The sequence below is a fragment of the Telopea speciosissima genome, chromosome 2 (assembly GCF_018873765.1).
Source record: "Telopea speciosissima isolate NSW1024214 ecotype Mountain lineage chromosome 2, Tspe_v1, whole genome shotgun sequence".
NCBI classification, from domain to species: domain Eukaryota; kingdom Viridiplantae; phylum Streptophyta; class Magnoliopsida; order Proteales; family Proteaceae; genus Telopea; species Telopea speciosissima.
This window is the reverse complement of record NC_057917.1, coordinates 73,606,523-73,723,823: the sequence shown is the minus strand read 5'-3', so window position 1 is coordinate 73,723,823 and position 117,301 is coordinate 73,606,523. Positions and strand designations below refer to the sequence as shown.

At 37.9% G+C, this 117,301-nt stretch overlaps 8 protein-coding genes across 13 annotated transcripts; 4 read left to right on the top strand and 4 right to left on the bottom strand.

Annotated features, from left to right (window-relative positions):
• The first annotated feature begins 5,530 nt into the window (after positions 1–5,530).
• LOC122649695 lies at positions 5,531–8,123 on the top strand. Its single transcript, XM_043842932.1, has 5 exons — positions 5,531–5,575; positions 5,629–5,687; positions 5,787–5,869; positions 6,036–6,126; positions 7,830–8,123. Exons 2-5 carry the CDS (start codon positions 5,659–5,661, stop codon positions 7,858–7,860), a joined length of 234 nt encoding a protein of 77 aa, XP_043698867.1. The 5' UTR covers positions 5,531–5,575; positions 5,629–5,658; the 3' UTR covers positions 7,861–8,123.
• Positions 8,124–15,237: 7,114 nt separating this feature from the next.
• Positions 15,238–15,636, bottom strand: LOC122651096. Its single transcript, XM_043844428.1, has one exon. It carries the CDS (start codon positions 15,634–15,636, stop codon positions 15,238–15,240), a length of 399 nt encoding a protein of 132 aa, XP_043700363.1.
• A 7,520-nt stretch (positions 15,637–23,156) lies between these two features.
• LOC122652805 (cytochrome b-c1 complex subunit 7-2, mitochondrial) lies at positions 23,157–30,679 on the bottom strand. 3 transcript variants are annotated; one of them, XM_043846664.1, is made up of 4 exons: positions 30,474–30,679; positions 30,215–30,372; positions 28,794–28,845; positions 23,157–23,186 (listed from the first exon to the last, which is right to left on the bottom strand). In XM_043846664.1, exons 1-4 carry the CDS (start codon positions 30,568–30,570, stop codon positions 23,164–23,166), a joined length of 330 nt encoding a protein of 109 aa, XP_043702599.1. In that variant the 5' UTR covers positions 30,571–30,679; the 3' UTR covers positions 23,157–23,163. The 3 variants fall into 3 exon arrangements, with proteins under 3 accessions (XP_043702599.1, XP_043702598.1, XP_043702597.1); XM_043846663.1 differs by lacking the exon at positions 23,157–23,186 and adding an exon at positions 24,617–24,928 and having other exon boundaries at positions 28,793–28,845; XM_043846662.1 differs by lacking the exon at positions 23,157–23,186 and adding an exon at positions 24,617–24,933 and having other exon boundaries at positions 28,798–28,845.
• Positions 30,680–58,748: 28,069 nt separating this feature from the next.
• LOC122651843 (potassium channel AKT1-like) lies at positions 58,749–64,444 on the top strand. The gene is made up of 11 exons (XM_043845397.1): positions 58,749–58,964; positions 59,632–59,997; positions 60,091–60,148; positions 60,259–60,576; positions 60,888–61,133; positions 61,225–61,323; positions 61,509–61,541; positions 61,666–61,851; positions 61,984–62,178; positions 62,295–62,370; positions 63,419–64,444. Exons 1-11 carry the CDS (start codon positions 58,780–58,782, stop codon positions 64,273–64,275), a joined length of 2,619 nt encoding a protein of 872 aa, XP_043701332.1. The 5' UTR covers positions 58,749–58,779; the 3' UTR covers positions 64,276–64,444.
• A 4,388-nt stretch (positions 64,445–68,832) lies between these two features.
• On the bottom strand, positions 68,833–86,466 carry LOC122651844 (probable 1-deoxy-D-xylulose-5-phosphate synthase, chloroplastic). Of its 2 annotated transcripts, none has more exons than XM_043845398.1 (10): positions 86,252–86,466; positions 84,438–84,557; positions 84,178–84,342; positions 76,109–76,262; positions 75,530–75,798; positions 74,374–74,653; positions 73,253–73,563; positions 70,077–70,355; positions 69,619–69,903; positions 68,833–69,062 (listed from the first exon to the last, which is right to left on the bottom strand). In XM_043845398.1, exons 1-10 carry the CDS (start codon positions 86,420–86,422, stop codon positions 68,913–68,915), a joined length of 2,184 nt encoding a protein of 727 aa, XP_043701333.1. In that variant the 5' UTR covers positions 86,423–86,466; the 3' UTR covers positions 68,833–68,912. The 2 variants fall into 2 exon arrangements, with proteins under 2 accessions (XP_043701333.1, XP_043701334.1); XM_043845399.1 differs by having other exon boundaries at positions 76,109–76,259.
• Positions 86,467–89,517: 3,051 nt separating this feature from the next.
• Positions 89,518–91,842, top strand: LOC122651845 (pentatricopeptide repeat-containing protein At3g14580, mitochondrial-like). Its single transcript, XM_043845400.1, has 2 exons — positions 89,518–91,336; positions 91,503–91,842. The coding sequence occupies exon 1, from the start codon at positions 89,583–89,585 to the stop codon at positions 91,302–91,304; it is 1,722 nt and encodes a 573-aa protein (XP_043701335.1). The 5' UTR covers positions 89,518–89,582; the 3' UTR covers positions 91,305–91,336; positions 91,503–91,842.
• A 2,686-nt stretch (positions 91,843–94,528) lies between these two features.
• Positions 94,529–102,603, top strand: LOC122651847 (E3 ubiquitin-protein ligase MARCHF1-like). Of its 3 annotated transcripts, none has more exons than XM_043845404.1 (7): positions 94,529–94,622; positions 94,922–95,135; positions 96,028–96,113; positions 96,227–96,373; positions 97,520–97,643; positions 101,397–101,683; positions 102,292–102,603. In XM_043845404.1, exons 2-7 carry the CDS (start codon positions 94,958–94,960, stop codon positions 102,382–102,384), a joined length of 915 nt encoding a protein of 304 aa, XP_043701339.1. In that variant the 5' UTR covers positions 94,529–94,622; positions 94,922–94,957; the 3' UTR covers positions 102,385–102,603. The 3 variants fall into 3 exon arrangements, with proteins under 3 accessions (XP_043701339.1, XP_043701337.1, XP_043701338.1); XM_043845402.1 differs by having other exon boundaries at positions 94,530–94,622; positions 94,922–95,136; positions 96,023–96,113; XM_043845403.1 differs by lacking the exon at positions 94,529–94,622 and having other exon boundaries at positions 94,765–95,136; positions 96,023–96,113.
• Positions 102,604–105,705: 3,102 nt separating this feature from the next.
• On the bottom strand, positions 105,706–113,902 carry LOC122651846 (26S proteasome regulatory subunit 8 homolog A-like). Its single transcript, XM_043845401.1, has 9 exons — positions 113,639–113,902; positions 113,163–113,260; positions 108,542–108,766; positions 107,756–107,818; positions 107,495–107,658; positions 106,860–107,016; positions 106,643–106,741; positions 106,154–106,264; positions 105,706–105,899 (listed from the first exon to the last, which is right to left on the bottom strand). Exons 1-9 carry the CDS (start codon positions 113,844–113,846, stop codon positions 105,759–105,761), a joined length of 1,266 nt encoding a protein of 421 aa, XP_043701336.1. The 5' UTR covers positions 113,847–113,902; the 3' UTR covers positions 105,706–105,758.
• Between the last annotated feature and the right edge of the window lie 3,399 nt (positions 113,903–117,301).

Below are 117,301 nucleotides of genomic sequence, written 5' to 3'. Positions count from 1 at the left end.
TATGTCCATGCATGTGTACCAGTAGTTCAGTACACACTCTCCCAATTTTGAGTATGAATAGACGATTTAGATTAAAAAAATATAAAAAATAGACGTTTTAGATTTGCCTTGTGATTTTAGGAAACTTCACCTTCTAGTGTTACATGAAGAATCATCCTAACAAAAAATGTTTACTGTTATGACACTGAATCACTGTTGGAAAACTTGGTGACTCGAGCGAATTAAATCCGGTCAAGGTGAGTCACATTTTTCTATTTTTAAAATACAATAAATATACATATCACATTAAAATAAAAAGTATATAAAATGCATCAATTTATGAATTTTGGTCGCTCAGTTTTTTTTTTGGCAAACAATTTTAGTTCATTTTTTTTTTTTTTTGTAAAACAAGTTTAGTTGTTCAGTTGAGGGTAAGACAAGGGTTACATCACTTACATGTGATTATAAACAATAACTACTGTCTAAGGACAAGAAATTAAGGGGAGGAAAATGACCAAATTCTATGAGTTTAGGTATGATTGACTCAGATAAAAATAACGTGACTTGGGAAAATTCAGATCACATTGGCATTAATTTTTCTTTATTATTTATTATTATTATTATTATTTTTACGGACGATTCACCCAAGTCAAAACCTAGTTTTCCAACAATGCATGTCTTAAGGCACACATGGTACCCATGGCCTTTGCTGTGCCACCGGATGTGGACCGCCGCCCCGCCGATACTACAGAGGATTTTAATTCTTGAATATATGACAATGACAAAAAACATGTAAAGAGAAGGTTTTGTTGGGAATGAAAGTCAGAACGCCTCCCGCATTAAAGAGTAACCCTCGTCATCTCACATGGAATGTCCAGAGTTTATTCAAATCAATCATTCTCAGTATTTTGGTTTGTTTTGGTTTTGATCCACACACTGGTCCTGGGACTAACAGTAGGTTAGGCTTCTCTTCATTCTGTAACTTCTTCCCTAATCTCATTTTGGATACAATTATGTGTGTTTGTAATTTTATTCATAACTACTCATTTTTCCAACAAAAAAGAATTTAAAAAGGGAGAAAAACTTTCTCTCGATGTTAGAGTGCAATTTTCTCTCACAAAGGCTTTATCTCACGAACGGTGTCCTGTGAGAGGGCGTGGGAAACACCACCAAATAGAGATATTTTTCCCAAATTTTTTTTCCCATAATTATGTTTAATAAGACAATAGAAAATGAACGAAGTTTTCTTTCACCGTGCCATGAAAATTTAGTCACCATCATAGGGTTCACAAAACCCATATAAGGTTTTAGTATGTTCCCAAAATACCACCTGATACTGTCTCATCCCCAATTGCCCATCAAAAAGCCCGAGGTTAATGGATTTCCATTCAACGTGACTGAAGGAAAACCTGGTAAAAAAAAAACCCATAATATAGAAGAACAATGTTTTCTATCCGGGATCGTACGTTATGCCCATAGACTCCTGTTTCTATCTCTCTCCTCCCCTCCCCATAACATAATCAGTTGGTGGATTTTGATTTTGCTCGATATGTTTTAATTTTATTTTCTTCAATTCCTCTCTCTTTCCTCATTATAATAGAAAATTTGATGTGAAATATGAATATATGATACATGAACACCACAAGTTTTGTTTATCAAAAAAAAAAACCCCACAAATTTTTATAGGACTGATGTTCTCTGTGCCGTAACACAACTTGTGCCCAGATACATAGGTCTACTATTCAAGGAAATAAGATGATCATTTCATCCACCTTCATGTGTCTGAGCGCAGCCTACACCCTGCATATAGAGAACATTTGACTTTTTTATAACATGGTACCAACTGAATACTACGATCCAAGTGTGTGAAAGGAGAGTGGCAAACGTAATGTGAATCATGGCCTCTTGTTTAAATATAAGCTTGAAAAGTTGAAGTCACATGCATGCATTTATGGCGACACAACCACGAGTAGTAGGTTTTGAAGAAGGGGGTTGTTGTGTTCTTGAATACGTGAACACGTGAGGGTGGATAATGGGATTTGGATCGAGTGGAAGAGAGAGCCAATAGGGTACCCTACAAAACCAAGGACTAATTATATTAAGATTGTTGTCTCCAAACTCAAAACTTTGAGAGAGAGACAATAGAATGATAGCGATATGACCATGTTTTTAACCCAAACATGAAAGAATAAATGTTGTAATAACATAGGTTCACCATTTACTCCCTTAAACTTGGAATATTAATTTATGGTAATATATAGTGGATTCAATTCAAAAGGGGATCACCTACCCATACGTGTACACCTCACATATAGTTAGGTGATGACATGTATCCCATCTACTTTGTCTTTAAGAGTGCATGAAGGGGTATTTATGAAAACAAAAAAATATATATATTTTACACACACGGGTAGGTGATCCAAGCTATTGAATTCGAACCGAATGAGAAGATGTGGTCATTTTGACTGTTAGGTAAATAGATAACATGTCAAACCATTTCACGGTCAATTTATCATTCATTTGATTTTTATTTTTTATTTTTTACTTATAAAAAATTTTAATTTTGTAAAATTGTTTTTTTTTTTCCCTTTCTTTTACTTATGTAATGAAATGTTTTTGGATTGAAATATGAATAATGTTTTAGTGGATAATAAATCATGAAATTTATACCAATTAAGCTACAACATGATAGATATGAGCCCCTTAATTGTAAGAAAATAAAATAAAACCACCGGCAAAGTAAAAGGGAAATAGTGGGGACAAAAATAGTTATTTTTAACTGCATGAGGGAGTGCACCAATGACGTGCAACAAAATGGTATCCTATACTAGAGGGAAGCTAAGTCATTTTATGTGAGGAGGAGACATTGAGAAAAAAAAAAAGACTGTCAGCGAACCCTTCCTATGTAGTTAGAGAATCTTTTCCCTTATCTTTATGAGGCAGTTGAAGTATTCACTTTTAGAAGTAAAAGCGAAAAATGGTTTTACTAATTCTGTTTGCCTTTTGGCTATTTTACTTCAACCCCTGACCAAACATATGCTAAAGGCGTTGTAGAGGTACCTGTTTAACAGTGATAAACACACCATCTTTTCACATGCCACTTCAATCGGCCAACCCGTGCCCTAATATTTGCACCATAGTAGGTTGGATTTGCCTTAAATTTTGTTGATAGTTAGGTTTCAAGGTCTCTTACTCACATATCAAGTTTCAATTCAATGTGGTAACAATTGAAAGTACCACATTGCCTTTCATGTGACACGATAAAGTGGACCATGTAGGAAGGTTAGCCTTTTGATGAGGTCCTTGCAATAGAAACTATTGCCTACTTTTTTTTCTTTTTTCTTTTTTAATTATTTTGTCATATGGAAATTTCAGTTATGCAAAAGGTTTTTATGTACGGGTTCACCCATATGAAATATATGGATAAGCATGCCTACTTTTGCCATGTTAAAGGTTGGTGGAGCCATTCTGACTGTTGGGATGTCATGGGGAATGGTTTGGATTCGCTACATGTCAAATTTTAGATTCATATATAATCATTAGTCATTAGTTCTCCCGTTCCATGTGTCTATATCCTTCGCCATAGTTAGTTAAATTAAATGGGAACAACAAAAAAAATTGTTCGGTATGATGGGTTTAAAACGATTCAGAATTAGAATACGGTGGTAAAAATACAGTCAAACATTTTGAGATCTAAAAAAGGGGGAAAAAAACGAAAAAATGGACAGTACAAATTTTAAGCAATTAAGTTTTAAAAATACTAGACAAAAAAAACGACAATATACACATAAATTGTGGAACTAAATCATGTTTTATTAATTATATATTAGAGTTTAATTTATGGGCCATAAAATTTTATAATATTAAATTAATTTTCAGAAATACAAAATTTAGTTTTAAAAAAAATATATATTTTTCACTAAAAAAAGGGCAAATGCCTCTAAAGCTTTTGACTGTTTTGTTTTATTGTTTTTTTGGCAATTCGATTTGGAAAACGACAACAAAAAAGTAAAAAAGCATTTGAAACGCATTTGAACTAAATATGGGACTCCGCACACAATCTTTATAGTGAAAATTTTGAAATACTTTATTTTGCCAAGTGACCAACTTTGTTTAGGTTGAATTGTTGAAAATTAATATGTAAGTAGTGGCCATTAGAGTCCACCAGTCCAGAATATTTCATATTCATTCATCTTAATTTTATCATGTTTTTATTTTTTTCTGATTAAATCTTAATCGTATCATGTGGTAGAACAAGTTGATTTACTTTATGAAAAAAAAAAATTCATGTGGTAGAACAAGATGTACCTGCCTAGATTCCATATGGATGTGCCTATTCATAGAACCCAGTCCTTTGTAATTAATTAAGATATGGGAAAAAGAACAATAGTCGCATGGTTCCTGCGCCCAAACATAGGACCCGTGAAATTACCGCTAAATCTCCTATGAACTAAGAAATCCCATTCAGTTAGATGCTTTTGTACACGCTCTTATTGGCCCTCGTGCTAGTGCAAGCACTACACGACGAGAAAACGATCTCTTTCTCTTAAGATATATAGTTCCTACTATAAGTTTGGGATGAGCACTGGACATGTTTAGTTGGGAGGCCTATGCCAACTCGAGATCTAGGGGAGCAGGCTCAGCCTAAGTCCAACCAACCTTAGGTTTTCACCTTGCCAAACCCAATCCAAGCAAAGAAAATTTTGGGTAATCAAACTTGGGGTTTTTTGTTTTTTTTTTTTCTAGTTGGGCTTGGGCTGGCATTGTCTTGGGTAGGTTTTTCAGATTCAATAAAAATTTTTGGGCATACGACAACTAAATCAAAATATGAGGTTTATTTCCATTGATCTGAACAGTAATTGATCATCGATTACAAAAAACAAAAAATGAAAAGACTGTGAATGACCATCCGAAGATAGAACATCTGTAAGTCGTGGGTTCTGATCCTTGGATGAGACTCTTGGAATAGTCGAAACGAGATTTCAGACAATATAAAATAAGGGGAGAGCCAATAATGATCTGAATAGAATCGGATCTGAACCGGTTAGACCCGATCTTAATCTGGATCTCGATTCGGATAACTGTTGGTTTTCATTGAAATAAATCAACCTCGAGGTCTATCCTAAAATTAGAACATGATTTTCAAGTTCTGGTCCATTATGGCTTGCCTAGTTGGTTGGTTTGGACCGATATTTGAAACTGTAATAATATATCAAATGTAATTTAAAGTTGATTTTCCTTTGATGGTCCATAAATTTTGCCACATGGCAGAATGATGTGGCAATTATAACCTTTGGCTAGACAGTGGGTGTCCATGAACACCTGTGGTCATCGGCCCAGCCCACCTACGTTCGCATTAGAAAAAGACAATTGGGCTTCTCCAAAGAATATAATGTGGGCTGATCTGAAAAGTGAAATTACCTTAATTACGCTTTATTTAGGCTGCAACAGCCATGAGTCATGACCCTGAATTTCGCTTTATTTACAAACACACCCTTTACCCTTTTGGACCTGTAGTGTAGCGTATAGGCGGCTTCTTCGTTGGAAGTATCAAAACCAATCTCGCGTTCCCGGAAAACCAAATGCATCGAAGAAGTTGAATTGTGAGAAGATCAAACCACATATTGACTTTAAGATCTCACAAACAACTCCTGCAAGAGCCTTTGTTTTTGCTATGCCATGGCGTCACCGTCCAATCCTTCTAGTGGGTAAGGGGTGTTTTTTTTTTTTCCTTAGTCATGTTTTGTTTGCTTCCGCCTTTTATTTGCAGATTTCCTTTCAATAATTTCGGTGAAAATCGATTGTAGCGAGGTCGCTGTGACGAGACAAAACAAAGGCCCTCCATTGAAGTTCTTGGTACCCCTTATGTACGCTCCTATTCTTCCACTCAGTAAGTTTCCTTAGCCTCTCTTTTCCCCTTTGCCTCTACCTTCATGGGTTTGTCTTCTGTGATTACTGGTTTTGTGTGTGTGTGCATGTTTTGATTTCATCTAAAAAATAACGGGTGTTTTCGCAACCCCAAATTTAATATTTGGATTTGGTCCCTATCCTCACAGTAAGAATCGCATTTCGGAAGAATCCAGTCTTGAGGGATCGATTGTTCATTGGTGTCTTGGCGGGCGGTTTTCTTCATGGGTCTTACTTGGTGTATCCTTTTACATCTTGGGTTCCGCTTGAAATTTTGGTGTGCTTATGACTTTTTTTTTTGACTCGTAATTGTTATATTTGTTTGTTGTTGAACTTGTTTTTCTCTCTGTTACTTAATCTGTATGATTTATTTTGAATTTTAATATGCTGAATTGCTCTTACCTGCTTCACTTAGTATTCATCTGGATAATATCCACCCCCCCCCCCCCCAAACCCCCTTTACTGTGATACCTTATACTTGATATATTAGTGGCAGTAATTGTTGTTTTTTAATAAATGTAAATGTAGTTAACTGAAAACATGAGATGAGTTCTGATGTCCAGGCATAATTTTTTTTTTTGGGTGGGGGTGGGGGGAGGGGAGGGAGAGATAATTAAAGCTTCGTTCTTTTGATCAGTCACTTCAAAACTAGTTCATGGTTGTTTCTGTAATGGCTTGACATTTGGATTTTCATTGATTGAATTATGTGAAAAAGATTGGATAAAGGGAGCCATTACTTGTAGGTTTATACTGTGGCTTGGCATGGAACTAATAACCTTTTGCATTGGTGATGAATAATTTAGTTGTTTGTAAGCAAGAGTGCATAGTTTTGATTGATCAGACCAGTGGTGAGGTGAACTTTGTGGGCAAACAAGTTGTAATTAGACAATAACTGTATCGATAAAGACATAAGTTGAAAAGAAGTTTCGATTGAGATGATTTTTTCATTTGAATAATGAAATTATTCAGAAAATGGTAGAATTCAATCAAATCCTGCAAGTAAGATGAAATATATACCCAAAGAGAGCAAGCTAAGCTATGATTGGAATTATCAAGCTCAAATTTATTGAAACTCCTGTATCTAATACTATTTTTCCGTTTCTTGAATTTTATAGTCTATCCTAGCGGGCTACCTTCACATTTCCCTCCCTTTACCACCTCTACTTCATTCCTCTATTATTTTAATTCCATTTCAAATTCCAATCTTTCTTTGAGGGTAACTCATAAAAATAAAACTGATTCTGTTAGAGGTAATATTCCCTAATGTTATTAGCCACTGCCACCCATATCCTGATTCCTGAAGAGTGAAAAAATGAAATGAACTACTTTGAAAGTGAGGAGCATTGAATTGGATAGAAGATATATATTTTTTGCCTAGTAAATGATATCTTCTTGTTCATAATTTGCTTAGAAACCACAAAATGATCCCTAAAGACAAGTAACACTTAAGCACTTAAGCACTCAAGCGAAATTGGATGAGCTGTTCATTGCTGTTTTAAATCCTAATAACATCATCTACATGGCAATCAATTACCCCACCACTTAATCTTCCGAATCTTTTAGACTTGATTATGTTTCCAGCACTGCACTTTGAAATTTTTTTCTCCTTCGTTTTTTCCCCTATATAGGCTTGAAAGAAGCTAGTCATCAACAAATTCAGATGCAAATACTAGTTAAAATTGATTGAGATGCAGTTAGTAAAGAGAAAGATTTTTTTTTGTGCCGCTGGGGGGGGGGGGGGGGATGAGAATTGACTTTGCCAATATGAAATTCTGTTACTTTCTATTCCAACAAAATGGGCATTTTCCGTTTTTGAGTTAGTTTGTAGAATTCTTGGCCATTCATAACACTCTCTTGTCATGTTTGTTTATGCGAATTGATGGTCGTAAAATGACAGTGCTAGTGTTATTATATTATCTATTGCTTTTCCTTTACAATTTCAGAACCGACTTGTATGACATCGAGAGCAAGTGAACATGATGAGAGCGGAAAGAGGAATCCATTTGTTGACAGTCTTCTACAACTTTTTGCTTTAGATATGCTACCATATTAATTCTCTTTGGGTTTTCCCCATGATGGGAAGGTTCGGTTGCTGGTAACAGACTTATTTTAATACTATTTGGGCATTTATTGCGGGATATTACTTCGTCTGCTGTTTGTTTGAGATGCAGTTTGGGGGAGGCTCAAACAATTATATATAATGACAAATTTTGAAAAACTGCTATTGGCAAGTTAAAGTTTTTTCTCACTTCTGATGATAAATGATAATGCATATTCTGCATGCAATATAAAGTTTTGCTTGCAATGGGAGTGTTTCAGAGAACTAGCCCCAAAATAATTAGAAGCCCAGAAATTCATCTTGAGATAGAGATGAACAGGGTCTTCCAAGCTAGGATCTTTGTTATGGTTGTGGTGAACCTTTTCTCAGATAGTGCTTGAATTGGTTGTTGTGGCATCAGGCACAGAAGGAGATAATACCTGTGACAGTGATCTCATTCTGGCTCATTATGCTAATGCATTGCAGGAATGATCTAGTGGAGTAGCATGTTGGACAATCAAGAAACAAAACAATGATTGTTGAAATAGATAGAGAAGGCAAATCATGAAGAACAAATATAAGAACTAGTGCACTTAGGGGAACTTGAGAATGTCGAACATGTGATAAAATACGGAAGAGTCAAAGGAGATGGTTTGCAGTTTATTCATATGCTAATAGTGTCTGTTTTGGGATTTGTGAGAAGTGGAAGCCTTGAAAGGGCAAAGAGATGGCTAGCATCTTTTCTTTGTACAGAAGTATGTCCTTGAGTAGACAGGTTGTGATAAGATTCTTTTGCCCTAACTGCTAATAGCTAGGAACTTATAACAAGTTGGGACAATTAGGTTGTTTAACAATGGAAATGTGGTGGTTTGTATGCATAATGGAGAACTCAGGCTGGTTCTTATATAAGAATCAAATATTTTGGGATGATTGCCTTAGTTATGGGGCAATCAATTTTCAATTTGAATTTCCAAGCTAAACTCTTTTGGAAGCTCCTATTTTCTATTCCATAGTAATATGGGTCGGGAATCTTGAAAATGATAGGAACTAGGTATGCTAGGTCTACTGATTTTGATGAAAGATATATATTCCCTCATTGAGAAATGGATGAAATTTCCAGGTTGGTTGTTTGATCCAAAAACACCACAGGACTAGCATAACCAATTGGCCCACTGACAACCAATATCCCCAATCTTTACTATTACATTTGTTTCTGCTTCCAGTGCTGCATCATGGATGAGAAAGCTTTCCTTTTCCTTATTTATGCAAAATCCCAGATCTGTGCTTGTGACAAGCAACAGGCTTAACCAACAGGACAAGCCGGCACTTGCAAGTTATGCTTCTCTCATTCTTGACGACTAACTAATGAGATTCAATATGCTGCTTTTCTTACAAAACTGTTTTGCATTCACAATTTTCCGAGGAAGAACTACCAAAGTTGCTACGAATTATTACAATTCCCTCATTTTTAGATGGTGATGAGATGGGTTTTTTATAATCTTGAAACTTGTTATGTTTCAGCCTACATAACTGATTTTGTTTCACTCTAGGTAACGCTAAAAAAATACACACTGTTGGTGTTTTTGTGTTTTTTTAATACATTTGGAGCATAACATGTATGTGATTTTTTATTTTTTTTAGGGTGTGGAATGAACCGTGCGGAAAAAAAAAAAACAAATTTCTTGGTCATTTGAGAAACATATTGAAAATGATTTTTAAAACGGAAACAAAATTGGGCAACAAAAAAGACCCAACTTATATGAGTCTCGACTCTTGACTCTCCACAGCCGCCACCACCACTACCACTACCACCGTCACCACTGCCTCTACCTCCATCTCACCTCCACCGGCGCCACCACCACCTCTATCGATGCCACAACTAGTACCACCACCACATAGTGGAAAATATACTTCTGTTAATATAAATTCCATATATGTTTCTGTTCTTTTTTAGTAGTAGATAAATTTTTTTTTTCCAGTATTACCATACAACATTTGTTGGTACAGATTACAGAAGTATTTCAAATTACCAAAAACACACAAGTTTTTTTGACTCAAAAATACTAATTTGGAAGAGAAACGGTGCCATACACAGCCTAACTAGTTGTGAAGCATATGGTTTCCGGTTTCAGGTGGGGCAAAATACCAGTCATGGTTGTCACGGTCTGCCATGATATACTAACACATCGTAGGAATAGCTTGTAACAACAGAAACATTGGAAGAGATGTTTCTGCTACACATTGGTGCATCAGGAGCTCTGGGTCTGAATCAATTTTAGAAAATGACTTCAGGAATAGAATTGAAGAATATTGGTTGGATCTGGATGAGACAATTGTTAGTATATATATCCCCATCACATCCAGGTTAGATGAATCTATTCAATCATATTTGAGTTCCATGAACTAAATTCATTGACTCATGATGTGCAGCAATAGAGTTTTTCACACAAACGGCATCGGTAGATAGTATAGGATGGGTGTGTGGAAGAAGTAAAGAGCAAGAGAGGCTACTTGTGTTCTTTGGTTGATTATAGAACTAGCAGGTACGGCGGAGGTGAAGCAAGGGTAAGCATAAGCTTGTCTGCAATGAAGGCTAACTCTTTAACAACTATGTATGTATGCACCTTAGATCTTAGAGTGACCTCGTTATGGTTACTGTAATGAGAAAACTTCGTGTGAGTTGGTCTTTGCTGTGAATTTGTATGCCTTTCTTTTTCCCTTAACTTCTTGAACACCTGGAATATGATGGATCAATCATTTGCTTCATTGGTTCCAATTGTTATGTATGTCTCGAATTATTAGACCCGTTTGGATGAATGACCCACTCTGACATTTTTGGTGACGATCTGAATGGAATTTTTTTGCTGAAATCTGTGATGGTAGTGGAGGGTTTGAGTCGATACGGTTCGACCCGACTCTATCCGATGGAGGAGTATTTATATTCTTTACCCGTTTTATTGTAAAGAGAGTGAGATTTGGGATTTTCGTTTTAGGGTTTCAGGGAAAGAGCAGCAACGCCGTTTTGGGTGTTCTTGAGGGTTCTCCGTTGTAACTTTCTTCGATTTACATAGTAAAGTAGTTTCACCTTCACCCGTGGATGTAGTACACCATACTGGTGTGTGAATCACGTTAAATCTCTGTGTTGTCTTGCTTTGTTTTTGTTTTCTTTTCGTGTTTTGGTTGGTGTTTGCTCTAACACCAACGGTGACAGTTGCAGAATCAGTCATTGGGTCAGCCATTTTCGTTACTACTTTTCGAATTCGAGGGACTATTATTGTCGAATCTATAACTATTCTAATAACGTAATGTACTGGCATCCAAGCAAACGCAAACATGAGGCTGGACCGCGAGAAACCCAGAGGTTGTGAGTGAGGAATTGTTAAGCCCAAAACACAAGTCAAAAACAGCAAGAAGAGACCTGCACCGAAAAACCCAAAAGATAGCCAAGCAAGCAAGAGAATCATGGTAAGAAGTGCTGGGAAGAAGCGCTTCAAGCACTGTTCCCATTCACTTGAGGACCCAGTTCCTGACATTTCAGAATATTCCCACGCGAAGACGTCTTGATAGTCTCAACACAATCGTTTCTTCTCTTCTGCCATCCTATTATTCAAGTTTGCACTAATGAACACAGGGCAGGGATCATTTTCAAGTTTTCAACACCAAGGTCTATTTCTTCTTTGACCTCGTCTTCTATCGGTTTCTAGGAATCTCTATTTCCCGCATTGCTTTCATGACCATAATCATGCGATTTTTGAAAGGAAATGAGGTGCTAGCATACAAGAGATGCCTGTCACTTTCTTCATTGAAAAATCTTATTAAGATGCAATTTGGTGCGATGTCATACCAATGGATGCTTGTCACCTCTTCCAAGCATACGTTTTGGAAAAGATGGTGCGAAAGTGATGTCGATAATTGAAATATTTCAAAGTCACCATTATGAATCAACTCATCGTCCTCATGAACATCACCATCACATTTTTCCTATAACAATGGCTTACTGTCTCCTTTGGTATGAGTTCCTTAGAAACCTTTCTCAAAAAGGGATTGTAGAATCCAATCAAAGTGAGAAAGAGAAGTAGTTTGGATTGCAGATTTTGAACGGGAAAGGATGGTTATAAAAGCAAAACGCAAAACGCAAAAAGCAAGCACTAGCAAAGATATTTTCCACCACACCTGCCTAGAAAATCCAAATTTAAGGTCACATCACGCTGGATATGGGACACACAACAAGAAATTTTTTTGGGTTTAAAACACTTTATGGGTCAGCAATATTATATTCTAAAAATGGATTAAGAGATTTTCTATTCATCACCATCAAATGACCAAAACTCATAGATTAAGAGATTCTCTATTCACCAACAGTGAAAGAAAACTCAATTCTTGATCTATAAACTCCAAATTCCAAGATATAAAGAAAAGAACTAACATTTGAAGAAGATGGAAAATAATTCATTCGGGATTCATTTGGGAAACACAAAAACACCTCTTAGGGTGGCCCTCTTGGCTGCCTATGGACCCTCGATAGGATTTATCCTCCGAATTATTATTCTCTCCAATTTCTAAAGTTCGGCAGTGCGACAGTGCAACAGTGCTAGGTGAAGATACCGACATCTGGTAGGTCAGACATCCAATGGTTCGAACTCAATATAGTCAATAAGCTCGAACCATTGGATGGCCGAATTACCACGTATCGACATCTCCACCTAACACTATCGAGCTTTGGGAAATTAGAGAAAATACATTTTCTTTGAAACCCCACTCCCCCAAAAAAAAAAAAAAATCGAATTCTTTTAACCTTGAAAAAGCTGACCCACACTTGTTGTTTGAATCAATCCTAGCATTTTATATTAAGTAAAGTATATGCGCATCAAATGTGAACAATTTAGGAATTTTATTTTCAACTCATTTTATTATAGTTCATATTAAATAGCATTCTTGCACGGTTGCTACATCTATTATTAATTAAATAAATCATGAAATTTTCGATCTTAATGTGGCATTATTTGTAGTGCAAGTATCATGTTAAAGATCTATAAAATTTATTATATTAAAATGCATAAAACAATGGGAAAAAAAATATGGATACTTAGAATATAGAATATTTCAAATTTTGTTTTTGATTAAAACCCTATTTTAAAAAAGGAAGATATCTTGTTTCGATCTTGAATAGGTCGGATCTAGACCGTTCATTAAGTGGAGATGCAACTAGACCCATATCATCTAACGGCCCATCACCAATTCGACTTTAAACCCTAAATCGTTAGGTTCCATATAAAATCGGCCGAGTTGGATCAGTCAAAATCAGGAACAGATTTCGCAAATTCCGATCCAACTGTTCTGATCCCAATTCTTGAAACTTTGGGTTGGTTACATTATTTTTCCCCATCAATTCTATTTAAAATCATACATGCTTGACCCAAAAAATAATTTTAATAAAAATAAAAAATAAACTTAAAGGATTAAAGAAATAACAAAATTCTTAACATACCCACATATCCGATACCTCCTCCCTCTCTAGTAGGGGTGTCAATTAATCCGGTTTTGGATTATCAGTGCGGTTCCTTAACGGTTCTAGTCCTAAGGGATTAGGACCAGAACTAGACCAATAAGCTAATTGGTTTCAAACTTGAGATCCAGGACCATTAACTAATGGGTGGGTCTGTTCCGGTTCCTAAACGGTGCCAAACAGTCCAATCAAAATTAAAAAATAAAAATTCCCTAACACATGCTACATATATTTAATAATATTATACTAAGACACTAATTTCAATCACATGAGATATGCTTCATTTTTTCTTTCTCAAAGCACATGTTTATATTACCTGTTGTTTTGGATTAATTAATAAGTAGGAACACCACCAATCTCATAAGTTAGGATTATTTTAAGGTATGTTCTTAAATTAGTATTCCCAAATGGATCTTAAAAATTTACAGTCAAATCTTTGGTAAAATAGCATATGAGACAAGTGATACCAGCCAAAATTAAAAAATTAAAAAATAAAGGGTTTGATTTTAGCTCTCATGCACTTGAGTCTTAAGAATTAAGGTTCGGATGTGAATTTATTCTGGTTTTACCAGTTCTATCGGTTTCTAATTGATAGCTCTTGAACCGGACCAATAAGCTATTAGGTGGATCGATTTCGATTCCTAGTAGACCGATTTCTATCCAAAATTGACACCCCTATTCTCTAGTATGGTAACGGTTTCAGTTGGTATTGATATGAATCAAACAATTTTAAGAACCATCATCTTCACTGGTCCCCTTAGCTCCTAGCCCCAATCCGGCCTTACTTAAAACTAGAAAAATCCAATTCTGACCCGCCCTCAAGTTCGGACCGGGCCGAATTGATCCTGATTGACCCTAATAATGAGAAAGGGAAATGCAAAGGCTAGCCTGGCTGGGAAGAAAAATAAGAAAGAAGTAAGAAGAAGAAAAGAGAAGAACATGAGGAAGAATAAATACAAGAAAGGAGAAGAAGAAAAAAAGAATAACATGAAAGATGAAGAAGAAAACAGATTCGAGTTGGGCTAAATCAGGCTCAGTCTCAGGCCTCAATCCTGGCCTGGCCCTGCCGGACTTGGATTCAAGGCTAGAAAATCTAAATCCCAACCTACCATCAAGACAAAGATATCTCAATCTCAACCCAGGCTCTGTTCAGGCTCTGGGCGGGCTTTGTCAGGGCCAAACTTGCACCCCTTTACATCCGTACTGTTCTGTGTTGCGATCATGTCATGGTTTTAGAGCACGGTATGGACAATACGCAAAATCGATATGATACCAATATAGTATAAGCCTGGATCAGCTGCATCGGAAAAAATTATCCTTGAAATTCCTTTAAAAAATGAGTTTTCTGATCATTTTACCCTTTATCCGTATTGTATTATCGATCAATACATATAACAATACAGACAATACGATACCGATACTTCGAACCATGAATCATGACATCCTGTATTCCGATGCAGGCCGATCCGTATTTGTATTATATAGATTTTGAAATTTTGAAAATGACATATACCTAAAAAAAATAGCAAACTCCCACTGTCAAGTTAAAGTTTTAGATTATAATATTGTATCCGATCATTATCATCATCGTCATCACTTTAAACAGACACGAATAAAATAAAAAAATAAAAAAAAAAGAGTTGGAATTTGGAAGATACAAACTTCTCCAAGCAAGTAAAGTCGACAGATTTGCAGGAACAAAAGAAAATCCTACCTTTCACCCTGATAGAGTCATACTAAAGTACTAAACCCTACATCACCGGAAAAACTAAAACCACCGGGACCGGGAACCAGGACGGTGGTGCCGCTACTGAGAGGGTCGGATCGGAAAGTCCGAAGCGAGGCGAGACGCTATTGCAGAGTGGTACATGATATCGTGGAAAGTTTCGGTCTCCACGGTCATCAACCGAAGCTGTTTCGCCTTCTCCTCGGTGAAGCAACCGGGAGCAAATCGCGATCTAGACCCCACCGCTCTCTCGGACTCGGACACAGATCCGTCCTTGGTGTTTGCAGAGCCAGAGAGATCGTTACAGTTGTTGTTTTTGCCGTCAATGTAGTCAGGACTGGAGCCCCAGCCAAAGAGAGGGGTCCACCAGTTGGCGGAAGAGACTTTCCGGCTATTGTTGTCAGGTTTTTTTTGACCGGAAAAAGCCGATGCTCGGATTCCGGTTGGCCGGAAGGAAAGGAGAGTGGTAGAAGTCGCCATTCGAAGGAAAGTAGAGAGGTGTTGAGTTTGGGGGCTTGGGATCTAAAATCGGACTTTTGAGTGGGAGGGAAGGGAGGGTGGGTGGTTTTATTACAGTTTTTAAAGGGTAGAAAGTAGAAACGGATAAGATTGCACAGGTGGAGGTTGTAACAGAACGTGTCCCCACGTCTTCAACGCCCATCGTTTTGCTTCTTTTACCGTCTATTCTCGGTTTTCAAGCTTTTTTTAAGGGTTTTTTTTTTTGGTAAACAGCTTTTTTTAAGGTTAAGTGGATAAGACCCCAGAGATACCATTTATTGGCCCAATTGCCCAAAGTACCCTTGTGTCTTTCCTTCCTTCCCTGCGCAGAAATGCAGAATAGGACCGGCCGTTCACGTGAGATCTGTGTGAGTCGGTCGATTCAGTCTATTTTTAATCATTTTTTACTAATTTTTTTACATTGGAAAAAGGTTGTAGAGAGAGTTCTCCATAAGGCAGCGTGGCCCGTGCGCCAGGAGCCAATAGGAGCACATCTGCACATGGTGGCATTAATAGGATGCCTTTCTTATGCGAGTCGGGGCAGGTAATCGGTATCCCCACTTTTTTTGTGTCTGGGCACAGCAGTCATGTTCTTTTTTCCTATAAAGAATGGATCGAATACAAATCAGATATCTCTTGATCACTAGTTTCAGATGCAAATCAATCTTTTAATTTTATATTATTAGTTGATATTTATTTTGATCAAATAGATTTTGTTTTGGATTATTTGAATTTGAATTCGAATTCGAATCCGAATACCCCTGAAAGAATACATATGTGAATCGAATTCGAATTTTAACTATCTATTTATAAGTTCTAAAAGGTTAGGACCAGAACCAGACTAATAAGTTAATCGGTCCCAAACTTGAGAGCTAGGACCATTAACCAATAGATGAACTGGTTTCGGTTCCTAATTGGTTTCAAACAATTCAAATTTTTTTTTAAAAAATTTTGTAACAGATGCTACATACATTCGACAACAACTCATGTCGTTTCCTATGCTACATATATTCAATAATATTATAATAAGATCAATTTCAATCACATAAGATATGTAAATCACCATCAATTTTTTTCTCAAACCAAGAAACTAGTCCATATTACGGTTTGTTTTATATTCAATTAATAAGTAGGCACACCACCACCCTCCTAAATTAAGATTATTTTAATTTTTAAGGCATTGTTTTAAGTTAGCATTCCCAAATGGATCGACCTTTAAATTAACAGTCGATTCTTGAGTAAAATAGTATATTGGACAAGAGGTGAACAAGAGGTACCAGTCAAAATTGAAAGAGTAAAAAAAATAAAGAGCTTGACCTTAGTTATCATAAACTTAAGTCTTAAGAATTATATAATATAAAGGGTTAGGTCGTGGATTTGTATCGGTTCCAATAATTCTTAATTGGTCTATTGGATCTAGAACCGTTGGGGACCACTAACTTAATCAACAGATCCAGAACTAGACCAATATATAACTTAATCGGTAGATCTATAATCGGACCAATAAGCTATTGGGTGGGGCGGTTCTGGTTAAAATTTGACACCTTTACTCCACCGCCACCAGGCCACCACCTACAACATCCCCTCCCTTTCCCATTCTCACTCTCCCCTTTCTTACCCCCGCCCTACCCTACAACCACCCCCTCCCAATGGGAAGTTGTAGGTTGCAACTTGCCCCTAGCTCAACCCCTCCATCTACAAGCCCTACCCCACCCCACCCCACACCCTCCTCAACCCCCATGCGATCCCCCCACCCTCTATTGCAACCCGACACCCCCACCCCCTACTATTCCCTGTGTGCACATCCTCACCCACATCGTCGACCCAACCTTCTGCCCCATCCCCACCTGCCTCTACATCTCTCCCCACCCCTATTGTTGGCGAAGCCTTATTTTGGCCAGAAAGTGTGGTTGAGATCTTCGGAGGGCTTTTTCGACCTCGAAACGACCTTGGAATGGCGAAAAATGGTGAAAATCCCTGCTAGAGGTTGGGAGTTGTGTTGGGCTCATCAAGATCTTCAAAATGAGTACTTTTGAGCCATATGTTATCTTTTGGTCCGACCCTATTTTTTTGGTAATTTTGGGCTAGGGGCAATTTTATACTTTTTGGGGTTAGGGCTTCCCTATATAATGTTCTTCTCTCTTTGAGATGGGGTTAAGAGGGTTTGTAACATTTTCAAAAAAATAGTGAAATATATTCTATTGCTCGGCTGTGGATGTAGCTTCCCACCTTGGAGGTGAACCACGTAAATCTCTGTGTTGTGCGTTGTGTGTGCTTTCTCTATTCCATTTTTCTTCTGCAAATCGTCATTCTGGACGTTGTTTTTCTTAACGACCCCACCATTTGCTATTCCTCCACTCGGATCCATCAATCCCGCAGGTCCTCTCTCCCCTCTGCGCAAGCTGGTTGCACCCGTAGGCAACATGCCCACGGACCTGTGGTTGTATGCCAGCGTGGGCTTTGGTGTCCTCATTGTCATTGCTCAATGGGTCTTTAGACCTGTAAAGATTAATGTTTAAAAGAAAAGTTAAAATTCTGTTTAATGGGTGGTGGGTCTTTTGGGGAAGACGAAAAAGAAGATGAAGAAGGTTCGATCAGTGAAATATTGAGGCTACATTTGGTTGCAAAAGGAATTAGAGGGAAAGGAAATAAAATTTTCAAACCTAAAAAATAAATTTTTGTAATCATTACCCCATGTGATTGTATAAACTACTTAAATTTATAATCATATTTAATAATGATACATTTTACATGTAATTTTTATTTTACATTTTAGAACAAAAGAGAATTAGATACAAAATAAAGTGAAATTTAATAACCAAATATAGAATGATTTGGAGTTAGTGATATAGTCACATAGGGAGTTAATTACAAAAGTTTCTTTTTTAAGTATGAAAATTTCACTTTCCTTCCCATTAATTTCTCTTACAACCAAACGAAGCCTGAGGTAAGATTACTATTTTGAGGAAAGATTTGCATTCTTTCTTTTTATTTTGAGATTGTTAAAGGATTCTAATATAATCTGGTCCTATTTGTGATTGCCAATGGGTGGAAATGGGTATGAGAGGGGCAAACTTGAAAATATGTGCAGTTGGTATAGGATTAAACCTCACATGGAACCCCCAAACGTTGCTTTTAAATCCTGAGGTATCAGAAACATATTTTTATTGTACCTCCGATGTAATTTATCCGTTTTTACAAATGCTTTCGTCGGTCCTCCACTAGTGCAGGGGTTACACGACCAAATACTGATCTCTTTCTCTTTAAATAATTTCATATTGATTATTAAAATTTATTTATTTGTTTTAGTAGAAGGATCGAGTTTTTTCCATCTCCCATGAAGAACGGAGAATTTATTCAATTGTAGAATCTAGTGCTTGGATGCGAATCTCAAAATAGTGATAAGAGTAGTTTCAATATTCGTAGGAGGTAAGCCATTATTGCATTTCAATGGTAGAATTCCTTACCCATGAGGTTATGATGGAAAAAACACCTTTCCCTCTATCAAATTTATTTTTTTAGTTTTGACAATTCAATAAATAGCAATATTTATATGAGAAGAACACTTCTTGGTTGCATGGCTACTATGCTTGCGATTGGAGTAATGGCAACACATGCTTGAGCATCGATCAATAGGGGTAAGATGATCTTTTCAGGAACCCATTTGTGAGGGTGTAGGACAACGCGACGAAGCAGTTCTTACTTTTGAGGATTAGAATAGCTTTTACATAGTAATAAAAATAAGGAGAATAGTTTTTTGTGAGGGAATGCGCCGCCCATGCCCAGAGATAGTGGGGTGTTAAGTAATCACCCCACCCCCAATGAAAGATAGAAATCCCACCTCAAAGATGCCTTTATGTCACTCTCATTGGTTCCACACATGCATAAGGTTCACGCTCCACCACAGAGAATAGTCTCCCCAAAAATTAAAATAAAAAAAAAAAAAAGGGCAATGACTCACTTTGTTTTTTTTTTTTTGGGTAATAAAAAATAGCTCACTTAGAAAGACGACCTTTTTTTTACCAAAGAAAAAAGAAAGAAAGAACTTCTTACATTACCCTAATATTTGCCACTTGGCATATGAAGAGAGGCCTTCTTACATCATCCTGGTTGTCATCCTTTATAAAATCGTGTGGGTCCTTGGATGGGCATAGAAGGAAGGAACTCCGTCATCCTTTTTTGTCTAAACATAATAGAAAGGCATTTTTTTTTGGTGAATGCCTGAATGCGAAGGAAGGTTAGTTTAGTCAAAAAAAAAACAAAATCTCCATATTTTAACTTTCTTTTTCTCATTTCACTTTGACGGAGAGAAAGGGGATGTTTTTGGGTGTGAGAGGAGCGCACCGCACAGTCGCACACGTTTTCGTGTAGAAGGTTTTGGAGCGATGCATGCATGCATGAACAATGCATGAAGAATTAAAAGTACCTAACAAAACGACACGTGTCACTATCTGGCCCTTGTCCAATATGTGACAAGTGGACACATGGGAGTGTGGACTGTTTAATAAGAGCCGATTTCCACGCTTTAAACCAAAGAGGCAAAGGGCCAGCAAGTTTCCTTGCCCTAAAAGCAAATAAGGAAACGAAAGAAACCCTAATAATGTCACAATCCATGATTCCATATGGACGATCACAGATAGATGAATGAACCTTCCTTAGTTTCTTCCTTTTGAATCACGACAATGTGATCGGTGGTCCCCATGCATTTGCGTATCCACCCTGACTTTAACGTTTGGAGAGGGTTTTTTTTGTCGGTGTTTCATTTCCACTATGGATTGTCCGATTGATCGATCAATTCCTTTTCAACGGATTAGATGCAAAGCTCATTTGAGTGTATGTATGGCCCACACTTCCGTTGAACGGTCTTGATTTAATGAACCAAAACAGATACAGCAACAGCAGGCAAGGCAGCAGCCCCGAATGACGGTGGAGAGTGGAGAAGTTGCTTTCACTTTTATTGCCTAATTGCTTACACGTATCCGTCCACGTCACAGAGGAAAATATTTACAAATGATTGGGAAGAAAAGAATAAAGCACCAAAAAGATTCTAGATCCTCGGTAATAGGTGTAAAAGCCGATTTTGGTCGGACCTAATTGATTCCCATAAATTCAACACCGGTTTCTATTAGTTGGGTCTTTTTTTTTTGTCCATAATCGGGCTCAAGGTAATTGGGATAATCGACTTATAATCGGAATTTTAAATGAGTTAATTGATTAATTGGATCATAAAAGGTCCTTTAAACGTGTTTAAAATATTAAATTAGGTTAATTAGGCTCAATCAGGCTAAAATGCTTCATTATTGCTCGGCCATAGTATTCAGTCGGTCCCGATCAGATGGCCATCAAACCACTACCTTGCATTAGGATCGTCCGATTTTTTAATCGATTGGTGCTTGAGCTCAACACATTTAGTAATCAGTCACGTTGGTCTCAGGCTTCAATTGGTTGGTACAAGTCGAGCGACTGTTGGACCATTAATCTATGTTCCCCATTATTTTCATTGGTTTTTCAAACGAAAATAAAATAGGATAATTATCCGTACAACAAAGGGATGTGACGTTTTCAAAAATCACAAGACAAATATGAATCATCTAATATAATGGTTTGATGTGTCATTAAAAGTTCGTTTCATGGATGAGTCGCATGTGGAAAGCTTCGGGGTCGGTTCAAATGAAGCGATGCTTGATTTCAGTTCATAGAAGCCTTTGGAACCAAGGGTGACTAGCCCAATATCCTATAGGATATAAAGCCTACACCTGACACATCAATGACTGCTCAAATAGATTAAACAACAAAGCCGGTGAGGTGCAAAAGAAGTCGTGGATGTTTTCCCGAGTTATTGTAGTAGCATAAATCCTAGAGACTTAGACTTGATGTTAGGTGGATTAAAATTAGGGATGTAAACGGATCGAATTCGGTCGGATAGTGGCATTATCATATTCGTATCCGATTATATTCGGATGGATTCGGATAATTTTTGGATAGTGATATTTTGAATACAGGTTCTCCTAAATGGATATGAATACGGATCGAATACGATTTTTGGACTATTCGTTGACATATTTACCGTTTTTATGATGAGGGTTAGGGTTGAGACTTGAGAGTTCAGTAACTACCCTTTCTTCTACTCTTCTTAGTCTTTTATTCTCTTACGTTTTTTACTTTTGATTTTTTAATAGATATGTTATTCTATGTATCACATTGCATAAAACAATATATATAAACCAATAGCAAATCTAGAAAAAGAATCACATTATCTTAACTTATAAATTTATAAAAATAAGATAACAAAATCCAGTAAGGTAACTTAAAAGGATAGACAAACACAGAGTTATATTTTAGATAATTTATTATCGTCGAACTACTAAACGAATCGGATATTAATCGGTCGGATAGGGGGATTATCATATTCGTATCCGATTAGTTTCGGACGGATTCGGATTCTCCTAAACGAATACGAACGCGGATCGAATACGGATTTACGAATATCCATTTACATCCCTAATTAAAATGTAGAATTGAATCTCATGCATATCGGTTCATATGTTGATGTGTATGCTTGTATGGTTTACTTTCACTCATTGGGCTCAATGGAGCTCACCTTTGTGGAATTTCCCTTTTTAGATGATTTTGTAGGTAAAGATATTCCTGTGCTGAAAGTTGAGGATGTTCCTGAACACGAGGGGCATGATCCTTCTTGTGTGTGCGACTACTGCACGACTTAGTGATATGGCCTAGGGGGCTTGTTTCTTTTTTTTGTTGTTATAGTTACTCCTTGTGTAACTAAACATTTCTGTAGTCTAATTGTAAAGTCTAAGTAACAATCTTTATGTAATTAAACTACGAGTATTGTTTAGACTGTGATATAAACTTGTTAATATGTTATTAGATTTTGCTTTTAGCTGCATTGATTTTTCTGTATTGTGATGATTGGTGAGTTGGAGTACTGTGTTAGCGATCCTGATAGTTGTTGGGGTGCCAGTTGGTGTACAGTCACACTGAATTCTGCTAGGGGATGGGTTAGGGGTGTGACGTATCGGATCTTGTAAATGGCAACATGCCCAGTTTGCTAGCCCAACTCGACCATATCAAGAGGAAATAACTTCTGACCTAAAAATAAATAAAAATCAAACCTACTTGTTTATAATTAATTTTCTTATCTAAGTAAATCTAAGAAATTGTCCTAAATTATTTAACTTTTGACTTTTCAACAAATCTTAGAAACTTTATTTCAACATCTGACAAAGGGAACTAGTCACCCAAAACTCGAAGTAACACCGAATATGTGTTATTAAATTGTTTTTTTTATTTTTTATTATCAATATAGACCTTATAGTTGAGATTTTTTTTTAGTAAATAAACAACGATAATCCATCAAGAATCACCAGTAGGGTCCTACCGCAATAAGCAGACCTCGCAAAAAACAGAGGAAGCATCCTATCGGACAGTTAAAAGAGCTTCCGGAGACATGGCCAACTCGGTTTAGATTACTTTGTGACCTACTGTCTCTCATGTATCTTTGCCTTCTTTCTCTTCTATCATTGCCCTATCTTACTTAAAGGATTAAGTTTCCCTCCACCCATAAAGGCACCCACCAATCACCATCCTAGGGTTCAATCCCCTCCCGATACCCTTTCCCACCCCACAGTGAATTGGATCATGGGTGGAGGAAAACTGTGTCCTACTTATTCTAGAATTCACTCTTTTGAAAAATTTAATGTTAAAAATATGAAAAACAGCCACCAGATCCATCCCTCAAAGACACTTTGCACACATGGCAAGTTTCACCCCAATTAAATTTGACCAATTGCTAAAGTCACGTATAAAAAAAACATGACTACAGAGTACTAAGAAATTGATCTATTTCATAAAATTTGAGTTTGAAAAATGCAATTCCAGACCATCCCTCAGTATCCACAGGTCAGAATTGGCAGAAAATGCTTGATGCCCTGCTTGATTCAAGCCGGGCAACCGTGCACGGTCTTGTTCCTCCTCTCATATTAGGCCGTCAAAATGACAAACCCCGCATTTACAGTTTTACACATTGTAACCATTCCCTCTCTCATTTTGGCCATGCATGAAAACCTTTCCAAAAAAATATATAATCTTTTGTTCCAAGTGGACAGAAATAGATGACCTACTATCAAAACCTCTCCAAACAATTAGACCTAGAGAAACTTTCGCTTATTGTTAAGCATTGGAACAAATTTGTGGAACTTCAACATCTTATCAAGTCCAGTGGCACGACAAGGAGTTAACATGTCAAAGGAAGTCAAAGCAATGCCTAATCACCACTTACCTGATGCAGACATCGGTGGAGGAAAACACTCCCTAGTTAATCATCCGCTAGAGTCAAACTGGAAGAAATCGCTTATTGATAAGCAGTGCTAAACATGAATCGCCCTTCCTTAAGTCACAAATACCTCGGGTTCAAGGTCTGGAACCGAAACATTATTAGGACGTTGGTGGTATGCTAAGCTAAGTGCTATTAATTTGACTCGATAAACCTGGCTTCCCTCTATGCGGTGCTCCTCGCTCTGTTGCCCCATCTCTGTAACTGGTTTTCGAACCAAGAAAAAAGAGTGATAAACAAACTATGTCATTCAAAACTCAGAAAATGAAAGCCAAATGACCCCATATTTTGCCAAACACGTTCTTGTTTTTCTCCTCGGGCAAACGGTTAAGGTGTTATAAGTGAGACAGAACCTGGTGGATCTGCAATCCTACAGGAAAATCATCAAAGCCTGGGAATGGGCAACGGTCATAAACAACAGTGACTAATATCATTTATCTCATGATCACACGGGAAGGGGAGTTCCCCTATAACTAGTATCCCACCCGAGAGCTCTCAAAAAGTGTTTCATTTGAATAGTGTGGTCAATATACCATGCATATCCAAAACCCAATAACGTTTCAGCGACTAACACAACAATGACTGCTCAAATAGATTAAACAGCAAAGGTAACAAATGCCTGATGTACATTATTAGTAGTAGAAAGCCTATCAAGATACGTAAATAATGACAAGCAAACCACGTCTGACAAACACCAAAGGAATTAAACAAAAACCCATAAGTTCTCTTCAGAGATGAATTAAGACGAACAAATTTCCAAATTTCTTAGCTTGCAGAGTCCTCCACTGAAGTTTCTATCAGAAATATTATCCTTATTGCCTTGGGTATTCTGATCAACAGCTGGAACACACATACAATTAAGGGATGGTGCGCTGATAGAGAGGTAATGCTCCCAATGCTTCACGTTCTTCTCTCTCTCTCTTCACCTGCAAAGTTGGAAATAAAACATATTTCATCTCAATTGTCAATAGTTGCCATTTTGCGCTTAGGAAAAAAAATCTTGACAATTCATTTCAAGTGATTAGATTAGCCCATTTTTGTATAACCCAATGCCAGATAAATTGAAAAGAGTGAGCTTTTTCCAAAAAGGTTACTTGTATCATGGACAGGTCAGTACTGCTCACTGCAGGCTCAACAAACATTTTTTTAGGTCAGGCACCAGAACATTGAAATGTTTCAAACAAATATGTCCTATAAATCAAGCATCACACTCTTCACTTATGAGTGCAGATGGAGGTCTAGTACAATTGGAAGCTTCATACCATCATGGCAGCAATATTTACAAAAAATGGAAGAAAAAGGGATAATAAATATGGAAGCAGCAGTTGCCACTGAATATTGATTGCAACCAAGGACAATAAATTTTGCATTCGGACTTATTCAATTTAAATGATAATATACCAATATCTTCCAGAAATTTTTTTTCTATGGAAAACCAAAAGCTAATCTATGTAACCTAGAAGACCATGATTATGGAAGAATTAAACATAAAATGGCAATGCCAATCTCTTTCCATGGATTTGTATGTAAAATATAAGAGTGGCTGAGATATGATGCAAAGGACTTGAGTAAGATAAATAGTTTCAGAGGTGAAAGCATAACCATATGGAGGTCTTCCCACCTTGGAATGAAAAATACTCAGAAGGATTTATATCAGGAAAGGGTTTTGCAGATGGACCAAACGGTTGACATCCCAATGACTTGAGGTATGTAAGGGATGACATGTCCATCTGATCATTGAATAGTCAGAGGACCCTTTGGATTAATCTGGATGAACCCTAATTTTGCCAAGTGACACCTAGATGATTCGCTACATATCTACATGTCATGTATTTAAAGGATTCCATGACATGGTTCATATCTTAGCCCCAGCTACATAGATCTGAACATATAAAATAGATAACAATAATATAATCAACAGTCTCCACCCTCCCCCCCCCCCCCCAAAAAAAAAAAAAAAAAAGAAAAAGAAAAAGAAAAAAGAGCTAACAGTGATTGTAAATATCTCATGACTGAGCAGGTTAAGACTTCAGGCAGGCAGCATAGCTTCTAATATATAATAATATATAAATGAAAATTTAGTACATAATGCACTAGAATAGACTGAGAACTGCAATGTAGCATAATTCACCGTAGAATAACTGAACATATCTGAAGAATAAGCACTAAGAAATTCTGATACTATACAAATTACATTGGTAGCCTCTACTTGCATCCTAGCCTGTCTGAGAGCTAGATTTGTCTCAATTGTTTCTCTTTCCTTCAGCTTTACTCAAGTTACCTTCAACTATCTCAAGAGTTCACTGAACTTCTTGCAGATCAATGTCACTACCCCCTTCCGCATCATTTAATAAATGGTATTCTCATTACAAAAGTAGTTCTAATCTAGGGTCAGATGAATGAATCGCCAGGAGCTCGTATGAGAGTTGGTTTAACTTCCATAACTATGGCAGAGCATTTTCGGAATATTAATAAACAAGATATCTATTTATCGACAATATCTTCTGTTTCCCGAAGTGTCCGCTTTATTAGGCAGATGAGGTTTTCGCACTTGAAGAAAAAAACCCGGGGCTTATCACAAATCATTGGTCTGGTACTGGATGCAGCCTCCCCCCCACCCTCGGGAGGCGGGCAAGATGCCTAGTATTTACTGCTAGCCTATGGGCTAGAGCCTAACAGGGAATACTTGCATAGACATTATGCAAGTGTTCATGTCATTGCGGCATCTTTTTTCTTGAAATCTGACGGTGAACCAATAACACCATTTGTGCTAGAAATATCATTATGATACGTAAGTACCACAAGCATATGATTCTCGTACAGTATTATGAGCTCAAAAGTGAGAAGTCCAATCTGGGTAGTCCTAGATAGGTAGGAGGTCTACTAGGAGCCAAACAACAGGATCAAATAACAAAAGGGGTTGCTGGTTCGAATGGACAGCACTAGGATTTAGGTCAATTCCTAGGGTTAGGGTTGGATATTGGGAAAGGGGTTTATAGAGTATTAATGGGCAGGTCTAGGGGGTCAATATGGTATAAAAATAATAGGATTTGGGAAGGTTTTAAAATTCTGCAGTTTTGGACAGAATTGTGTTGCAGGTTTTGGGTTTTAATGGAGTGAAGGAATGGAGGGGATAAAGTGGATTAGGTCTAAGTAGAAGAAGCTTTAAAATAAAAACAGATTCAAACTCACTATATTGCCGGAACAATGGCAGCAGCTTGATGACTTGAGAGAACCTCCCGATCTTCACAATGCAAGGAGTCGCAGGAGTCCACCCACCCTATCCACCTTGAGATCCACAAGGATATACACTCACAAAGAGCAGCAGCAATGGCAGCAAGCATAAAGCTAATTTTTATTAATCAAATTCGTATCTAATGCTGGCCTCACTTACAAACTTATATAGAAGACTCAAAAATAGACTTAGACACTAAAAAGGAATGGCCTAACCTTATCCCTAACCTATTAGGTAACTTAAACCAACTAGGAAACTAAAATACTAAAAGAAATAGACTCAAAACATGGCTGGACTTATAGAGTCCTAATCCAGCCCAACTTACATCACATGACCACTTAAGTTGTCACATGACCACTTAACCAAGTCACCTGATCACTTAAATTGAACCAATTGGATGCAACCAATTTGAACCGGTTCAATTAAAAAACATAAAAATAAACTAAGTATTGGGCTAATCCCGTATGCAACCTATGTACCCCTAGTTTAGGCTCATTAAAGTGGCCTAATACATAGAAAACTCTTGGGAACAAAGGCCCAACATGTATGTAACTCAACCCTAGACTTATTCCCAATGAAACAAGCCCTATTTGGTGGTGAATCTGCATCACTACTACTGCTTTTATTTTAAGTATATTTGAAATCTATATCAAGATGGCCATATTTCTAAAGCTTCATACATGATGTTCATCCCGACACAGTATAAACTTCATTAATTCATTAGTCATGTTCATGAAAAATTTTCATTTTTAATGTCAGAATAACCACTAAACCTGAATAACTGCTCAAGCATACTGTTTTCCCCTGAAAAATGTGAAGACCATATAGAGTAACGAAAGTGTAAGGAAGGAAAGGCCCTTTCAAGAGGACATATTAGAACCCAGAAAAATGACCAGCAAATGGAGGGTGGTCTACGATCGAGCAGCATTGGGTCAAACTCTTCTTTGGTGTCAGGGTAACAGGGTGTCATGACATCCAAATATATGATTTACCAATCTATCTGCTCTGACATTTTCTTATCTATACATTAGGAAAACAAGAAAATGAGAAAAGGAAAAGGAAATTTCTTGAAGGGAGGCAATTGATTCCTAATCCTTATTTTCATGACTCTCCACTGCAACTAAAATGGGCATTTTCTGACAAAATTTAAAGCACTACTTTCTTGCAAATTCATTGATTCTGTGACTCCTTTTTCTTGTACTTCTGATATCTTATGTTTTCATTTCCTATGTAATGCAAGAAAGAATCTCTACGTTACGTTACTCTCCATTGCTTGGTCCTCAAGAGCCACTGCAGTAGATAACACCTCTCCATGAATGATCCTCAAATAAGTGTGGTTCACATGTAAAGTAATGTATATTTGTCTTAAATGACGGATAGTCGGATACAGAAACAAAGTATTAAATGGCAAAGTTTGCCTCATAATCAACTTTTAGGCAAGGAAAAATAAATCCATAGCAACAGATAATACAGTTCACACCTCAAAACCCAGGGGAAAAAAAGGCAATTATTTAAAAAAGGGCACAAGTAAAATATCATTTTAAGGACCACTTACAAGAGCCAGCATATCTTGAAGATAGTACCTAAATGGTGTCTGAACTGCCTGAAAAGAATGAAAATACACAAGTTAAGATATACAGGAACTGCATATTAAGCCTTTTATGAAGAATTTTTAACTTTCTAGTGAGATAATTAGATAAACAATAACAAAACGGGCAACCCCGGTTATCAGGGCATAGATAATGTGGTATACCAGATTCAGTAGGCAATTTCATTGCAGCAAGATGCTCGTAGGTGAATAAGAATAAGAACATGGCTACTTATCAGCAAGAGTAAATTGTTCAAATTCTAATTAGTAAACAGTGGGTTATTGTTGACCACGTTAGGACATCGGAAATCAAAAGGTGCACAAATTCATTGTTGGATTGCTAATTGCAACCCATACTCATGCTTCAGATGCACAGAGATGCAGCATATGACTCTCTCTCCCCTCTTCTATGATAACAGGTTTCATACAACAACATAAAAGCAAAGCAGTACAATAGAGTGTATAAGACTTCAGAATACATACACATGTATGTTCATTACCAAAAAAATATTCCTTATGGAAGGGTGGAGTTATTCTTCCAGATTATCAATGTTTAGCCTCTTAAAAATTCTTTTATGTTCAGCTCAACCAAATGTAATGAATACATGGTATTTCGTAAAAATTTAAAAAACTAAGGGATCTAAAATTTACGTAAATCAATTATAAACTCAACGAAACAAAAGTTAGATATGTACAGCAAGGTAGCAAAATTTCAAAAAGTAGTGGATATTTCGTTGGGTCTTAGTTTAGATCTATTATATGTTATAGTTAGTTTCATACACTGAAAATAGAGAATAGTTGCATACTAAAGAACATAGAGGCGTTGCTGTTCCATGGAAAATCCTAAGAAAACATAATTCCCTCTCCCCACCACCTCTCAATCAACAAATCAAAATTAGCATGACTCGAGAGGAAAGTGCAACAAGCTTGGTGCTAGAATCGGAATGTGATGGTAATGAAGATGCCCTCTGTACGGCTTCGAATCCAGAAGGGTACATATAAAATCACTCTTCCTTACAAGGCTCACCTGACATGTTTGAATAGCATATAACGGGCTCTCTATTGAAATCCATTGTAACCCCAAGAAGAATAAATCCACGGACCAACCTTCGTCCCCCAAAATCCAAAAAAAAAAAATGTAACCTTGACATTATTTTGTAGTATTTTTTTATTCCAAAGTTGCATTCTTAACAAAGGGATTGCTCATCTCATCGATACGACAACTAATACTGAATCGAACGATATGAAACAACAAATTAACAAAAGAATAACAAGATTCCACACCGAACAATCGAATCCGAAAACATTTCGATAAAGAGGAAGCTAAAATATTAGAAGACGGAAAAAGCAAAGAGATCCAAAGAAATAAAAAGGCTAATAGAACCTGCATATCTTCAGGAAGGTACTCGTGTTTCATGGAGAGATCAAGGGCGCGCTTGAGGCGGGCGTTCCTCGCGTCGACAACTTCACGAGGAAGGCGTGCCAGTGCTTCCTTGATGTCCAGATCGTGCAGCGGATCATACAGATCGTCGTATCGGAGCCCTATAAGATCCAAAAGAACATCGATTCAACCACGACAGAAAATCTAAGAAATGAGAAAACAAAGGAGATTGTGACGAACGAGACGATGAATAAAACCCCACCGTATTTCCTAAGACGACTAGAAACCGTTTTCATGTGTAGTGCAGCGAACCAATTCTTCCTTGGATTTAAGAGAGATTGCACCAGTGACGACGCCATGGCTGCAAAACTCCTCTACAGAGAAAACCCTTTCCCCTTCTATCGATCTCTTTCTCACCCGCCGCTCGCTCTCGGTTTGCCTATATCTGTCTCTCTCGCCACTTCTCTGGAAGAAATTTGGAGATAAAAAAATTTCTCCTTTCATTTCGGGGAACATCGCTACCGATCAGGACCGTTCGATCTTGGGCCGTAAGCCACATGGGCTATGGTAAGGAATGCGTCAAGGCTGTACATAGTCCAGGCCCAGCCCAGCCCAAGTTGGTGCACATCGGGAATCCATGGGTTTGTGCTGGCAATGATTCAATCTGGTTTGAATGGTCTTATTTATGATGGAAATGGTTTCTTAATACAGTAAACCTTTTTGTGCCATGTGGAAAGCTGATGTTGTAATTCCAACCATTGGATTGATATAGGCATGTCATGGATTGACCACATGATTGGCATCTTTCGACTCAGATTAATGTAGCCCCACCCCCTGTCTTTACTATTTTCCCATAATACCCATCCTCCAGGGCATGACACTGCACACTATCTGTGTAGGAAACCCTCTCCCAATAATTTATTCATGTAATATGCAGACATAGTTTCAACTAATAATGCTTAAGTGATCACTAGTTCACTACTACTCCTTGATGTGCATATAACAATGATAAGCTATTGGTTATACAATTTTAGGGATTTCTAGGGTTACCTTGATTCTAATTTGGAGTAAAAAGAGATGGGTTCAAGAAGAGAGGTGAAAGGGCGTACCTAATGCACAAGGCTCTCGCCACTGCAAGGTTTGGGGAGGGTCATAATATACGCAGCCTTATCCCTGCTTTCGTAAAGAGTCTGTTTCCATACTCGAACCTGTGACCACTTGGTCACAATGGAGCAACCTTGCTGTTGCACCAAGGCCCACCCTCGGGGATCAGTAAGAGAGGTGATCTTACTTAACTTCTATTGAGAGGCCCAATTTTTTTCTGGAAGCCCATGTGGTAACCATATTTTAGCAAATGTACTGGGTTGATGAGGCCCATAAAAATTACAACCCTAGGGTACTCTGAGTGGCCTTATGTGTCTTCAACTTAGGGGCTATTGACTACAAAGGATATCTTCATGTTGCCCACATCCTCCTCTGACCTACAGGATTGGAGTTGAGTAATTTTATGTCCATATGGGCTCAGGGTCGATTTGGATCCTGACTGAACCAGGTGAGCTGGGCTCAGGCTTACCTTGGGCCAGCTCAAGCCTGGTCGTTTACAGTCCAAGTTTCAAATACCCATTGAAAGAGAAAATGGAAAATGATAAAAGAGAGTTCCCGACCTACCCAAGCCCACCTTGCGTGGCCTAAACCCAGTTGAACCAGAATTGGGCCGAACATTTCTGGGTTTTTTGTGTTCCTTTGCAATGTCAAGTTGTTGATAAACCAATTCAGATTAAGGGTGTCAATTTAGCATCGGAACCGAAAATCAAAATCGGACCAAAATTTTCATTTTGGTTTTAGATTGAAATCTGTATGTTTGAATCGAATCGAATAAAGTATAACTTGAACCGAATCAAATCAAAATGAACTTATATCATATTAAACCCTACAATCGTGTGTCTTTGTTGAGTTGCATAAAAAGAGATGAAAGATATCAGATTTGACATTGTGGGATTGTATCTTCCTGAATTTATAATTTCCTTGCCAACTTTATTTGTTTCAGCAGGTTATTTCCATCTAAACCAAATTTGAACTGAATTTCCAAGATCGTATATGAACCGAATAAAACCGAGTAAAATCGAACCAATTCGATTCGGTTTTGAAATTATGAATAGTGTTCTGTATTTGGTTTGGTTTGTATCTAAATTAAACCAAACCAAGACTTGAATTGAACCAGTTGATGTCCTTCATTTAGATTATATTGGGGATTTCAATGGCAATGGTTTTAGGTCATCAAATACCAACCTTGTTTTTCAGACTATTTAGGATGGGAATTCAAAAGACAAGGATCTTGGAGGATAGTGGTTCAATCATAGTTCAAGGAATTGGCCCCAACTCGATATCGATTGCGGTTGATTTGACTCGACCAATACAGTGTACTCTTCTATGGTTCAAGCAATTTCTTCTGGATCGAAAGACAGATCTGTTGCTGATTCTGATTACTTGAACCATGGTTTCAATAAAGTTTGTTTCAAACTTGGATCGGAATCTGCTGAATCCTTATTAGACCCGACCATGCATACTGAGTTCGAACAAGTTAGGCCAAATTAGGGTGAGCCTGGCTAATTCTACGACGATTTGCATCAAAATCAAATCAGATCAGGGGAAACGCTTCTTGGCATGGTGATGGTTGTCAATGCAGTATAGCATTGGCCTAAGTCCAGGGAGAGATCGCTATTTCGACTCTCCCTCCCATCAGATGGATAAACATCCTGTTATTCCCTCTCCCCACCCTCTGGCCGCCCTTCATTGACTTGGACCTCAACCACTAGTGGTCTATGGGCCCTCGATAAGATCTGACACTTCCCCCCCTCCCCAAAACAAAAAAAAAAAAAACTGTGATGGTAAAATTATTTTGATTTAGACATATCTAAATTGTTACTTCTTAATTGCATTTGTAAATGATTCTTTATGATATTAGGTGCATTGCACCCCGACATCTCTTTTGACATTTGGATTTGTGTTTGAACTGATTAGAATGGTGCTTTGTATCATAATGTTTCCCCATTAAATACTCTGGTCCATTTTTCATCCACTTCTATGGATGTTTGGGATGTTTAGAAAAGAACTCTAATGACTCACCCCCAACCCCAAAAGAGAAACATGATGTGATGGTGGAAGTTAAAGAGTTATAATCTCACAACCGTTGGTTTTCCACTTAATGGCTATGTTTGTATGCGAACAAAAGATTAAAAAAATTAAAAAATTTAAATTTGAGGAGAGAAATATACACATAAATTAATCTTTGCATCATCATGATTTTTATCTCATTATGTTCTCTCATCCCTTTTCTTATCTTTTCTTGGCATTCAAACATAACCTTAAAGTTTTGGGTTGAAGCCTCAAACTTAGTATCAAAACCCAAGTTCCTTTGTTATATTGGGAATTAAGAGTTATAATCACAAATCGTTTTTTTTTTTTAAGAGAGGGGGGGGGATAGGGAGGGGGGAAGATACCAGCCAAGAGACTTGAACTCGAGACCTCTTGGTGAGCATGGGCATGAAGCGCACCACAGCTCACCAATTACGCTAGGCAGCTATTGGTATCACACATCGATTTGTTTAGGTCCATGATGCCTTCATATACTTCAAGTGCTAACTTCACTTAATACCTTAGATTTTAGATTTTACCGTCCAACGTCGCTTTATCCATATTCCACAGTGATTTGACAATATGGTTGGATTACGTGAAGAGTCAATATCATCATTCATGCTCGTCCCTATTGTTGAAGGTCTAAAATGTACTTCCTCAGTCAAATCAGAGCATTGGACAAAGATATTCTCTCTTCACTATGGACTAAGAGAAACTAGATCAAAAAAATCAAAACTTTCTTGGGGCAGTGTTGGACTGTAGAGGGGTTATTAAAAATCCACTCAACATTGTTTCACTTTGTAAGAAATATAATATAATAGGCAATAATATAAGACTTATCTATATTGTATGACAGCTTTTATGTCACCAAAATTTCCTTGTTGAAGTTGAAGTAGATATTAACAGGACCAATGTGCGTTCTCTTGTATCACCGGAATAGAAGACAGTAGAGTTGAATTGTATCAAAATGATACTCTTCTTAAGGTTTTTGAATGAGTATAAGATAGTAGAGTTGAGTCATATTTGATTGCTATTCAAAATTCGTATTTATTTTTTTAGGTCTCTTTTGGAGACACGTCTTGGTTGTGTATGTGTTTTCCTCTCCTATATAAGGAGAAGAGATCTTGCCAATTTCTCGAACATTTTTTGAATGAGTATAAGACAGTAGAGTTGAATTGTATCAAAATATTTCTCCCTTCATTTCAGGGAACATCGCTACCGATCAGGACCGTTCGATCTTGGGCCGTAAGCCACATGGGCTATTGTAACGAATGCGTCAAGGTTGCACATAGTTCAGGCCCAGCCCAAACTGGTACACATCGGGCCAGCCCGGCCAGGCATATAAACATTAATCCATGGGTTTGTGCTGGCAATGATTCAATCTGGTTTGGATGGGCTTATTTATGATGGTAAATGGTCCTTTTTTACAGGTCCAGATAGAAATGGTTTCTTAATACAGTACCTTTTTGTGCAATGTGGAAAGCTGATGGTGTAATTCCAACCATTGGATTGATATAGGCATGTCATGGATTGACCACATGATTTGCATCTTTCGAATCAAATTAATGTAGCACCACCCCCTATCTTTACTGTTTTCCCATAATACCCATCCTCCAAGGCATGAAACTGCACACTATCTGTGTAGGAAACCCTTTCCCAATAATTTATGGGAAAATATCACGTACCTCCCCTGAGGCATGACTTATGTACACTTTCACCCGTGAGGTTTGGGAAATTCCACGTACCTCCCCTGCTTTCCAAACTAAGTAACATAAAAGGCCACTCCGTTAACTGTTCATGTTAGTTGCTAACGCTAGCCATTTTTAGATCTTCTTATGACCAATATACCCTTACAAGGGTTAGGGTAAAGAAAAGAGCAATTCCCTCTTCCATTCCTCAACTCAAACCCCTGCTGCTTGAACGAGCACCTGCAACTGCTCAAGCACACTTGCAAATCCTCAAGAACATCTGCGATTGGTCTTCAACTACGGCAAGAACTTCTTCCATTCCTCTTCCACTTCTCAAGAAGACCTCCAAATACCACATCGTCCCGCCATTTTTGCACTGGAAGCCATAATCTGGATATTTGCTCTTTGGAAGCTACCCATCACTGGAGGAGTGATGATTTAGCAGCATAGGTCTTCATCACAACCTGGAAATCTTCACCCAAAGACACAGCAGCACTGGAATAGAACTTTTCTAGGTAAAACCCCATCCATTAATTTGAGTTTTGTTAGTTTACTTCTGCAACTCTATATCAAAAAAACTCTAAACCCAAAATTTTTTATGTCTTGTACAGGATTCAGTTGCAGCAAATCCTCATCACAGCTTGCATTTCATCTTCGTGAAACCATCTCTACACCAGAAGTCTTATTTGTAAGGTAAAACCCCAAAAATTGATTGGGTGAAACCATCTCTGTTATATATTTCACACCCAAAATTTTTGATATTTCACACCCAAAATTTAGATATTTCACACCCAAAATTTTAGATATTTCACACCCAAAAATTTTGATGTCTTGGCTCTCATCTTGGAATTCTGTTTATTATATAGGCAGTTGTATAATTTCCATTGGATTTTATAGTGTTATAATATTATATATACTGTCTATTGGATTTGTTTAGTAACCATATATGTGTAATGATGTATTTTATATATTGTATTTGTATTTCATAGTGTTTATGTTGATAGGCATAATTGTGAAGAATGGACAGAACAGTGCGCAAAATAGTGTATCACTATGTCAATGCTCAATCTCGAGTGGTAGATGTGGACAGATTTGGCTATCTTGAGATGATTGGTGACATATATAACACAGTACTGAGTTATATACCCAAAGATAGATCAGTGACTTTTTCTGTGAAATATATAACAGCTGATAAGAAAGAAGATATAGTTATGGAGACTGACAGGGATGTGATGAGGAAGTTTGAAATGGCTGCCAAGGAGTTGGATGACCTCAACCTGTATGTGTACAATGTGGTAGTTAGTGAGCAAACTGCAAGTATTAACATAAATGGATACTCTCTTTCAGTGATTGGTGGTGATGTTGTAGTTAATAGACCAGAGCTGGAGAGCCACTAGTTTCTCCTGTTGAGTTAAATGTTGATGAAGAGCAAAACATAAGTAGGCTTGGTGCCAATAGGAGACCAAAAGCAAGTGTAAGGAGGGGTGGTGCTACTCTACATACACCCAACTTAAGTAGGGATGGTGCCAGTGCTAATACACCAACTTTAAGGAGAGATAGTGTCAGTGTCAATACATCTGGAAAGAGAGATACTAGTATCAGTCCTACTACATCAACCATAAGGAGGGGTGGTCATTTTGGAAGTACCTCTTATGTACATGCGGGAAATACTACTGTGAGGGCTGATTTTACTCACACTGCTGTGCTTGGGCCAAGGAATGGTTCTCCTGATGGGGTTACATTTTACAACAAGAGCACAGCAAGTATGATGGAACAACATATGTCATTTGAAAAGGTTGGCATGTCTAGTAGATGTGTAGACATGGGTGGTGGATTTATTAAAGCTTCTACCATTAGTTCTACCAGTATTGAGGAAAATAATGCTTCACCTAGCAAGATGCCTGTCAAGGATAGTATTGAAGTTCAAGAGATGAGTGACTCAATAGATAAAGATTGGGAGGCTGGAGAATCAGATGATGTATCTGAGAGTACAGATGACAGTGGAGATGATGGAAGTGATGATGATGTGGAAAAGGATGAAGGAATGGAGGACAATATTGATGAAGATGATGATATTTCAGAATGTCAATCTGAAGGAGAAGATAATGGAAGTGATGAGGATGTGGACAAAAAGATCAGATTTAAAGTTGGTCAAGAATTTAAGAATGTGACACATTTTAGGGAGGTACTAGTTGATTATGAAGTACAAGAGGGCTTCCATGCATTGAGACAAAAAAATGAAAAATCCAAGGTTACTGCAATCTGTGAGGGGAAAGGGTGTACATGGAGGATCCATGCATCACCTCTGGCTAGGGATGGGATCACATATGTGATCAAAACACTTATTGATAAGCACACTTGCAAGAGATCTGGGGCCAACAAGCATGTAAATTCAGTATGGTTAGCCAAGAAATTTGCTCCCAACCTAAGGGTAGACCCAGACATGAGTAACAAGGTCATGGAACACTTTTTGAAAGAAAAATACAATGTGGAGTCTAATAGAATGAGACTGTACAGGGCTAAGTGGAGAGCAAGGGAAGAAATTGAAGGAAGTAATGTAAAGTCCTATAAGAAGGTGGAAAAATATGGGGAGATGGTCTGGGAAAAGAACAAGGAAAATGCTTATGTGATCCAATACCAGAATGGATGCAAATCTAGATATGAGATTGGTGGAGTCCCTGTAGTACTTCCACAGTTCAAGCGCTTGTTTATATGTTTTGATGCTTGTAAACAAGGCTTTTTGAAGGGTTGTAGGCCATTCTTAGGCCTTAATGGCTGCCATTTGAAGGGGGTATTTGGTGGAGTGTTAGTGGCTACTGTTTCAGTTGATGGAAATAATGGCATATTTCCAGTTGCATATGGTGTTGTTCAATTTGAAGACAAGGACAGCTGGCTATTCTTCTTCTATCACTTAAGAGAGACCCTGGAGAGGAATAGAGATACAGTCACAGCCCCTGATATACCAATCACATTTATGACAGACAAACAAAAGGTATGATTCCAATTTATTTCATTAGGTCACAAATGTTTAAGATTGTTTGTTATTCCAATTACAATTGGTTTGTAATATGTTGTGTATTATTTTGGTTTATAGGGTCTTATTGAAGCAATATCAATCATTTACCCTGAAGCAAACCATAGACACTGCAGCAGACATTTATACAATAACTTCAAGAAGCAATTTGGAGGTGGGCCAGCATTGAGGGGTTATTTCTGGGCTGCCATCAAAGCATACAATGTGTATGATTTTCAGAAGGCTATGAATGGGATGAAAGAAGAAAAGAAAGAAGCTTATGATTGGTTGATGATGACTCCAGTTCAGATGTGGGCAAGACATACATTTGATCACAGAGCCAAAAATGATCACATAACCAACAATATGACTGAGTCATTCAACTAGTGGATTGCACCCATACGGAGCAAACCAATCCTTACAGTGATTGACCAAATTAGGCTGAAGTTGATGTGCAGGCTACATAAAAGGTAGGTGAATGGCTGCAACTTTCCTGATGTCTTGACTCCTAGGAGCTCCTCTAAGCTTGAAAGTTTACAAAAGAATGTGAGATTTTGCAGACCATCAGTTGCTGGAGGAGACAAGTATGAGGTACAAGATGGCTCTCATAGGTATGTGGTGGACCTAGGAAATCTAACATGTGAATGTGGGATCTACATGGCAACTGGGTTACCATGTAGACATGTAGGTGCATGCACTCAATTTAACAGGGTTCCAGTCCTGCACTATTGTCATGCATATTACACAACAAAGACATATCTCTTAGCTAATGGGGGAGTAATTGATCCATTCTCTGATCCTAATACTTTGGAAGACACTAATCTACTTCCTCCACCATTGAAGAGGTCAATTGGCAGACCAAATAGATCAAGGAGGAGGGAACCTGATGAAGCCCGTAAAGAAGATATAAGGAAGAGGTCCACCACTGTTAGATGTAGTAAATGTCATTCCTTTGATCATAACAAAAGGACATGCAAAGGAGGACCAGTAAAAGGCAAGATGCCATCTACTTAAAAAACTGATGGTGTCAAGGTACCCAGACTAACTAACCAAATTCTATTTCAATTTAAGTTTGTTTATTTAAAGTTAAGGTATCCTTCTGATTATTTGTTTTGTTGGTGCAAGTGTAGAAGAAAGCAAGTAGTGATATACATGCTGATACTACACCCTCTCAGAGGGTAACCAGATCATCTCAACAATCTCAACAATCTTCTACATCTGCACTTACAACTGAACAAGATAAGGTTCAGAGAAGAATGGAAGTCAATGCTGCTAAACTGAAGGCAAAGAGAGATGGCCAAAGAAAGCCATAACCAAGGTGGTTACTTTCCAAGAAAGGTACGGGTATGACTTTTAATTGTTTCAATAATGAATTGTTTCAAGTCTAACAACAAAGGTTGTGATGTTAATTTGAGGTATTACTTCCTTGTACAGAGATGGAAGGGATTTGCTAAGATTGACATCTTCAGAAGCTGAGTTAAGTTGCTGATCTGCAGAGTTGCTGGTTTCATTTGCTTCATTGCTGACTTGGTGATTTGCAGAGTTGCTGAGTTCAAACAATGAAGATGGATGTTTAATGCTTCGTTGCTGATCATGTGCTAATGTCTGGAGTTATTATGAAGGAATTTAGGAACTGAGTTGGTGATTTGTGTGTTAGAAAACTTTAGTCTGATTTTCTGTTTTAAACAATTTGGTTGTGAATGTAAGTGTTTGAGAACATGTTTTAAATGATGGGATTAGATGTAAGGTGACCTTTAGTATTATGTTTGAAACAATTTCAGTTTTATGGAAGTGTGAAGATGAAGGAGGTTCTATGTAATGATTGAAAGTGCAATTTGGTTTTCTTGAATTGTCTTATGTTAAATGGCATTTCAATGCAACCTCCTATTTGCTTGAAAAGTATTATGTTTGGTCAGTTGAACTAACAACAGGTTTGACTGTGCATTTGGTTATCCTTTTCATATACTTGAGTAAATATTCACTTGGTCAGTTGAACATTTAAATAGATTAATGAGTTTTTGAAAGATGTAATCCAAGTACGATAAACATTTCATATGCTCAAGTACGAACTAATCCATCATTCCTTGATACCATAAAGTTTTAACATAAAATTGTCCACTCCCCTTCTTAAACATACTTCACTTCTTCACAACAATTACAACCAAATTGAAGACAAACAAAGCAACCATTATTAGACATATTGTTTTCATTTCAGCATTTGATTTTTCCAGGGCCTTCACTCTAGTCTTTAGACTGCGTAACTCTTCCTTTCTCTGTTGTTCCCTCCTCTGATTGTCTTCTAGACTATTTTCAGCCACAATATTTAGTGCATCATTGGTGTTGGTCACTCCTGGTTCATCCATGTTAGTACACCACCATTGGAAGAAATTGCAGCCACCCTTGTTTTTGTCTGCTCAGTTGTAATAAAGCCTATTCGGGTTGTCTGCCGAGTTTGAGATCCTCACAGCAGCTCTTTTTTTACAAAAACACTGCTTGTTTTCAAACCTCAAGTACCTTGAATTGCTCTCATTCACACTGGTAGCAGACATCTTACCTGCAAAAAATACCAATTTCAAACTTCAAGTACCTTGAATTGATTATTGGGTATAACTCAAATTGTTGTACACAAGAAGCACTAAATATTTTCTGCAAGTTTTGGGAGCAGGGGTATAAAGCAAATGAACATCAATGGGGGCCATAATAAAATAGTTTACCTTTTCCAGAATATTAGGGGCTTTTTTCTAGAACTGAACATTGCTTACAAATGAACAAGATGGGTTTTGTCATCTTGGGGCAAGTTGTTTAGATTCTCTCTAGCTAGCTATTTGATCAAGTACTCATATCAATAACAATGCAATTAAGCAACTTAACTTATGACTGTATTTGTTCCTTTAATTTAGAATGATGGTTTAAAAGAACCAAAACCCTTTTCCTAACACTATCAGGCATTAATCAAAGATGTTTATTCACAGCTAATATGGATCTCCACAAACCCTATTTCAATTCAAGTGAAATATCACAAATTGGTTGAAATACTTACAGCCAAAATCCTTTCAACTTGCAGGTGCCAAACCAAAGTTGGAAGGAGTTGCTGCAGCCAAATCGAGATTTGATGAGTTGCAATTACCAAACAAAAAATGGGAGATGTAGGTGGGGATGAGTTGGAGGTGCCAAACCTAGTGAGGTTGCAGGTAGGGATGAGTTGGAGGTGCCAAACCGACTGAGGTTGCAGGTTCCAAACAGAGGAACGAGTTGCAGGTGGACTAGTTGCAGATGACTAACGCGATTCCTTCAAAGGGCACAAATCCAGGTTGAATCCAGGCTTTCCTCGAAGGTGTAGTAGCAGCGGCGAAAAGGGTATGTTGTTTAAGCTCGGTGGCAAGAAGCTCACCATCAATGGTGGTGCCCTAGGTGGTGTAGCAGCGACTAATTTTGGTATATTGTGAAGAATGGAGCTCAACAGAGGAAGTAATGAAGAAATAAAACTTTGACGTTTAATAAGGGCATTTTGGTCAGTCAAAATAAAACTTTAACGTTTAATGTCCTCAGTTAACGGAGTGGCCCTTTATGTTACTTAGTTTGGAAAGCAGGGGAGGTACGTGGAATTTCCCAAACCTCACGGGTGAAAGTGTACATAAGTCATACCTCAGGGGAGGTACGTGATATTTTCCCATAATTTATTCATGTAAGATGCATACATAGTTTCAACTAATAATGCTAAAGTGATCACTAGTTCACTACTACTCCTTGATGTGCATATAACAATGATAAGCCATTGGTTATACAATTTTAGGGATTTCTAGGGTTACCTTGATTCTAATTTAGTGTAAAAAGAGGTGCGTTCAGGAAGAGACGTGAAAGGGCGTACCTAATGAACGAGGCTCCCACCACTGTAGGGTCTAGGGAGGGTCATAATGTAGTAATGTACGCAGCCTTACCCCTGCTTTCGCAAAGAGTCTGTTTCCATACTCGAACCTGTGACCACTTCGTCACAATGGAGCAACCTTACTGTTGCACCAAGGCCCACCCTCGGGGTTCAGTAAGAGAGGTGATCTTACTTAACTTCTATTGAGCAAATGGAGGCCCAATTTTTTTTTGGACGCCCATGTAGAAACCATACTTTAGCAAATGTACTGGGTTTATTAGGCCCATAAAAATTACAAATTTGTACTAGGCCCTAGGGCACTCTGAGTGGCCTTATGTCTCTTCAACTTAGGGGAGTTGAGTAATTTTATGTCCATATGGGCTCAAGGTCGATTTGGGTCCTGATTGAACCAGGTGAGCTGGGCTCAGGCTTACCTTGGGCCAGCTCAAGCCTGGTCGTTTACAGTCCAAGTTTTCAAATACGAAAATGGAAAATGATAAAAGAGCGTTCCCGACCTACCCAAGCCCACCTTGCGTGGCCTAAACCCAGTTGGACCAGAATTGGGCCGAACATTTCTGGGTTTTTTGTATGTTCCTTTGCAATGTCAAGTTGTTGATAAAACAATTCAGATCAAGGGTGTCAATTTAGCATCGGAACCGAAAATCAAAACCAAACAAAATTTGGTTCGTTTTGGTTTTAGATTGAAAATCTGCATGTTTGAATCGAATCGAATAAAGTGTAACTTGAACCAAATCGAATCAAATCGAACTTATATCATATCAAATCCTACAATCATGTGTCTTTGTTGAGTTGCATAAAAAGAGATGAAAAATATCAGATTTGACATTGTGAGATGTATCTTCGTGAGGTTATAATTTCTTTATCAACTTTATTTGTTTCACCTGTTTATTTCCACCTAAACCAGATTTGAACTGAATTTCCAAGATCGTATATGAACCAAATAAAACCGAGTAAAATCGAACCGATTTGATTCGATTTGATTTGTACCTAAATTAAACCAAACCAAAACTTGAACTGAACCAGTTGATGTCTTTCATTTAGATTATATCGGGGATTTCAATGGCAATGGTTTTAGGTCATCAAACACCAGCCTTGTTTTTCAGACTATTTAGGATGGGAATTCAAAAGACAAGGGTCATGGAGGATAGCAGTTCAATCATAGTTCAAGTAATTGGCCCCAGCTCGATATCAATAGCGGTTTATTTGACTTGACCAATCCAGTGTACTCTTCTATAGTTCAACCAATTTCTTATGAATTGAAAGACGTTGCTGATTCCGATTACTTGAACCATGGTTTCAATCAAATTTGTTTCAAACTTGGATCGGAATCGGCTGAATCCTGATTAGACCTGACCACGCATATTGAGTTCGAACGAGTTAGGCCAAATTAGGGTGAACCTGGCCAATTCCAGGACGATTTGCATCAAAATCAAATCAGATTAGAGGAAGCGCCTCTTGGCGTGGTGGTGGTTGTCAGTCAAGGGAGAAGTCACTATTTTGATTCTCCCTCCCATTAGATGGATAAACATCCTGTTATTCCCTCTCCCCACCCTCTGGCCACCCTTCATTGACTTGGACGTCAACCACTAGTGGTCTATGGGCCCTCGATAAGATCTGACACTTCCCCCCTCCCAAAAAAAAAAAAAAAAACTGTGATCGTAAAATTATTTTGATTTAGACATATCTAAATTGTTACTTCTTAATTGCATTTGTAAATGATTCTTTATGATATTAGGTGCATTGCACCCCGACATCTCTTTTGACATTTGGATTTGTGTTTGAACTGATTATAATGGTTCTTTGTATCATAATGTTTCCCCATTAAATATTCTGGTCCATTTTTCATCCACTTCTATGGATGTTTGGGATGTTTAGAAAAGAACTCTAATGACTCACCCCCAACCCCAAAAGAGAAACATGGTGTGATGGTGGAAGTTAAAGAGTTATAATCTCACATCCGTTGGTTTTCCACTTAATGGTTATGTTTTGATGCCAACAAAAGAAAAAAAAAGGAGAGAAATATACACATAAATTAATCTGTGCATCATCATAATTTTTATCTCATTATGTTACCTCACCCCTTTTCTTATATTTTCTTGGCATTCAAACATAATCTTAAAGTTTTGGGTTGAAGCCTCAAACTTAGTATCAAAACCCAAGTTCCTTTGTTATATTGGGAATTAAGAGTTATAATCACACATCGTTTTTTTTTTTAAGAGGGGGGAAGGTACCAGCCAGGAGACTTGAACTCGAGACCTCTTGGTGAGCATGGGCATGAAGCGCGCCACAGCTCACCAACTACACTAGGCAGCTGTTGGTATCACACATCGATTTGTTTAGGTCCATGATGCCTTCATATACTTCAGGTGCTAACTTCACTTAATACCTTAGATTTTAGATTTTACCTTCCAACGTCGCCTTATCCATATTCCACAGTGATTTGACAATATGGTTGGATTACGGGAAGAGTCAATATCATCATTCATTCTCGTCCCTATTGTCGAAGGTCTAAAATGTACTTCCTCAATCAAATCAGAGCATTGGACAAAGAAATTCTCTCTTCACTATGGACTAAGAGAAACTGGGTCAAAAAAATACAAAACTTTCTTGGGGCAGTGTTGGACTGTAGAGGGGTTATTAAAAATCCACTCAACATTGTTTCACTTTGTAAGAAATATAATATAATAGGCAATAATATAAGACTTATCCGTTTTGTATGACAGTTTTTATGTCACCAAAATTTCCTTGTTGAAGTTGAAGTAGATATTAACAAGACCAATGTGCGTTCTCTTGTATCATCGGAATAGAAGACAGTAGAGTTTAATTGTATCAAAATGATACTCTTCTTAAGGTTTTTGAATGAGTATAAGATAGTAGAGTTGAGTCATATTTGATTGCTATTCAAAATTCGTATTTATTTTTTTAGGTCTCTTTTGGAGCCACGTCTTGGATCTTGCCAATTTCTCGAACATTTTTTGAAGTAATTATAAATTTTGTTTTTCTCTCTACCGTAGTCTATCAATGTCAGTGAGTTAGTGAGTGTAGCTTTTGGATTTCCCTATGTAATCACATTTAGTAGTGCAATTTATATAATTAGAAAGTTGTTTTATCTTATAGGTATAAACGTGCGGTCAACCCGGATTGTGAAATGACTGAACTCAACTCTACTACCTTCTATTCCGATGATACAAGAGAACGTATATTTATGCTACCAATCCTACTTCAACTTCTACGCAGAGATTTCGATGACATACAAACTGCCATACAAAACAGAGAAGTCTTATACTACTTCCCAATACATTATATTTCTAACCCACCTTGTTATAAATTTTTTTTGGTCTTCCATATATGGGTTAGGTGCAGATGATCAGCTTAAGGCTTCTATCAACAAAAGATTTCTCTCTCTTTTCTTCTAAAACACTAATTCTGATCCAAGTTTTTTTCTAAACCATTTAGGTGAGTCACAAGTTCTGAATTTTCATTCCAAACTGAAATTTTCAAAGCCTCATAGCCACCCTAATCATAATTCCTACTGTATCAATTAATTAATCTATAGATTACTTAGGAAACTAATAACCCATGCATAGGCTACATGTGCATGCTTTGGCCTTTATTTATTTTTATTATTATTACCCCCATTAGTCAATTCCCTATTTACAATCAACACAAGCTAAGAAAAACCTAGAGTTTATCCTATAATTACAAATATGAAAGTGAGACAAGTTGCAAGTTGCAAGTTGCAAGTTGCAAGATGCATGGTCGGCAACCTTTTTGGTTTGAAATATCCGGATCAGATTAGTTGTATCGGCCGATCCTTATGGTATTGTTCATGACCGATATCGATATACTTGTCTGATATCATATCAGTGACATCAAAGCAGGGAGAACAAAATGATTTAAAAAAAAAAAAAACATATTGGTATCTTGAGGGGCAAAGTGTTCCATCTGATCTAATTTTGACTGATTCGTATCAATATCGATATTTATAGTGACTGATACCGATCTCAATATCGTGCACTAAAACCCTAGATAGGATATGGTAATCTGGATCCATTCGGCTTCCTTCTACCATTTAATTAATAGTTAAAGATCAATTAGGTGCTTTTGTTTTTCTAAAGCTCTGGTGCTATACTTAACTTAACCGCGAGGGAAGGGGAAACAAAAGGCAAAAGTAATTTTCTTTTGGGTGGGTGAAGTTTGGGCGTTGGAATATAATAATAAACTTGGACTTTCAAAAACGAGCTTTAAACCTGGCCCATTTATAAATAAAACACGTGACTCACACGAGAATCCTTGTGGGTCATGGAAGGAAAAGCAAGAAAAGATAGAAGGAGCAGCCCTGTGTCGTATGGGGTGGGAAAATGGATCGTGTATATGTGCGTGCAAGTGAACGTACATGTGAGACGTAATCATTTGTCTTTTTTTTTTTCATAATTATCCTTTCTCTATTTGAAAATGGCAAAAATGGAATAGATGGTTACCTCTCACATGCACGTGCACAAGAACTACTAATTAACATAAACCTATTAAGGTGATCATGTAGCAATTTTTACACTTAGATAGATAGGTCTAAGATTGGATTAATAACATGCCAAATTTCATGACCTAAATCAATCAAATAACATGCTTTTATTCTTTAGTTGTCTACGTATGTGCACCCTCTTGCCGTCCTTAGATTTTCAGAGTTTTATTTTATCACTTAACAAGATTTGTTTAGGCTGAGATTAGACATATAGATTAAGGACCGTGATGTATACCGGTTCACAAATTTTGGGCCTTATTAGGTTTACCATGTGATAGAAACTTGGACTGTCTTGACAAGTTTATCAGAATGGCAAGTCTTGAATAACTTAGATCAATTCAAGGGATTTTCTTATTGACACCCTTAAAGTGTCAAAAAATTTGCAGTCTTAATTTTTTTTTTGCTCTTTTAATATAACACATATTTTCAATAAAGGTAAATATTATCATTTTCACATAAAAATGTATTAAATGTTGTAATAAAATGACTTTCAAAATTTTAAAATCTTATTTAATATTTAGATTAAAATAACTTTTAAGAATAAAATAATGAACAATTAAAAGAATGTGTCAAGTTCTATGAAGCCAAATGTTCTGTGTGACTGGGGCACATATTGTGCCTAGACATATGGGAGTGGGTAAAATGACCGCCCCGTTCCCTCATGTGTCTAGGCATAATCTACGCTATGGTACAGAAAACATTGACCCATTCTACTTGCATTGAATGCCCAACTTGCAACAGCAACTGCATTGCAATGAATGAACTACCACTTGTGATGAAGACATCAAGTAATACACTACAATAAACCACCCGAGCAAAGGAAACCATTGGCAGGAAAAGAGACTTTCAAACCCAATCGAGAAGAAAAGGACAACCCTAGCTAGCTCATATTATATACTTTCCTTTTATATAGACTACTAAAAATAGTGATAAGCTAGTCTAATATGTGACTCAAATGTCTGTGACTTTATATGAGTTGTATTGTCTTTTATCTTAGAGCATTGTAATGTCTAGATTTGGGAATATTACATTATGCCATGTCAGCTATTTAAGAGGTTGTAGACATGACACCTGTTGTTTCCTTAGATAGCTTACCTACTGTTCTCTATAATGAATTAAAAATAGCATCATATTGGTCATCCCAACAAAAGCATCACGACTCAATCTAAATTTAGTGGTTCATGTCTCTTCTCTACTTTTTTTCTTATATCCATCCCAACTGCCCCCCACCCCTACCCTTTACCTTTTAAAATAATAATAACAAACGAAAAAGAAGGTGTCCAGTCGCGTAGTGCTTATGTCTAGACATAGGAACGTGTGAAATTTCCAATCATCCCATGAAATATAAAATTTGATCCATGTTGATGCCCTTACACATGTTCTCTCTCATTGCCCTTCCAGCGATGCTAAACCACGTGACCATGTAACGATCTCTTGCCTTAATAATAGTAAGGGCAAGAGATCATTGTTTGGTCGTGTAGCCTTGCATTAGTGCGGGGGCCAATGAAAGCGCATGCAGGGGTATCAACATGGTGAGTTTTTATTTTATTTTATTTCAGTTCACAAGAGTGGGATGGTAACTTCGCATGCTCCTGTGTAAAGGCACAAGAACCACGGGACCAAACAACAATATTTTTCTCTAATAATAATGATAAGGGAAAAAGAACGATGTCTGGTCGCATGACCCTTGCACCCAGAAAAAAAAGGAGCACGAAATTACTACCTCACCCCAAATAAAATAAAAAATCTCATCCATGTAGATGCCCCTGCGTTGGTATAAGGGCGAGACGATCAGGCAACATTAATCTCAACCTGGAATGATCGACTCTTTACTCTCATATATCTTCATACCATACATAGAATCCCTTGTACCAATGCGTACGTACTGGTCTATGTGGGTGGACTGAATATAGATAGTTTGCTGGTACTGTTCAAACGTTGTGGACAAAAGGTTCTTGACATCTTCTAGCTATCAACCAAAATAGATTTCTTCACAAAATCAACAACGAGAAACAACTTTATTATTTGGCAAAAGGACAACCCACAACTCTCTACAGATAATGACAGCCGCCGTAGAGCTTGGGCTACCTTCACCCACCAATCCTGAAGAGTACTGAAGTTTGATCATCTTCTGCTATGCAATGAAGAGGACCTCTCAATCCTACTTTGTACCCAAAAAAATATTCCAGCTGATCAATATCATTTGGGAGAAAAAAGGCATCACGATTCACGAGTTGTAATACCAAACAAAAGCATCACGTACGACTCAATAACTTAACGTGATACCTAAAAAAAAGCGTCATGAGAAGTCATGGGAATTAAGGGAGAGGGTTCCTTACGCCAAGGAGTGTCAAACCCTACACAGGGTTGATCAAACGATCAAACCCGGTCGAATACATGGATCAACTAAAATTGAAAATCGGGTCTAAACCGATTTAATTAAACCCGATAGTAACAAAAACGTAAAACTATTTATTTATTTCATTTAAAATTAAACTGATAAAATCGGACCAAATTGACCACTTGACACCCTTATTTGTGCCACCCCCAATATAGGAGCTAGATTCATCAATCAAGACACGGAAAAAGTTTCATCAAAAAGGGGCCCACAAAAATAGTGTCAGTATGGATTCCACATGATCAGGATATGAGAGTATGTGAGAAAGAATCCCCACACTGTCGGTGTGGAGATCTTTTTCTCATATTTTAAAGCAACAACGACATTGGTCTAGCATTTTCTGAGAGAAGCAAAAGGTCTCCCATTAGTGGTATTTTCTTTCTCTTCTTTCCCTTAATTTGGAATAAACAATGAAAGAATCATTCATTCACGAGAGGGTAAGAACCAAAAATACATGTCATATTCATGCTTCACATGAATCAGTCCTTCACCCAACCAACCAACCAATAATGATTTCAAGCTTATCAAACCCTTCAAACTATATGAGACAAGTTCCCTCTATTAAATATCAAATTGGGAAAAGATTTTCTGAGCTACCTGCCTACCAGGGCAGGGTACTCTCTCTCTCATGAAATGATGTCGTTAATCTCCTATATATGATACCATTTTATTACAGTTCATTGGTGCACTTTCCGTATGAAACTTACTTAAAAGAGCCCTCTCCCTATGAAATAAGTTGCAAAGAGAGAAAATCAACTCATCAAATCCTGGGGCAAATTCTCCACACCTCTAATCAGTCTTTGGCTCGAACCAATCTCAAGACAATCTTGTCATGAAATTAAGTTGAAATCTAAACCCTACTTATCCTATCCAAAAATGGCGAACGTCACCATTGTGGATATATTAAAACTTAACAGATCTAGACAAAATTAAACCAGACTGGGTTATTACACAGTGGAGTAGTCTAGACTCTAGATTTTAGAGTACGTTAAGCCGAACCCTTGAATCCACGAGATAAGTGAAAACCTAGAACCAACAAGCAAAAAGAGCAAATATGAAACTATTTCAACTAAAGGGAAGTTCCTCTTTACAAAATCCCCACAATGACCTTATATATGTAGATCAACATGCAGAGTCTAGGTCTTGTACCAAGTATGACTTCGATCAAAATCTATTGGAAGGTAAGGATCTATGTCGTAGACCCCAAGTAGCTGAGAATCTCCTGACATGCTAGGTTGTGCCTCTTTCCTCTTACTATCATCCAATCTTTCATTAATCTCTCTCTTTTCTTCATTTCTCACCTCTTTCCGCACCCCTCTTTTTCATACTTTCTACCTCTTTTAGGTTCAAACTCTTTTTTTCCTATTTTGTTTTGTTTGAATCCATATAATCGACCCCATTTGAACATTGCAGAAGATTTGCTTTATCTGACTTTGATATATAGTGGATCCCATAGACCATATTAATCTCTTGCGTGCATGCCAAGCTCATGCATATTCTCCCAGTTTGTGGACCAAACATTAAACCAAATTCCTTTCAAGTCCCTGTTGACCCAAAACTTAAATAAGAGAGAGAGGGTTTACGTGTCAAGCTAGGAAACATGCGAGGGACTAGCTTTTTGTGAGAGACTAATCTGGATCATTGATTAATACTCGAAAATATATATTATTCTACAGACAACCTACCAAATAAAATGCTTCCCTTAAACAAGAAAGGTTTTGAGATTAACTTTTCCAAAAGTGATGCTTTCAAAAGAAAGTAGTGATTGAAAAGAAGAGAATGAAGAAGAGTTACCACTCACCAGTTAGCTGAACTGACTTCGCCTACCATGAAAGCATTATCAGTGGTGTTCAATCATTGCTAGCTAGATCTTCTAGCTTTACAGATCTGAACCCTCCTTTCCCTTCTCTTCCCTTCCCTTCCCTTGGGATATAGAGACATAGAGGTCCCATGGAAAAGGAAAATTAAAGAATGGTGAGCAATGGAGCTCTGTCAACAATTTTTCTACTTTTGTGCCTTCTAGTACTGTGTTGCACTTTCATAGTACCCAAAAAAATTTTAAACGAGAACAGTTAATTTCCACATTTTTATTGTAAAATTTATTCTGTTCGATCCACATAGTTAATGAAAAGAGAGTGTATACATAAGGAAAGAGAGTGTCAGTCTTTTTAAGAAATCGTATATTCTAGACAATGTTAACATGCCCTTCCTTTGTAAAACGAAATGGATATGTTTGGGCATTGATTGGATTAAAAATTCAATAATAAATAGAGGAATCAATCTACAAAAGGAAAAACCATTAAAATGATACAGGTCGTTACATATTTGGTTTTATGAATATTTTTGCCAAATAATAGCTATTTAGTGGATCATTATCGTCTCATGTTCCCTGCCCAATACAGTGGTCCAGTTCCTCTCATAGAGGACGAAAAATAACGACCTAACCCCCTGCCCGAATACACTGCCCAAGGGAGATTAAAACGTTATTTCTACCTCCCTATGAGAGGAATTGAACCACTGTACCGGACAAGGAATAGAACAAAAAAAAATTCCTATTTAATTGTAGAATTTTTTTTTGGGGTGGGGGGGGGGGGAGGGGATGTAGGTTAGGTTTTAGGTTTAATCAAAATCATTAGTCAATGTAATGGCATGGGTCTACTATGGTCCACTTGTTCAAACTCTAAATTAGGTTTCTTGCAACAAAGAGAGGGTAGAGGGTGATGATTATCCCCCAAATTAAGGAAAAATATCTTAATCACTGTTGGACTTCTAGGAAATCTAAAATGATTTAAGCTAGGCCATCTACTTTTTCATTTGTTATTTTAGAATACAAACACTTAAGTGGTTAGGGTATAAAATATTTTTTGAACATTGGTTTGAAACATGGACCTCCACAACTTTTTACCAACTAAACAAGTTAGGCATGTTAAAATCTAATTTATCTTACAAGTGGGTTGTTCAAATTCAGTTCCACTGGTTAATGTTTGACTTCCTATTTATCATAAGTATCCACACCACAAGTTTATATGGAGCGCAAGGGCAATGCGCGTGTGACAGCCAATGAGAGTGCACATGCTGATATCTCGGGGGCAAGATTTTCACTTTTCATGGGGGCAGTGTGTGTGGGTGTAGGGCGGGAGAACACTACCTAGGCTTTTAGAGCATGTACGTGTGTGCTGGTCACTGGGAGTGCACCCGCAAGCATCAACCAACCTAGGCAGGATTTCTGCCTTTCCATGGGAGTAGGGTGGTATTGTGTCTAGGCACAGGAGCTGGCCACGCTCGCTAGCCAGTGGTGCAACGGTCATTTCACGCACCCCTATGTCAAGACGCAGGGACGGCGTGTCTGGCATGACCGGGTGGCGTTCTTTCTCCCTACAATTTAAAAAAGAGGATGAATCATAACCATGCTGTTCCAAAAGGGTTGTCAATTTAGGGCTGAAACCAGTCGTTTAAAATCGAACCGAACCAAATCAGTTTAATTTTGGTTTCAAAATCTAGATATTTTTTTGGTTCAATTTGGTTTTGATTCCAAGGCTGAAACCGTTGGTTGGAATCAAACCAAACTCAATTACACATTTTTTTAACCAAACCAAATCGAATTGAATTGAATTACACATAAGTCTTTTGGTCTACGTGGATGATAAGTCCTATTCCTTTGTAATGTATAGAAATAGTTTGGTGGATCATGGCCCTAATAAAAACTTAAAATAGACAAAAATCCATATGAGACTTGGGGAGGACACTGCTATTTGGACACCGTCTTCTGACGGCAAGTTCACTCTCAAATCTGCTTGGGATGCGGTTAGGAGCCATGGTGATAAGGTGAACTGGTGTAACTTGATTTGGTTTACATTTTTCCAACCGAGGTTCTCTTTTATTGCATGGTTGGCTATAAAAGATTCTCTCATGACACGGTGTCACCTTCTTCGATGGGGTCTAGCTTCGGATTCCACATGTGTTCTATGTAATGGTGTGGCAAAATCTATTGATCATCTTTTTTTCCAGTGTACCTTCTTGGCTTCTATCTGGAAAAATGTTTTGAAGTTGAATGGCAATGGTAGAGGTCCATTACCTTCTTGGAAGGAGGAGATTGGGTGGCTGGTTGATCACTTTCAAGGTAATTCATACTGGTTGCAAGTGTTAAGAAGTTTAGTTTTGCAGTCTCATTATACCGTATCTTGTAGGAGAGGAATGCAAGAGTTCATCAACTAGCGTCTTTTTCTTCAGATTCGGTATTCCTCCGTGTCCATAGGGATACAAGGCACAGGTTCTCGGAGCTTAAGAATGTTATTTTGGACAGCAGTAGTAATAGGGACTTCTTTGAAAGATGGGGTATTGTTGTCCCGTTTGCACACCCTGCGCCGTCTCCCTAGGTGTGGCCTCCCCCCCCCCCCCTTGTGGTTGGGCGGTTGTGAATTGTGATGGGTCTGTTAAGCAGGAGAGGGGTGGGTATGGTGCTATTGGACGTGGTCCTATGGGGAACCTAGTTTTTGCACTGGCAGGTGGGATGCGATGTGACAGTATTGTCCTTATGGAGCTCTTTGCTATTTGGGCTGGTTTATTGAAGGCTAAGGCTTTACAAATATAGCAAGTGCAGGTGCGCTCTGATTCTATGGTGGCGGTGCAAATGATTGTGGGGTCCTTTCAACCTCAATGGGACGCATTATGGCTGCTTGAGGAGATCCGTGGCTTGCGTGACAGTTTTCGCAGTTGTAGTTTTATTCATCATGTCAGGGAGATCAATGGATGTGTTGACTATTTGGCTGGTTTGGTGCATCTATCTCAAGAAGTTGTTTTTAGACTAGATTGTCTTCCAAAAGCTCTTTCCACTATAATTAGGAATGATGCTAATGGAATGACATACTACAGGTTGTAAGTTTTAATTATTTTCTTCTAATATAAGTTCCTTTTAACCAAAAAAAAAAAATTTAGAATAGGATCTAAACCGAATAATAAATAAATTGAGATCGAATTGAGCCGGTTCAATTCTAGTTTAAAAAACATCCTCTTGATTTCCACATATTATATCTTGAACCAAACCAAATAATCGAAATTGAACTAATTGACATCTTTACTGTCTCATCTTTAGTTAGCTGAAAAAACTTTTGCCATATATTACGTCAAAAAGTTATATGCACGGCCATTTACGTACACGGTTGTGCCTTCAACTGTTGAATGAACAATGTGTTAATACACTTCTGCTTCCCACTCATCTAGCGATAATTGAAAGGCACAATCGTGCAAATACAAGGCCATGCATAAAGAGTGGGTCCTATACTTATTCTTAAAATAATTAAGAGAAACAAATTTCTGTCTAAGAGTGTGGCCTATGCCAGCACTTCCATGTATGTCTCTCTCTCTCCTCCTCAAAACAAGTGAGCGGAGATGTCTTTTCAAATGAGGAGGAGAGAGAGAGACTCTCCAGAATAGAGAACTTTCTCCCAATAATTAATTGGTTTCGATGCCCAACATAATTATTTGACACAATGGTAATGTACCACTCATATTGTGCCACATATTGCCACTTGTCTTGTTTCTAGAGGACAACAACAAAACTCTGTCACATCTAATAGATCTCAAACCAATTTGTACATTTGAAACCCAAAAAAAGATAGGTGATAATAGATTCTATGTCTCTTGGGACAGAAGAATCTTAGCAAAGGACGCAAACTTAATGGTTCCTCGTAAACGTTAATTAGATTAGAAGTCGGACTACAATGTACAATTATTCTTATTCTACTTTTACTTCTGTCTATTCTATGCTATTCTAGTCATACTTGAAAAATCAAGTTTTCTACTCGTCTTTCAGAAAACCTAATGACTTGGCCTTGTGAAACCCAATCAAGTCAAGTCATGTTTTTTTTTTTTTTTTTTAATACAATAAATATGTATAAATTAGTAAAAAAATATGGGAAAATCAGAAGAAAAAAAAATAAGGACTCACATATCAATGCATTTTTGAGTTTATTAATCCATTGAACAAGAGAAGGGAGTTGAGGAGTTGAGGGTTTCTTACTATTTTAGAATACGGATTTATTATTTTACTTAACTTAGTTTCTAAGTGAACCGACTTTATGGTTTTTAAAAAAATAAAAACTCAAGTAAAAATATCGAGTCTTATTTGATTCGGACGATTTACGATCCAGTCTCGTCAATTTTTTACTCGGATGATTTAGCATAACTATCCTTCTAGGTTGAGAAACTCAGATTGTGGGTCCCAATATCATACATACACACCATTATAGGGCCTGTGATGTCCTATGGTATATGTATCTATTATTGATAGCATTCTTATCAAATGAAAACTTAGTCAAATTAAAATTGATGCAACACATTATAGATTTATTTTTTGAAAAAAAAAAACTAATTAATGAGTTAGCAAATGCATAGTTATAAGCTATTAATATTACATAGTAATAAATTATTTAAATCATTATCGATTTGATATGAAATAAATTATTTTTACAATTATACCTTAACAATCTAAATATTTGAACCTATTATTTTTAATAAACAGTCTCATTTGTTGTTATTATAGTTATTATATTATTTACTAAAATCTTAAGTAATTAAAGATAATCTATGATATGCGCACTATTAACTATCTAATTAAACTCCATTGTCCAACATAGTTGGAAAATCAAGTTTTTAAATCAAATGAGTCATTAGAATGGAGTCAAAAACCTAGTCAAGAGTCATGCACACTCAGTCGAGATAAAAAATGATAAGAATTGATCATAAACTGTTCGAGCCAAATGAGAATTGATCTTTTGACCACAACAAACTCGGCAAGTTTGATCTTTTTTTTTAAAATAGTATCAAAATGATTCACTTGGTTACTTGAGTAACTGAGTCAAAAACCCTTGAGTCCTTTTTCTTGTTCCATACTTCGACTATATTGAAGGGAAACAAAACCCTAAGTCCTTTGCAACTTTCCAAGCAGTTAAGCTTCACCTCTCTTCTTTCGAATTCTGGATGCAAGCCTCTCTCTCTCTCTCTCTCTCACACACACACACACACACATTTTGGTGGAAGAGCAATACCAAGTAGTCGAGCCAAGGTATCTTTCCTTGCGTGTTTAAGATAATCAATAATCCCCCTTTTTATCCCTTGCTAAACATGTTTCTAGGTTTTTTCTTTCTTTCATCTCTCATTATAGATCCCTTTTGTGGGTTTCCGCAAATCATTCCCCATGTTTCAGCTACTTTTGTCGCTCAAATCTCACTTTTCCTTTTTTTTTTTTTGTTTCTCCTTTCCAAATTCTCTTTCTATTTGAGTGGAAGAGATGAGTAAAGAAGACTGACTATATCAAGATCCATACAGCATTCCATTTCTTATAATTTCCTTTTACTCTTATGAGCCCTCGCTTGTTCTCTACTCAGGCTTCGGTGCTTCTTTCTTTTTCTTCCTTTCATTCTTAATTCAGGATCTATCTTTGAAAACTTTACCTTTTGTCGTAAATAATCTGTCTTGTTTACTCTTCTTGTTGGTTACCATAGACTTGTGTTCTCGAAGTGAACATTTACTGTGATGGATGTAAGCTAAAGGTTAAAGAATTTGTATAGAAAATTTAGGGTATTTCCCTATTCTAAAATATTTTTGCTCTCTTAGAAACACTTTTTTTTCTTAAATTTTCATTTTCAATATTTTCTTCTTTTTCTTTTTATATTTTTCTAATTTTTACAGTGCAAATACGTGAACTTGATCATGTTTGACCTAACTGAGTCACCCGAATTTCTAAATGGTGAGTCGTGTCATAAAACCTGATTTTTCAATTATGATGTCTAGTAAATTATTTTCAATTATGGTGAGAATTTGTTTGATGCCTATGCAAGAGAAAGAGAGAGAAAAGTAGGCATATGAAACGGTCCCACCATTTTTATTGTCGATCCCCGTAGGCCCCTAGAACAACAGTTGGATTCGAATCTCTTTACCTGCCTCAGAATAGGTACGGTCAAAGTTGTAGATCCGTTGGGCCCTTCGCAATGGATAAATTATTCCGAAACGACGGCGTACTGAAGAGGGTCTACGTACTTCACTATAGACTTTTAGATCTGCGGTTTATGTTAGACGGTCACCGCAAATCTAATTAATGCTCGTTTAGTCGTCCTCTGTGTGGTCCCAAGTCGTAACACAATTTACGATGAAAGGAAACGGACTGATTGATTTCCTCATTTCCAGTATCGGTGCAGATTCAGGTGAAATGACGTGTCATAACGAAAAGACATATTTGCCCTTAATATTTATCAGACTGACACTAGCAGCCCGTTTTCTCATACTAATGCAATTACCTCAAACACACAATACCAAAACTGCCCCTTAGATCCCCCAATGATGCGAACCAAGCTAGTCTTTTTAAGAGTGTGTGTTGGTTGGTTTGGTCTGATTTTGGTTGAATTGAATCGATTACGATCTGTTACTAGGCCAAATCCAAATCAAATCATTTAGAGAGTTGTCGCTTTCAATCTGGTTTTTTATCGGTTTTGTTATTTGTTTGTAATCGAACTATAGACAAAGTGAAGAATGAATCATCTACACTTGACCACTTGACGTATATCTCAGAGCTAATCACATATTTATTTTATTTTCATAAATACCTCTCCTTTTATAATTGGCAAAAATAGCACAAGTTGCCTTAATGGGTTGAACAGTTGATATTGCCATAATCTTTACCAAAAAGACAACATATTGTCATAATTGATTTGTTGAGATAGTCTCTCCATGCATTTAGAAGTCAAATTGTCAAATCATCAATCCAAATAACCCAAAAAATCTACCCGTGGCATTAAGGCTTGTTTGTGAAAAAATGGCACAAACCCTTTTCTCTTAATATATTATGAGTTGGATTCCTTTGCACATACGTGGACCATGTAAGAGGTAACCACATGTCTAATTTTTGCCTATTACAAGAAGAGGAGGGGCACTAATGGAAACAAATTGGACCGGTGGTTACCTCTCAAATGTACGTTCACTTGCATGTACACATGCAAGTGATCCATTCTCATATATTAAGTGATTCTGACTTTGGTTGATTCTTATTCAGCTTGGTTTTTATTTCACCTTATCATAATGTAAACCGCATTAGAATCGAACCAAATAATCAGAATTAGATCGATTGACACCTTTACATATGCCGAGATATAGGACCATGCCAAAATACTACCCTACCTCCCATGAAATTAAAAATCACATCTATTTTAATGCTCTTGCATGTGCTCTAATTAGCTCTCACGTTGATGTAGGCGCTACACGACCAAGCAACGATCTCTTGCTCAATATAAATAAGGGAAAATGATTTATATTGCGAAACGTGGCCCTGTGCTCAGACACAGAAGGGGACGAAATGACTATCCCACCCCCATAAAAGACAAAAATGCTAGCCCTATTGATGTTTCTGTTCAACGAATCCACACACATGTAGGGGCTACGCTCCCTCAGAGGGAACTCTTCCCATAAATAAACTGATGTAGACATGTAGTAGGAGCGTTTCTTATCACAGAGAATGGCACTCTAAGGTTTTTACCCAAAAAAAAAAAACATGGCACTCTAAGGAATCACCACTTTCTCTCTCCCGAGTGTGCGAGACCGATATGGATTTGGGAAATTTTTGGTTTTTTGGTACCTTACGTAAGATGTTGAGCGTAGAGTCCTTTACCGGAGGAGTAACTGACTATAAAGTATAAACTAAACTAAATTTGGAATAAAATCAAGAAAATAGATATAAAGAGTTCCCAACGACAGTGCAGTTCCGTCACTGCAGTGGAGGTGGCGAAACGTAAAGCTTTTATATAAATTTAGAGAAGAGACTCGAGACTCGAGACTCAAGAGTCGAGATAGCCAAGAGAAGCAAGTGAAGCAGAAATAGAAAGCCACAAGCTAAGGGAGAGCTTGGGTTGTTTCCCCTTCCTTTTAGATTAAAAGCAATGCCAGAAAGGTTTAAAAATGGTGTTTTCAGTGTCTCTGTTTGCGGTCAGGAGATTGAGCAAGTGTCAAGAGAAGGTAGTCAATACAGCCTTTCCAATGCCCTTCTTCCTTCCCTTGGAGCTAGAAGTAATCGCAGAGTTAAGCTGCGTTGGTTCATTATTTCTCCTTATGACCGTCGTTACAGGTAATAACGGGTCTCTTCTGTTTCTCTTTATTTCCTTTTTCTCCTGGGCTTTTCAAAGACTTTTCAATTCTGGGTTCTTTCTTCCCCATTCTCCCTTTTCTTTATACTAATTTTGTTCGCTTATTGAAGCTTGCATGAGGTGCATTGGTTTTGTTTCCCTTTTGATATTTACTCCTACCCTTTTCTGTATGCTTGAAATTCTAAGATAAGGAAACACAAATACTTCGATTGATAGGCTTTCACGGTATAATCTTTGGTCCCCTTCCCCTGTTCTTTCATGTACTAACGTGTTTCGAAGGTATTGAAGTCCGAAAGTAGGTTTGTTTGGTTAATGATTTTGAAGGTTTTGCTAAAAATATTATACTTTCTTCCTGATGGTTTCCGTAGTTTTTCTTTGTTGATTTTGGTTTATACATGGGGGGAGAATGAAATTTCAATTTAAGTTTGGATGATTATGTGGTTGATACCCTTTATCTGCCTTGCTATTTTAAGAGAATGGCTGGTTTTTAGATGCTTTAGCTTTTTCTAAGAATGTATACAATTTCATCAGAATTGGTCAGTTTCCTTTGAATTGGTTCAAGGGAATGACTATTTTTTTGTTTTAGATTTTATTAGATGGATACATTCTTATTACTGAATTTAACCTTGATTGAACTAATACTTGCAGAGCCTGGGAGACCTTTCTGGTTGTTCTTGTTATATACACTGCTTGGGTATCTCCATTTGAATTTGGATTCCTTCAAGGACCAAGGGGAGCTCTTGCAATTACTGATAACATAGTTAATGGATTCTTCGCCGTCGATATTATGCTGACCTTTTTCGTTGCCTTCCTTGATAAAACTACTTACCTCCTAATTGACAACCCAAAGCAGATTGCTTGGAAGTATGCACGCACCTGGTTTGCCTTTGATGTCATATCCACAATCCCCTCAGAAGTTGCCCGGAGGGTATTGCCTTCATCTATTGAGTCTTATGGCTTCTTTAACATGCTTCGTTTATGGCGTCTCCGAAGAGTTGGTTCCCTTTTTGCCAGGTATGGTGGATCTTCAGGTCCCTGATTTTGAAACTAGAATAGTGAGCTTTGGTGTCTGGATCATAATTGTCAAGTTCACGCTTTATTTAACAGATTGGAGAAAGACAGGCATTTCAATTACTTCTGGGTTCGCTGTGCAAAACTAATCTGTGTGAGTTTCTTGGAAATTTTTTTTTCTCTTTTCTGTTGTACTAAAAGGGTAGGAACTGTTTAGTAATGAGCTAAGTAAGTTAAGTTAACTGATTTTGGATGTTCTTGCAGGTAACGCTCTTTGCAGTTCACTGTGCTGGGTGCTTTTATTATCTTCTTGCTGCACGTTACCATGATCCAAAAAACACATGGATTGGAGCATCTTATAGTAATTTTCTTCAGACAAGCCTTTGGATACGGTATGTGACATCAATATACTGGTCCATCACCACGCTCACAACTGTTGGATACGGTGATTTGCATGCTCAGAATACAAGGGAGATGATCTTTGACATATTTTACATGCTTTTCAACCTTGGATTGACAGCATATCTTATTGGAAATATGACCAACTTGGTCGTCCATGGGACCAGTAGAACTAGAAAATTTGTGAGTGATTCTTTCTCTGCCGATTTCCAATATCTACTACAAAGCTAGATTGATGAAAGTTGCAACATAATTCCTCATTAATGTATTTGTTACTGGTGTGTTTCTAGATCATGTGTAAAATATTTTTGAATCTCTTTAGTATGTATGTCTTTTGAATGTATTTGTTACTTATTAAGATGCTTTAACTATGGTTTCTAGGAATATTTGAATCATGACTTGTTTGGTTTTGTCATCAGTGCTTGTTTTGACTTTTGGTTCTGTGGGATTAGTTCTCCCTTTCATTGTTGATTTATTTCTCTATGGACTTACAGAGGGATACTATTCAAGCGGCATCAAATTTTGCTCAACGTCACCAACTCCCAACACGCCTGCAGGAGCAGATGCTTGCACATTTGTGTTTGAAGTTCAGAACAGACTCAGAAGGACTGCAGCAGCAAGAGACTCTTGATGTCCTGCCGAAAGCCATCCGATCAAGTATATCACATTTTCTTTTTTATTCTCTTGTTGACAAGGTGTACTTGTTCCGTGGTGTATCGAATGACTTGCTCTTTCAGCTGGTAACCCCTTAAGAACAATTACTATACTTCCAATTTTGTGATTAATGTGTTTCTTCTTACCTTTGTTGTCTTCTATCCGTCAAATTTGAAGGTCTCTGAGATGAAAGCCGAGTATTTTCCCCCCAAGGAAGATGTGATCTTGCAGAATGAAGCACCAACAGACTTTTACATACTGGTTACTGGTTCCGTGGTGAATACTGAACTTCTTTTTATGATTTAATTTCTTATATCTGGCGTCAAACTTGAAGCAGTGATATAATTTAGGATTATTGTTTGTCTACTTCTCATTCTACAATCTTGATCCCATTTTTTTTTCTCCCACACTTATGATTTTTGCAAATAATGGCTTCTGATGTTGTGGATTTTTCCTTCCAGGATCTTGTGGTACTAAAGAATGGACTGGAACAGGCAAGTGCAATTACTTAAAAAAACCCCTGGATAACAATATCATAGCCGATAACTTCCGGAAAAAGAAAAAAAAAACATTGTAGTTTTCTATAACATAAAGGCTGACATGGAAGAATGACTGCAGGTTGTCGGAGAGGCAAAGACTGGTGATATCTTTGGTGAGATTGGGGTTCTTTGCTACAGGCCGCAGCTGTTCACTGTTCGCACTAAGCGATTAAGTCAGTTGCTGCGGTTGAACCGAACTGTATTTTTGAATATAGTTCAGGCTAATGTTGGAGATGGGACCATAATCATGAACAATCTCCTTCAGGTTTGTAGAGATGGCAGCCTTATGACTATGTATTTTCACCTAAATAGCTGCAAAGTGAAACCTATCTAGAGACAGAAGTATGGCTTCTTGTATTTATGCACACTATTCCTGTTTTGTTTATGGGCGGTGCAGCATTTGAAGGAGCTGAAGGACCCAGTGATGCAAGTAGTTCTAACAGAGACAGAGAACATGCTAGCTCGGGGTAGAATGGACCTTCCACTCAGTCTATGCTTTGCAGCGGGTAGAGGAGACGAACTATTGTTGCATCAGTTACTGCGAAAGGGGTTGGATCCAAATGAATCTAATGGCAGTGGGCGCAGTGCTCTGGTCCATACATTTACTTTGCTCCTACATCTGATTTAAGTATTTCAAGTTTTCTGTTAAAAGTCTCTTCCTTGAACAATTTTTTCTTACTTTTGATTTTTATTTTGTTTATTAACCAGCATATAGCAGCATCAAAAGGATATGAAAACTGTGTCCTACTCCTACTGGACTATGGAGCTGACCCTAATAGTAAAGGTATGTTCTTGCTCACAACCAACATCAACAGATGGGCATATATGTATTAGGAAAATGCAGTAGAGAAAATCCCTCCCTGTCGTCTCCACTCTCCTGCTCTTTTATATTGGTACCAATGGTATTCTAGGACAATCTTCTCAGAATTTCTGCCTCGTTGAAATTATGTTCTCTGTTTTATTTTTCTCCTCACAAGGCATTGATCGATCACTCTCCCCTTATTCTCAGTTTCACTATTTCTGTCAAGTCTATAATCTTCTCCACGAAATTCTCTCTTCCTGCACTATTTCTGTCTAATGGCATACCCTTCCTGAACTTTCTATAGTGGAATTCTACCGTCTTTTATATTAATGACAAAAAGATTTTCCATTATTGGCCTTATAGTCATAACAAACTTACATGTCCTTGAGAGTATAGATTATTAATGTTTCATTTGTATTGACGTTTCTGCAATTGGACAATTTGCAACTGTGTGGCAAAAACACTCCAATTATAACTGATCAAAAGGGGGGAAAATTCTCATGTTGGTATCTGCCAAGATGGAATTAAGAATAGAAACTACCTCTTACCTTCTTTATTATGTTATACGTATCATCAATATGGATCTATTATACTACTCCTTACCAGACAATTCTGTATTTATTATGTCATGAGGTTATATGAGAAGAAATTTATAATTTCATTGTCATCATCTAATAGAAGAGCTTGCATTCAGAGATCACCCTTTCTCAATTGTGTCCCCTTCTCATGGTCACTCTCTCAATTTAAGTACTAAATCGTTGTTATGGATTTTTTTTAGCAATATTTCTCTCCATCTTCTATGATATTCCAAGCCGTGGTTAATCATCACCCTTCAAAATTTTAAGAAACAACTTTCTAGATACTATTTCCTTTATAGGGTTATGTTGTCAAAATTAAATTTATGTATTTAGCACTTGTTTTAGGGAAAGACTTTTAGTCAGAACTACATGTAAATGTTATTTTGTAGGATATAGAATCCATTTAAGGGATGTAGTCAAATATGTTTCCTCCTTTTCTTTGGTCCATGCAGATTTAGAAGGAAATGTTCCACTGTGGGAGGCAATAAGAGAAAAACATGAATCAGTGATCAAACTTCTTGTCAACAATGGTGCAAACATCTATTCTGGTGATGTGGGTCAGTTTGCTTGTACTGCTGTTGAACAAAATGACTTGAACTTGCTCAAGGACATTGTAAGATATGGAGGAGATGTAAAACTGCCTAAGAGCAATGGATCTACTGCACTTCATATTGCAGTTTGTGAAGGGAATAATGAAATAGTTGAGTTCCTCTTGAACCATGGAGCTGACATTGATAGGCCTGATGCCCAGGGTTGGACCCCAAGGAGTCTAGCAGATCAGCAGGGCCACGAAGAGATAAAAGTTTTCTTCCAATCCAGACAAGAGACTCGTGACCAATCCTCCATTAATGTTTCTGAGCAGCCCAGGGTGTGTTTTCTTGGTAGATTTACAAGTGAGCCAGCTCTTCGCCCATTATCTGAAGAAGGTACAACCACTCCAACTGAGGTTCCATGGAGGGATAATCGTCGAAGGCGCAAGTCTAACAACTTCCACAACTCACTGTTTGGGATCATGTCAGCTGCCCATGCAAGTGAAAGATTCATACCTTCACCTGTTGGCCATTCTACAGGCACTAATAGGAACCCTGGGTATTACTCTGCACGAGTCACAATTAGTTACCCTGTAACTGGTGGTGTCACCAGAAAGCTCATTCGCCTGCCAGAGTCCTTTCCAGAGTTGCTTGATATCTGTACTCAGAAATTTGGGTTCAGACCCACAAAAATCCTAACTAGTGATGGTGCTGAAATTGATGAGATTGAGCTCATTAGAGACTCTGACCATCTTGTTCTCATTGGTGATGATGGCTAAAACCTCTTGTCCATGTATACTTGGTTGAGGCTAACATATGATTTTCTGTCACTTGTTACCCTGAGGATTACTTTGTAAAGCACTTGGGCTTGGGCTGAACAAGATTATCATAGTGAACAGAGGAGTGGAAAAAACAGAAGCAGCGACGATGGCTGAAGAAGTGAAAAGTTAGTACGATCATCCATCAGGCTCCAAGGTCAGAGAGAGAGAGAGAGGTGGAAAAGACTCAGAAAACATTTGAGTTCCAATATGGAGTGGCCATGAGGGCATTGGATATGGAATGTAATGGGAATTTTGTGATTATAAAGTGGTTATGGACTGAATTTGGATCTATTCTTTAGTATCTTGGCTTCTAGTGTATATTGGTTGTGTTCCTTACAATTTTGTCAGGAAACAATTTCTACAAAGAGTGATATAAGAATCTGGACCCCTTCAATAAACCCAGGTCATGGGAGAGACTCAGGATTGCTTACACAACCATTGGCCATTCATTGTATCATGTAATACGTGTGTGTATGTTTTCTCCTCATTTGGCATGGCTTTGTATCCGTATTGGATACGGTATCAGTCTCTCGCTTGTTGATACAGATCAGCCCGTATCAGTTTAGATTGGACATTTTTACCTATATTTTCATTAAAATTTAGATTTTTTTTATTTTTTATTTTTACCCTTGGTCTGGGATCGATTCCTGATCCAAGATCGACCAGAGATTGATTCGGATCCGCATACCAATTGTTAGAACCATGTTTGGCAGTCCAAGGTTCAAGGAACCTTATGATTAGAGTTTTGTGTCATAGTTAACTCTCACCCCTATTGCATATGGTGGAAAATACCCTTCCTCATGCTAATCAAAGGGTCAGATTTTGATGATGAAGAGATTCTCAATTGGATTCATAAAAGTAAGTTCACAAATTACCATTTTGCCAAGCAGTTGAAAAACATTTAGGTGGAAAAGGGTCAAGCCTGTATGATTTTATTGGCCTAATTTCAACCCAAAAAAAGCACATTTTCTAGATAAATATGCGTCTAAAGTTTTTATGAGAATTACAAGCATAACATTAAGGACTAAGTTTCCCTTCACCCATAGACGACGGTTCACCCACCATCCTAGGGTTCACAAACCCCGATACCCATTCCCACCCTCTCCCACCCCAGGGTGAATGAGATCCCATTCACCGTGGGTGGAGGGAAACTCAATCCGAACATTAATCTTTGTTATCATCTCATGGAGGCTTCTAGTGTTTTCATAATTTTGTATACCTTTTGAGCTATCATGTTTGGAGTTTGGACACTTAGTTTTCCTTCACCCACGGTGAAAGAAGAATTCATTGACCATAAGCATCGGGACCATCAGATGACCAATGGAGGATATTTTCAAATTCATTAATAAAGGGTAAGAGTTTGTGATAGGACAAGAGTCTCATCGCATGGTCATATCAAGCGCGGTGATAAAGGAAAACTTTTGCCATCATGTTTTTACTCCAATACATATTCATCTTAAGCTTAAACTAGAGGATGGATTAACATGAACCTATTTATGTCTATCAGTGTTTCAAAAATTGGAATCAATCAATTCAGATCGGAATTAGACGGTGACCAATATCGATTCCGGGTGATTCTAGGTTTTTTAGGACCAATTCTATCCGGATCACATTTCCGGCATTCACATGAGCAGATAGACGCAAATCCAGCTCCTCCCTCTGTTAGAGATTTTTTTCCCCTAAACCTTAAATCCTAAATCCTAAATCCTAAAATCCTAAACCCTGGATCGATTCCGTGTTTTTGAATCTTTGTTGTGTACCATTACTTGCAATGTGGCAAGTTATGAAGTTTATCAACCTTTTTAAGCAAGCAATGACCTTATCTTTTTATCTTAAAATTACAATAATGCAATTTCTTATGAGTGGGATTATATATTTCGGTAATTTTTGCCTTACCTTCAACCTACAAATTGAGGCAGTTCTCCAACTTCTTTGAATCTACAATTTGACCAATAAGAAGAAAAAGAAATTTTCTATTAAATGGGGGTACCTATCAGGATCGTCTCCAAGGAGCAGGGAACGCCTAGGGCGCTGCCAGCCATTGGGCTACGCCACACACATCCCTAGGTGTGCACCGAGATGTGTGCAGCACAGCTCAACTGTTGGGGCAGCCTCCCTGGAAACGAGCTAAATTCTTGTTTATCACATGGTGTGAAAATTAATAGAAATAAAATTAGGGAAAATGTTCTATACACCGGCAGCGCAGGCTGTGCCCAAACACATGAGGGGTGGCGAAGCCTGCGCCCCCGTACGCTGTGGTGCAGAGAACATCACCCCATAAAATTAATAAAAGTCTCTTAAGCTCCGTTTGCTTTCAGGTAAAACACATGTAAAAGAAAAATGCTTTAAGTAACATTCAATTATTTCATACTGATTTTACCTAAAGATTTTGCTTGTACATGAATTTTACCTAAAGACAAACAGAATCACTAACATTTTCAAATGTCAAGCCATTAGTGAAGAAGAAAACTCAATTACAGATTTACAGCCAAGATTGCTACTTTAATCTGGGATTGGAAATAAAACTCAATTACAGCCAAGGGTATAGTTTTGCAACCAAAGGTTCCCACTTTAGCTTAATTAAAAATAAAATGTAACTAAAACAGCAACCTTTGTTGAAAAGAAAATTCCAATTCTCAACAGTTAAAGCTGCACAAATTGCTACTTCACCACTACATTGAAGCTGCATTCCTGGGGTGTGACTTCAATTAAACTGTTTCTTACTAAAAAAAAAAAAAAAGGACTTCAATTATACTGTTTAATTTTCAATTTCCTCTGTGAGTTAACCCCTTGGACACCTAAGAATTCCTTTGGTTCTGGTTAGCTGTGACGATGCCAAAAAAAAAAAAAAAGGATGGCAGCTTGGTGATACTCACTATTGGTTAGAATGCAGTCGATAAAGTAGATGCAAAGCAGGAGGGTCTTCCATGAAAAGAGTAGAACATGCAAGGTGATCATCAATACAAAAATGCATAGGGTGGTGGTTTGGGCTTCTACAAGAGAAGAAATTCAAGATATACCCATCAGGTTTACCTTAAGAACTGGAATTTGGTGAGTGTTCTCTCTCCTTGTACTTTGCAGTCAAAACATGCCTGCATATGTTAAAAGAACAAGGATGGATGAACCAAGGTTTGATGGAAATGCTCTGGGCACCCAGGATCTGCTGGCCTTTGGAAGGGTATTTTTGGCTCAATATATACAGTTTTAACCTTGGGAATATATTCTGGCACTCTTAAGGGTTCAATTTGCTTTCACCACTAAATTTTGTGCTTTAAATTTGGAGTCTTCAAGTTGCAAGAAGGGAAAACTAGAAAAATGTTGTGATAGAAAAAGATTTCAAGATGAATACAGAAGAACATCAATGGAGCTTGGAGGCTAACTCATCTCATTACATGGGCAAGGAGACTGGTACCCAATCCACATACCTCCTTTAGATGGATACAGATAAAAGCAAATGTGTTATCAGATGAGATGGCCAAAGGTGTGTTGAAAGAAAACAGATAATGTGAAGAGTATGAAATGATCAAGACTATAATCTTGTTTTCAGAAAAAGAATTTCTGGGACATTGCAGCTGAGTTGACAGCTTAAAAAATGGCAATGTGATTCACTGGAAATCATCACCCCTAAATGTATGCTTGGTTGGCAAGAAAGTGATAAAAAAAAAAGAAAAACATAATATGACAAAAGTAATAATGACACTAATGATGAGTTTACATGTCTTTCTCTCTCTTGTTTTTCAAAAATTTCAAATTCTTTCTTTTCTTTTCCTTAAATTGCCCATGACAGCAACTATTTGATGCCTCATTTATTTAGGCTCCAATTGTTTCCAAGTAAAACCACAGAAAGGTGAGATTTTCAGGTTACAGGGGAAACCACATAAGGATTTTTTTTTTTTATTCTATATTTTCTCATCGATTTTACCACATGGTTTCATCCAGAAACAAATGGAGCCTGAAGAAAAATAAATATGCTCAAAGGGCTGTGCTATTACTTTTAGAGCAATGAAGTGTATATTAACAAAAGCTGTACATGAAGGGCATGGGAGCTGATATCATTCATATCTAGGTTTCAATGTCATAAGCATATGATCCAAATGGTAGTTCAAATATTGGAAGTTTAAACCTATAATGTATGTTCAGTCTTTACTCCTGACATAAGCATTATTTCAGAGTCCATAATATCAGGACAGTTCTGGTTATCTCCTCTTGTTTGGTGTAGTGATTCTCTTCCCCACCCCAAAATGTTTCCAGCAGAAATCAATATGATATCACTGTCAGAAGCACTGGGTCAAATAGTAACAAATTTCACCTTTTCTTTTCCTTCTATAAACAGATTTCCACCTTCTGGAAATTAATAACATAAATTTCACCAAAAGTTAAGCCAAACATATATAACAAGTCAATATAACATTTACATCCCATTAAAAAAAAAAAACATTTACAAATTCAAGGAAAGTTTAGTGTACCATACGAACCTGACTGTATGGTCAGAGAGAATATGGGAATCCGATGGCCCTCCTTAAAGGTGGATGCTCTCCTATAGCATTATCTTCTCATTGTTCAACATAACTTGGCATAGAACTCTGTATCCCTTTCTAGCGCATCAACAACAGGGCATCACGTGTGCGACCTAGCAAGCTCAATGCAGTGGCAGCGATGTGATGGCCAGTTAGGCCTGCAAGAGCAAGTTGTTCCTTCGGAGTTCCATGTTCTATGTAATTATCCGGTAGAATAATCGGACGCCACTGGAAATGTTATTGAGAAAGATCAGAATGTGACCAAAATCTGAACAGACACAGACTAAATTTATATAGTGTTGATTATGTATCTCTATTAAAAGGAATATTCTAATCGAGATATCTGTCCTATTATAATTAAAGTCAGTCTATGGTTAGTCCTAGTCCTAGTTTAGTTTCCAAGTTATAATTCTGTGTAATTATGTTTCCTAGTTTTGATTCCTAGTAGGATTAAGAATCCTTCTATGTAATATCTGTGTTACTATAAATAAAGGCATTTGGGGCGGGTGGGGGGACTACTAGTTTCGATCTAAGCTCTCTAGTCAGTCCCCTTTTCGCTCATTCATCTCTCCTTCTCAGTTATTTGGTTTGTTAATTTGATAGCTGTTACATGTAGCATATCTGTGCATTTAGTAATTTATTCATTATGACATGACATTCCATCCAAAAAGAAAGTCATGTGTCCAAGACCCCATACTTCTAACTTTTTTATAAGGTCCAGCATTTGGAAGAATTATTCCATAGGAAAATGAATAAATCAAAATGAAAAGGAAAACAATAGTACTTTAACTCTTCCATCAAGCAGTCCATCAAGAGCCATGAATTGTGCAACATGGGACCCAAATCCTCCAACAGAGCCTTCCTCAACTGTGATCAAAATGGCATGATCTTCACAAAGCTGCCTGACAAGGTTGATGTCAAGTGGTTTGCAGAACCTCGCATCAGCAACAGTCACTTTGATGCCAAGGCTGGAAAGAAGAGAGTGTGCTTTGAGGCAGTTCTGAACCATCGCACCATACCCAAGCAACGCAACATCTTTACCCTGGGCAAGAACTCTCCCTTTCCCGATCTGTTCCACAATAAAACCAGTCAAACAAGAGAAAATGGGGCATGAAGTGCCAGACGCATGAACCCCAGAAACTCAACAAACAACATTAATAGTCATGCGTTACGTCAAAAGATATATATTACCAAAGTAATAGAAGTTAATATAAGCAGGAGATAAGAGTACCAGGGAATTACCTCAAGGGCTACTCCATTGCAAACAGAGCTGTTCAGTCCAACAATAGCACCTCTTGGATACCGGAAGCAAACAGGCCTGTCATCAATCTGAGCTGCAGTGGCCACCATGTGAACAAGCTCGTTCTCATCAGATGGTGCCATAACTACCATGTTTGGCAAGAGTGACATGATTGCTATGTCAAATCCTCCACAGTGCAAGGGGCCATCAGACCCCACCAGTCCTGCACTAGTGATAACAAACCGCACAGCAATTCTTTGGCGATCTACGTCATGGACAACCTAAGGAAGCCCAGAAGAGAAAGAATGCCACCGGATGATGAATAAAAGAGACACGTATTAGTTCTGTGAGATTAGTCCTTAGTGTAGCTAAAAATTCATTTATAAGTAAAAAGAGTTAAAAGTAAACAGCCATCTGTGTCACTGGCCTCTTGGACCTCTTTCCAGTGCTTCGGCAGACATGTAATGTAGCAAGTATTTTCTATAATTTCTTTATAGTTCTTAATTTTCTGTATCCCATAACATGTTACCCAAGTGTCATCTTGTGGGATGGACTGACTTTCTCACGCATAAGTTGGGTGCTTCCACCAAGTCGTTCACAATTGCTTATCTACTCAGTCTTTTCTTCGGGCTAGACAGATCCCTGTCTCTACGGCTTGCTGTCTCTGTTGGAATGGTACCGAAGACTTGGATCATCTCTTCTTCGATTGCCCTACTGCTGCTGCCATCTGGAAAGGAATCTTGTCCAAGTGCTGGCCTGCCCACAGAAGGATCCTCCCTTTCTCAAGGGAATGGATCTGGATCGACATGACCTTCGCTGGTCACTCTATTTGTGATTCTGTTGGCAAATTAGCTTTTTGTGCAACTCTCAACCACATTTGGATGGAGCGCAATGTCAGGAAATGGACCTCCAACTCTCGCTCCTATCAGAAGATTTGGGACTCCATTTCCTTTGAAATTAAAGCAAAGTTATCGCTAGCTCCTCCTTCTAGTTGTAATGACACCCCAAGGAACAGGCTAATTGTTGATTCCTGGGGTCTCTCAAATGTTGCTTTTGTTGCTACAACCAGCTCCCAGCTAAGCTAGGGACAGGCTTTTTATTTTTCTTTCCTCCCCTCGGGGCCCCTTGTTTTCTCTTCTCTTTTGGTAATGAAATTCTTATTCATCCAAAAAAAAAGTCGTTCACATAGTGCAACTAGATGATAACTTGAGTCACTAAGTGAAACTAGTTGACGAAGTTTCACCTTTCGGGACTCTAAATTCTGTTACATGGATAAAGTTTTGTATTGTTTTCTATGTTGAGCACACTGTTGCAAAAACATGAAATTTATTGATATACATTGTTGTAGCCATTACTTAACAGCTGGACCTTCTTGGGTAAGCGGTTATAATTTGATATCAGAGCCAAGAGGTCGGGCCTTTGATCCCTGGCAAGTGCGAGGAGTTTGTGTTATGTGTTGTGTCCCTACACTTTGTGCCCCTTGGTGCCACGGGATGGTGTCATGTACAAAGCATCTGTGTATGGGGGCCAGCATGTGCAGGGCTAGGGGGTGTTGATGCGTGTTGCTTGATCCCTAGCAAGTGCGAGGAGTTTGTGTTATGTGTTGTTGTGACCCAATGCTTGGTGCTCCTTACTGCCACGTGATGGCGTCACGTGCATCTCTCTCTCTCTCTCTCTCTCTCTCTCTCTCTCTCTGTGTGCGCATGTGTGTGAACCTGCACATGCAGGGGGGGGTGTTGATGTGTGTTGATATACATTGTTGTAGCCCTTAACAGCTCGAGCTTTTGTGATAAGCAGTTGAAACATCTGCAACAGCTTCAATATGTTAAAGTTATGGTGTAGTTTAGTAGTCAATGTGACATTTATAATTTATGGTGATGTAACAATAAGTTTAGGTACCGCAGGTTAGTCAGTCTCTGCTGTTGTATTTGTCATTGATTGAAGTTATTATTAATAGCAAGAATCGTTATCCTAACCGTAGCCCTTCTCGCTTCTCTTCTATTTCTTCTTCTCTACAGGTCCTGATTTGTTAGACTAGGTTTTGTAACAAAATTGGTCACTCTTTGTTTTGGCATTCAATACTTCAATATGCTAATATTCCTTTGCTTTTGTTAATGTAATGTTTGATGCCTTATATCACATGTTTAATCTATTGCTATCAATATGTGAAATATCACCTCAATTAACAAGAAAAAATATCGTTTTGTTTTTTGCTGCCAGCCAGTCATCACCTAGGCATCAGCTAGTAGACTTTGTGCATCATAGGTTCTAAATGCCTAGGCATTAACTTGCCTGCTTTTGAAAACTTTGCTTTCTCACTCCTTTCCCCCCCCCCCCCTCATCCCTTATACACATGCGCAAACACCTCGAAAGTGAGACTCTCTCTCTCCCCTGATCACCAGTTTATCACCACAGTTATGGGAATCACTAAGAAAATACCAGCTGGGTAGGAACAAGAAACAAAGATCATCACAGTAAGTTGCAAAACACAGACAATAACAATTCTTGGATCCAAACAAAGAAGAAATTTAAGGCCCAATTCCTAATCAAGTCCAATGATTTTCCAAAAAAAAAGAAGTCAGCTTCCCCCTTTTTAAATGTCTTAGGCATGTTATGTTCTCTGTTTTCTGTTCCTTTTTAACCTTTTCTTCTCTTTCTTTTGTCTTTTCTTTTTTCCTGTCTTTTATGTTTTTTCCTTTTGACAAACCAGGCTTCATGAATTACGAATTTTTTTCTTTTTATTCCTTCTTTTTTTGTTCTGTAGCAAATTTTGTTTCTTCACCATATCCCTTGGTTTTTTTTCCAGTTTTTTGCAATGAAATACCAGTTCTATGCATTTAGGCATTGAGTTTAAAAGTTCAGTTTTAGATGCATACCAACATTAGGTTTTGAGTAAATTGCTTCTCATATTTTATTATTATGTTCTAAGATTTTGTAATTTTTGTAGCTTCCGACAACTCTTATCCATTCTCCCTTATGCCCTTTTCATTTGACATTCTAGTTATGTGGTTTATTTTCTTCTCTTGCATCCTACATGCCATGTGGTTTTTCTGATAGTATACTCATTAATGTGGATGAACACACACACTACTAATATCACACAAATGGAAATGTCTCTCTGTTCATGTGTGTGTGTGTGTGTGTGAGAGAGAGAGGGAGAGAGAGAGAGAGAGAGAACCTGATCATAGGCTCTCTGTAGAAAAGTGGAGGGGATTATACAGAAAGGCTTCAATCCTCCACATGACAAACCAGCAGAAAAGGTGACTGCATGTTGCTCAGCCATCCCTAGGTCAAAAAATTTGTCTGGGAATCTTTCCTTGAATAGTTGGAGTGATGGATCAATTCCCATGCCTGCACGAACAGTCACAATGTTGCTGTCCCTCTCTGCCTCCACAACTAAAGCTTCTGCGAAGAAATTACTATATGTCCGGGAGAGACTACTGCCCATCAGCTTTGGATAAGAGGGTAATGAAACCACATTGCATTGACCTGTTTTATTAAAGAAAAAAAGGGAAAACAGAAAGAACATCAAAAAAAGTTTGCATAGGAAAATAAAAACTAAAGAGAAAGTTCCAAGCCAGGAAAGGAGGAAGCCATTCTGTTCTCAGCACAAGGTAGTGGCACGGATAGAGATGGTACATGAACCCACAATTTTTTACATGCATCACAAAGGAGTTTGGGGTGAAAACTTGATTCCTTCAGATCATAACAACCTTTTATCTAAGGTTTTATCTGGCCAAACACCATTTGCTTCTTTTGATCATCAACCTAAGCTGTAGTTAGGGAGACCAGACCCTCTGCAGTGCAGTTCACAGGGATAACACTGCAGAGGCAACCATCATATAGGAAAAGACATCTTTAAAGTGTCCTCATAAATACACACCTGAGGAACCTGTAGTGCTCCGCAGAGGATTATTTACCAAATCACCCTTGATATTTTCTTTTTAGCGCTACTCTGACTGTCCCATAGTGGTAATCACTGCATTATGCATTGTGATTGAACCAGAGACCTAGTTAGGACTACTATTGAGTGGCAGATTCGACCCAGCATTTATGATGTATGAGAAGGTAAGGGGGTAACTTCTTGCCATTAACAACCCCCCCCCCCCCTGATGTGGATACTCCTTTCTAAAATGAGAGAAGTAATGTTAAACAAAGAAAAGCAGAAACACATAGCCATCAATAAAAACAATTCAATTCCACTTTAAACCAAAAGTAGTCCCTGTAAAATTATGTTCCCAGTATCTACGAAAAGTTATAGAGAAATGATTGGAGAAAAATCTATGAAGAGTTGAAGACCTTGATGTTTGACAGCTATTTCACTCAGCTGATCATCATCTGACTCCGGTTCTTCCTCCGTTATTACATGAACCAACACAGGTCCTGTTGAATCCAGAGAAGCCACATCCTGGAGAACTGTAATTAAATCTTCCACGTTGTGGCCATCAACTGGGCCAATATAATACATCCCAAGCTCTTCAAAGAGAGTTGATCCTAGAGGACCCATCATACCCCGTGTATATTCATCAACTTTTGCTGCCAATTCATGCATACCCCTTCCGATTCTCTTAGTAACCCCCTGAAAGCAAAGTGTACACCAATGTGATAGTCAGAAAAAACAAATAGTTCATGGGATGAGCACCAAAGACACCGAATTGATCAGGGTAAGGGCATATAATCATCTAGAATATATTCACCAAAGAAAACAAGAACATAATTCAATGGCTACCATCATAAGGAGCACCAAGAGGTACAGAGGCAGATGTACATTGATCCACAGGTCCACTCCATGGGGCCTAAATGTACTGCGAATTCACCTCAATTAGATAATCTAATGATCTGGAACTGATAACTTTGAGCTTTCATCTGAACCAGAGAAGGCAAGCAGTTTACTGAAAGATCATGGATCCTCCAGCTATTGTTATATTTGGACCACAAACAACAGTAAGCAGATCCATAATGAGCAGTGAGCAAGTCTTCTTTTTTTTTTTTTTTTTTTTGGGGGGGGGGGGGGGTTGTGTGTGCGTGGGGCGAGTGCTTATCCAGAGGTCTTGCTAAGGCTATGAGAGATAAAAAGGCGGGGACAGTGAGAGAGAGAGGGGAGACATGTAAAAGTGTCTTTAACACGCAATGAGGCAGGACTTCAGCTTACAATATGAATTGAACTCCTTAAGTTAAGACTTCTTGATATGCGGAAGTGCCATTTAAGGGAAGATTTCTGCACTAAATGCATTGCAATAGCAGTCTCCATACAGAGTGTTACCCATCTGCATGGTTCTGGCTAATAAGATCCCACCTTTATTCTAATTATCCTAGAGACACCATACCACTATCATAATTTTGCCTTTTAGGGCAAAATTATCATTGAGCTTTACAACAATTGCTTATTTCTTTTTCTTGGCAAAAAACCATATTATACAACTTACCTATGTAGAAAGAAAACCATGGGACATACCTTAGCCGCTTCTCTCAATTTACGAAAGGATTTACTGGACTGCAGCTTGCTTAGAGTACCAGACAAAGCATTTATTGCTGTCTTGGGACCCTCCTCTAGCTTTGGGTGTAAAGAGTGGTGGCTATCATTTAGGATCACAACCATGTTGGAATCCAGATACCCAGCATTACTCATTGCCTCATATATCTGACCAGCCATAATGGTCTGATTGGTGATCACTGTCACTATACGATCTCGTTTCCTTTTAATATCTCGCGCAACAGCCATTCCTGAAACAAAGGTAAACCATTGCCTAGTTTATAAAATTTGGGTTCGATTGAATAATAGGAAATGCAACCACAATGTGTCAGTTCAGCCAAATAGTACAGATGAATAAGATTATGTAATCAGTGGTTCACATAATGGATATGCAATTTGGAAACGTAATAAATTATGCACACAAATACGAAATAGAAAACAACCATTTGCATAAAATGGATGCCAAAAAAAAAGTTAATTATGAGTTCCATTTTTACACATTTTATGAACAGGTGCAGTTGTTCCCTTACCTAAAAGAAGTAAAGGAGAAGGAAAACATACCCAGTCCAGCAGAAACACTGTTGCATCCATGTCCAGCACCAAATGGGTCGTATTCACTCTCAGAACGAGATGTAGACGCCGAAAGACCATTCTTCTGTCTCAGTGTGTGCATAAGGGACCGCCTTCCCGTAAGAATCTTATGTGCGTAAGACTGCTAATTATAACACAAGGAACTTAGTGACATAAACCAACTTTTATTTAAGAAAAAATAAGATAACTGAGCAAGAATATCACCCCCATGAAGTAGTAACAAAAATATTAAAAAGAAGAGAAAAACATGATAGCCACGTAAGTATTATGTTAAATACACCTGCTTCTTTAACCTACATGTAATCTGCAATGCAACCCATCCTGAAAACACAACCAGTTGGTGATTGCTTTTGGATTGCAAGTGGCCTCAAAATTGTCATAGCTCCCTAGTTCTCCAATTAATTGACTAGGTTTCAATAGTTAGCAAAGCATAGAAGTTGGTGAAGACAAAGGTGCATTGATCAGCATGTACTGTAAATAGAAGAATAAATTTATGAGAGATGGACTTTTCTTTCACCAAATGGCTATCACTGAAATTACTGAAAATGTTGAAAGGCTTCATGAATGATCACGAACAAGTCTACTGGAACAAATAAACTTGAAGTTGTTAGGAGATACAGTGGGGCTGAGTTGTGCCACCGGTCACTCTCCTTAAGCAGTTAATGCCCCTACGGTGAAACAGCCTCAACAGACCCTTCTAGTAGTTGTTGAACTTACTTACTAGGCCACGTCGGGACACACTCAGGTTGTGCTCAATCAACAAGGACAGGAGTCTAAAAAACACTTCTCAAAACAGCAAAAGCAGGAGGCAATACCAGAGAAAGAGTTTGAGAGAGTATGTGAGTAAGAGAGAATGTAAAACACTTAGCATATCATATCTAAAGTGTCTTGGACATCCTCTATTTATAGAGAGAGAACCCTTGGAAAAACCAATCCAAGAGGGCCTAAGAGATGCGTCTCTCAGAGAGAGAAGACAAAATAATAGCCGTTGCCAACATTTAATGCATTCTAGCATTTCTAGAAGACATGCAACACAAGATCGTCGACATCAGCAAAGCTCATCCGACATCGGTAAAACCTCGTTCAACGTCAGACAGAGTGTAAAGCATTGCGCCAAGTTCCTGACAAACCCCAACTTAGAACATGCTCTAGCCGATGTTCAACAAACAAAAACCGACGTCGGGAAAAGGAGCAGTAACTTCCAGTATGATCCCATTTTTAGACACTTTTGAGTTCTATACTCAAATCTTCTATCAGTCCTTAATCTCTTAATCTTTCTCCCCAATTGGTTTTCAACCTCAACCTTATAGGGCATAAAAGCATTTTCTATCTCATCATTGGTTCTTACAAATTAGATCCTTGTGTACCTCAAAAAGCCATCAATAAAAGTAATGAAGTACCTTTTACCTCCCCCTAATTCAAATGACTTAAAAGTCACCAAGATCACTATGCACCAAGTCAAACAAACCACTTTGCCGTTTGGGAAACTTAACCTCAACACAAGTAGGATACTTGTCTAGTGAGGGCTAGGGTTGTCTTCTATTAAACCTTATTTATACAACCTATTTATATATGAAGCATTGCAATGATCTAGTCTACCATACCACACATCAAAAGAATCTATAAAGTAAACAAAAGAAATACTAGGCTTTTCATTCATAATTTCATAAACATTAAATACAAAAAACCCATCAACATGTAACCCCTCCCCACATATACATCAGTCTTTGTAAAAATAATTTTATCTGCTCTAATTCAGCCTTATTGAGAAGAGTTCCCAACACCAAAATCTGTCGTATCTCCGGCACAAGCAGCACATCTTTAAGTTCAAGGGTCTTTCTTGAAGTAACTTCAAGAAGACACTACCTTTTCCCATGACTTGAGATGTTTGGGAATTTCCCATGTATACTAACTCTCCCAAACCAACTGTTGAATAGTTAGTAAAGGAGTTTCGGTCTCTACAAATGTGCTTGGTAGCACCAGTATCTATGACCAATACCTTTGATTTTTCAACCAAATTTACCTCAGCACAAATGCTGCAAAAAGGTCCGCTTCAGTGAGGTTGACTTTGGCCCTGTTGAAGTTCTTCAATTGTCAGCAATCACGTTTGAAGTGCCCGGATTTGCCACAAGCGAAACAATTCTCTGTCTTCCTTTTGAACATTGAATCTTTCTTGATATGAAGGTTCTTCTTGAATTGTTCACGCTTAATGGACTCTACCAAGTTAGCCTTGGATTTAAAATCCTTGGCACTTTCGGCCTAGTCAAGAGTCTAGCCCTTTCTTTTGTGTTTCATATTAAGTTTGAAATCACTCCAAGACACAGGTAATTTTCCTATAAGAGAACTAGCCACAAAATCATCAGGTAAGATCATTTCTTCTTTACCTAACTTGGCTACCATGACTTGAAACTCATCGATTTGTGCAAAAACCTTCTTTTCGTCTTTCATAACAAATTCAAGGAAATTGGCTACAACATCTTTCTTACTACCAACATCTTCCAAGGCATACTGCTTCTCTAATGCAGTCCATATGGAGTTAGCATATATACAAAACATTGGATAACGAGTTCAAGATTCTATTTTTGCATTGATAATCTTCTCATATCCATGCTCCCCTTTTGGCATTAAGAGATGGACCGTTGCTCTCAACAGGAATACTTTCAGTCAAAGCAAAAGAGATGGCAAGTTGGTCTAAACCAACCTTAATCGTTTGCTTTCATCTCTTGTAGCTAGAACTATTGAATGGTTGTATTTTATCAAAGTCTGAAATGATCTTTAAGTTCTCCATTGCAGGAACAAGGGGGATGTTGGAGAACTTTCAGCAGCCATGTACAAAGATTTTATGCTCTCAAGTCTATAGTCTTAAGAAATGTTCTTGTGACAAACCCATAACCTGTAACCAGTAACTGAAATAGAAGAGGGAAGAGAGAAAGAGATTGAGGGAGAAGAAGAGAAGGGCAGCCGATTATGTAAGCTCTCAGTAATGTGAGAGTAGTCTCTTCTCCCCTTGTCTTGTTTATAATAAAATCAATAGAAAGTTCCATTAGAAAAGGAAACTAATTCCTTGTCAGCCAATGAGAGAAAATAGCAAACTAATATAATAAGGAAACATCTAACCTAGAGTAGGAAACATAGCAAAGAAATAGCAATTATCCTACGTAATCACGATAGGGACAAACCCCCTACTTGTGATACATATCTTAACACTCCCCCTCAAGCTGCAGTATACATATCAAGGGTTCCAGCTTGGAACAATACGAATAGATATCAAAGGCAGCACCAGTTTTGAATAGCAGTTGTAGATGACAGTGAACACAATGAGAACTTCAACCAATCAAGGAGCAGTACCAACTCAAGCAAACCAATCATCAGGCAACTTCAATAGATAATAATTTTCGTGTCGAACAAATCCAATCAGCAACGAGTAAAATAGACGGTAGTAAACACAAAACGCAATCCAAAAGATCATAGCAACAACAATAATATAAAAGACACTTCTCAAAGAAGGCCAGTAGTAGGTAGGTAGTCATCTTCTCAAAGAGAGATAAAAGTGTAGCATTCAATAGCTACATCATAAGCGGCAAGTAGTAGGTAGTAATCTCCCAAAGAAAGATAAAAGTGCAGCTTCCAACGGCTACATCAAAAGTCCTTCTCAAGGAAGGCAAGTAGTAAGTAGTATTCTGCTCAAACAAAGGCAGATTTAGAGCCCCAAATAGAGGTCTCAGATAAAAATTCCAATGATAAATAGGCAATATAGGTTACTGCGGACCAGACAGCATCAAGTTGTTGTAGATCAGATAAACAGTATAAGTTACTGTGGACCAGATAGGCAGTATAGCCGTATAGGTTACTGCAAACCAGATAGGCAGTATAGGTTACTGCGGACCAAACAACATCAGGTTGTCCAAATAAATATGAATTGTTGTTGAATACCATCTTCATAGATAAAATTGTTGCTGAGGATGAACAAAATAATAGTAATTTTCATATAAAATAGTTTTGAGTTGATGACTTAAGAAAATAATAATCTTCAATAGTAGATAAGAGAATAATAATCTTCAGTCTCCCCCTCACGTGTAGCATTATACATGGACAAATAATGACCACCAATAAGCAGCATCTCAAAGGATGAGCATCACAAAAAAAAATCCAATAATCAAGAGTAGCACTGCAACAAGATCCTAATAATCTCCAATTCACCCTTCACGGTAGAAATAATCTCCACGCAAGTATGATCCCAATAAATAACTTCCAATCTCCATGCAAAATACCAATCTTCAGAAATTGGAATCCCAAATTGATATGATCGTGCCTACCAAATAAAAATATGGTAAATATGCAAGTCCGAAGGCAATTCTGTAATTACTGCATGCAATCCCCAAGTAATGCAGAAACCAGAACAAAATACTCAATTGAGTTTGGTATGGACCCATCTCAGTTCAAGGGGTTAATGGTGGTTGGGTAAATCACCAGAATTTGGCAAGGGGCTATTTGTAAAGAAAGGAGAAGAATGGCCATACTGTAAATATAGCAAAACAAAAGGGAAATGGCATGAATGTAATTTAGAGGAATTCAAATATAAGCACAAACGGAGGCAAAAGGGTAAACTTGGAAGGTATGATAAAATATGGACATGAGTGGATTAATGCTGAAGAAAGGGTTAACTATGGAAACTAGATAAAGTAATGATGACATAGATGTTATCGTCCAAGAAAACAAAGGGGCAACAAATTAAAGGAAATAAAATAAAGGAGAAGAAAAACAGTACTTAAAATAGGCAACTTGAGGAGTTGTGAACCAAAACCCCAACACCCCCCCCCCATCGACTTCAACCTGATATTGGAGTATTTTTCAACCTTCAACCAAGAAAGCTATAACCTGGCAGAAATTGAATCATGAACCAGAGGCGGAAAGCATGGAACCAAAACCAGCAGTATATTAATCTTCTTCGATCGATCGATTGAAACACCAAATCACCAGGATATTTATCAACAGCAAACACAAATACCTAAAGGGGGCATTACCATCTTCATCAACATACCAAGAACAGCAACTCAGATGACGGTGTGGAACTGTATGGAACGATGGAGAGAACTCCAAGAGCAGTAACTGGAAATATGATCGAAAGATCACCAAATCTTGCAACACAGAGATCAACAGGAGCAAATTGGTTCAGCAGCAAGCAGCCGAACTATAAATCAACAGATCGCCTTCTTCTCCCTTCGTTTTTCGTCTTCAACCTTCAGTAATAGACAGAGCCCAGCGGAACACGAGCCGGAAAAAAATTGGAGACAAACCTCGTTCTTCGATCAGCAGGGTAGAGTAATGGTATGGCTTCATTTAAAAACATCAATCTTCATTGAAACCCATACGCAACCCTAGTTCTCTTTCTTCTTCTATGAACTAGGGTTTCAGTAGTAGCAAGAGAACTTAGAACGACTCTCAAAACAGCTACTGGTTACTGCTCTGATACCATGTGACAAACCCAGAACCTGTAACCAGTAACTGAAATGGAAGAGGGAAGAGAGAAGGGCAGCCGATTATGTTAGCTCTCAGTAACGTGAGAGTAGTCTCTTCTCCCCTTGTCTTATTTATAATAAAATCAATAGAAAGTTCCATTAGAAAAGGAAACTAATTCCTTGTCAGCCAAGGAGAGAAAATAGGAAACTAATCTAACAAGGAAACAAGAGAATCTAACCTAGAGTAGGAAACATAGCAAAGAAAGAGCAACTAGCCTATGTAATCATGCTAGGGACAAACCCTTTACTTGTGATACATATCTTAACAGTTCTAAATAGAAGAATAAAATTATGAGAGATACACTTATGTTTCACTAGAGGGCGGGACTTGGTGCAATGGTAAAGGTTGCTCCATTGTGACCAAGTGGTCACAGGTTCAAGTCTGAAAACAGCCTCTTTGTGAAAGCAGGGGTAAGGCTGCGTACATTATGACCCTCCCCAGACCCCGCAATGGCGGGAGCCTCGTGCACAGGGTATGCCCTTTTTTTTTTAAAAAAAATTATGTTTCACTAAATGGCTACTAACTGAAATTATTGCAATGTTGAAAGGCTTCACGAATGATTAAGAACACGTTTACTGCAACAAATAGACTTGAATTTGTTAGGAGATACGGTGGGGCTGAGCCATGCCACTGGTCACTCTCCTTTGGTGCAATCAGGGTAATGAAAATCAGCCTCCAAGATGAAACAGCCTCAACAGGCCCTTCTAGTAGTTGTTGCACTCATGGTTTAAAGTACCGGTACGTATCGTATCATATCGTATTGGGCAATACGTATTGGTATCGGTCCGTACCGATACGATACATACCGATGTCTCTTTTTTTTTTTTAAATGGACTGTCTCGGATTGTATCGAAATGTATCGGCCGATACGATACGACCGATACAAATCAATACGTCCAGTAAAGGGTTCTGTGGGTGGTTTAATACGTATCGATATGTATCGATACGTATTGGCCAATATGGCTCGATACATACCGATACATACCAATACCATCAATACATTCCATAAAAAAGCCATTTTCACTCACAAACTCTATACAACTCCTATTCTAACAGAAAAATGAAGGAAAAACTCAACCAAGAGACTAAAATATTGCATTTAATCTTGGTTTTTCACTCTTTTGGACTAAAAACTGAATCAAGGAATGCTACACCATCATCCTTTGCATCATCTAATACTCCAAGGCTATAGACGATTACAACATGTAAGAAACATCATCTTTTATAACAATTTCAATTTAACTCACTTGTCTGGCTATACATTATTCTCCATTTTATTGTTTATGCATGATATCTGTTATTTATTGCTTGTTTATATTGTTTTTTGTGTCCAAAAGTGTATTTTCATGTGTATTTTGACCATTTTCATGCGTTTCGGCACCGTTCGATATATATCTCCGATACAATACGATACGATATGATGTCTCTTAAAATCGCCCGACCGATACGATATCCGATACTGATACTTTAAACCTTGGAACAGCAAAAGCGGGAGGCAAAACCAGAGAGAGTTTGAGACAGTGTGGAAGTAAGAGAGAGAGAGAGAGAGAGAGTGTGTGTGTGTGTGTGTAGGACACTTAGAATATCATATCTAAAGTGTCCTGAACATCCTCTATTTATAGAGGAGAGATACCCCTTGGAAACACCTATCCAAGAGGGCCCAAAAGATGTGACTCTAGTAGAGAGAAGACACAAAAAAACTAGCCGTTGTCGACGTCCATTGCATTATGGACGACATGCAACACATGATCACTGACATCAGCGATGCTCATCCAACGTTGGTCAGACCTCATGCAACGTCAGACCAAGTGTAAAGGATGTCGGCAAGTTCCTGAAAACCCCCGACTTAGAATATGCTCTGGCTGACGTTTAACAAACACAAACCAACACTGGGTAAATCTTGTGATGTCCGTGAAGGAAATTTCCGAAACTAAGTCTGGCCACAAGCAAAAATGAAATCACACACACAAAGGCCTCGCCACAATCTGGCTCTGCTTGGCACGCACGAGTGTGAAAATAAACCCCAAAACCCAACCCCCCCCCCCCCCCCACACCAAAGACAAGAGAGCATAGTTAGCATTTCTTTCATGGAACCCAACCCTTGTAGTTCCCATTATTCAATATAAGCTTCACTCTACTATCTTCCATAACCAATGTGGGACTAAAGATTTCCCATTACTTTAATTTACTAGAAGCAACATCAATGCGGTCTAGGGTTCAAAACTTGTGGGAGACAAAACTAACAAAATATTTTGAAAGAAGCATTTTGAAACTTCTTTTACTTTAAATACAACAAGATGCCTCAAGCCATGTCATTGATGCGCTTTCTCGGCCACTTGCAATGGAAAAGCTGAGCTGTGTATATAATGGTCCAAATCAATAAGCAAGTGGGCATCATGTTACAGGAGGAAACCTGGAAGCATTATAATGTAATGACTCTAACACTATCACACTTAAAAGTGTTAACAACAATCTATCCCAGATTTGGAAAAGTATGGAACCTAATGAAATATTACTACCTGTTCACCATCATCCCACAATATCTTGTCCATGGGGGCATGAAAAACATGGTGAATCGCAACTGTAAGCTCCACCACTGCTAAACTGGCTTGAAAAGGTTTTCTAGTTTTAGACATCATGAAAGACAACTCTGAACGGATCTCATCAGCTAATTGTTTCAGTTCCTGCATCAGACAGCCTCTCAATTAAGCAGAACAGAAGAAGAATTACGGCTTTAGATGGTTCTATATAATGGTATTAAAAATGTCATAATTTAGACCTTGGAAGACAAGTTCTTCAAGTGAATCGGGGCATCAACCATATCAAGAATGGGCGTTGGGGCCTTCTCCCAGAAGAAATCACCAACTTCAGGTAAAGCACTGATACAGGGTACCATTCCCTGCACCAAAACATTCAAAATATTACTGTTCATTAAAAATAAGTAACTTTTTATTTTTTCTTTTTTTCTTTTTAAAAAGAAGAGAAATAAATAGACAATCTATCAGATGGTTCAACATTTGACCAGGCCGCTTTTGGCTGTACAAAACTGGCTCGCAGGTCTACCTTGGGGAGAAATGATAGGTGAAGAAGCATGAGTAAATGCAACAGAATCCTATGCAGGCCATGTCAATTGAAATTGGCAAGAATATGCTTGGCTGAACAAAGCACAAGGGGCCAAAGAGCATGCAATGAGATGCATGAGAATGGGATCACAGTCTTCACACTCTACTTGAGACACTATTATTCATTCAAAAGTTGTTGTCTAACTGCCTACTTAATTCTCCGGGATAATTTACTCAGCAAAGAAATTTACCCCCAAAAAAAAATCTATTCAGTGAACACTATCTAGTTTTGAGCAGAGTTTCAACATATGGATGGAGTACAAGCCCATTACCAGGTTTACAGGCTACTACTTTTGCAGTTTTATTTCTATTTCTGAAGCCAGTCTTTTCAGCCTCTTGTTGAGTGTCTATAAGTAATCTCTAAACTAAAGAAAGTCAGTCCCAGCTTACTTTCTATTGATGCATTTCATCAGTTCCCAAAGAATAATTCTAAAGGAAGTCTCATTTGGATTCCAAAAGTAATATGTTAGAAGTTTAAAACAAGTCGTCTAAACATGTGGATATTTCTATTTAGTAGTTTGATTGAAGATTAACTTTGCAGAAACCTAATACATCCCAGTATCTGAGAATGAGATGAAGCTGACTACGAGATTTTTGGACAACCTACAGCTGATGCTGCTCATAGAGGTCTGAATCCTCTCTTTTTGAGTGGTATCTCTCCACCTATTGGGGCTCTACACTGGTGATATTATAAACTATGCAATTAGTTTGTGCATCAATATCTTCTTCTCTACTCCATGTCTCTGTATTCTATTTGAGTAATTACTTATTCGCAGAACATTTAAAATCATTTAAATTTGAACTTAAGAGAAGCAACATGCAAAGGCATAACATAATGTCTTACTGACATTAAATAAAACCAACTCCTCCTGATAAATTATGACTAACTTCAGTAATAAATTGACAGTTTCTTTCCACAAACTGAAAGAAATGAAAAAGAGAACTAACATTTTGAAGGTTGGTATCACTAAAATCCTGGAGGTGGCAACCAAGATGCTGACGATTCATCTAAAATGCTCGCTTAAGACAGTCAATATAACCATAGAGCAGCACTTTAGTTACTCTGCATCTTGACTGGTGACTCAAATTTCTTCATTTAGGAGAAGAGAACTTATCAAATTTATCATGGAACAAACAATATTTCACTATGCCACACAAAAAAAAAAATGAAAATCCTTAATCAAATGCCTATAATTAATTTTCTCTGCAGAACAAATGAGGCAGAGCCTACAATAAAATCAAGTCCATTGTTCTCCAACTAAAATTAATTCATCCACTGCAATCAGGTGACAATAATTCCATTACAGGATAAGTAGATGAGAAGAATAACCTGAAATGTAAGACTTTGCTTTCATGACAAAATGAAAATTGTATAAAGAGTAAACAAATTACAGATATTATAATTCTGCAGACAGTCAAAAAAATCTCAAAGATTTAAAAAAAAAATTTAAACATTCACATATAGATATACCTTGGAGGAGTTAGTGGTTGAAACAGACATTGAGTACAGTTTCACTCTGAGAAATTCCCCTTTCGAAGGTTTGTAAAACCTCGAGAACTCCAATTTGGGAGATAAAACCCGTAACTCTCCATGCTCAGGAGCACTAATTCCATATGAACCCCGAGCAGAGGCCGTACTCATCGTTAAACCAGAAACCCAACTCCCAAAACCACTCAGTAGTCGAAAAACACTGCTATACCCAAAGGCGATAATGAATGGAGCCGGAAAATTATTATTAAAAAGGCAATAACAAAGGCTCCCAAAAGGGAAATTGAACAATCCGAAACGTTGCCCAGCTAAGCACCTTCACAGAATTAACAAAAATCACCCATACCCAGAAGCAAACACCAAATTTTTACTTCACTACGCCCTTCCAAGTCAAATTTGTCGACAACTAGTAGCAGAACAAAGTTGGAAGGCAAGAAGTGAACAGTTATCTTTCCTTTTAATGAATATTGTTCCATGTTTTAATCTAGATTTGGGCATGGTAGGAATTTTATGGATTATGTTGCAAATTAAGTATTAACACTTAACAGTCGGGTTTTTTTTTTTTTTTTAATAATAATAAACAGTCGGAGTTGTTTGTGTGTGACTGTGCTTGTGCTTGTGCTTGTGCTTGTGTGTGTGATTTTTTCTTCTGTTTTTTTTTCGTTTAAAAGCTTCATAAGTAGTTATGATATTGAAAAAATCCTCGAAAAAAAAGAAAAAGAAAAAGAAACAGAGAGTAGTTCAAACCTTATTTTAAGAAGATAGAGTGGGCACAAAGACAATTATTATTTTATTTTTTTTCGTAAGTCACAGAGACAAGCCTGAGTGGAAGACAATCTTACAAAGGTCAATAGTAGACTTCAAACCCAATCTAAGAGCCATCGCGTCCCCCACTGGATAAACATGGTCAAAGGCCACAAACATGAACTCCATGTTCTCACCTAGGGCAAGGGAGCCCAATCCCATAGCTCTAGGCTTCAAGAAAATAGATGTAGCATTGTAAATATGGTGAAGCCCAAGAGTATGATCTTGCCAATGATTGGCTGAACGAGATCGTGTTGCGTCAAGAAATTGTCGGATAGGTTTTCCGAGATGAAACATGCAAAGAGGAATAGGTGAGCAAGGGAGAGTTGATTTTCTTACACTAGGGACTCTCCGTGGCTTAAGTCAGGTTTTTTTAGCAACAGTAACTCAAGAAATTTTGAGATTCATATCCTTGTAAAATGTTGTATTTCTCATTAATTATCATCAAGAGGTTTCAATATATATATAATACACAACAAGAAGGAATCCTAACTGCAAAATATGCCCACATGGGCAGAGAATAAGTTTATTAGGAGAGATGTGATATGGTGTATGACAGTCTAGGATAGCTAAGGTGGGTTATACACTACACCTCTTACCTGACCCTTAAGCCTCCTATCTATAGGCCAGATTAGGCTGAGCTTGTGTCCTCGTAGGAGACGGTAATTCTTATGCTCCAGTTGAGCTTATCATAGTAAGAATCATATTACGAGAGTGCAAACTAGAAAGTCAACCATTGATGGGGGGTTTCTATATTGTTGATCGGTGGGAGATCTTATTTCCTTGTAGTATTATGCGAATACTCATTGGCGGTGGTATATCTGGATTAGGATATGTCTGTTGTCTTCTTTGGGGGTGGATCGTATCCCCACACGATTGGGATTTTTGTTTTGGTTGGTCGGATGTCATGCGGGTATAGGCCAACAGGTTTGGGCGTGAGTTGCTACACATGATTGCGGTTGCCACATGTCGTGCTAGTATTCACGAGCCTTATTCAAGTATATTAGACAGATAACTGTTTTTTTTAGTCTGATTAGCTAGCATATAATTTGATAAACTCGTTTGAGGTCTGATTAATTCGATTAATGTGAAGTTGATTATGGATCAATAATTGATCAACCAAATATAAACGTGTTCATGCCTACCTTACAAGTCTCGATTAACTAATCGATGTAGGGTCTTAAATTGATGGGACTAATTAAGTCTAATCGAAACTGACTGACATGACATAGACACCCCTAGTCCCCAAAGTCCGGTTTAAGTCCTCGTACAGTCCTTAGGACCATCCTCTCCACCCACATGGAATCCAAAGGACCCACAAAGGGTTGTGGATTCCATGTGGGTGGAGGGGGATCCCGATGATGGTCCTCGTATTAGGGGTGTCAATTCCAGGCCCGGCCTAACAAACCTGATTGAGCCCGCCTAGATAAAGCCCGACCCAACTCGACATGTTTAGTAATCAGGCGGTCCAAGTGTGGGGTCCTTGCCCGTCGAGTGCTCGACTGGACCAACCGATTACAGGCCCAACCTAACCCAACCCTTTAACTTATAAACTTCCCCTCACCTTCCCTCTCTCGGTCTCTCATGTGTGGCTATCAATAATATTTACCTTTGGGATTCGTGCTATAAATGAAAATTAAATTCTTTATGATTCAAACATGTACTAAATAAGAGAGAATCACGTGAACTTAAATCTAAGCAAGCCCACCAAATTAAGAAAATTGATTCATGAAAGACCCATTTAGCTAGATTTTGAATTCATGTCGGGAAGAACAGTTTTAATTGGCCATAATGACTTTATCCCAATCACCCACAAAGAAACACTTGGATGCTGACCATCCATGTTAACTCTGGTCTTTTATTTCTACATGAACAGATTAATAATCTCATCATATATATATAATTGAGCAAGTAGCTGGGAAAATAAACACTTAGAATCGGCTGTTGGTGGAAAGAATGTGTGTGAGAGAGAGAGAACCCAAATTTGGAAATGAACAAAATCGGGTGTCAAAGTATTTAGAAATGGCAGTACCGTTTAAAGCCCGTTTAGATTTACACAGGTCCATAGCCCGATTTTATACCGTTCAAGGCCCAGTTAAAAGTCGATTACATTAACCCGACTAGGCCCGGCCCGGCCCAAAGATTTAAATGGGCAGTCACAGTGCAGGCTTTAAGCACTATGAGGCCTAGCTAGGCCCAACCGGTTGACACCCCTGCTCGTACTAGGACCTGAGCCACACTGTAGTCCCCACTCCCCACCAATCCACCATTTCCCCATGAACTAAACACAGCATCGATGAATGGACCTGGTTCGGCTCGGCCGGTCGAGTGGACTCGCGTTCTGTCGTCCTCGGATCCAAGTCAAAGGATTCAAAACAAGGAATATCATATTGACCAAATTATCCCTCTTGTTGCTATCTAATCCCGCGGTTCTCCCTCTGTTCAACAGCCCAAAATCAAACTCTCTGACTTCTGATGAAAACCCCAGCGACGCTGAGAGGAACATGGGATGGGAATGTCAAAGATATACCGGAAGCTCAGTTATTCCTCGAACCCTAATTTTCTCTATTCTCTTTTTTATCCATCTCAGACTCTTCATCTATGTTCCTCTCCCAAGACCCTAAAATTCACTGGAGGTTCTTGCTCTTGTGAATCCTGTGTTGGAAGCAACTACAGTCGTAAATTTAATGCCGGCGACGGTGACTGTTCTTCGCACATTCTTTACAGAAAGGGGCCTAATTTGAATAGATCGAGTTCAATCCCTTCTCAGAATCCAGCATTTTTATTATATCTACGTTCAGAAACTGGAGTGTGCAATAGAAGTGCCAACTCTGGAATCAGTAGTAGATACTTTGTCTCTAAGCTTGCATATCTGGAACCCCTTAATAGTGTTTCTCGATCATTTTCGACGTCTTCTGTAGGCGTTTCTCCTTCACCAGCGTCATTGGAAAGCTCAAATTCTAGTGAAACACCTGGTCAAGGGGCGTGTAGGATAGGTGTTCGTGATAAGTCCCAAGAGAGTAGATCAAGTTTTACTCTTCGAAAAAGTAAAATAAATGTCAAGGGTCAAACAACTAGATGGAATGCCGAGCATAAAATTTCTGCTCACAAGCCGAGCCAAGAAGTGATTGAATTTGTCGAGTTGATTAAACGAGGGGAAGACTATATGAAGTCGAAGCTCAGTCAGAGCAGTGTAAAAATATCCCCTGCTTTGGTTTGCGAGGTTATCCAGGTCTTGAACTCTAGTAGAGTTCCGGCTTTACATTTCTTCAATTGGGTTAGAGAGGCTCAGCCCGAACTGGACCGTAGTTCTCATATATGGAGCCTGATTATTGCTAATCTTGGTGGCTTGGGAAACTATGACTCGATGCTTCGTTTGTTGAAAGTTCTTTCAGAGAAGAGGATTTGTCTGACAGAGAAGGCATTTGGGTTTCTGCCTGTTTGTGACAAGGATAGGGCTTCGGTTAGGAGCTCTGTTAAAAAAGTGACAGATATGTTAATTGAAGTTGGAGGCTCATGTTGTGGCTCTGGCACTTATGCCCTGATTAAGATGCTATGCACTTCGAATGCCTTTGACATGGCAACCTTTGTGATGGAGGAGACAGCTAGGAAGACATCTTACTACAACATAATGATTTGGGCAAAGTGTAGGAGTGGCAATTTTCAAGCAGCACGGGATATGTTGGATCAGATTAGGAAATTTGGTTGTCACCCGAATGCCAACTCTTATAATTACTTGCTCAGTGGACTCTGCAAGAATGGCAGTATTGTTGAGGCTTGCAATCTGCTTAATGCAATGGAAGAATCAGGGTATATTCGAGATGCTGTAACCTTTGAAGTGCTTGTGTTTCATGCATGTAGACTTCAAAGGTTGGATTTTGCAATGGAGTTCCTTAATCAGATGATGTCATGTGGTCTGGAACCTCGTCTCCATACACATGCTGCCTTCATCAAGGGCTACTTTGGTGCTGAAAGATTCCAGGAGGCTCATAAATATGTCGTTGATATGAGTAAAAGGTACAAATCTTCAGCCAATATGAATTACAGTTTGCTTGCAAGCCTTCATCAGCAGAAAAGGCATGTTGTCGAAGCCCGAGAGATTCTTGTTGAAATGATGGAGAAGCGTCTGAAGCCCAACTTTCCAATTTACCAGAAAGTAATGAAGGATCTTTTTAAGTTAGGGATGAAAGATTTGGTTGCAGATTTAAAGAGCAGATTCTCAAAGTTCTAATCAAGTACAAAAGCTGGATGAATCTGCTCTGGGTTAGTCTTCTAATAATATGGAATTTTTTTTCTTTCCCTTTTTTCTTCTTGACATGCACTAATGCTGGAACCAGAAGAGGATTTTCAATTAAACCAGTCAAATTAGTTGCTCAGAGCCATTCATGAACAAGAAGTTAAACATTGGAGGATATTTTTTTTGTTACAGGGGGAGTAGTATGTTCCTATCTTCTTATGAGCCAATTGATTGATATCAATTAGGCTTTCCAGGAATACATGCTGGTGAATGAAGCAATTTCTCTTCATGATTGGATTGACATTCTGGTGAGTGGTGAGTTAGATGAGTTTGCTGTTGCAATAATCTGAAAAATTCATTTTCCTCTACTTCTGCTATTTGTCTGCCCATCAAATAGGTTCTGTTGTTGTCAGTAGAAAATAGGTAACTGAATACGGATATTTGGTCAATTGAGTATCCAATCTGGTGGCTATTTTTGTGACAAAAATTGAAGGCTACCAGTTAGTTGTAAGGTGTTTCTCCTCCGCGTATTGAATGGATGGATTGTAGATCTGCCAACACTTATAACTATAAACTGCACGGATCAGTTACAGGACCTTGAACAATTACACGTACCTCCCTTGGACTATGGTGGATTGGTGGGGCTTACAAATAAACCCAGTCCGTTAAGTTGAAACTGTTAGTTGAAGCAAAAAATTCATAAATGACCCTATTATCCTTTATTAGTGTGATTTTACCCTTTTATCCTTATATTAAATAACTCAGACCTATCTCCTCAACCTTCTATCGTTCCAACCTCATCTTTCATCTCACCTCTTTCTTCTCCGGCGGCTTGCATATATCAACCTGTCATCTTTGGCGATTTGTGAGGAGTAATCTCTCCAATCCAGTTATCTTCGGGCTGCAAACCAACGACCAACTCTGACAACTCAACAGATGCGCTAATCTTTCCAATCTGTGTTTTATAACCTAAAGATCCACCCAATTGCCATTGGGGGTAAGGGATGAAGTTTAGGGTTCGGATGGTGAAGCTTTGACATTCGGATGGGGTTGAGCTTGTGGTAAGAGGAATCAAACACGCCATTTGCCTCCTCGCCGGTGCTTGCAATGCCCAATCTAAACCCTAACCAATAAAAATCCTAATTTGCCAATAATGAAAGACTAAACAAACCTGAAGAACACTACTTGCTTTGGATTTCCAAGGAGTTGATAGTTTACACAAATTGATTGGCAACAATACAAGGGCTGGCGGCACCCTATTTCTACCTTTTATGATGGACAGGTTTAAGATCTGATTTTATTCAACATAAACCATAATGTTTAGGGTTTTTGTTAACCCTCTTGGATACTACACTCGATCTTTATTTGGGGTTCATCAGTTCATCCAGGATCATCTGATTAGACTTCTTTTCATGCCATAGAGAGCTCTTTTTTGGGGTATTTATTTCTTACATCGATACTTGAAATTAATGTGGATCTAACCATCAGATTCTAATGAGATTTTAGGGCACTGTTGTTGTGAGAGGCCACTCGACTTGTATTTGGTGTTCCTCTGACACCTATTGTTGTTGGTATTTAAAATCTTCTTTTTCTAGTTTGAAATATCTGCCATAATGCAATTCTGAAATTACTTTTCTTCTGATCGCTGATATCAAGTGAAATTTTGGGGATGTTGACTGCTGGCCACTAGTGCTATTACTGGAGGTGGTGATGATGGTGGCAGGTGGGTTGTAGGAAGAAGAAAAAACAATTTGGAGATTTAGGTTTGAAGATGTGACAAGGGTAAAAGTGGTATTTAGAAAATTATCATTTTAATTGAAGATATAATAAGTGTGAAACTGTCTTTTAGATCTTAAAATTAACCCCTTTCTAACACCGTCAACCTTCATGGGTACAGATATAATTGTTCAAACAATGGGGGTTACTTGTAATTGGACCAAACTACAAGATGGTATATGTAATTTTCTCTAAATAAATCTATTTGGTTTGAAAATTTACACTTGAACAGAGACAATGGAGCTAGTATCGGCATGGCTGTTACCAATATGAATTGGCCGATACAATTGATCCTATCTTGATACCTTAAACTTAAATCCTAGTCCGAAGTTCGAACCGACCAAACCTGATTAAAAAACAAACCATACTCTTAACAATTCAGATAAAGTTTGGGCTTTTAGAAACCGATAGAAACTATAACTATTGGATGTATCGAACTAGACTGTAACCGATGATGCTGAACTGATAAGAAATGTTAAAGAAAGCTGAAAGAAAATCGAAATCGAATACCAACAACTGCCTAGCTAAGTTGGTGAGTCGTGGTGCGCTTCATGCCCATGCTCACTAGGAAGTCGCGAGTTCGAGTCTCCTGGCTGGTACCTTAGCCTCTCCCCGGTTCGATCTCCCCCCTCTATACAAAATATATATAAAGCTCCCAATTCCCAAAAACTTTACCTCAATGGATCGGCTTTGGTTTACATACCTAAAACCAATTCAGTCTGATCGAAATCATACTAGGGGGTGATGGACCTAATCAGTTAACCCTTGGAAACTGCATTACCATTCCCGAGACATGATTTTTACTTCCCACATCCAGACAGAGAACCACACAAAAATACCATTCAATATCAATGAACTAAAAATCTCATTCAATCAAATGCTTCTGAATACGCTCTTATCGACTCCCACCATGGTGCAGGCTACACAACGAATTTTTTTATCAATAGTTTACAATATCCCTTTTTATAATAAAAGTTACCTTCGGATCGAGAACGACAAGACCCAGACACGTGTTTAAAGCATAAAATCTCCAACATCATGAAGAGTTGGGGGCCCATCTAAGAAGGCTATTTATAAACACAATAGGAATCATCTACTAGATCTAATCACGTCTAACCGTCTGATCTATTTACTATTTCTATGGTCCTTACAGATACCTCAGACAGGAAACCCACAATGATCCGTTCGCGCCGATTCTAATCTAAAACCCTAGTGTAGGGGCCCACGAATTATGTAGTTTAAATCTATGGGCCCCGCAGACGAGCTAAATCCAGGAAACATACCCATTTTTCGTCCACTATGGAAAGGGCCCAGAAATGCTTGCATAGCAGGAAAGGAAGAAATGCAGCTTTCGTACGTGCGAGGTACGCAACACGCGTCATATAGACAGGTTTTCTCCTTTGGTGTGCAGGTGTGGCACAACTATTCCTCTCTTCTTCTTTTGGTTTTCTCGTGAATTCGCTACAGAAACTCGGCGTCTTCGTTTTTCTCTTAAATCTCTAGAGTTTCTTCCTTCAATCTCCTCATCAGATTCTGGTAAATTCATCAAATTCACATTTATTCTTCAATTTCATCGGAACAATTATCCATAATACTGTTAATCTCTTTTCGAATTTATATTAATTCTTCGTAAGTTTATAATTTATCTCTGTCTGCATCTTTTGGTGATTTTCTCCGTTTGTCGCCCATTGAACTCTGTATTTTGTTAGAAACCTCTGGTGCTTTCTACTTGTTAAGGTCTGCGCCGAATTTCTTTGTTTGGGTCGCTAATTTTTTTTACTTTCTAATGGTTCGGACTTTGATTCCTTGAATTTGATGATCTTGAATTACTCTAGGATTTGTAAACCTCTCGTGGTTTCTGTTCAACAACAATGAAGAGGGAGCTGCAGTTAGAACCGGCGGGGGAACGAAGTCCTGGTGACTCTGATCCCCTGCTTGGGAATGAGGCTAACTCGTTGACGGAAAGTTCGAACGAAATAAAGGATGTTGAGGTCGAAGCTCCTTCTGCGGCTTGTTGTCGTATCTGTCTAGAGTACGACGGCGAACAAGGTAATGCTCACTTTCTGATAATTGAACCATAGTTCCTTTTAGGAGAGATTTTATATGCTTTGTTTATATAAGTTGCTTCCCTTTCCTGCATTTTGTATTGAATCCAGACCTTCCATGCTTCAAGAAAGGGAGTCCTTCCCCCTCCAACTTGCCCCTTGGAAAATATTATCGTGTATATTATTCGAGTTCTGAAATAATTTTAGGATGATTATGTCAACTTTGGTTGGATGTTCAAATGTGAAGTTCAACTCTAGTTTATTTACTAAGCAAGTGAAAGATATATAAAACATTACCACCCCAAAAAAAGTGAAAGATATAAAATAACACTGACATTACTGGAATTTTATTTTAAACCTCATACTCCTGCAGTCACTACCATACTCTTGTGCCATGCTATGATGGTTTAACTCATCCTACGAGACCCTGGAAGTCCAGTCTACTATTGTATGGAAGGTCAAAAACAAATAGTCTGGATTAAGTTTAGCATGTTTCATGCTTTTGTTCTTTTTGGAGTTGGATTAGTTGAAATAGAAGATTAATTTTCACTATTATGTCCCTTATTTCTTTTCTAAGGGTGCAGTTGTTGCTATTGCTATTGTGACTTTCACTTTATCCCTTAGTAGTTTTAAGCCAGTCAAGTGGCCTGGTTCCAAGTGAAACATTGCATTGTGAATTTGTCCTTTCACTCATTAGGCAATGAAGCTGTCTGCTTGTTTATCATAAAAGTATGCAGTTGTTGCTACTGCTATGGCCTATGTTTATACTAAGAAGTATGTCGTCAAAAAGTTACAGAATGACCTTGAGAAGGGAGTAGTGATGTAGATCATAATTTTTAACAAGTCTAATATGAGCTAATGTTTCACGATCGCCATAAATGCTGTTTCTTTTACAGGTGAAGAATTGATATCTCCTTGCATGTGCAAAGGAACCCAGCAGTTTGTTCATCGGTCATGCCTTGACCATTGGCGCTCAGTGAAGGTACATTTTCTTTCTCTTGACTCTAAATCCAATAATTTGAATGAACGCGTGTACACTTTGAGTGAAGTTGATGACAATACAAATTTAATGTTTTTTTCTGTTTCTTCGTACAGGAAGGATTTGCTTTTTCACATTGCACAACTTGCAAGGCACAATTCCATCTTCGAGTTGAATTACTGAAGGACTATTCCTGGCGTAAAATAAAATTTAGAATTTTTGTGGCAAGAGATGTTCTGCTCGTATTCTTGGCAGTTCAAACTGTAAGTAAGACCCCGATTTTTACATATACAGCATATCCATAGACATATTTTCCATTGAAATGGTAGGAGTGTCTATGTTTGTCAATCATATGAAGTCTTGGATGCTCTGATTGCTAATGGTGCAACTCATGGGTCTGGTTGCATGTGTTTAAATAATACAAAAGACTTTTATGGTTCAAAAAATAATAAGATCGTTTGATACACTACACAGATCCCTTATCAATTGTATTACAGACGTGTGGCCAAGGATACAAATTAAATTTTATCTTTTTAATGCTGGGATTTTCCATATTAAACCTAGTTCATAGCCTGTAGATGCATTGTAGTAGTCCCCAACACTTTGTTCCACCAAGAAATGTAGGTTGATTTGGCAAAAATATAAAATCTAGTGTTCTTTGAAGTGTCCCCCCCCCCTCTAATAGGAGAAACAACTCGAAACTCACTACTTTCGACCCATTTCATTTGGAACAGTGCTTTTATATGCACTGTTTTGTATCATTTTGGTCGAAACGATTGTGAAACCGGAGTAGGAACCGGAATTTTGGCCTGCAAAATTTCGATTGAAATTCTGCATACCTAGTGAATCAACCTGTGTTTATATTTGACTTTTTCCGGATCTGAAGTTTTTTCGTGAAATCATGGTCATTTCGACCAAATTTTGAACCATGTGTGGAACTACCATTCATGGAAAATCAGGCCCTTTTCATGCTATCATCTGATAGATAAAACTGGGTAATTATTTAGTAGAATCTCTTTTTAATAGAATTTTACACCAAATGGAATATTTTTACGATTTTCTTTGTATGTGTGTTTCGGAAGGGGGTGTTGGAAATTCATTTCCACCTCTTGAGGAGATCTTTTGACCACAATGTTATATCCTTAAACTAAGTGAGCAATCTGATCAACGACCATGTTGTGCTGTGTGGAAGTGTACTGTGAGTAATCTGTGGTAATTTGACTTTAGATTCTTAAAATCTGAAGATATGTTTGCATTCTTTTTTTCTTTTTTTGGGGGGTGGGTAGGGGGGAGGGAAGGGAACTACTTATCATTTTTTTGGTGGGAAAGATAAATTTCCTCATGCATATCTTCCTATTTCAGAGCAAAAGTAAATATTGTTTTCCCCTTATAATACCTCATGTTTTCAGGTGATTGCTCTAATGGGTGGCTTTGCGTACTTTATGGACAAAAATGGGAATTTCCGGAATTCATTCAACGACAGTTGGGACCGTATACTGTCAAAACATCCAATACCCTTTTACTACTGCATTGGTATGATTCTTCAATATTTTTGGTCCCCATCCGTTATTCTTGGTCTGTTTGTTATATTTACCTTTATCTTATGCTAAGGGCCAGAAGTTGCTGCAATAAACTTCAAATTTAAACAGAAATTTCTTCCATCTTACTAATGCATGTGCGGATTAGATTAGCATCTTGGAATATTGGATCTTTAACACGTATAAGTCTAGAATTGATAGATGTTATGAGAAGAAGGATTAGCATAGCATGTATTCAAGAGGCTAGATGGAAAGGTAAAAAAGCTCAGGAGTTGGACGACTTTAAACTTTAGTACATGGAGGATGAAAGTAATAGAAGTGGAGTGGGCATAGTAATGGATAAAGGATTTAAAGGATGATGTGGTGGATGGCTGGATGTTAAAAGATTTGGAGATAGGATTATATCCATCAAGCTTGTGTTGGAGAAAGAGGTTGTCAATATAATTAGCACTTACGCACCTCAAGTAGGATTGAATAAAAGTAGTAAGTTACAATTTTGGGAACATATGGATGGATTAGTGCAAGATTTTAGTCAAGGAGAAAAGATATTATAGGGGGTGATCTGAATGGACATGTTGGGAAAGATCATAGAGGCTATGAAGGTGTACATGAAAGATATGGTTTTGAAGAGAGGAATGAGGGAATCTCAGTTATAGATTTTGCTGTGATTTATTCATTGTAAACATTACTTTGAAAATAGAGAGGAGCATTTAGTTACCTCCAAAAGTGGGCATCATAGTAGCCAAATAGATTTCTTCCTAACTAGAAGGTTTGATAGATTGTTATGTAGGGATTGTAAGATTAAATCAAGGGAGAGCCTAAACACACAACATAGATTAGTGGTCAGATATGTGCATCACTATGCAAAATCGTAAGAAAGTTGAGCTTATTTACCCTAAGACAAGGTGATGGAGCGTAAAAGGAGATATTTTGAATCATTTATTGATAAAGTGGTCAAAAAAGGGAAGTGAGACTTTTAGGGAGACACTAATACGATGTGGAATGAGATGACTACTTGTATTAAGAAGGTCGCTAAAGATGTCCTATGAGAATCGAAAGGTAAACGTCATTCTCTAGGGAGACTTGGTGGTGTGATGATAAAGTTCAAGCAGCCATTAAGACTAAGAAATCTTGTTTTAAGGTATGGCAAAGGACTAAGAATGTAGAGGATTTAAAAATATAAATTTTTTAAAAATGAAGTTAAGAAGATTGTGGGAAAAGCAAGGGCGAAGAAACATGAATATCTTTATATACCAATTTGAGCACAAAGGAAGGAGAAAAAGCTATTTATAAGATAGCTAAGATGAGGGAAAGGAAGAGTCGAGATCTCGAACATGTTAGATGTATTAAAAGTGAAGATGGTAAAGTGTTAATAAGAGATGAGAAAATTAAAGAGAGATGGAAAGATTATTTTGCAGCCTACTAAATAAAGACACTTCGAGTAATAGCGTCCCGGAAGACTACATTTCCCATCAAGACACCACATTTTGCAGATTTATGTGGAAAAAAGGGTGTCTGAAGTAAAACAAGCTTTAAGGAGGATGAAAGTAGGCAAAGCACAAGGCTCGGATGAGGTCCCAATAGAAGTGTGGAAGAGCTTGAGAATATGTGGTTTATCTTGTCTAACCAAGCTGTTTAATAAGATTATGAGCACTAGAAAAATGCCGGATGAATGGAGGAGAAGCATTGTGGTTCCGATTTACAAAAATAAAGGTGATAACTATAGAGACATAAAGGTGCCCAGCCTTTTCTTGTATCTTTTTCTCATTCTTTCATTAATATGATCTAATCTTTTAGCAAAAGGAAAAAAAAAAGCTGCAATAGCTATAAAGATATAAAACTAATGAGTCATACTATGAAATTATGAGAGAGGGTTATTTAAACCCACCTGAGACAAGATACTACTATTCTGGAGAACCAATTTGGTTTTATGCTAGGTAGATCCATGATAGAAACTATTTACTTACTTAGGAGACTCATGGAAAGATTTAGAGATTGCAAGAAAGATCTCTATATAGTCATTATTGACCTAAGAAAAGCTTATAATTGAGTCCCTGGAGAGTTAATTTGGTAAGTACTAGAGAAAAGAAGTGTTTCAAGTAAATATGTGGACATAATTAAAGATATATATGATGGTGGGGTGACTAGCGTAAGAATTGTGGGGAGTCAAGGTAGTGAATTCCCAATTATAATTTGATTACATGAAGGATCAGCTTTAAGCTCTTATTTGTATGCGCTTCTCATGAATAAAAAAGGGCGTACGCAGTGCCCGAGGCTGGGAGGGTCATAATGTACGCAGCCTTACCCCTGCTTTCTTAGAGGGGTTGTTTCCAGACTCGAACCCGTGACCATTTGGTCATAATGAAGCAACCTTATCGTTGCACTTCTCATGGATGATTTAACCAAAAACATTTAAGATGAGGTTCCTTGGTGTATGCTTTTTGTTGATGATATTATTTTGGTGGATGAGACAAAACCAGGGATTAATATAAGTAGAACGAAGACGGAGTATATGGAGATCAACCTTGTAATCAAAAGGTTTTAAGATAAGTAGAACGAAGACGGAGTATACAGTGTGTAACTTTGGTTGCACTAGGATGGATAATGAGATGGTGAAATTGATGAGAGAGAGATTCTGCAAAGTGATTATTTTAGGTATCTAGGCTCAATCATAAATAAAGAAGGTGATATAGAGGATTATGTTTCACAGAGAATTAAAATAGGATGAATGAAGTGGAGAGGTGCGTCCGGAGTGTTGTGTGATCAATGTATTCCTTTGAAACTTAAATGAAAATTTTATTGGACAATCATACGACTAGCTATGATGTGTGGTGTGAAATGTTGGGCAGTTAAGAAGCATCATATAGATAAACTTAGTGTAGTGGAGATGAGGATGTTGATATGGAAGAGTGGCAAAACTAGGAAGAATAAAGTAAGGAATTATCATATTAGAGTTGATTACGGAGTAGCTCCAATAGATAATAAGCTACAAGAAAGTTGTTTGAGGTGTGGCATGACATATTCAACAAAGAGGCCTTTGGATGCTTCAATACGGAGGAGTGATTTGATTCAGATTGAAGGAACTAAAAGAGCCAAGGGCAGACCTAAAATGACCACAAGAGAAGTGGTGAGGAAAGACATTCATTGCTTAGGTCTTGTATCAAGTATGACCTCGAATAGAACTGATTGAAAGGCAAGGATCCATGTAGCCATATAGTTGTAAACCCCATTTAGTTGGGATAAGGCTGAGTTGTTGGTGTTGTTTACTAATCCATGAGCATCTACAGATCCCTAGTTGTAAACCTTAAAAAGATACTGAACAGTAAGGATATAGGTGTGAGGCCACTAAAGCTGTCTTCCAGCACACAATTGCGTACAGAAAGTACAGGTGAGGAGGTGTGACTCTCCATGCCATATAGTTCCCCTGTAGCCCTCCTTGATAAAACTTGAGATACTTGGCTAATCATGATGTAACCGTTTAAAGAAATACACTTTTGCAGACAATGGCCTTGTTAGGATGGAATTAGGAAACCAATTAGTTGTAAGCCAACATTTTTTTTGTAATACCAGTTAGAAGGAAACATCTGCCTAGGACAAGGCCTGGACAGATCATAAATATCAGCATAATATGCTCTCTTTCCCCCTTTACTTTTCAGGGGTTAAGTAAAGCATATTCTAATTTTAAAGTTGAGACCAAGGTTTCAAACACTGATGTATGATATGTTTCATTATCCCCTGGAAAATGCAGGTGTAGTAGCCTTCTTTGTGCTGCTGGGGTTTTTTGGGCTCATACTACATTGCTCCTCTTTCAACAATAGTGACCCATGCATGGCTGGCTGTCGGAACTGTTGTTATGGATGGGGCATTTTGGACTGCTTCCCAGCTTCTATGGAAGCATGCTTTGCCCTGGTAATCATCTTCGTTGTCATATTTGCCATACTTGGCATTGCTTATGGTTTTCTTGCTGCCACCATGGCCACCCAGAGGATCTGGCAGAGACACTACCACATCCTCACAAAGAAGGAGCTCACGAAGGTAAAAACCCCTATTGGTTATTCTCTGTTGTGAATATTCAGGGATTCATTGATTCTGGTTACTTAAAACTTGATAATAGCGGTTCAACTCACTGGGGCTGAGGCCTGAGTGATATAAATAGTCACCCCTCTCCCTCTAGTTTTGTCATTGTACAATTATGGGGCACGGAGCAGTTGACACTCCTGGTGGTCAACTCCAGGTGCCCTTGGTGTTTCTGCTAGTGGAGAGCTTCATTGCCATGAACACCAGGAATACCCAGAACTCTGACGGACATTCACAAGAATGTATATTGTGCCTAAAATGCCATTACCACCAGTGACAAATCACTGCAACTACAGGATCTACTTGTCTAGTTGTTTCTAGAAATGTCCCTGTGCAGGATCATTGCTCATATAAGTAAATTTTGTGCATGTGAGCTTATTGGGCCCTATGTTTTGGGAGGGCCCTATGTTTTGGGAAAGATGTCCTGCTGAGTATGAGACCAAGTTGGGTTAAAAGTAGCTGTAGTGGCATGTAGCTTAAAATAGGATGCCTTAGAAAGGTAGCCAATGTTTCTTACTTGTAAAGCAAGGAGATGTGCAATCTTTCTTACTTGTTAGATGTTGCAGGAATATGTGGTCGAGGATCTTTGTGGGTGTTATACACCACCAAAGCTGGACCCAGAGCATGAGGAGCGTCTAAAATTACTGAAGCTCCTGTAGAGAGAGAAGCTGGTTGAGGAGGTAAAGAACATCTTGGCAAGGAAATGTCTTGGACCTAGCCACAAACATGTGAGATATCGATGCATATAATGTATTTATTAATGCATGGCAACCTGTCGTGGAACGAGGGAAGAGAAATTACATCTTTTTTAGCATTTCTTTGGATGATGTGGCCAAAATGTGAATAACAGTTCTTAAAAGCTTTGCTTCCCTCTCCAATTTTTTCTTTCCTTCTTTTTGTTGTGGGCTTAGAGTCCTTGCGAGCTGACTGAACTGAATCTAGGAAAACAAAATTTTCATCATAAAAAACGGTTTCCTTTGTTGCACATTGTATATGTGATTTGCTTGTTCACTCATGAACCATTCAATCACGGTTTATAGTTCTCTGCTGTTGGGACCAGAGGTATTCTAGGGTATCCAGTATTTTATTTCATCTTTCAAATTGCATGTGGGAAGGCACCGGTCCTCCTACATGCCATTTCATGGTAGTAGAACATGCAAGACTGCTCTCCTAAAATTCAATAGAAATTAATGGTGTCTCTTTTTTATTTTTTTTCCTCGTTCTTTCTATATCATGAACAACAATTGCCAAAGTTAGGGATGAGCATCGTCACTTCACTGGCATGTGAGGCTCTAGTCTAACACATAACTGTAAGGTGATATTGTGTAGGGCACCCGTAGAACCACCACCCATAACTGTTATCTTTATAAGTCATTATCAACACCATTCGACCTTGGCCATATGAAGTTATGAACACCTGGATTGTGGTGGTAGTTCAGTCATGTTTATGCAAGTTATAATAGTTAATAAAATAATACTTTAACCAATTGCATTCAATTTATCAAACCATGTATAGCACTAGTTCAAAAGAGTGCATTTTCAAGTAAAAATCATGTAATTCTATTTTATTTCCATGTGAACAGAAAGCTCAGAGCCTAAGCACACATAACCGTGCAAATTCTTATTGGATTTCTCAGATTAACAGTAGTTCAAACCCTAACACACTAAGCTTAACCATGAGGACCAAAGCTGAGAACGACATGCAAAATTGAGCCATTCTGAACGTATAATTTGCAAGTTAATTTGTTGATCAATTTGTGCATAGGAGATCGATCTACTTTGCTGTTTTTTCTCAGCAAAGGAGTATTCATTGACAGGGATTCCTTAGCTAAAGGGTCTAGTACCGGAATATGGAGATAAATGCAGAATTGATATAGATTGTAGTAGGAACTGATGAGTATATTATACCAAGAACAGTGTATAGACTTATCATTGACAGCTGAGATTTTTAAATAATGGCACTCTCTTGAGATTAAATTTTGGCTTCTGGGTATATAACATTGGTGCATATAGGATTTACTTGGGTTAGCTCTAGAAAAAGAGAAAAAAAAAAAAAAGGGGCGTACCCAGTGCACAAGGCTCCCGTCACTGCGGGACTGGGGAAGGTGTCTTAATGTAAACAGCCTTAACCCTGCTGTCGCAAAGAAGCTATTTCCAGTGAACTTGGGTTAGGTCTAGGTTGCAACTTGCAACATAATTGGGCCTCCGGGAAAAACCTTAGATGCTTAAATGCTTTCAACTTAGAACACAGTATAGGAAGATACTGAAAGCTATTGGAATCTCTTCTCGTGTGAGAAGTACTGAAGACATAGGGAGCCATGCTAAACCATATGCTTGTATCATAATAAGCTCAAAGAATCTCACTTACTGTGCTTCATTTTGGTTATAGAGAGAGGCTTTAGCCATGTATATTTTTAAGGGTTAAATACGCATACTCCCTAAAATGCACTCAATATTCCTCATACCCCCCTAAGGTTCTGACAAGTCCACACGCACCCCCTGAAAATTCCACGTAGCACCCCTATTTTACCCCCTAAATGGGAGTTAAATGCTAGAAAATGATCAAACTACCCTTTCTTCTATCTCTTCTAAAATTTGAAAAGACCTAATTGCCCTGACCTATTTGCTAAAATTTGAAAAAACCAAAATGCCCTCATCTTCCCCAAATCATCATCTTCAAAAGTTTAAAACTTTTTTTTTTTTTTTCGGGCAAATAACTTAATTAAAACTGAAAGACCAGCCAGAAAAAGTAGGGTACTTTCAATAATAGACTATTCAATAAACCATGTAAAGTAGGAGAGGAATACCCAATTAACAAGATTTCTGATCAATCTCCTTAACACCCAGCTTTCTTCAGACCCCAAGTCTCAGAGAGGAAGGGATATTCTGTGTCATGCTTTCTCTACTCCCCCATTGGAAACCCCCTACCCCACCCCTTTGCCCTCTTGTGTCCAACTCTATGATTGATATATGCCACTAGCTTACTGAAAGCTGACAGCATCCCCAATCCTCTCCCCTAATTTCTTGATCAGAAATATCTTGAAGAAGATGTAAAATAAGCTGAATAGGAAAAATGTCATCCAGAATTGCTCTTAAAAAAAGTAAGGAGAATATATCATGTGCCGGAGACGCAAGCTGTGCCCAGATACATGGGTGTGGGCAAAATAACCACACTACCCCCTTAAATAGCAGGCCCTTGTGTCTTGGCACAGGCTACGCTGCGATACAACATCAGTTCAAAAAGGTATTATCTACAAAAAACAAATCGATGATTTCAGAGGTAGATCTAGCAATTTTAATACCCTTAAAGAAATTTTATATTCCTATAAACTTACAAAAGGCGTTATAACTCCTCTATAGCCATGCTAAAAAATTAAGGATTGAGGGGATATCCTTGTCTGATGCCCTAGAGGGTTCAATGAACCCAAAAGAACCACCATTTGGTTTAAAAGAAAAGGCACCAGAAGAGTCAAAATAATATACAAGATCATACCAATGCTCATCCAAACCATCAACACTTTAAATTTGATGTTAAAAGATTACTATAAAAACAATGTCAATTCAACACATTCCACATGTCCAATGTCCCCCATCCCCTAACCCACCTCTTTTTATTAGACTACAGTCTACAGATAAATAAAAGGAAAAAAGAATGCTGCCATGCAACACCCCCTAGGCCCTCACGCCTCACATGGGCGATGAAATGACCATCCCACCCCTCCCCTCCCCTCCCCTCCCCTTGGATGCCTGTGCACGTGCTCCCATTGGCACAGGGGCCACGTAATCTGGCAGCAAACACGTTCCCTAAATAAAATTAGAACGTAACACATCAATTAAGAAAAAAAGCTAAGGCACACATAGTGGGCCAAAACTTTCATAGGCACTAGAACTTTGTAAGCAGGCGTCTCCAGTTCAACTTAATAAAACAAATGAGAAGTGTGATCTTAACGAACGGTAATGTCATTGTACCCTTCTGCTGAAAACATTCACGAATCATCCTCTCCCAACCACAGAGTAAGGGTAAAAAAAGAAACTATTTCCATAGTTTTCTCAAAGACATGTTCTTCTCTGTCTCCTTCTTCATGACTTTGGCCACCGCCATCTCAAAATCTTCCTGTGTCACATGGACTCTCCTCTCTCTCAGAGCAAACATACCTGCTTCTGTGCACACTGCCTGCAGCCAGGAGAAGAACAGTTCCAGTGTAAGAATAAATTGTTTTAGGTTCACCCAGAACCAAAACAAGTTCAGATAAATGGTGATAACAAGGATAAATTTGGTTTCAATGTTTGGCCAACAAACTCCCCCCCCCCCCCCTCTCCTTTTGTTTTGGGTTTGGGAGAGGCTGTTCAGGACAAAGTAAATTAACATGGAGATGATGGTGAAGGAAAACCAACAGATAAGATTTAAGCATAACTGGTGATACACACCTTCAGTTCTGCACCAGAAGCACCATTCATTTTCTCTGCGATCTTCTTCAGATCAATGCCACGCATCAAGTTCATTCTTCTTGAGTGTATTTTTAGGATATCAAATCGGGACTGGAAAAAATTAAACAGATGGGTCAGACACTAAATTAGCAAAAGAACTCGCATCATATAACAATCATCATGTACAGATTAAATTATAAATAGAAGAATCTGCCACAAAGCTCAAATATTTCATATTTTATTTCTCTCAACTTCTAGTTAACAAAGCATTGTACTAATAACATGTTGAAATGTCTGTGCCAGCACCTAGATTCCATGGAAGGTTATGACACTGCCAATCTAGACCATATCCTGCACAACTAGTGCCTTGGCCCATGTCAGTTCCAGGCATGGATCTGTTCTGGACCCCTCTGCTAGTGACACTTGCCTTTTATTTTTTTTAAACCCAAGACTGAATTATTAGGATTTAATGTTGAACATGGAACATACCTCCTCATTAGGGTTTGGGAACTCAATCTTCCTGTCGATCCTTCCCGGCCTAAGGAGTGCTTGATCCAGAATATCAATCCGATTTGTGGCCATTAAAACCTGTGGGGGAGAAATGACAAGTTATGACAGGCCCACCGCATGAACTCAGGTTCTTAACATTATGCTGTTGATATTCTCAACAATTTTCAGAATTCAATATTAAGGAAACAATAAGTACTTTAATCTTGTTCGAGGCCTCAAATCCATCAAGCTGATTGAGAAGTTCCAGCATTGTTCGTTGCACTTCACTGTCACCATTTCCAGTCCCAGATTCCATTCGAGCAGATCCAATGCTGTCGATTTCATCCATAAAAATGATTGATGGAGCATGTTCCCTGCAAAAGCAAGATTCACAGAAACTATAGAATGAGAAATAAATTATAACAATCACGTTGAGCAGATGCATAAATTAATATGTCAACATCGGCAACTCAGATGGACAAAGAGCAAGGTTCTAAATCTCGGTTTCAAGGAGGTTGCAGTCAGGCCTGAAATCGAGACGTGTCAGTTCCCATTTCGAGGTTTTGAAACTGGATTCCGTTTCGGCCAGGCCCGAAATCGAAGCACCAAGATTTAGTTGAGAGAGAGAGAGAGAGAGAGAGAGAGAGAAAGTATAGCTACATGTAGTGGAAGCATTAAATCATTCAACTATCTTACAACTAGATATAAGACAAAAATACCGATAAACCTAAAAAGATGGTTATATCAGGAAGGACTTCCACGAAGCAGAATTATCAACAGCTGCTGGTTATATAATTTTTTTGTATTAGACTCAGATATATTAAGTTGTCCAAGGAGGAGAATCAAGTAAACCTGGCCATAACAAAAAGCTCTCTGACCATTCTTGACCCTTCACCAATATACTTCTGAACTAGCTCAGAACCAGAAACCCTGATGAAGGTACAATCAGTGTGATGAGCTACTGCCCTTGCAAGCAGCGTTTTCCCGGTACCAGGAGGCCCATAGAGCAGAACTCCCTATAAAATCCATGACGAAAATTAATTAGCTAGATTTCTGAAATATATCAAAGTCTTGCAAAGTTTATTACATGCAAAGTTGACAAGGTTAAATTACCTTCGGTTGAGCAATTCCAAGACTCTCGAATAATTCAGGGTGTTTGATTGGAAGCTCAATGACCTACAAAAATTAAAGCACAGCAAACATAGAAATTTAAGCAAGGGAGTGTCTAAATGACACCTCCATGGGTATATATGTATTTAACTTGACACCTTCTTTTAATTGCCCTTTTTTCTTATTCCCAAAAGTTCTTTAAGTTAAGGGTATAAAAGGGTTTTCAATAATAATTGGAAAGTGACTCATCACTATGTCATTTTCCAAAGCTGTCCTTGCCATACACGTTTTTTGAATACACATGTGAAATGACACTATTTACCAAGCAAAAAAGTACGATTACAAATTATTTGACACATCCAATAAGAAATCCCTTCAAATAATTAGTACCCTTAAGAGACTCTTAGATGAAATGCATCAAAATAACCAACTCAAAATTCAACTATGAACATTAAACTACGAAAATATTGCAATTTTTTTTGTGCCAAAACAGTACAAAGTTTGAGATAATGAAGGGCCTCCTTTGGGCAATGGATATAGAAGGGCTTTTTGCTCTTTTTGTTTTTTTGCAGCTCAAACTTGAGCCATAGATAGTAAAGAGCCTCCTTTGGGGGATTTCTCTTCCCCTCACAGAACTCTCAACAACAACTAGAATTGATAATGAATATGACTCGTAAAAAAATTACAAAAACAATAAAAGGACCCTTCGAGATAATTCTCATTCTCCATGAATAAGAATAATAACAATGAGAATGATGTTAATGAATTTGAACTGTTCAGTTAACAAACCTCCTTGATCTCTTTGATTTGCTGATCAAGACCGCCAATCATATCATATGTCGAATCAGGAACCTTTTCAACTTTCATAAGGTTCACCAGAGGATCTACTTTGCTTGGCAAGATCAAGTGAAGTACATAGCTATCATTACGAAGAGCAACTCTGGTTGATGGTGTGATCTTTGTGATATCAATGTTCTTATCAATATCCACAACATACTTCCCCTCAGGGTGCACCTAATAAAATACAGAAAGGGAGGGTACAGTTAATGAAATCACAACATTAGGACCCATCTATTGTAACTACAAATAGAAGAGCTAATTTTCACTACTTATTAGTAGAAAATAGATCCAAAATGAGAATGAAAACTCTTTCTGCCTCGCATGCTTCCAAATTCAGATGATATTGACAGGATACACCACTTCTTCGTTTTTTAACCTTTTCAATTCGCACAACGCAAAACTAATGTAGTCATGCCAAGATGGAAGTTATGCTTCATAAGCACGAAACACTGTACTATCCCAGTTGTTCAATTTACTGCCATAGTACAATTTTTTAAGGATATAACAAACTTGCAATTTTATATAACATTAACAACTAAATTGTTTTAAAAAAGACAACTACAGGAAACCATGGCAAAAAGTGAAAAAGAAAGCATAAAAAAAATAACAGTGTCTTATCTGCACAAGCAGCAAAACAAAGAAGTCGGAAATTTCAAATCTCTACCAACAATACTCTAAAAAGACCAATTAGTGACCTGTAAATGACACCCAAAAATACATTGTGACATTTTAACATCTGTTGGTAGGCCATTCAAGTGAGATTCCACAATTATTAAATCCCCCCCCCCAAAAAAATTACAACTGCCAAAAAAAACAAACTTCTAAATTCCCCGTGAAGTCTTCTACACATATGAACCAGCGAATTTCAGCAAATATTGATATTTGAAATTGACATTTATGAAGGTTTCTTTCCAAGTTGCTTTAATAATGTTCAATGTAGAAACAACAATTGTATTTTTTATGTGAGGTTGTGATGTTGCAACAATGCTTATGGAATGGAGCATTATTATTATTTTAAATAATATAATGCAAAACTAACTCATTTCATAAGCCATCACTCTAAATCATAGCTGTCATGGAGTCGCCATGGCGTCCTGGCGCTGAAGAAGCATGCATGGCGACCTACGCCATGGCGTCCCTCTTCGATTTCTTCTTCCTGTCTCTCTTTCCCTCTTCGATTTCTTCTTTATTTCTTCTTTCCCTCTTTGATTTCCTCTTCCTGTCTCTCTTTCCCTCTTCGATTTCTTCTTTATTTCTTCTTTCCCTCTTCGATTTCCTCTTCCTGTCTCTCTTTCCCTCTTCGATTTCTTCTTCCTGTCTCTCTTTCTCTGTTTTGCAACTAAGAAGTCGCCAGATCTGATTCCAGGAATTAAATACTCCTTGTTTAGTTGATTTCTGTGATGAGTTCTTGCTGGAATTGATAGAACATCATGTGGCGATGCTTCGCCTGAAGGTTTAGACTGGACCGAGAAGAGTTGAAGGAGTTAACTCCTTCGTACTGCGCTGTTTTCCGTCCCAGGCTGAGTCGTAAGGTTGAAGACAACCATAAATCCATAATCCGATCGTGGGTTATTACAAACCCTTATTTTTGCTTTTTTCCTGAAGTACCCTTCTCTTCTTTTATTTCCCTTTGTCCATACTTTACACATCCCTCCAAGTTTACCCTTAGTCATTAAATCAAAACCCTTTTATGCCCTTTCTTAGATTCTGCTTAATTACAAGATTGCCATCCTTAAAACTTGAGAAACAATAGAGAAAAAATAAAACATGGCTTGAGTATACATCTATTAAAACATTAAAATAAAATATGGTCGACATGCTCGCCATGGCATGTTGATATATCGACGTGACACCCCTCCACCGACTTGGATCGCCGTGATGACAACTATGCTCCAACCATATCTCTCTGGCATTTATAGCCATGTTACAAGTTGCATTTATCTCCTAATGTATCTTTCACATGACCACTCAATCAAGAATACTTCCATCATCCAAGGAATAAACTCTCCATCATATCCACTTAAATTATAATTTACACCTCCAAATGCATGAAAGGGCCCTAATATGTAGACAACAACAGCACAAGCATTTCTAGTGTAGACCAATCACAAGTGATAACCAGTCCACAAGAGGATCGCAAACTTCAGATCCAGCAACAGTAAATACTTCGATCAGTTCTTAGATTTGTAGGAAATTTCAGATCAATAAAATAAAATCCAAGAAATCGAAGAAGGGAAGAAAAAGATAGGGTAGTCTCTCTCAGATTTGGGTTTCTCACCCATGGCCTAACACCATGTTTTAGTCTCTCACCATACTCTTTCACAGAGGAAAGCACAAAGCTATGTTTTTTTTTATCAATATCATTAATCAAATTCGTGTACAAGGCTGTAGACCCTTCCAACATATAGAAGACTCAAAAATTGAGTCAAACACTAAAAAGGAAAGGCCTAAACATCCAATCCTTAACTAATAATGTAGCATAAACCAACTAGGAAACTAAAATAATGAAAGAAACTGACTCAAAAACAAGACTCTAAATAAACTAATGAAGTAAATCCCATTTTCCTACTTTTTACCCATATTTTAGGCTCATTACAAAGAAAACCCATGGGATCAAAAGCCCAACACATACATAACCCAACCCAAAGCTCATTTCCAATAAAATAAGCCCTTTAGGTGACTTATCTGCATCAATTTCTTCCTTTGATAACTATCTCAAAAACTCAACTCAACTCAACTCAACTCAGCCTTATCCCAGCTAAATGGGATTGGCTACATGAATCAGTTTTCACTGTTTTATTCAAAGCAATACTTGTTACTAGTCCTATACAAAGTTTGTTCATATGGTGTTTCTTTGTTATCCAACATTCAGCTCCATACTTCATCGCTGGTCGATAACTGTCCAAGAAAATTTTCCTTTTTGAGATTTAAATGAATGTCAATCACAAACACTTAGGACACACCCCTCCACCTCATCGCCCCAATCTAATTCTTTAAGCAATATCGATGTAACTCACAGGTTCCAGCACATGTGTAGCTACAGGAACAAGGCCCAAAAACCAGTCCAGAATCGCTCTGGGAGACAGCCTGGTCTGATGTGGCCTGGTTCTTGGTTGGTTCAATGGAGCACGTTCCAGCGGACCAGATTTCCAATTTTGAGGATCATAACATAAGGAATGAGCAAGAACCTATCCAGGTTCATTCCCCCTTTCATCCAGCATATTTTGTGGAAGATTATCTTCAGATTTAAATAGATTTTGAGCTAGCATATTTCCAGATTTAAAGAGGATATCGTCCAGCATGTCAAGCCAATATTCTGTCTACATAATAGGGATCGATCAGCTTTCTTTTTGGCAAATGATTGGCCATATCGACCAACCTTATTTGAAGAGATATTTCTAGAATCGAATTCTGCTAAAGATTAGCCATCTTACAGCCTAATAGAAAATTTTCTTCAGATTTTGTTGGGCCCCATGGCCATTGCATGGAGAAGCCTTTGGAGGGTTATTACAGCTATCATCCTATAATTTAGGGAATTATAGTTTCTTGCGTAGGGGTTTATTAGCAGTTCAATAGTTTCTACTTTTAGGTCTCTTTGTTTGTTAGCTAATTAGTTGGGATTGGGTTTACTTTGTAATTGTTTTTAATCAGGAAAAGTTTATAATGCTGTAATCGATTTGAAGTTAATAAAAGAAAAATGGGCTGAAACAGCTAAGTCGAGTTTGAGAAAAAAGAATGAGCTTGGTTAAAACCATTAATGGCTGTGAGAGACAGCTCCTGAAAGAGGCAGATACGGTGAGAGCCATGGGTGAGAGACCTGGGAGAGAGTGGGATACTCGATCCAATCCTATCTTTCTTTTCTATTTTCTATTTTCTTCTTTGTTTCTATTCTGGTTTTTATTTCAATTCCCTGCAAATCTGAGATGAACAGAGGTTCCCAACTACTGCTGGGATTGATTAATTCAATAGAAGAGTTTGATCTACCATAGTTGCTGTTTGAAGAAAGCCTCAAAATACCCTGTGGATGCTGCTGTTCATTGAAGAGTTTATGATCCTCATATAGAATTGGTTGCAGATTAGCTATTCTACATTAAATATCATCCTCTATTTCTCCTTTATTTTTTATGGAATTTAGGTACCTAAAATTTTTCTTTGATAACTATGTACAAAAGCCAAAAACCATTTTGAGCTATATCAGGCATTAAGTTCCATTCAATTCAGAGTTACCATTCACCAAGCAGTGCCATGAAAAGTACCTTCTACAAAACCATTATAAAGACAGGTCCAACAGAACTTAGCAAAGATAATAATGAATCTAGATAACAAATTGTTAGTATCCCAAACAATGCATATTTTATACATTGAGTGCAAACCATCATAATAAAATTTTCAATATCCACCTCCAGTGTAAGGTATATACAAGGACAGATTATAAAAACAAAGCATAGAAGAGAATTATAAAATAACAGCTCACACCAAACAAAGATGAACACGCTTTTAACAGACAACCAACAGAAAGAAACACACCATTCGCATACTTTTTGAGTACCAACAAAACCCACTGACTCACCTTGACTAAAACCTTGGATTTCCCCATGACCTTTACCACCTCTCCAACATACGATCCAGGCTCCTGAAGCAGTTGTAATTCTTCTCTAAGCATTCTCACTGTTCAGTTCACAATTTTGAACAACATCATAACATCACCAATCGATAACATTTCTGAAAAGGATGAGCAAAATAAACCCCTCACCCAGAAACACAAAGAGCAAAACAAGGTGTAACAAGTCCAAAAATTAATGGATACCCACCAATCTTCGGTTAAGAACCCACTCTTTACGGAAATCCTAAACCAATATTAAAGAAAAGAGAACCCAGAATTTTTTTTTAAAAGTTTAAAATAACTCTCACGAACCCAATCAAGTGAAATCCCAGCGCCCACGACCATGAGCAAGTGAAATCTAGGGTTTTTTCTTCAGAGAAAATATCTATTTAAAAGAAAGAAAGGGAAAAAAAACCTAGGGTTTTGATTAAAGATCGGCATACCTCTAGAATTGAGATCATTACGCTGAGCTTCGAGGCGATTGAGATTGTTAGTCGTTTGGCGAACAAGAAGTTGAAGGTCATGTATATGTTGAAGATAATACTGCCTGAGACCTTCTCCCTGCTTCATGGTCCTAACAATGCACATCTCGTCTCCTGCTGCTGCTGCTGCAGCTTCAGCACGCATTGTCTCGATCGCTGCCGTTGCCATGTTCTCGCTAAAACTAAACTCAAAAAGCGAAACTCCCAGTTGGTTTTTCTTTTCCAACAAGTCTTCTTTGGTTCCTTCGCTCCTCCCTATCCCAATCCCAAATCCAAATAGTTGCCTTGCCACCGACTGCGCCTGGAATTAATTGGTAAAGAGGTTTACACTTCAATATATACTTTTTATTTTTTTAACCGGATCACTTCCCCATACGTGTGAACACATTCTTTTGCTTCCATTAATGCCCCTCTAAGTACCTAACCTCCAATACCTAGGTGGACCCCACTAATATCTTGACATAGGACCCACAAGGATCATTGATATTTTCTTTGGATAAAATGGAGTTGAGAAATGAGAAGCTGTAATCTGAATTGTCATGTCGAAGGAGATCTGCACGCCAAAGATCAAGAGATGAGCTAGAGAGAGGATCGGAGTGGACTCCGAGGTGAATTCCATTATACTTTAAGTGAGTAAATATGAATGATTAATGGTAAATAATCTCTTCATTTTGTGTAGCACCTTCCTATTTATAGGATGGACTATGATGGCAATGGAGAGTCCTTCTCTTCATGATAACGGGGAGTTTGAGTTACTAGGAAGTGTGGTACCAGTTGTATTCCAATCGCTCTGGTTTGGCCACGTGTTGACTATCTATAGAGGTATGCCAGTTTTATGCATGTCTGCATTGCATAAAAAAAAGAATAACAAGAAAGAAACCCCTTCGGCCCTTCCAAGCCCCACCAGTAGATTCCCACGCCACCATCAAAGAAGGTTAGGGAAGTTGAATTAAAAAGAAGGGGAAAAGAAAAAAGCTAAATTTATCTTTGCCCTTTTAAATTTTTCTATTTTCCATTTAACGACATTCTTTAAAAACTCAAGTTTCCCTTGCGGATGAATACAATTTGCCCCATGAGAGAGTTTGCACAAAAAAAAAAAAAAAAAAAAAACCTAAAGCATTTCGTATTGCTACTTTTTATGAACATCTTGAAGATGATCTTTGGCCTCATTAGCTCCTCTAATATGTGTCTTACTATACTGGATCAAGCATTGACGACCTCTTTTGAACTTTTCTCCAATTCATACCATAGTTGGAAAACCATGTTTTGACGCAGGCAAGTTGCCAAGTTGAATAAAAAGAAAAGATAAAAAAATGAAAACCTAGTCAAGTTCTATCAAAACTCATCCAGGCTTGAAAAATACCATACTCGTTCCAAGTTGGTCAATTTCACAGTTTGAGCTCCTTCACTTGTCTGATTATTTATTTTTCTTCACAGTTGGCTTGTTGAGATTTCTCCGCTCATATGCTTTCTTATAAATGGATATAAATCTCTCTTGTTTGATATGTTTTCTCTTGCAAATTTCTGGGACAAGAGTTTCTTGCTAGCCTCTTAATTGGCACCTCTTGTTTCCTAATTTTATGTCACCTTGTGGTTGTTGATTTAAAAACCTCAATAGTTTCATATAAATTGGTGATGAAGCTCCATCTCAAGAGCCCATGAGTTGCATTTGAAGGTCATGATTGGAAGCAATCATGGATAATAGATATTTTCATGCATTTTTCTGGTTTTTATTTTTTATTTTTTATAGATTTAAGCTGTTTAATGTATTTCTCTATTTTGGTAAGAAAATAATGGAAATATATTAAAAACCATGGAGAAAAGAGTCTAAATTTGTAGTTACAATATCTCTGGTTTTAGACATCCAAGCATAACCAGCCAAGTTATGAGCTTGGTTAACATAATTCCTATCCCTCTAAATAATTCAAACCTTTGCAAAACATGTAATAAGATTCACTAAATCAAACGATAGTAACGATCTCCTATGGCCAATGTTGATTGTTTTGCTCCACCCATCCTACTATAAGTCTTGCCAATCAGTCCAGATGTTTACGGATTCAGCTCCAATGATCTTGCTTTATGCAACCCATGGCGTATTTCCCTTGCTTTGGCTTCTAATGCATTCCCTGCATAGCCAAAATCTATAGATGCAACAAATAAGCTTTTATTAGTAATAACAAATGAATCCCATCCTGCTTCATGTGGCCAGCGAGGAATTCAAGGTTCTTTCCATAAATCAGTAGACATTCCAGTCCCTACTTTCCAACACACCATCTTTCTTAAGTGCATAATGACGTGTACTATGCTAGAACATAACCATGAACCTCTTCTAGGTTTAAAATAAAGGGAAATAATATTAGACTTGAAAAATATTTGGCTTTAAGCACTCTACACCTGTTGGGTTTGACAGAAGTCTCTAATTGAGACAAAGGAGGTCATTGTGAATAGAACTGAGTCTAAAACCCAATCCCCCTTTGCCTTTGGTTTATATAAATTTATCCCAGAGATTAAAGACAGTTTCTTATGATCATCAGATTCATACCTCCAAAACCAAGCACTTAAAGGTCCAGTTTTGAATTAATACTCTTAGGAAAAATAAAACATGACATCAGGTAAGTGGGAACAAAACTCAAAATTGACTTAATCAATATTGACCTTCCTACCTGGGACAACAAGGAAGATTTCTGGAAATTAAACAAGAAGAGGTGAACCTAGGTAAAGAGATGAAGCGGACTTCTCTTTCATACAAAGCTTTTGACAAATCTGCTTTCATAAACAAGAATGAGTGTTTCTATTAAAATAAATTTCACTTTCACTATTTTTTATGGGAAGCAGTTTTCTGTACGGGAGTGTGGCCTACACCAGCACTCCCATGTGTCTATCTCTCTCCTCCTTAAAACAAGGGGGTAGAGGTGTCTTTTCACATGGAGAGGAGAGAGATAGACTCATGGGAGTGCTGGCGTAGGCCACACTCCCGGACAGAGAACTTTTTCCCATTTTTTATATATTGTCCAGCAAGGTCTTCAAATAGGTGAAGAATAGCATGTATCATATATATATATAATGAGAAAACATAAATATATAATATCCTCTAAGTTAGTCCTACAAAGGATAAATGTGTCATCGGTAAAAAAGCAAGTGAGTAATCTCAGGGGCAGACCTATCAATTTTAATTCCTTTAAACATATTTAGACCACGATAGACCTCTAAAAGATGAGACAAACTTTCCATAGCAAGGATGAAAACGTATGGACTCAACAAACATCCTTGCCTTAAACCTCTTGAAGGTTCAAAAAACTAAAAAACCCCCCACCGAGTAAGTGACTGGCAAGAGCAGGTAGCTAACAAATTGCACCAACTTAGAGAAACCTAATTAAGAATTCAAAAATCGCATGAATGAAACCTATCATAAGCTTTTGACATGTCAAGTTTATAGGCACCTAACCCTGTCTCCCCTTACAGCGCCTCATATAATGTATTATTTCATGGGCAATAATAGTATTATCAGAAATTCGTCTTCCTATGCCTGTGTTGCTCCAATAGGAAACGTTGACCCAATAAATATATATGGGAAAGAGTTTTCTATCCTAGAGCATGGCCCCTGTGCCAATGGAGGAGGGGGTC

Excerpts from the sequence above, each read along its gene's own strand:
- LOC122649695 (XM_043842932.1), top strand. The coding sequence starts at position 5,659 with ATGGCGTCACCGTCCAATCCTTCTAGTGG. Across the intron at positions 5,870-6,035 it reads CGCTCCTATTCTTCCACTCA|TAAGAATCGCATTTCGGAAG; the intron begins GTAAGTTTCCTT and ends CTATCCTCACAG. Across the intron at positions 6,127-7,829 it reads CTTCATGGGTCTTACTTGGT|AACCGACTTGTATGACATCG; the intron begins GTATCCTTTTAC and ends TTACAATTTCAG.
- LOC122651846 (XM_043845401.1), bottom strand. The coding sequence starts at position 113,846 with ATGGCAACGGCAGCGATCGAGACAATGCGTGCTGAAGCTGCAGCAGCA. Across the intron at positions 107,659-107,755 it reads TTGGAATTGCTCAACCGAAG|GGAGTTCTGCTCTATGGGCC; the intron begins GTAATTTAACCT and ends TGGATTTTATAG. Across the intron at positions 105,900-106,153 it reads CTTCTGGTGCAGAACTGAAG|GCAGTGTGCACAGAAGCAGG; the intron begins GTGTGTATCACC and ends TCCTGGCTGCAG.
- LOC122651847 (XM_043845402.1), top strand. The coding sequence starts at position 94,958 with ATGAAGAGGGAGCTGCAGTTAGAACCGGCGGGGGAACGAAGTCCTGGT. Across the intron at positions 95,137-96,022 it reads GAGTACGACGGCGAACAAGG|TACAGGTGAAGAATTGATAT; the intron begins TAATGCTCACTT and ends TGCTGTTTCTTT. Across the intron at positions 96,114-96,226 it reads ACCATTGGCGCTCAGTGAAG|GAAGGATTTGCTTTTTCACA; the intron begins GTACATTTTCTT and ends TTCTTCGTACAG.
- LOC122651844 (XM_043845398.1), bottom strand. The coding sequence starts at position 86,422 with ATGAGTACGGCCTCTGCTCGGGGTTCATATGGAATTAGTGCTCCTGAG. Across the intron at positions 70,356-73,252 it reads TACAGAGAGCCTATGATCAG|GTTGTCCATGACGTAGATCG; the intron begins GTTCTCTCTCTC and ends GGGCTTCCTTAG. Across the intron at positions 69,063-69,618 it reads TGCTTGATGGAAGAGTTAAA|TGGCGTCCGATTATTCTACC; the intron begins GTACTATTGTTT and ends TAACATTTCCAG.
- LOC122651845 (XM_043845400.1), top strand. The coding sequence starts at position 89,583 with ATGGGAATGTCAAAGATATACCGGAAGCTCAGTTATTCCTCGAACCCT.
- LOC122652805 (XM_043846663.1), bottom strand. The coding sequence starts at position 30,570 with ATGGCGTCGTCACTGGTGCAATCTCTCTTAAATCCAAGGAAGAATTGG. Across the intron at positions 30,373-30,473 it reads TAGTCGTCTTAGGAAATACG|GGCTCCGATACGACGATCTG; the intron begins GTGGGGTTTTAT and ends TGGATCTTATAG. Across the intron at positions 28,846-30,214 it reads ACCTTCCTGAAGATATGCAG|GCAGTTCAGACACCATTTAG; the intron begins GTTCTATTAGCC and ends CATTCTTTTCAG.
- LOC122651096 (XM_043844428.1), bottom strand. The coding sequence starts at position 15,636 with ATGGCGACTTCTACCACTCTCCTTTCCTTCCGGCCAACCGGAATCCGA.
- LOC122651843 (XM_043845397.1), top strand. The coding sequence starts at position 58,780 with ATGCCAGAAAGGTTTAAAAATGGTGTTTTCAGTGTCTCTGTTTGCGGT. Across the intron at positions 58,965-59,631 it reads CCTTATGACCGTCGTTACAG|AGCCTGGGAGACCTTTCTGG; the intron begins GTAATAACGGGT and ends TAATACTTGCAG. Across the intron at positions 62,179-62,294 it reads GCAGTGGGCGCAGTGCTCTG|CATATAGCAGCATCAAAAGG; the intron begins GTCCATACATTT and ends TTTATTAACCAG.